The sequence below is a fragment of the Lithobates pipiens genome, unplaced genomic scaffold (assembly GCF_037356315.1).
Source record: "Lithobates pipiens isolate NorthernLeopardFrog02 unplaced genomic scaffold, aLitPip1_a1.2 Scaffold_3, whole genome shotgun sequence".
Lineage (NCBI taxonomy): Eukaryota > Metazoa > Chordata > Amphibia > Anura > Ranidae > Lithobates > Lithobates pipiens.
Window position 1 is genome coordinate 81,185,336 of NW_027507790.1, and position 144,179 is coordinate 81,329,514.

The following is a 144,179-nucleotide window of genomic DNA, read 5'->3' on the forward strand; positions in this document are numbered from 1 at the left end:
GCGGCGGTCCTTAAGTGGTTAAAAGTTAAGAATTTCCAAGGTATTAGATATATCATGGAACTGTCAGGACTGGGATGTCTAGGACGTCCATCCAAAATTGGTCAGGGAGGCTGCCAAGAGGCCTAGAGCAACATTAAAGGAGCTGCAGGAATATCTGGCAAGTATTGGCTGTGTGGTACATGTGACAACAATCTCCCATATTCTTCATATGTCTTGGCTATGGGGTAGAGTGGCAAGATGGAAGCCTTTTCTTATGAAGAAAAACATCCAAGCCTGGCTACATTTTGCAAAAACACATCTGAAGTCTCCCAAAAGCATGTGGGAAAATGTTTTATGGTCCCAAAAGTTCAAACCAAGGTTGAGCTTTTTTTAGCTATAATTCCAAAATATAGGTTTGCAGCAAACACACTGCACATCACCAAAAGAACACCATACCCACAGTAAAGTATGGTGGTGGCAGCATCATGCTTTGGGGCTGTTTTTCTTCAGCTGCAACGGGGGTCTAAGTCAAGGTAGAGGGAATTATGAACAGTTCCAAATACCTGTCAATGTTGGCACAAAACCGTCAGGCTTCTGCTAGAAAGCTGAACATGAAGAGGAACTTCATCTTTCAGCATTGGAACGATCCAGAACATACATCCAAATCAAAGGCATGATTTCACCAGAAGATTAAAGTTTTGGAATGGCCCAGCCAGAGCCCAGGCCTGAATCAATTTGAAAATCTGTGGGGTGATCTGAAGAGGGCTTTGCATGCTGATAGTCTTTTTGGGTATGAGTCTGAGTGCTGTAATAAATACAAAAGGTGCTTCAACAAAGCATTAGTGTAAGGGTGTGCACACTTATGCAACCATATTTTATTTTTACATCCCTCCACCTAAAAGATTTCAGTTTGTTGTTCAACTGAGTTTTATAGTTTTTAGGTCACGTTAAAAGGGAAAAAAAACGAAAATGATTCATCTTTGTCTCATTTTTTTTACATCACAGAAACCTGACATTTTAACAGGGGTGTGTACACTTTTTATATCCACTGTATAGATTTTAGAAAGAATTCCACTGTATTGCACCCACAAGTGTTACTGTAGTCTGATATTGTAAACAGGCCCTAAAAGTTAAAAAAAAAAAAAAAAAACACACACAAAATCAGTCTTTAAAATGTATTCTGCTGTATGGCCCCTAAGCTTTACTTCTTGTTCCTATTCTCCATTTCAACCAACCATTTACTGTACAATGTGAATCATAAAAACTAATAAAACCGGTTCAAATCCTTAGTGAAAATAAGCTTTATTACATCAAGTAATAAATACATACAAAGATGCAAATAGTTAGACTTGTTGCTTTTCTCCAACAAGTAACAGCCTATTCTGAATATAGAGTAATAACCAAGAGGCAGTTATATACAGTATATATATCTGCCAGCAGAAAGGTCATCACCCCCATGCATGTTGAATGGCTAGCAAAGCATTTACAGACATGCAGATGCATAGGTCCGTGGTGCAGCCCCTTTCCACCTATTGGTTTGCTGAATGTAACAAGTGACATCTTTTTTTATAGTTTCTTCTGTTGTAGAAATCCCAACATCCTAAACACCAAACTGATCAGGGCTTGATCCCACAGCTTTTTTTAAACAATAAGAAAACAACTTTATAATGTTAAGGGCAAGCAAGGAATGATTTGACAGTAATTACCATAACAGATAAAAGGACCACTAAACCTACAACACAGGTTACTTTCACAATAATGTATTCTGAAGTGCTACTGTCTGGAGATATTTGAAAAATGTATGTTATTCAATCAATAATTCTTATTCTTAAGTGCAGTTAAGGCTGCTCACACACTGCTCCATTGAACAAAAAAAAAACGCCAAAAACGCAAATGCATTTTTGATTAGTTTCTGCCACGTTTTCTGGTTGCCTGACTTACAGCATGCACCTGTAAAACGTTGACGTGCGATTCAAAAAACGCATCTGAGTTTTTGATGCATTTTCTATTCATTTCAATGAGGAGCTGCATTTTTGGTGTCGTTTTGAAAAGCACACCAAAAATTTAACAAGAAGGACTTAAAGGATGCATTTTTCTTCTGCTTTTTAAACTCAAAAGCTGATCAGTGTGAAAGGGCTCTTAGAATTTACTGTATGGATAGCAGACCATAACAGGATGGACTCTGGTTCCTGTACTTAATATTTGGCAGTTAAGAATATAAACACTATCAAAACAAGACCTCAATGATTTTGGCTGCCCTGTGCAACACAGTCCATCATAGCAATGGCTGCATTAGGCAGCAGGAGCTCATGGCAGTCAATTACACCAACAGAATGCCAGAGATAGGGACCTTTCAAACTGATCATTTTTTTTCATTAAAAAAAAAAGCGGAAAAAAAAATGCATGAAAAATTCCATCCTTTTAAATCCTATGGAACTTCTCACACCAGTCAGTTGCATTTTTAAAAGTCCTGCTTGCTGCATTTTTTAGTGCATGTTTGGTTCATTTTAGGGCCCTTTCACACTGATCTTTGATCAGTTTTTCAATTGAAAAAAAAAAAAAAAAAGCGGGATAATCTTTTTTTTTTTTTTTTTTTTTTTTTTGCAACAGAGCGGTGTGAAAGTAGGCAAAAATGCAACAAACTGGTTCCATACGATTTAAAGGGGTTGCCTTTTTCTTCTGCTCTTTTGAACTGAAAATCTGATCAAAAGAGCAGTGTGAAAGGGCTGTAATTAACCAACCACTGAGTCGAGTCAGCTTTCACTCAGCACTGATTTTTTACTGTTTGGTAGCCTTAAAGTGAACGTATAGCCAAAATGTTTTAAACTTTTGAGTACAGTGGGTTAGAATCTCAAATTTGTATTGGTTTCTATTTCCCACTAGGGAGATTCAACCTCTCTATATGTGCTGTTGGCTATTGTCACTGAAACAGAAACTGTTCAGAAACCCAAACTGTTACAGTTGTCCACAGAACAGAAGGAAAAAAGGCAAATCTCTAAATTGGGACACCCGTTCTAGGGACAAATGTCTAAGAGGGAAATTTCCATCACTTCCTATTCTATCTCCATTACAGGAAGGAAGGGAAATGTCCCCAACACAACACAAAAACAAAACCAAATCCATTCAAAGGGGTTTTAACACCCGCTTTACTCTATATAAAATAGGTTTTAAATGTTTGGCTATACATACACCTTGTGTATTTTATAAATCCATAGGCAGGCATTATATAACTGCCCTCTGGAATGTCTGCTGTTAGGAGTGCTCCATATAGTTAAATGAGCCCAGCTCAGTGCTCAATAGAGAGGGTAGGTGGATAAGGAGAGTGGTGCAGACAGACACTTTAGGAAAACAAAAGTAATTTGAACCACATTCAAACCGGTTTCATCAAAGTCTCCCCAAAAGCCATTGGCCATTTACCTCACCCCATAAACACGAACTTGTCATACGAGATCACTTTTTTTTTCTGGCAACGCAGGTTTATATGCAGATTCGGTTTATTGGTCCTTTAACCAAAAGAAGTATAATTGCAAAAAAAAAAATGTAAGAAATTCTCTTGTTCTTGAAAAAGCAAACAAAATATGAAGCCTCTAATTTCAACACGTAAACACTGATGTAACCTGGATATAAACCTACCAGGAAGGTAAGGAAAATATATTGCAGCTTATGATGCAAAACATCATGAATTTCCTTGGACTCTTAGAAAAAGAATCTGAAAGAGTCAGCAATACTTTTAAATATATATGGAAATTCTGTTTACTAGTAAAAATTGCATCGTAGGATTAGCAGCTTTACAGTACATTAGAGGGCTCCTGAAAATGATACAGCTCCCTCTAGCTAAATAATCAGAAAGACTGCCCTGAAGGTTTAAAAATCCAGAAAGAAAGATCTTTGTATGCTTTAGATGTGTGGTATTGGGCACAGCTAGGATCTTGCATTTCGTTCTGTCTCAGCCAAGCATTCTCGTACCAAGCCTCTTGCATGGATAATTCCTAAGAAAAAAAAAAACAGGTGAGGTATATAAAGCCATAAACAAATGAATGTAGACAGCTGCAGCCAATCAAACACAACAACCAGCAGGAACCTGCAAGGATCTCTGAAAAGTGTGCTTTGTTAGGCTCGGTTCACACAGGGGCGACTTAGCCGCCTGACAAGTCGTGCTCCGTTCTGTACTATGGAACCGTTCTAATAGAAGCGACTCAAGTCGCTCCGACTTAGAAAAAAGGTTCCTGTACTATTTTTGGGGTGACTTCAGATGACTTGCATTGACTTCTATACAGAAGTCGTTTTGCAAGTCGCCGCTGAAGTCGTTTGCAGGTCGCGTCTGTGAGTCGCGCTGCAAGTCGTGCCGCCCCTGTGTGAACCGAGCCTTAAGTCAAAACTTTTTTTTTTGTTTTGTTTTAGACAGAGCATATATAAAAACAGAGTTCCGCTTTAAGCACTTCTTACCCCTTGACATGCCACATTTGGCATGTCAGTTTTTTGGGGTGGGGGGCAGCAAGTACCTGGTTTTGACAGGTACCCAGCTCCCGGCTGCCTAGACGACTCCTCCTCTCCCCCTAGGCAGCCCCTACCTCCCTGCAATCTTCTGGGACATGTCACAGGTCTCAGAAGATTGCACGGCCATTCACGTGCGCACCCAGCTGTGAAGCTGCAAGCTGCGACAGGTGCCCACAGCAGTAATGCCGGCACCACGGACAGGTGATGGGGAGAAGCTAGGCTTCGGGCGACCGTGAGTATATTAAAAGTCAGCAGCTACACTTTTTGTAGCCGCTGACTTTTAATAACCACAGAACCAGGTTGAACTCCGCTTTAAGACCCCTGTCACTTTTGTTTTTGTCAGTTTTACCTCTGGAAGATTTCCCTTCGCTTCCTCTCCAAGAGACACAGCAGCAAGTAAGAACAAACATCTCCATAGTGAGAGGAAATCACTTCATGCTTTTTTTGCTCATTCACCCCATATTGCAGTTAGGGGAGCTCATTCATTTCAAGAGGCTGCCCTACACACACACACACACACACACGAAGAACCTGATCCATTTTAAAAACTGTGCCGCACCAAAACATGGTACTGTTTATGCGAGTTCGGAAGATGCATGGGGGTGCCATTACCAATTAATGGCATCACCATGCATCTGCAAAAGGGCAGCGTGTTTTTTTGTGTTGCGGAAAATAGATTTTGCGCACATTCTCACAATGCACAGGTGTGAATGAAACCTTATATGGTTGTCCCCAGAAAAAGGTTTACCCATTAGAATATTTCTCCTTCTGTTCCTGTTGAATTCAGATCATTTTCTGTCACCAGTTCAAATTGTGAGTTAATCCCCCATCGGTACACAGAAATAAAAACTTCACAGACCTCATAAGCCTTCCACATTAAGGTGAAACTATACTCACCTCTGGTTTAGCAATGCTATATCCCCAAGCTCCCCCACCTGCATAGACCTCTATTCAGCTTCTTCTGCACTCAAAATCTTCAGCAATCTTGATTGGTCAGTCCAGAATGAGAGAACACCTGCACATGCATATGGGAGTTCATTCATCCTGCCACCAGCAGGGTCAGGATTGTACACTTAGCTGCTCAGCACAGTGTACACACAAAAGAAGAATGTGAAGAGGAAGGTAAGAAGCCTTGCAGAAAAGATATGCCTCTTCTGCAGTAAGTAAAAACGTTCACCATGTGTCTAAACAGCTATAATTTCACCTTAAATAAAAATAAAAAAATTCTGGCTTGCTATACATTGAGAGAGATATATCAAAACTGGAGCAGCTGTGCATTGCAACTAATCATCTTGTATCTTAAAGGGGTTGTAAAGGTAAATGTTTTTTCACCTTAATACATTCTATGCATTAAGGTGAAAAAACATCTGACAGTGCCAGCCCCCCCGTTTTACTAACCTCACCCCTCGAAAGTCCGGCGCTCGTCCTCGACTTCTTCTTCACCACTCAGCCTGGCCGCTGATTGGCTGGAGTGGATAGATGGAAAGCAGCGCAGCCATTGGCTCGCGCTGCTGTCAATCACATCCACTGATGCGGAACGCCGGGGGGCGGGGCCGTGTGATACAGCGAGCGGCTATAGCCGCCGGCTGCATCACGGGAGCGCGCCCGCAGATGCTTCTCACCATGCGAGGGAGCTCGCATGAATGTGAGAAGCACCTGCGGGAGGAAGCAGAGACAGCCGCTGAGGGACCCCAGAAGAGCAAGTTCGGGGCCACTCTGTGCAAAACGAGCTGCACAGTGGAGGTAAGTATAACATGTTTGTTATTTTTAACTTTACAATCCCTTTAAGGCTTGTTCAGTTAAGCTTTGAAAATGAAAGATAGAAGCTGACTGGTTGCCATGCACAGCTACTCCAGATTGTGAATGCTCCAGTTTTGATCAATTTCTCTTGCTAGGTTTTAAAGTTTGTAATAAAATATAATTATTACATTAAACACACCCTTACCTCTTTTTAGTCTCTCCATTGCGCTTTTACTGCCTGCATAGGTTGGTCGAATTTCTTTACCAAGCTCTTCTATGATGACAAGAAGCTCTGCATACTTGCTTTGGGGAACCTGATTGCTGGTTGTACTCTAAAAACAGTATAGCAAAAAGTAAGGAGTCATTACAAAAAGAAGTCCCAAAATCGAAATTACTATGTTTGGACAACCAAGCTCTTCACAGCGCCTTGAGGCGATTTAGTTCGCGTTGTGCGCTATACAAATACTTCATTCATTCACTATTGAATTACATTAAAATATACAGTGCCTTAAAGTATATATATATATATATATATATATATATATATATATATATATATATATATATATATACACACATATACATACATATATACACACACCCCTTGAAATTTTCCACATTTTGTCATGTTACAACCAAAAACGTAAATGTATTTTATTAGGATTTCATGTGATAGACCAAGACAAAGTGGCACATAATTGTGAAGTGGAGGGAAAATGATAAATGGTTTTTAAATTTCTTTACAAATAAACATCTGAATGTGTGGCTTGCATCTGTATTCTAGTGGAACCAACTGCCTTCTCAGTATAAAATACAGCTGTTCTGTGAAGCCAAAGGTTTGTTAGAGAACCTTAGTGAACAAACAGTATCACAAAGGCCAATTAACACACCAGACAGGTCAGGGATAAAGTTGTGAAGAAATTTAAAGCAGGGTTAGGTTATATAAAAAAAAAAAAAAAATATCCCAAGCTTTGAACATCTCACAGAGCACTGTTCAATCCATCATCTGAAAATGGAAAGAGTATGGCACAACTGCAAACCTACCAAGACATGGCCATCCACCTAAACAGACAGGCCGGGTAAGGAGAGCATTAATCAGAAAAGTAGCCAGGAGGCCCATGGTAACTCTGGAGGAGCTACAGAGATCCACAGCTCAGGCGGGAGAATCTGTCCACAAATCTGGTCTTTATGGAAGCGTGGAAAGAAGAAAGCCATTGTTGAAAGAAAGCCATAAGAAGTACTGTTTTGCCGCGTACACACTATCAAACAATCCGGTGCAAAAGTCCGGCGGACTCAAGTCCGCCAGACAATCCCCCCGTGTGTAGCCTCCGGCGGACTTTTTTTTACCCAAAAGTACGGCGGACTTAGAAAGTAGTTTTGCACTCCAATCTTTCCGTCGGACTCGCATTTCAGCAGACAAATCGGCCGTGTGTATGCCAGTCCGCCGTACTTTTGAAAAGAACAGACTTTTACCGCTCATTTTGAGCACATCTCCAGGTAGCCGGGGCCAGCGAAGGAGGCGTCGCTAGCCCCGTCACCTGGTATGGACTTAAGGGGGAACCCCAACGCCGAAAAAAACGGTGTGGGGGTCCCCCCAGGTCCACATCAGACCCTTGTCTGAGCACGCTACCCGGCCGGCCAGGAAAGGGGGAACGAGCGAGCCCCCCTCCCTCCTGAGCCGTACCAGGCCGCGTGCCCTCAACATGAGGAGTGCCTTGGGGAAGGGGGGGGCGCGCGGCCCCCCCACCCCAAAGCACCTTGTCCCCATGTTGATGAGGACAAGGGCCTCTTCCCGACAACTCTGGCCATTGGTTGTCGGGGTCTGTGGGCGGGGACATCATCCGGTGATGTCCCTATATAAGTCGCCGCACGCCATGTCCCGGTCATTGTGAGCAGAGAGAGTGACGAGGCAACATCTGAAGAGAAGAACAGAAGACAGCGAAAGCGGCGACAGAAGACCAGGCCACCGCCTGTAAAAGAGCTAGAAGAAGGCGCGGTGGCCCGGCAAGAAGAACCGAAGAGGGGGACAAGACCCTCGAAGTCAGAAGAAGAGGGCGGCGGCGAAGAAGAAAGCCGGGCTCCTCCGCCAACAAAAGAGCTAGCAGAAGATAGCGGAGGAGTCCGGCGAGAAGACCCCCAAAGACGAACAGAAGACCCCCGGAGCTGTGCAATAAACTATTTTAACCCTTGTGTGTTGTGTTTTTTTTTTACTTTTATTTACAGGTGAATGGGTAGAGGTACATTGTACCCCATACTCATTCACATAGGGTGGGGGCCAGGATTTGGGGGCCCCCTTATTAAAGGGGGCTCCCGGATTCCGATAACCCCCCCGCCCGCAGACCCCGACAACCAACGGCCAGGGTTGTCGGGAAGAGGCCCTTGTCCTCATCAACATGGCCATTGTCCTCATCAACAGCGCGGCCCCCCCTTCCCCAAGACACCCCCCCATGTTGAGGGCACGCGGCCTAGTACGGCTCGGGGGGGGGGGGGGGGGCGCTCGTCCCCCCTTTCCTGGCCGGCCGGGTAGCGTGCTTGAACAAGGGTCTGATGTGGACCTGGGGGGACCCCCACGCCGTTTTTTTCGGCGTTGGGGTTCCCCTTTAAGTCCATACCAGGTGACGGGGTCAGCGACACCTCCTTCGCTGGCTCCGGCTACCTGGAGACGCGCTCAAAATGAGCTGACTTTCCTCCGCGTGTGTGGGCGAGTCCGTTAATTTCAAAAAGGTACGGCGGATAGTCCGGCGGACTTAGTACGCCGTATTAGTCTGCTGAAAAAGTGCCGTGTGTGGGCAAGTAGCCCGGCGGACAGTCTGGCGGGAAGTCCGCCGGATAGTTGGCTACGTGTGTACGCGGCATTTGCAGTTTGCAAGAAGCCATGTGGGGGACACAGCAAACATGTGGAAGAAGGTGCTCTGGTCAGATGAGACCAAAATGTAACTTTTTGGCCTAAATGCAAAATGCTATGTGTGGCAGAAAACTAACACTGCACATCTCCCTGAACACACCATCCCCACCATGAAACTTGGTGGTGGCAGCACCATTTAGCAGAGACCATAGAGAATAAAATGGCACTGATAGGCACAGATAAGGCAGTACTGATGGGCACAGATAATTTGCAATATTTTATGTCACACGGTATTTGCGCAGCGGTCTTTCAAATGTAATTTTTATGGGGGGGGGGGGGGGAGACACTTTCATGAAAAACTATTTTTAGGAGAACTTTACCGTCATTTTAGCTGCGCTTTTCAGGCCGCTTTTAACACTTGTTAGCGCCCGAAAGAGGGTCAAAAGTGCCCGCAAACACCTTGTGGGCGCTTCGGCAGTGCTGGCCATGGATTTCAATGGCAGGGGCATTTTAAGATGCTGTTTGCAGGACTTCCACTCGTGGAATGGCGACAAATTACAGTACCTAAAAATCTCCATAGGCGACACTTTAAATAAAATGTAACAGTTATAAGTTAGAGATATGGTTACAGAGGAGGTCTTTTGCTAGGTTTATTGCTCTCACTCTGACAACTGCGGTGATACCTCAGATGTGCGATTTGAACATAGTTGACATTTGGGGGCGCAAATTAAGTATGTGTTTTCTTCTCTGCTGCACGAACACGCGGGGACCGGGGGCGCTTTAAAAAAAATGGTTTTTAATTTTTTTTTTTACATTGTCTCTAAAAAAATAATAATAATAATTCTGATCACTTTTATTGCTGTCACAAGGAATGCAAACATCCCCTTTGACAGTAATAGGCAGTGACAGGTACTCTTTACTGAGGAATCGGGGATCTAAAAGATCATTGGGAGCCAAGTAAACCAGAAGTGACATCGCTTCCGGGATTCTTCATCGGGAGCCGGCACAAAGCAAATCCGGGTCTCAGCTTTTTGCCGCATTGGTTGTTATCACTAAAAAGCCAACTGCTGGCTCTAAAAAATGGTATCGGGGTAATGCCTGCAGCTGCAAGCATCACACCGGTTAACCCATTCAAGCCATGAATGCAAATTTGCGTATGGTCGGCTTGAAGGGATTGAGAATCTGTGGCAAGACTTGAAAATTGCTGTTCGCAGACATTCTGCAGCCAATCTGACAGAGCTTGAGCTATTTTTCAGCATTGTTCCCTACTAGAGGAGGGGTTATATGGGGGCTGGCTTATGATTTTTTTATTTTTTTTGCTAGTGTCCCTACTTCCTATTTCTGAGTTCATGTATTCCTTAAAGGACACAAAGAATTTTTTTTTACTCACAAATCACTGGATTATTTTGTTACCAACCATAAAATCCCCTTTTCTGAGTTTATTGGCAGACAGAGCTCTCCTAGTCTTGACCACTGGGTTATATCGCCACCTACAGGGAGTAGGACAGTAAAAGAACTCAGCACTACATATGGGCAGTCCTAGCTGGTAGAAACCCCCGCTAAAGGGAAGCTACTGTATTTTTTTGCTCCATAAGACGCACCTGACTATACGATGCATCTAGGTTTTAGAGGAGGAAAACAAGAAAATAGAAAAATAAATATTCTGAACCAAATGGTGTACAGCAGCAGGAGGAACTGCTTGCTACAATGCACACCGGCCCTAATCACTGGTGTGAATGTAGCCCTAGCTCTCAGAGATTCAGAGCAGAGAGAGGGTCAATTAACTAGCCACTATGTGCCTGTTGTAGTGTGTGTGTACTTCAATATGGTATTTGTCCTGCACATATAGTTGTGCCCATAAGTTTACATACCCTGGCAGAATTTATGATTTATTGGCCATTTTTCAGACAATATGAATGATAACACAAACTTTTTTCACTCATGGTTAGTGTTTGGCTGAAGCCATTTATTACCAAATCAACTGTGTTTACTCTTTTTAACCACTAGAGATCCGTGCTATAGCCGAATGATGGCTACAGCGCGGACCTACTTTGCCGGGACTACGTTTATTGACGTCGTCCCGTGCACGAGAGGCCTGCGCGCCCCGAGGGGTGCGCGCGGCCCGATCTGTGATCAGCGAGTCTATGAGACTCGCCTGATCACGGATCGGAGCAAGGGGTCGATCCCGACCCCTTACCACGTGATCAGCTGTCAGCCAATGACAGCTGATCATGTGACACAACAGAGCCGGTAATCGGCGGCCGTGATCGGGACATCAGTCACGGCCAGCTTATCAGTGCCCACCTGCCCCCTGCCAGTGCCACCTAGATAATAAAAAAAGTGGCCCCCCATCAGTACCCACAGTGCCACCTATCAGTGCCCATAATCTGCCTCAACAACAGTACTGCACCCCAGTGCCACATATCCGTGCCCATCGGTGTCATCTACCATTGCCCATCAGTGCTGCCCATCAGTGCCACCTATCAGAGCCACCTATCAGTGCCCATCAGTGGTACCTATCAGTGCCCCTTAGTGCCACACATCTGTGCCACCCATCTGTGTCCACTTATCTGTGCCCATCAGTACTGCCTTATCTGTGCCTATCGTTGCCACCTTATCTGTGCCCATCAGTGCAGCCTATCAGTACCCACCAGTGCAGCCTATTAGTGCCCACCAGTGCAGCCTATCAGTGCCCACCAGTGCAGCCTATCAGTGCCCACCAGTGCAGCCTATCAGTGCCGCCTCATCAGCGCATTTCAATGAAGGAGAAAAATGACCCGTTTGCAAAATTTTATAACAAACTATGAAGCATGATTTTTAATTTTTTTTTATTTTGCATCTTTTTTTGTTTGTTTAGCAAAAAATAAAACTCCCAGCTGTAATTAAATACCACCAAAAGAAAGCTCTATTTGTGGGAAAAAAAACGATAAAAATGTATTTGGGTACAGTGTTATATGGCCGCGCAATTGTCATTCAAAGTGCATCAGCGCTGAAAGCTGAAAATTGGTCTGGGCAGGAGGGGGGTTTAAGTGCCCAGTAAGCAAGTGGTTAAATCATAATGACATCAGAAACTACCCAAACGACCCTGATCAAAAGTTTACATACCCTGGTGATTTTGGCCTGATAACATGCACACAAGTTGACACAAAAGGGGTTTGAAGTGGAAAATGAGGGGGTTCTGTTGAAACTAAACCACAGCCAGGTAGACCGAATAAAATTTCAGCCACAGCTGCCAGGAAATTCAGGATTCAAGGAAAAAACCAACAAATAACTTCAGGTGAAATACAGGATTCTTTGTGGTGTGGCTGTTTTAAGATGTACAATAAGGAGGCACTTGAAGAAAGATGGGCTGCATGGTCGAGTAGCCAGAAGAAAGCCATTACTACGCAAATGCATCAAACTATCCTGCTTACAATATGCCAAACAGCACAGAGACAAGCCTCAAGCCTTCTGGCACAAAGTCATTTGGAGTGATGAGACAAAAATTGAGCTTTTCTGGCCGCAACCATAAACGTTTCACTTGGAGAGAAGTCAACAAGGCCTATGATGAAAGGTACACCATTCCTACTGTAAAAACACGGAGGTGAATCGCTGATGTTTTGTGGCTGTATGAGCTACAAAAGGCACAGGAAATTTGGTCAAAATTGATGGCAAGATGAATACAGTATGTTATCAAAAACAAATTCAAGCCGTCATTGATGTTAAAGGGGGCAATACACGGTATTAAGAACTGTGGTATGTAAACATTTGATCAGGGTAATTTTGGTAGTTTCTGTTGCCATTATGATTTAAGAAGAGTAAACACAGTTGATTGATAATAAATGGCTTCAGCCAAACACTAACCATGAGTGAAAGAAAAATGTTTTTGTGTTATTCATATTCTCTGAAAAATTGCCAAGAAATCATAAATTCTGTCAGGGTATGTAAACTTATGAGCACAACTGTACACACAAAGTCCTTCCACAGTGCTCTGTGTGTGTGCACAGCAGGGGGTGGAGTATGGGCAGGGCAGATGGGGCATGCATTGCAGGGATAGGATGGATCATCAGAAGAATGAGCAGAGTCACTGGCCTGTTCAACACACTGTCCATATCTCCCTCACCTGTTTGTAATCTACTCTGTTTGTGATGTAGAATCATGAGTATCCACCTTTTTCCTGACCATCAGGGTCTAAGCAGCACCCAGTTTGATGCCTAGCAGTCCAGGAATATATCCCCTGGCATCCCGAGTTGCCATTAGATGCAATGTACACTTAACTCAGTACCCACCCAAAGCACTACTATTCTATGAATAAGTGATGCCAGTTATGCTACCGACTGCCAGTTACTGCTCCAGTACAAATTTAAAATGCGCTTTGCAACCCATACAAGGTGGCGCGACTCCAACGAACAGTGGCATCTGATGTCACTGAGAAGTTACAGTACATATGATTGCCATCTCTACTGCTCTGCCAATATAGTCTCTAGCATGAACAGGGTGATGAACACCACGCAGCCTAGGCTTTATTCCTAACCCTGGTCATATTTTTTAAGTTGTAGAGTGGATGTGGAAAGTCTGTTTTTTCAGTCACGTTTTTAAATGGTGTTTTCCTGTGTCTGACACTCCTCGCCTAAACAGAAAATGAGGGTACAGACAACAATAAAAGTCTGAGATGGGTGGAACCATTCCCCCTTACTAAAAATATAGTTTGCAGTGCTATCTGTGTCCCCATTGGAGAAAGATGATGTATTTCTTTCTGTCTGATATATATCAAATAATCAGAAAGTTAGGACAAATCACCCCAAAGAGGGCATTTATAAACTTCTGACAGAGGTTCTAATCCTCTCACACTAAAACTAGAAAAACGTTTTGGTTGCAGTTCGTTTTTAAAAGGTTAATAATTTCTATTTTGGGAAATAACTACCATGCATAACCAAGGGGATTGGATAAAGCGCTGTAGGGCTAGTCTGCAATGTAGCTTTATGTTTGACAAATGAGCAACAACAACTTTTTCCTTAAGGCAGGTTTAGGTTTGGTGCCAAATATTTGAAGCAGCATATTCAAGTATTTTAGCTTCTTGGGGTTTAATTAAAAGAAAATGTTATAACTGTATTGACATCAACACTTCTAAATTGCCGCGAAGGATGATTAGCAGGCACTTCCAGGTCCCTGCACATAGCTTTGGCATATAGGTGCAAATCTCCCCAGCAGAACCATAGCCTGCAATAAAACCTTGTGGTGGTTCTAACCTTTCCCCACTCCATTGAGAACTGACATGCAAACGCTGTCTATAGTTGCACTTCAGTATTACCTGAGTATATCCTAATGATGGGGGTCCATAGTCATTCACCATCTGTCTGTATTGCGCAGAGGATGCTATGCTAGTAGAGGGAGAATGTGCACTTACAGCTGTTGGAATAAAAAAAAAAAAGCATAAAAAGAAGAAAACAGTAAAAAATAATTTTACATACAATAGAATGAATGAAAATAGTCTATTACATTTTCACAATGAGGCATTGGGGTGGATTTCCAAAAGGCAAATAGACTGTGTACTCCGCAGGAGGAGTTGCACTCACTTTCTTTAGTAAATGTAAATGTGAGAAAGCTTCACTTTGTAAAGAATACCCAATCAGGTGCAAGGAATATAAAAAATTTTTTTTTTTTTTAATTATTAAAAAAAAATTATTATTCTTATTCTTGCACATAATTGGATGATTTACTAAGCTCTAAGGAAAACAAGTACAACTGCATTTGCAAAGTGTGCCGTCTATTTGCCTTTAGTAAATCAACCCTATAGTTTCCATGTAGTTTTGCAATAAACAGTTTAGCCACTAGGCCTGCAGACCTATCTTAACCAAATGTCAATGGAAAACACAAGTTATTACCCGAAACTTCTGGAAACTTCTTTTCCAGGAATCCTCCGGGATGGTTTACTTGAGATGACTCCGCCTGCCTGCAGGAAAATACAAGACCTAGAGAGTTTAAAAGCCCTCCAGTAGCTTTCAACTTTAGCATAATCAAGATAACTCCTAGGGACAGCAATATTATGACACAAACATTAAAAAAGGGGGAGACTCACCGTCCTGGAGGATTCCTAGTAAATGAGTTTTTAGGTAAAAACTCATGTTTTCCCAAGGCATCTCCCAGGACAGTTTGCTTGAGAGGAGAGGAATGCGTCCTTATGGTGGAACCAATGCATATAGCACCTTCCTTCCCAAAGCCTTGTTTTTAATGGAACTTAACCTTTAACCACCACGTTGTAAATAATGAAGTGACTCCCACCAATGACACCCACGTGACAGCTATGAGCTTGTGCGTTGATGAAACTATGCCACATTACTAAAGTGTAATGCATGGTATACTAGTACTCAATATATTAAACATACATATTTCCAGCGTTGCAAGGCATGTAAACACTAAATCACCATGTTGGGTCATCTTAGACCAGAGCAATAAGAAAAGATAAGATTGCGCTATGGACAAATTTACCTGTTCGCTAGACAAGTTTAAATAAGTTTAAATGCTAAAATGACTACAATAAAGTGAACTGTGAGGGGTTAAAGCTGCCTGTGCTTGAAACCTATCCCTCAAGATGGGAATAGACTAGAAATCTGAAAAGTAAATTGAGCTTTGGCGCTAAAACCTAAATGGTGTACTAAAAATGCTAATACTCTGCAAATTACATGAAATGAAGCCCAATGTGGGAATTTCACAAATACACTATATACGTGATATTAAAAATATATGTGAATGAAAATGTGTATCCGTTATCTTACAAAACAACCATGCACAAATGTGGTAAAAAATACAACTAATCTATCACAACTAAAAATATAGGTGCTTTGGTAAAAAGTGCTTTTGCTCACATATATGAGCCAATACTTATACTCTAAAAAGTGACAATCAAAAAGGCATTGTGAAAATACCAAGTGAAAACATCAAAAAGATCATGTAATGTCCAATCCAAAATATATTATAATGTCCAACTAAAAATATTTGTTCAAAGTCGCATCATCTAGTTGCTGAAAAAACGCATAAGACTTTTATCAGATAGGAAGGTGAAGCAAGGTGACTGGTGTAAAAAAGGTTAAATTCCTCTCCGGTGCGCCACTCTGTGTTAGAGAAAAAATGTATATATGCGCTCACCAGACATTAAACCCTCAATGGGTTAACCAAGCAGTCACAGTATGAGCCACTGTGCAGCTCTCTCAGGGCTCTGCCACCGCTGTGCTGTGGGGATACATACATTGGTTGAAAAAAGTCCATCCAGTTCAACCTGTATCAAAATGGAAAACCTTTTCCATTTTGATACAGGTTGAACTGGATGGACTTTTTTCAACCAATGTATGTATCCCCACAGCACAGCGGTGGCAGAGCCCTGAGAGAGCTGCACAGTGGCTCATACTGTGACTGCTTGGTTAACCCATTGAGGGTTTAATGTCTGGTGAGCGCATATATACATTTTTTCTCTAACACAGAGTGGCGCACCGGAGAGGAATTTAACCTTTTTTACACCAGTCACCTTGCTTCACCTTCCTATCTGATAAAAGTCTTATGCGTTTTTTCAGCAACTAGATGATGCGACTTTGAACAAATATTTTTAGTTGGACATTATAATATATTTTGGATTGGACATTACATGATCTTTTTGATGTTTTCACTTGGTATTTTCACAATGCCTTTTTGATTGTCACTTTTTAGAGTATAAGTATTGGCTCATATATGTGAGCAAAAGCACTTTTTACCAAAGCACCTATATTTTTAGTTGTGATAGATTAGTTGTATTTTTTACCACATTTGTGCATGGTTGTTTTGTAAGATAACGGATACACATTTTCATTCACATATATTTTTAATATCACGTATATAGTGTATTTGTGAAATTCCCACATTGGGCTTCATTTCATGTAATTTGCAGAGTATTAGCATTTTTAGTACACCATTTAGGTTTTAGCGCCAAAGCTCAATTTACTTTTCACATCTTAGACCAGAGTTTGTCAAACCTTCTACCACAGAGAATCCCCTAAAATAATTTTCAGATCTCAGGGAACCCTTGCTAAACTAACTGAATGTGAGTCAATATAGAAAATGCCACTTACATAGGTGGTTAGAAGATTGCAATTATTACAGTGGTGAAAGGATGCCAGCCTTACAGACAGCCAAAAATATAATTGGTGGCCAACTGCTGGTTTTGCCATGTGGCACTGGCCCTGGAATTAAGGCATCACCAGATGGGAGTTCAATCAGCCACAGCTCAAGGAGATCACAGTAAGCTTTGGAGGAACCCAAGGGTTACTCAGAAACCTGGTTGAGACTGGCTGCCTTAGACTAACAAAAACAAGGTGCCCAAGCATGAGGTGTAAGGCTAGGAAAGTAAATGTAGACAAGTTAAATAGTTCATATGGATAAAGCCACTGCTATAGCAACACACAAAAAAAACAGTTACCTGTTATATGAATTTCCGTGAATCTTCCAGGACAGCATATGAGAGTTGCTCTGCCCACCTAAAACAGGAAACACAATTTGCAATTATTGAAAGGCCAAAACTGTCTGGAATTCATAGTAACAAATAAGAACAGAAGTCCAATAACAATAATAAAACAAAATGTCCAATACATAAAACAACTATGAGTAGGAATACCCCGCTGTTCTGAAAGATTCCAGGAAATTGAGTTACCAGCTAACCAACGGTTTTCCCAAATCATCTTCCAGGACAGTATATAAGATGACAGGAGAAAAATCACCTACTGGGGTGAGATCCCCCCCTCTATGGCTATAGTCAGTTTCCTTATCTTTTGCTGATTTTGTTGCAGAAGCGCCATGGTTTCTTCTATACCCTTGATATGAATCTTACGTTTATCTTCTGCAGTGGTGCATTTAGTAATGGCAGCAATCACATCTTTCAAGGTCAACTCCACTTTAGGGTTGGCAGGATCAGCAGTCACCTGCTCTGAGGCCTGTTCAGGGTCTCTGTATTTCAGTATTATCTGTACTCATTGTGGCCCACTGTTGTTGCCAATTGCCATCCCTCAGTTTGCCTGGTATCACGCGGTCCCACTCCGACCAAGGCAGCACCATCTTACCAATCAGTTGAATTCCCCACATCTTCATAGCCTTTGTGAGTCATTTTCTGGGGGATAGTGATGATCCAATTGATCACTGTAGCCCTCGTGCTCACCCCCTTGCCTTTGATTCAACAAACAGAACAGGAAAATTACTGAAGGAAGGACAAATTATGCTCAGGAGCTCCATGAGGCATCTACACTCACATACTTGTCCAGGCACCACCCCACAAATTACTCCAATTCTTTTGTGACTCGTGCTTCTGTCGACACCTTTGTGAATATACATGGGGCAGAAAAAAAGGCCAATATTTCTGATCAGGTCTTCAACCAGAAGGCTCTTCTAGAGGTGTTGATCAGAACTACGTGATCCTTGCTGATAATTTTACAAACTCTGCTGAAGCATCCACTGTATATGCCACTGCCAAAGAATTGTCTCTCTTTGTGTACTCAACTGAAAAAAAGAAGAAATGGCTGCATTCCAAGTTGATGAATACGAGTCCTTTATTAATCCATCCAAGTGACACACAACAGGAAAAACGATAATCAAGGCAGATATGTTTCACACAGTATTGTGTGCCCAATCATTGCAATTATTAAGCACATGATACTGTGTGAAACATGTCTGCCTCGATTGTCTTACAGTGCATCCGTTTCTTCCTTTTTGCAGTTTGTACAGTGGGCGAGCTGTGGCTAGCACCCTTGAGATGAGTCCTTCAATTCATTTCACTCATTCATTTATCTGGATTCACCCATCTGAGCGGTGTTCCTTGTCTGTCCCCCCCCTCCCCCCCATGTACTCAACTGAAGGTTGGATGGCAGCTGATCAAGCCACCAAGCTTGGGTATGGGCCATGCTTGTTCTTGTCTTGGACTGGTCCAAAGTTTGCTGCTTCTGTTTCCCATGGTGTTTTGAGGAGACTCTCAATCTTCTTGGTCATGGGCTCTTTCATGCACCCATGTTTTTTTAAACAGAATTTCAACATCTAGTTTTGAGGAGTACCAGAATTTTGCATCCCCCCTCTGCAAAAGGGAATCTTTATTTTTGGTTAGACGGAGAGAAGAACAGGTGTTTGAAGATGGGTTGGCCCATTCATTAGTAATAGTTTCTTTTAGAGGCATTATAACCCTTCCTACCTGCACCTTCTGTTTTTCACCTGCACTTATGAATCGATCATGTAGTTTCATAGTGTCATTTTATCACTCTGTACACTATTGTGGAGTAAATATTTACATTTATGTGTCAGAAGTTTCTGTTTAAACATGAGGAATGCAGCATGGCACTGCACAGGTTAATGCATGACTTCTGTCTGTAATCTAAGGACTAATATTTCTTATTAAAAAAACAAAAACTACATATCCCAATAGTGCTCTGCAGATGGGAGCTAAACAGTAATTAGATCTGAAGTAAACACAAACGAGCAAAGCGATTAACAGAGAGCTCACACATGCTGAATGAGAAGCGTTTCATCATGTTGGCACTCACGCACTTCTGCTGCAAAATAAAATGGTAACGTTTCTAAGCACGCACTGGACACTGTCTGACCCTGAACAAGACGTTGCATGTCCTTAGATACAAGCTAGGCTAAATACTACATGAATATAGGTGAATCAATCAGGCATGACACTACAAACTGCAACCACAACATGTGAGCCCAGCATTACAAGGTAAGGCAAGCACACAATGTAATGGAAAATAACTACACTATTACCTAGTATAAACAATGAAAACATTTGAAAGTGTACAATGCCTTTAAAGTTTGGGGAATGGAAAATGTGTGTCCTTTTTTGAACTGTAAAGCCCCATACACACTATCAGTTTTTCTGCTGAGTTTTTCCTTCAGATTTACCAAAACCATATAATATGAGGTCAAACCTTAGGAATTTCAATGTGTATGCAATCAGGCAGGCCCTTCTACTACATGGTTTTGGTAAATCTGAAGGAAAAAGTCAGCAGAAAATCTGATAGTGTGTATGGGGCTTAAGTCTTTGTACAATCTATCATGAATAGAAAGCCAAGTCTGTTCCATTTTCAAGCTTAGAGTACTGTAAACCTTTTTAAAGCTCCTGTGTATCTTCAGCTAGCAACATAAATGTTTAAGGTTTACCCACTGTGGACTCTTCTCTGCACTCTTTACAGACTTTTCCAAGGCTGCTCCAAGTCTTCTGAATTTTCCCTAGTTGTGGGTAACAAGGTTTTCATACTAGACAGACCTGGAACAGAACAAGGCCTTTGTGATGAAGAGGCAAGGTCCTAAAGTAAGAAGTGTAATGACAAAATAGTAGTGGTCATTTCTTCACTCATCAAATCAAGGCCTTTGAACGATCCATTCATAACAAGTATGCAATATTGGCAGAAGAGTTTTCTCCAAGAATTTTAAAATGTAATGTTCCAGGAGGCACAGGTTTTGTTTCTTCGCTGCCCAGTAGAACTATCAAGAGAGCTCTTGTCCTTTTGGAAGAAAAATAAATAAATAAAAGTTCTCCCAAAACAGCACTGCTATTACGACTGCCAGGTCCCACTGTTTCTGCATAAAAAGGGTCTGAAAAGATAGGGAGGCCTCTGCAACTAGCATTAAGGCCTATAGAAGAGAACACAGCATGAAACTGTTGCTTTTTCTGCTAGGCCACGACCATAAAACTGAGGGTATGTTGTTCTGGCCATTATTTATTGTCGATCCTGTGGTTTCCTGTTCCAGGTGAGCAAAGCCAGTCTCCTATGCTGTCCTGGAGGATTGATTTGGGTAAACCATGTATGAGAATGCTATATGATTAAACTGCAACACTCCTATTATACATACAATTACAATGTAACAAGCTTTTCTGAAATGTATTATGAAAACTGAGAAAAATAATTATCACAATAGCTAAAAGAACAGATCTTGTTAGTAAAATGAGATTCAGCATACCGGTGTGGGTATTTGGCAACACACATAGACCATGTACCTTTTGAAGATCTGATCTGAACCTACCAAGAAATGTTGGCTACAATGCAACCACATAAATGTGATGTGTGTTTAACATAAATACATACATTATGACATCCAATGTATAATACAAAGCATATACAATTAAGTAGGGCTGAAACAACTAATCGATTAATCGACAACTAATCGATTATGAAATTAATCGATTACTATTTTCATAATCGATTAATCGGCCTGTAACATAATGGGGTTAAAAAAAAACTAAAATGAGCCCTTTATAGTACAAAAATATAATCACTACTGTAAATATTACTTTCACTGTTCTACAGCAAAAATTTAACCCCTTCCAGTAGTGATTATCTGCTTTTTTTTGTACTATAAAGGGCTAATTCTAATCTTTTTAACCCCAGTATGTTACTAAACGTCTTAGACCTGGTTCACATCTATGAGTTTATTGGTGCTTTTTGCAGAAATGCTCTACAGTTCATTTACATGGTTTTCTATGGGACACGTTCACATCTGAAAGGGTCAGGGACTTTTAACGTGAAACGGTGCTTTTTTTGGTTCAATGTACTTCAATGGAGAAGCTGCAGAAAAGCATGTAATGCATTTTTGCAGCAATTTGCGTTTTTTAATCTGGCCAAAAAAATGCAAAAAATGCAAATTGCAGTAAAATCACGTGCGCAAAAATCAAAACGCACAGCAAAAAGCACTGCAGAAACAGATCAAAAGCAAAAACTGCATAGGTGTGTACCGAGCCTTGTGCTGGCCTCACCGATAAATTTTCAGGTGAGAATATTCAGATGAAAAATCTTTGTACATTTGCTGAATGAAAGAATTTTGTTTGAAATTTTCAGTTCATTTCTGAACAAAAACCACATACATTGTCTGAAAATTCCTTTGACCAATAAGTTTTCTATTATTTCCAAATTTTCCCGTCACTGTGGTTGAAAATGAACGTCAATTTGACCCACTTTTTTTTTTTTTTTTTTAAGATTATTAACCGATTAATCGAAACAATAATCGGCCAACTAATCGATTATGAAAATAATAGTTAGTTGCAGCCCTACAATTAAGCATGTTGATACAGCTGCCCTTAGAAGCACTGGAGACATACCACAAAGGATAGACTTTTGTTGTATTTCAGGTATATGGCAAGAATCTCTGCATATAACCTCCTATAGCCACCTCTAATTACACAGCTTTTTATAAGTGGCCTTACATTGTCTACACGCAGATTAAATAAATCCATAAAAGTCCAAATTATGGACCCCACTTAGCCCCAATGCACACCTGAGAGATTTGAATCACTTTTTCAGAAATCAAGAATAAAGCACATATCAATGCTACTTGTCTGGAATCTTGTGGGATACAGTGGTGCATGAGAAGACTTCCGTGTGCCATGCAGCTATGTATGTAATAATAGTCCTGCACCAACTGAGGCATGCTCTCCAGGCACAGGGTCAGACCTCCACTCTTCTACTTTTCAGTCATTCTCTGATAAAGGACATTTTTTTATTCTTTTTTACTCTTGCTTACGGTCATCCATACAAGACTCAGCAACTCTACCGAGCAGGAGAGGCTGGACAGAGGATCTGGGGGGAGATAAATGATGAAACATGAGACCTATGTTTATATTCAGGTCCAATCACTTCCATTTCTCAATCGCAAAGGTGCTCTCATTTGTTTTTATTGCACAGGGCCTACCGCACACCCATTCAATTGCATCGATGGGGAAGGAGGGACTCCTCTATATGCCCCAAATGTTGTGAGGAGGTGGGGTCTCCAATTCACCTAATTTGGCGCTGTCCCAAATTACACAGGTATTGGGGTGATATCATTGAGGTCATTTCCTCAGTATATCAGGTCAGGGTCCCTTCAGATCTCCTAATATGTATCTTAGGAGCGGTAGATGAAGAAATATATTCCCCCATATTAATATAGCGGTGATCAGACTACTATACTTAGCTCGAAAGCTGGTTGATAGGTTTTGACTCTCCCCACGCATTCCAACCAAAAAACAATGGGTAGAACAGGTCAAATACATCCTTATTAGGGAGCAATTAACCTATCAGCATAGAAATGCCACGCGAACATTTTATTCCATATGGCAAGCCTGGTTGGGAATCCCTGGGTTGACACCTCCGCAACCGGTCTTGCATCAGTTGCTACAAGTATAAAAAGGCACCTGTGGTTGAGAGGAGGGCAGGCTCTACTTTGGTTATATATATGCTTATGTAATTCAATCTATGCACACACCCTCTGACTGCAGAGGGAGAGTTTCCATACGTGCAGGTAGATTATGGGCTATATTGTTTATTTTGTGGCCCGTTGGCCCATGTCTAACTGTGTGGGGGTCGGTGGGTTTGTGCTTGCCCGCCCGACACAGCTTTTCTTTCCTTTATCTGTTACGATCTGTCACTGTAATTTCTTTTGTGCCACTGTTTTATCTGCACATTGCTTGATTTTCAGATGTAACAACTGACTTTTGTGTTGTTATATAGAATTTGTTTTATTTTGATGGCACAAAAAAACCTTTTTCTGACTTAAAAAAATAAATAATAGTTCTGCACACAGTCCCAAGTTCCAAAATTGTATTCATATAAAAGCAAACAACTAAAATTTCACTTAAGATAGGACACTTCTTGTAAGTTTTAGGATACATTTACACTTGTGCGACTTTTGAAATCTGAATGGACCCTCTGCACACTGCCATACACCCTTCCAAGCAAACTATGCAATGAAAAACAGGTATATTTAGTTTACATATACTGCAATAAATGTTTAAGCCAGCCAACTGCGTCAAAGTAATCCCTCTTACGGTCAGTCCTACACTGCCTTGCCACGGTGCTGCGGTGAACACAATACCAACATGGGGCGCAAGACACAAAGTTTTTTTTGCCATTCAAATTTGGACACTAAAGTCATACCAAATGTTTTTTCCATGACAACTCTTCAAATATGTACATATACTTTAAAAAGGTTCCTGCACTATGTTTTGTCCGACTTTCATGCGTCTTGAGAGCCATAGACTGCAATGTAAACCCTCAAAAGTCACACAAAAAAGGTCACACCTGAATGTTATACATTCAACAGTTGTGCAACAGTTGTCCATCATCATTTAAAAAACAAAATTGGCATCAAAGTCGCACCCATCCAAAAGATACATCAAAAGTTGTGCAACTTTTGTTTCTGCCTGGCAGTAGTTTTTCCTGTCGCCTCTCCTGCTTTTCTTTTCTCCCTTCCTAATCTGTGTTCCTTCAGCACAGTCTGTCATTCCTGTTGCTTTCTTACTCCTTCAGCAACAGTGGGGCTGGGTTCACACTGATACTACACGACAGTCATACGACTGTCAATCCTACTTTGCTCTGCGATATCAGTCCTACATTGGTCCTACATCCATCTGACTTGAATGAACAGGATACTACATTGATCCGACTTTGTGCTAGTACGACTTGTCCTTTGACCAACCAAAACAATCCCAGAGTGTCATAAATTCCTTTTCTTGATCATACATCACGGGACACAGGAGCTACATTACATAGTGGTTATACAGGCACCTCTGGTGATTGGACACTGGTTAACCCCCAATTAAGGAGAATTCCTCCCTTATATAACCCCTCCCATATGGGAGTCACCTCAGTTTTTTCGCCAGTGTCTATGGTGGTTGGTCACGTAAAACATGTGCTATGAAGAAAGCTCTGTGCAGGTCCCTGCAGGGGCCTAAGGGCTACAACTAACCAGATCCATATCTCGGGCCGATATTTTGACTCCCAAGATGATATGGTACCCGGGCCTTGTCATCTGAAGAAACGAGGTTTGGCCTGCAAGTCCTCTCCTATTGGAAGACTGGGTTCTGGGAAAACCAGACTTGGTGTACTATTTACTTAGTGGCACGAAAGTTTCTGGCAGAGTCTTTTACAAGGTCCAGGTAGGAGGTTCTTCTGAGAAAGAACCCCAAAAAAACCTGAAGGTTGGCACAACTCTGCCCGCCGTGATGGGTGAAGGCTGGAATCTGTCTGTTTTCAGCAATTCCTGCGGCGAGGACAGGTAAGGGAAGTTAATCCTATATAAATTATATTATGGATTTCTTCATTGAGTAGTAGTATGTCTTACCTGGTTTCCACCACTAGAGGGAGTAAGAGCAGCCTGATGCATACTTACATGCCTTTCAGTACACACGCTCCGTGAAGCCTGGTTCTCCAGATGTCTCACGTCTCCACTGCAATCCCTGCCACAATAAAGGTAATACAGGGGTCCCACGTAGTCTGGGGGTCCCACGCAGCTCCAATGGCGATTCCTTTCCCCCCCTGGATACCGGCGGTCCTCGTGCACGCGCACCAAGCGCACTCCTGGGCTAATGGAGGAGGGGGAGTGTGGTTGCGAGCCGTGCACGTCGGTGTGCACGGCGCTGTACTGCGCAGGCGCCAGGCGGCAGTTTTAAAAAGCCCAGAGCGTCAGGGGGCTGTAAGTGGAGACACAGGAGCTGTGGGCAGTAAGCATCCAAAGGGATTGGATCCAGGCAAACCTTAGACACCTACTCAGCATCAGGTTGTGCAGTTTAAGCATATATATTTATTGTGAGACTTTAAGCACAACAGTGATTGCACTTTGTACTAGTACCTCTGCTTTGTAGCTTAGGGCCATGTCTCCTCGTAAGAGGGACTCAGGGGAGGTAACAAGGGCACTGGTAAATCACCGCCTAGGTCCAGGGGTTCTAAAAATGCCTATAAGTTACCATCCCCCCCTGCAAGACTGGAGCCAGCCTCACAGGATGAGTCAGTGCCCCTGTCAGGTTTTGCAGCCTCTAATAATGTCTCAGCCCCGGTATACGTCACTGAGGACTCCCTTAGGGCTACATTGGAGGGTTTTGAAGGGAGAATTTATGAATTTTATTTTAGCTTCCCTGAAAGATAGCAGGAAAAGGGGTAGATCCCCTCCCTCTGCCGAGATTCCTCTTTCAGATGACACTTCTGACAATGAGGAGAGATCCCTATCTTGGGACAGGGATCTTGAGCAGTCGGATGAATCAGAGGAAGAGGAGAGAGTCCCCTCCTCCCAGGCGCTCAGAAAACAGGTGCAGTATTATACTAAATTGGTGCGTACCACATTCAGAATGCCTGCTGCTGAGGTCACTACGTCCTCTGTTTCTTCCCTTGGAGTCAGGAAAGTCCCACAGACTGCTTTTTCCTTTCCAATTCATCCCTTAATGGATAAATTGTTGTATGAGGATTGGGGACATCCCGATAAACTGTTTGCTCTTACTAAAAGGTTTTCTATGCATTATCCTCTGGAGGAAAATTTCACCAAGAAATGGGGGGTCCCATCTGTCGATGCGGCTGTTTCTTGCGTGAATAGAAACCTGACCTGTCCTTTGGATAATGCTCAGGTATTTAAAAGATCCAACTGATAAGAAGCTGGAAACATTATTAAAAGCCTCCTTTTCCATGACTGGCGCTGTAGTGCAACCTACAGTCGCAGCTGTGGGGTTGTGTCAGTTCCTGAAGGAACAGGTTAAGCAGATGCTTGGCCTCCTTCCCAGTGAGAAAGTGGAGAATTATAAATACCTCAAATTCTGTGTTTCATGATTGATGCGATTTTGGATTCTGTAGACAAGCATCTCGTTTGTCTCTCCTGTTGATACACATGCTAAGAGCCCTATGGCTAAAGAATGGGCAGCTGAGCTATCATGCAAGAAGCATTTGATTGGGTTCCCGTTTAAAGGGGAACGTTTGTTTGGAGAAGAATTCGACAAATTCGTCCAAAAAATTTCAGGGGGGAAATCTACTCTCCTTCCAGTCAAAAGGAGCAAACGTTCATAATTCAGGCGTTCTCTCTCTCCCGGAGCATCAAGCCCTAAGCAGTGGCGACAGCCTTCTCAACCCTCCTCTACAGTAAAGGCTCAAGGCCGGGCCCCGGGGCAGAATAAATCCTGGGGGCAAAAGCCTGCCAAGCAGAGCCCAAAAGCTTCCTTGTGAAGGGGCGCCCCCGTTCGGCCGAGTGGGGGGAAGGCTCCTGCAGTTTGCGGAAGCCTGGTGGGAAGAGATCCGGGACAAATGGGTGGTCTCTTCGGTATCTCTGGGCTACAAGCTAGAGTTTCAGGAGATTCCACCTTCTCGCTTTCTAAGGTCAAGGATCCCCAGGGACCCAGTAAAGCAAAATCCGCTATTTCTGGCCTTAGATCACTTACTATCCCAGGGGGTGATAGTAGAACTGGACCCAAAAGAACAGGGTTCAGGGTTTTACTCGAATCTCTTCACCATTCCAAAGCCAAATGGAAGTGTCAGACCTATCCTTGATCTGAACCGGTTTTTACGCATTCGGTCCTTCCGAATGCAGTCAATTCGCACTGTGGTCTCCTCCCTGCAAGGGGGAGAGTTCGTGGCATCAATAGACATCAAGGATGCATATCTCCATGTGCCAATGTTTCCCGCACACCAAAAGTATCTAAGGTTCGCGGTAGAGCGGCGCCATTTTCAATTTGTGGCCTTGCCGTTCGGGCTCGCTACGGCCTCTCAAGTCTTCACAAAGATTCTGGACCCTCTCTTGGCAAACCTAAGAGCTAAGGGTATAGCCGTCATGGCTTATCTAGACGACTTGCTTCTCATGGAGAAAACAGTAGCGCTCCTGAACCACAGTGTTACCAGAACACTAGAACACCTGGAACGCCTAGGTTGGATTATAAACCTAGAAAAGTCGTCCCTACAGCCTGCTACCAGGTTGGAATACCTGGGTATGCTTATCGACACCGCTCAGGGCAAGGCGTTTCTTCCAAGGCCAAAAGCCTTGGCCATTGGGGATCTGGAGCGCCTAATTCTGGGCAGGAGATCTTCCCCCATTCGGTTGTGCATGAGACTGTTAGGGAAAATGGTCGCCTCCTTCAAGGCCATTCCATTCGCCCAGTTCCACTCAAGGCCTCTGCAAAGATGCATCCTTGCGGCTTGGAACAGGAAGCCCCAGTCCTTGGATCTTCCTATGCGTCTATCCCCAGGGACACGCAAGAGTCTCGTCTGGTGGTTACAAACCGAGAATTTGCTGAAAGGCAAAACTTTTCTTCCTCTTCCATGGAAGATTATCACGACAGATGCCAGCCTGACAGGCTGGGGAGCAGTGTTGGAGGAGACGTGCTCGCAGGGAAAATAGTCTGCGATCGAGAAGCTATTGCCCATAAATGTCTTGGAGATCCGGGCAGTTTATATGGCTCTCATAAACTGGTCTTTCAGACTATGGGGTCTCCCTATTCGGGTTCAGTCCGACAATGCCACAGTAGTGGCCTATATCAATCACCAGGGCGCTACCAGGAGTCTGGTTGCGCAAAAAGAGGTGAATCGCATACTTGTCTGGGCAGAAAGGCATGTTCCATGCCTTTCTGCAGTCTTCATTCCAGGAGTGGAAAATTGGCAGGCGGATTTTCTGAGCCACCACCAGTTGTGCCCAGGAGAATGGGCTCTGCACCCCGACGTGTTTTGGAACATATGTCGCAGGTGGGGTACTCCAGACGTAGATCTGTTTGCGTCCAGGTTCAACAGAAAACTGCACAAATTCGTGTCAAGGACAAGAGATGCACTCGCTCAGGGGTCGGATGCTCTGACAGTTCCATGGGATCAGTACAATCTGATTTATGCCTTCCCCCCGTGCCAGCTTCTGTCGCGGTTCCTGGGAAGAGTCAAGAGGGAGACAAAGTCGGTTCTTTTGGTAGCCCCGGCTTGGCCCAGGCGACCGTGGTACGCAAAGATCATGAAGTTGACAGTAGGCAGGCCGTGGATCCTCCCTCTCCGGCCAGATCTGCTCTCACAGGGTCCAATTTACCATCCTGCTTTACATAGTCTAAATTTGACGGTTTGGCAGCTGAGACCCACATTCTGAGAGATCGTGGGCTTTCGGGGCCAGTCCTTTCTACTCTGGTCAATGCCAGAAAGCCGGCCTCCAGGCTTATTTACTACAAAATCTGGAGGGCATATGTTTCCTGGTGTGAACTCAGGGAATGGCATCCTAGAAAGTACGTCATTAGCAGGATCTTGGCCTTCCTCCAGTCAGGCCTAGAAATTAATTTGGCCGTAAGCACTATCAAGGTGCAGATTTCGGCCTTGTCAGTGTTTTTTCAGAAGCCACTTGCATCGCATTCCCTGGTGCGAGCTTTCATCCAGGGGCTATGCGGATAAGGCCGCCAGTCAAACCTCCGGTATGCCCATGGGATCTGAATTTGGTTCTCTCGGCTTTGCAGGGGCAACCTTTTGAACCTTTGCATCAGGCTTCGTTAGTTCTTTTGACTAAAAAATTGGTTTTCTTGGTAGCCATATCCACGGCTAGAAGAGTGTCAGAACTAGCAGCTCTCTTCAGCAAAGAGCCGTATCTAATTATTCATAAGGACCGGGTGGTAATGCGTCCCAACAGGTCCTTTCTGCCTAAGGTGGTTTCAGGATTCCATTTGAATCAAGATCTAATCCTACCATCCTTTTTTCCGGACCCACAGTCCGCAGAAGAAGAATCTTTGCACACTTGGATGTGGAAGGCCCTAGGAAAGGCCAGACTGCATCAAAATCCACTCTCTCAAGGTGGATTAGACAGATTATTTCTCAGGCCTATAGTGTTAAAGGGAAAATCCCTCCTTTTCAAGTGAAAGCGCACTCAACTAGGGCTGTAAGTGCTTCTTGAGCAGTGCATCACCAGGCCTCCCTGGCTCAGATCTGTAAGGCTGCAACTTGGTCATCAGTCCACACATTCACCAGATTCTATCAGGTGGATGTCAGAGGGAAAGAGGATATAGCCTTTGGGCGCAGTGTACTGCAGGCTGCAGTTTAGGTCCTCCGGTCCATGGCGGTCTATAATTATGATCTGTGTCTCCCTCCCCTCAATCTGAGCATTGCTTTGGGACATCCCACTATGTAATGAAGCTCCTGTGTCCCGTGATGTATGATCAAGAAAATAGGATTTTTATATACTGCTTACCTGTAAAATCCTTTTCTTGAGAGTACATCACGGGACACAGGGCTCCCGCCCCTCTTGGGTTTTACGTGGTTTCCTATTGCTTAGCTACAAAACTGAGGTGCCTCCCATATGGGAGGGGTTATATAGGGGAGGAATTCTCCTTAATTGGGGGTTAACCAGTGTCCAATCACCAGAGGTGCCTATATAACCACTATGTAATGAAGCTCCTGTGTCCCGTGATGTACTCTCAAGAAAAGGATTTTACAGGTAAGCTGTATATAAAAATCCTATTTTTCTGCTGCTGTAATCACCATGTCGGATGTCACAAGTCAGATGGTTAGGACAAGGATCCTACTTTGATCCGACTTCAATGATATTCAATGGGCTGAAGTAGGACCAAAGTCAGACCAAACTAGTGCAGGAACTTTTTTCAAAGTCAGACCGCCTTGTGTCAGACCAGTTAAACAGCTCTCATAGAGAACCATTGATTTTCAGACATCATGCGACATGAGCTCCCAACGTCGGAACGTTTGTCGTACCAGTGAGAACCCAGCCCTCTTTTCACATGGACATACTGGATCCTTGCATGATACAGCTATAAGTTTGGTGGAAGTTCTGTCAGAGTGGTAGAGAATTAGTGCTTGATTAACCTCCTGAGATCCGCGCTATAGTCAAATGACGGCTACAGCGCGGATCTACATTGCCGGGACTACGTCTATTGACGTCGTCGCCTTTAATGACTCCCCGCGCGCTCCCGGGAGCGCGCATCGGGGAAAATCTGTGTTGGCCGTGTCCCCTGGACACAGCCAATCACAGATCGCTGTAAACGGCCAATCACAGCGGCCGTTTACAGCGCGATCGCCGCCTCCAATGGGAGATGATCTCAAATGTAAACAAATGAGATCATCTCCCATTGCCGAATCGGTCTCCTCACACAGAGACAGCGTGTGAGGATAGAGATTCTGTGAGTTATCTATAAGAGTGCCCAATACTGATTTTAGTGCCATCTGTGCCCGCCAGTGCCCATCTGTACCCCACCAGTGCCCACCTGTACCCCACCTGTGCACCGTCAGTGCCCATCAGTACCAATCGGTGCCACCTCAGCAGTGCCCATCTGCCGCCCCAGCAGTGCACATCTGCGCAATAAATCTGCACATCTGTGCAATAATTCAGTGCCCATTTGTGCCGCCTCAACAGTGCCCATTTGTGCCGCCTCAACAGCGCCCATCTGTGCCGCCTCAACAGCGCCCGTCTGTACAATCAGTGCACATCTGTGCCGACTCATCAGTGCACATCTGTGCCACCTCTTCAGTGCCCATCTGTGCCACCTCTGCGCTGCTTCATCAGTACACATCTGTGCCGCCTCATCCGTGCACATCTGTGCGATCAGTGCCCATCTGTGCTGCCTCATCAGTGCACATCTGTGCAGGCTTAGCACACACCTGTGCAGTCTCATCAACCATGTCTAAAAGAGTCTTTTCCGCCGAGGAGGCGTACCAAATTCTTTCCACGGCCGACGAGAGCAACGGGGAGCTCTCTTCTTCAGATTCTCATCTTCAAATTCGGATTCTGAAGCCGACAAATTATGAGCCAGTCCTCAGTAGTGAAACACTGACTGAATCCGAGGAGGAAGATATCCGGCCCATCAAACGAAAGCGTTCTAGTGAGGCAGTGCCGTCCACCAGCACCGAAGTGCCGTCCACCAGCACCGCAGTGCCTCGGCAAGAAAGGCCAAGTACCAGTGGGGTGTCATCTCAGCCCCAAAGGGTTAGGAGCCATGCCAGCCTTCCCTATGCCCTTCAGAACCCCTTGTGGCTTCCTCCTAATTCAGGAGAGGCCAATGTTCCCCCTTTCACTGCCCAGCCAGGAGTCCAGGTGGACACAGAGAATTTTACCCCAATGCATTTTTTTTATTTAATTTTTACGGAGGATATGTTGCCGTCAATTGTGGCCCAGTGCAACCTGTATGCACAACAATTTATTTTGCAAAATCCGACATCTTATTATGCCCGTCCCTACAAATGGAGAGACCTAACAGTGGAGGAGTTCAAGGTTTTTTTTAGGCCTCCCATTTAACAAAAAAAATCAATTGCGTACCTATTGGTCAACCCACCCCCTCCACCACACACCGCTCTTCTCCGCGGTAATGCACGGAACCAGGTATCTGATGATCATGAGGTTCCTACATTTCAGCGACAATACCCAGTGCCTTCCACGAAATGACCCAAATTACGACAGGCTTTACAAAATTCGTCCAATACTTAATTATTTTTCAGAAACATTCCCCAAATTGTTTACCATGGACCAACACATATGTGTGGATGAGTCCCTTATTAAATTTAGCGGCAGGCTTAAAATGAAGCAATTTATGCCCAGCAAAAGGGCCCGCTATGGGGTGAAGGTCTACAAATTATGCGACCGAGCCACAGGGTACACATATTCATTCATAGTGTACGAAGGGAAGGACAACCAGCTGCAGCCCCCTAATTGTCCGGACTACTTGGGATTTAGCGGGAAAGTTGTTTGGAACCTCATATTCCCCCTACTGTATAAAGGCTACCACCTGTATGTAGACAACTTCTACACATCTCTGCCCCTGTTCCACAACCTTCACCGGAAGAAGACGCCAGCACGTGGCACTGTAAAAAGGAATCGGAAGGGCTTTCCTCAAAGTCTTGTGAATAAGAAGCTGCGAAAAGGAGAAACCGCAAGTCTGCGAAACAAGGAGATTCTGGCAGTGAAGTGGAGGGACAGAAGGGATGTATATATGTTGTCTTCTATCCACAACGATACGTTCCTGGAAATCCCCAAAAGGAATGGCCCCGTAAAAAACCCAAAATGCATTTATGAATATAATTTGTTCATGGGGGGAGTCGACTTCAACGACCAAATGATGGAACCATACCTTGCCATAAGACGGACATACCATTGGTACAAAAAAAGTAGCAATTTATTTTTTTCAATTGCCCATTTACAATTCCTATGTCATTTACCGCAACTCCACCCAAAACCCCAAACGCTTCTTTGGCTACCAGGAGGAAGTTTTCACTGCCCTTATTTTCCCCGAACGGCCCACCAGAAAATATCCGATCAGATGTTGTTAGTCGACTCTCCGAGCGCCACTTTCCCGATAAAATCCCTCCCAAACCAACAGGCCAAAGACGTCAAAAAAGATGTAAGGTGTGTACCAGAGCAGGAGTCAGAAGAGACACATATTATTGTGCACAATGTCCTTCCCAACCAGGCCTCTGCATAGGTGACTGTTTTCGCCGTTACCATACTTCAATAAATCTTTAGTGAAGTATGGTAAACATAATCCTCAGTTCCTGCCTTCATACACCTTCACACCCCTTATGCCACTGCCTGCTCTGTAACTGACCCTGGCTTGTTATTCGACCCCTCTTATGCCTGCCGATTCTGTACATACCGCTGCCTGATCAGGAACTGACCTTGGACTGTTATTCGACCATGCTTCTGTCTAACGATTCTGTACATATCTCTGCCTGATCTGGAACTGACCTTGGACTGTTTGACCACGATATTTGCCTGCCTCTTGGACTGATCTTGTATTCTGCAACTGGACTAGTGGGATTCAACACAGGGTCTCACATATGTGAGGGGCTCCAGTATAGTTTTTCTGGATGAAGAAAACACTTTTCTTTGTTTTCTTATTCCTAGATTAGGGTCTGGAGTCTCGGAGGCTTCAAAGAAATTTGGGTGGGAGAAGCCTCTACCCCTATCCCCATTCTGTCCTGAACAAGGCTCTACTTCTGTCTGCTGCCTGTAGGACTTACTGCCGTCATGCCGCACTGACCACACCACATGGACCTGCCTACTACCAGGACCAATATTTTTGGCACTGCTGACAATATCTCTGCACTGACCCTGGACTGTATATGGACAGTATCCCTGCCTGCTGCCTGAAAAATTGTGTTCGCTGTTGCTGACCAAGTCCCTGCCTGCTGCCTGGACCAGTGATATCCTCCTGTGGACAACTGCGCTTCTAAAACCACAGGTAATCTTTTCTTTAACCTTTGCTCAGCATAATGTATTTGGGGGTGTAATTCTTGGTATGTGCAGGCTATGTGTCCCTGGAACGCACGACGGTGTTCCTTGCATGTTGCGCCTCTGTATGTGGCCAGGCTGTGTAAACGTCTCACACATGTGGTATTGCCATACTCAGGAGGAGTAGTAGAATGTATTTTGGGGTGTTATTTTTGCTATGTAAATGCTATGTGTTGGAAATATCTTATAAAACTGACAAGTTTGTGTAAAAAAAAAAAAAATGCGTTTTCATTTCTTTCCACATTTTCCAAAAACTTCTGGAAAAAAATGAACCATTCAAAAGACTCAATATGCCTCATAGATTATACGTTGGGTTGTTAACTTTCCAAAATTGGGTCATTTTCCATTGTCCTGGTGTTCCAGGGCCTTCAAAACTGTAATAGGCGCTTGAGAAATGAAATGTGTAATTTATGCTCCTAGAATGCCTGAAGGTGCTACTTCAATGTTAGGCCTCTGTATGTGGTCAGGCTGTGTAAAAGTCTCAAACATGTGGTATCGTTATACTCAGGAGGAGTAGGAGGATGTATTTTGGGGTGTTATTTGTGGTATGCACATTCCGTGTGGGAGAAATAAGCTATTACAATGACAATTTTGTGAAAAAAAAATCTTAATTTTGCAAAGAATTGTGGGAAAAAAAATGACAACTTCAAATAACTCACCATGCCTCTTACTAAATACATTGGAATGTCTACTTTCCAAAAAGGGGTCATTTGGGGGGCATTTGTACTTTCCTGGCTTGTTAGGGTCTCAAGAATGGAGATAGGCCTTAGTACATCATATGTGATCTTTTTTTGCAAATCTTTATGATTTGCACCATAGCTTTTCACGCAGATCATATAATATGCAATAATTTGAGTTATTTTTACCAAAGATGTGTAGTAGTATAAATTGTGGCCAAAATTTATGAAGAAAAATTGCTAATTTGCTAAATTTTATCACAGAAACGAAGAAAAATTCTTTTGTATTCCAAATTTTCAGTCTTTTTTCATTTATAGCGCAGAAAATAAAAAAGAGGAGAGGTGATCAAATACCACCAAAAGAAAGCTATTGGTATGAAGAAAAGGACAAAAAAAATCATTTGGTTACAGTGTTGCATGACTGAGTAATTGTCATTCAAAGTCTGAGAGCACTGAAAGCTGAAAATTGGTCTGGGCAGGAGGGGGGTTTAAAGAGGAAGTAAACCCTGATGAGTTTACTTCCTCTTTTTTTCCCTGCAAAGGTAAAGCATAATGGACTACTATGCATCGCATAGTAGCCCATTATGTGTCACTTACCTGACACAGGAGCCAGCGAAGTCGCCGCTGTCCCCTGTAGTCCGCCGCATCCATCTTGCTGGTGGCGTCTCGCAGCTCCGCCGCTGTCATTCGGCGAAGCCGCGATTACATCACTCCCGCGCATGCGCACGGGAATCGACAAATGCGGCAGCTCCATTCTTGGAACTGCCGCGTTCAGTGCGCCTGCGCGCCGCTGTCTACGGCGCATGCGCCGTAGACAGCGGTGCCCGTTTTCGGGCAAATATCTCCTAAACCATATAGGTTTAGGAGATATTGCTTGGACCTACAGGTAAGCCTTAATCTAGGCTTACCTGTAGGTCAAAGTGGTTTGTAAGGGTTTACAACCACTTTAAGTGCCCAGTAAGCAAGTGGTTAAAGGCTCATTTTATCTACATAAGTGGTGAGTGCATTCCCAATTTGGATTTTATCTCACCTGGTGAAGTGTCTGGTGGAAGGTGTTCTCTTCATCATCAATTTTACCATAAGATATTACTGAACTATACTGCAATATTATTCCATATATGAACATTATATTGATGCTTGCCATTTTTGAATACATGAGAAGAGCGCTGCTCTGTTGCTTAGAGTGTTAGTATTGTTATTATTGTTTTTACATATATGAATGCTTGATTGGAATGGGATGCATAAAGGAGCTGCCACATTGAATTGGTGAGTCCTTCCCATTAGTCATGCTTTGAGGTCAATTTGTGGCCGAGGCGATCTGGTGAGCGCATTTTGTTATCACTTCGGGTGAAATCCTTTTAGCAAGTTTAATGAAGCACGTGCGCACTCTATTTTCAAGGTGTTGGAGTTTTTGCAGTATATTATATATTTATATATAATCTAATAGTGACTGAGTATGTACAGCATTTATTGATAGTTTTTTTGATGTGGGTTTAGTGCCAATTTAAAGCAGTGTTTCTCAACATTTTTTTCCTTCAGGGAACCCGTCGCAAAAAGTTTAAGATCTTGGGGAACCCCTGAAAAAAAAAAAAAAATTAAGCTCTACAGCTCACTGAACATTGGATCTGATCAGCGAATTGTAGCTATAAACAGCAATAAAGAAACCGTATCAAATAATAGAATAAAATAAATATTGTAAAAAATAACTTACATTAATGTGAAACTTGGGCTTGCTTTTTTTCTGCACAGATGTCCCTGTGAAAATCCAAGGGCAGCACCACAGAGGAGCGATGAGAGAGGGGGCACATGGTCGGATCAGGAGGTGACATCCTGTCTATGCTGGATCCTGGCAGTGCAGAATGCAGAAAAGGGGATCAAAGAGCAGGGACACGTGGCTGGAGGAGACCGATTATAGGAGGAGTTGAGATCACAGCATAGCTTTACGACAGGTTATTATTCTATAATAAAACTACTATGAACCCACCACCTGCTAAATTCAGTCTGATCCAGCTGTGTGCCTACCCTGCATTACCACTTCCATACACAGGATGTCACCTGTTGCTTCAATCACATGTTCCATCTCTCTGCTTAACCCCCCCCCCCAGCCTGTATTATTGGATGGTGCCATACACATGATCTAATTGCAGATAAGGCATTCCCCCCCCTAATCCAGCCATATGCTCTCTCTGAGACACACTGCTCTGACTGGCAGCTTTCACCTCCCGATCCAGCCACATGCTGAGTGTCCCTGTCGGTAATCTATCGGATAGTGCTCGCTATCGAGAAGTGCCTGGGACGAATGGTGCATGCGCAGCACAACAGCTAATTTTACGTCTTTGCTTTTATATGAAAAAGAAAATATGGGAACTCGGTACTGTGTGCAGGACTACATACAATGTTTTCAGAAACACTTCAAAAGTTTACCATCCAATTTCCATGTTATTCTACTGTGCCTATTCATCAGAGCGATGTGCAGTCGCTCAACACTAGCTTCTTTTGGTTCACGATTGCTCGTTTATGACCTCAAGAGACTTAAAGTGGAGTTCCGCTTAAAACATTTTTTTTTAAAAAGTCAGCAGCTACAAATACTGCAGCTCCTGACTTTTAATAGATCGGACACTTTCCTGTCCCAGGATGCAGCGATGCGGGGGAACGCAGCACCGCTAGTCTCCCCCTCCTCTCTGCGGTGCCGGCATAGTCACTGTGGGCACCCAGCTGTGGCTTCACAGCCGGGCACGTACTGTACATGCACGACTGGCCGGGCAATCTGGGACATGTGACGTGTCCCAGATGATTGCCTAGAGGGAGGGGGGAGAGGTGATCTCCCTTCCGGTGCCGCAGTGTGCTGGGAGGAAGAAAACTTTAGAGATAGAAAAGAAAATTTGAGGGTGCAATCCAGACAGTAAAAACAAAGACTACCTAAAGGATTAAAAAAGGTGCAGACAGGAAGACTATGCACCTTTGGAGCAAGCACACATAGGTAGGAGTCAACTTAAAAAGCACAGAGCAAAATATGACTTAGTACTTGGTGGAGAAACCCTTGTTGGCAAGCACAGAGATAAGACATTTATTGTAGTTGATGACCAGGTTTGCACACATCTCAGGAAGGATTTTGGTCTACTCTTCTTTACAGATCTTCTCTAAATCCTTAAGGTTTCTTGAGTTGTCAAGTGACAGCCAAGAAGCCTTAAGTATTTAGAGAAGATATGTAAAGCGTGGATCAAAATCCATCCCGAGATGTGTGCAAACCTGGTCACCAACTACAAGAAACGTCTTACCTCTGTGTTTGCCAACAAGGGTTTTCCTCATTGTACATAGCCAGCAGAATGTATAAATATAAGAGCAAAAAATGGGAAAATGGTGTCTTACCACCAAGGAACTGGAAAGAGGATTTTTGTAAAAGTGACCATGTTCATACTGCATGTGCAAAAACCACCCTGACTGCAATTTTCAGTGGGGGCTGCTTTGACTACCGCTAACTACCTGAGGCGTGTGCCCCTCTCCAAACTTTGCAACACCCCATCCAGGGAAATAAGATTACGGTACTCCCAAAGGATCCCTGGAAACACCAGCATACCCAAGACCCTTTAATGTATAGGTATAGAGAGGTGAGTACCATAGCTTGGAATGAGCAAGGGAACCAGTTGTATTATAGCCCTACACCAGCCAATGGACTGGAACACATGCAAACAAGGGTTTTACTATACCTCAGTTGAAGTATCTGTTAGTGCACAAAAACCCCAAACTGCACCCCAAAAGTTTCATAAAAGCGGATACACTGTATGACCCCTACAGTGTAAAGCGATAAAAAGCTCAAAAGGTATAGCCTTACCACTGGAAAGCTGATGTCCTGCTCCCTAAAAACTCTGTCTCAATGTCTGTAAGACTGCCAGAGATTTCAGCTAAATTTCCAAATCAAGGTAGTACCAAACGCACTACAGTTTTGCGCATGCTTCTCTCATTTGAGAGTAATAATTGTGCATTATGCTTTCAAAATGGCATATAGAAGCTTTGCTGGAGAAACTGCTCACTGACACTTTAAGTGATGTACAGGCACCCATGCGTCACTTCCAGGATGCCAACTTGCTATCTCCATATTTAGTCTCATGACACACAAGCGCTAGTATCTTGTTCACCCTCCAGACATCTGTGAAGATAGAAACATGCACATCAGAGCCATCAGCCTGAATGTAGAGAGAGAAGATTATCAACAGTTCATAAGAGTTTTTGATGGCTGCTACTGGAGTCATGGAGAGCCCTTAAAGTCCCTGAGTAAAAAGGAGAGGCATAGTGCTGTCCACCCTGTCGCCAGACACCCTCCCTTGCCCCTCACCTTCAACTCATAAGTCCTCCTGGTCAGCTCACAAGATTGGTGGCTAGTGAGAATGGGGGGGACTGGAATGTCTCTGCCAGCTACTCAAAAACCACGTAGAGACACAAACAGATCCGAGCACAAATGTGCATGCAGGCAACACAAGAAACAAGGTCTGGGAGCTACTGGAGGGCTTTTAAACTTTTTGTTTTGTGTTTCCTGCAGCTGGGTGGAGCCATCTGTCAAACCTTCCAGGAGGATGACTTTGTAAACACTAATTGAATAAGCATGCTTCGTCCAGCTTTAGAGCTTGTGCATACAGTCGTTTTGTGCTTTGGAAGATATGACATGCAACATACCATAAAAATATGAATATGTATATCACTACATCTACTGTATTTAACAAATCGTGTATCCAAACAGTACCATTTCTGTTTACATCCCAATTATTTGGAAAACAGTTACAATATGTGCCAGAATAGGAATAAAAATAGTTTTCCATTTTCCTACTTAAAGAGGAACTACACTCCACCTAGCCAAAATGAAAATGTAAAATCCCTAACACTCCTGCACCGACAACATGGAACCAGATCTGGAGCAAGCGCAGACAAGCTGCAGATCTTACAGCCATGATGTGTCTGTACATGTACTGGATCCCCTTGTAAACACGCAACAATTTCTGTGGCGTGTCTGCACAAGCACAAAATCTTGCAAACCGCCTCCTGTGATGTGTGATGTAGACATCCCAGAACGAAATGTGTTGCCAGATACATCATCCTCGCCTAGTATTTACTTTAAAAAGAAATCCACAACAGTGTAAGTTGGAGAGAAGAGGAGGCAAGAGGGGAGGAGTTATTCATATGGGTGAAGGTCTGCTTTAGGGTGGACCTTGAAAGACTTAGTTAGACTTACCGCTGACAGTATTTCTGAGAGCCCTTCAGGACAACTTTGGAGAAAGCGCAGCTCCACCCATCTTACAGGAAACACATCCAGCTTTTAAATCCCTCCTCTTCCACCGTGGCCTCAGTTATTGTGGTCTCCAACAAACTGGAAAACAAAGCACAGAAAAAAAAAACACCAAATAACCATGATAAACACTTAAAACCACTTCTAAGATAAACAAGAGAGGGAAGCAACAGTTGTCCTGTAAGGCTCTTAGAAATACAGTCACCGGTAAGTCTAACTAAATATTTCTCAAATCGCCTTTCAGGACAACCTTGGAGAGGATAACGGAGAAACTTAACCTAGGATGGGACTACTGCCTGCAGTACCTTCCTGCCGAAGGCTTGATCTGCGGCAGACAGCAAGTCCAACCTATAATGTCAGAGAAATGATGAGTAGTTGTACCAAGTGGCAGCCTTACAAATCTGTTCAGACTTAGCACCGGCCCTGTCGGCCCAGGAAACTGCTGTTGATCTCATAGAATGAGCAGCAATACCTGAGGGAGGCATTTCTCCTTTGGCCTTGTAGGCCTCTGTGATTGCCAATCTAAGCCATCTGCCCAGCGTACTTTTGGAGGCTCTCCCTCCTTTATGTGAGCCTGAGAAAAATCACAAAGAGAGCATTCGACCTTCTGAATTCTTTAGTTACTGTAAGAAAGTGTAACAAACATCTCCTCATGTCCAGTGTGTGAAAAGCTTCCTCTCCTGGATTGGCAGGAGTTGAAGAGAAAGTGGGCAGGACTATTTCATGTGAGTGGTGAAAGGTTGAAGAAACCTTGGGCAGAAACGCTGGGTCTGTTTGATCACTCTGTCTTAAAAGACTTTCAGAAAAGGTTCTGCGACTGCCAGAGCCTGGAGTTCGCTGACTCTTCTTGCTGCTGTGATGTCCACCAGAAAAATAGTTTCAAGGACCATGCTCTGTAAGGATGCTTCCTGTAAGGGTTCAAACGGAGCTCCCGTGAGACCCTGTAAAACAACGGATAAATTCCAACTGGGAAAAACCTTGAGGGCTACTGGCCTATTTCGTGCAAGTGCCCTAAAAAATCTTGAAATTAAAGACTTCCCTGGATAAAATTTCTCTCTAAAAAAAAAAAAAAAAAAAAAAAAAACACACACACACACACACACACACAACACTGATAAAGCCACCGCCTGGGTTTTCAGGGTGCTAGCTGCCAGTCCCTTCTCCATTCCCTCATGGAGAAATTCTAAAACTGACACTAAACTTTTGACCAGGAGGCCCCTAGAAGCATAGCAGGAATTACATTTTTTTCAGACTTTCGGGTATATGGCCCAAGTGACCTCTTTTCTACTGGAAAGTAGGGTCTTTACCAATTTATTGGATGGTCCCTTGGCTTTCAGGAGGTCCTCCTCAAACCAAGCAGTTAGATTTAGACCGTCTGCTTCTGGATGGTTCACTGACCCCTGCATTAGTAGGTCCTTTCTGGATGGCAGCTTCCATGGAGGTTCTGTGGCCAGATTTAGTAGAGCCGCAAACCAAGACCCTTGGGGCCAGAAGGGAGTGACCAGGATCAGATCTCTTTTTCTCTGAAATTCCATAGGACCAGTAGTATCGGGGGGGGGGGTGGAGCATAGCACAGCTGGTAGTGTCACAGATGGGTGGAAGCATCTATGCCCACTGCTTGGTCTGAGTTCTGTTGGCTGGCAAACATATCTATTTGAGGTTGCCCCCAAGCTTCGGGGATCATCAAGAAAACTTCTTGGTTCAGACTCGACTCTGCTTGCTTCCACCAGCCTCCTTCTGCTTAGTAGACCTGCTAGTAGATTCTGAGATCCCTTCAGGTGGACTGCTGACAATGAGGCCACATTCTGTTCTGCCCATGTAAGTAGTTGACTGGACAACTCTATGAGCTCTCTGCTCCTGATTCCTCCTTGCTTCAATATATAGGCTACTGCAGTTGTATTGTCTGAAAGAACCTTACTACATGATGAAAGGCTAGGAGACAGATAAAGACTTCCCTCAGGTCCCACTAGTCTGAGGACTATTGGGCTTCTGCCTTGGACCAGACCTCCTAAGAGGTCTGACCGTCCAGGTGGGCTCCCCAGCCCCAAGAACTTGCGTCCGTCGTTAGACACATGTCCGGGGGGGGGGGGGCACCCAAGAAAGACCTTTTGTCAGGTTATATGGATTCCTCCACCACCAGAGTGCCCTCTTTACATTTGAGGTAAGTTTGATCTGTTTCTCTAGTGGCTCCTGGTGTGATCAGCTGTGCAAGATATTTATCTGAGAGGGGTCTGGAATATAATCTGGCCCACTGAATGGCGGGAATCTATGCTGTAAGGAGGCCTAAGACCGCCATAACTGATCTGACTGACAGAGAGGTTGTTCTGAACTTGTTTCACCGCCGATTGGATTTTCTCTTTTTTCCTGCAGCAGGAAAACTTTTTTTATTTTATGGTATGACCCAGAATCTTAATTTCCTGTGAGCGTTCCAGATTTGACTTCCAAATTTGGGGGCCACCCTAAGCCCCTGAGGTGAAACTGAGACACCTGGAGATCTGTCAAGACCTGTTCCTTGGAGTCTGTGAAAAACAACAGGTTGTCCAGATAAGGGTCAACTGAAATCCCTCTCAACTTCAGAGGTTCTAGAGCTTCCACCATTATTTTTGTGAAGATTCTGGGGGAGGATGAAAGTCTGAACAGCAGAGCTCTGAATTGGAGATGCCAGACTGAGGTCCCCAGATCTAGGGCCAGACGTAGAAAGTGTTGAGAAGCCTGATTTATCGGGATGAGTAGATAAGCATCCCTAGATCTAGGGATACCATGTAACTGTCTGGGGTCAGCAATTTCGTGATTGAAAAAATTTGTGTCCATCCTGAAGTGCTTGTATCGAATTGATCTGTTCAAAATCTTTAAGTTCAAAATCAATACTTCCCAGGTGGTTTCTTCACCAGGAAAAATTGGATTTTTATAACAGCTAACCTGTAAAATCCTTTTCTTGGAGTACAGAGCCTTAAGTATTTACTTAGTGGGTTATAGCTACCTTCAGATGTTGACACTGGCACAACCAATACAGGAAGTTGACTCCCCTATATAACCCCTCCTCCTTCCAGGAGTACCTCATTTTTTGTAGCCAAGCTATATAAGCAATATACTTAAACCCCATAAAAGAAGAGGGGCGGGACCTCTGTGTCCTATGATGTACTCTAAGAAAAAGATTTTACAGGTAAGCGGTTATAAAAATCCTATTTTCTTTATTGTACATCAGAGGACACAGAGCCTTAAAGTATTTACTTATTGGGACGTCCCATAGCAATGCTACTTGAGGGGAGGGTGACAACCTGTAGGGCACCCCCAGACCTTGAGGACTTATACTGCTGCCTGCAGCACACTGTGCCTGAAGGCAATATCCTCATTCCGTCTTACATCCACTTGGTAAAATTTTGTGAATGTATGGACCCAAGACCAAGTTGCGGCCTCACAGATCTGAGCAAAGGAGGCCTGGTGACGCACTGCCCAAGCAGCACTGACCACTCTGGTAGAATGCGCCTTAACTTGAATAGGGAGAATCTTACCCCTTAAATCAAAGTTTGAATTATAACTTGCCGAATCCACTTAGCAACAGTGGATTTCAACGCTGCCTGTCCTCTTTTTTAGGACCTTCCGGCAGAATAAATAAGACATCAGTCTTATGAATCTGAGCAGTTTTCTTTAAATAGATTTTCACTGCTCTCACTACATCAAGACAATGTAGTGATTTTTCTTCCCTGGAACATGGTTTTGGGAAAAACAATGGCAGGACAATATCTTCATTCAGATGAAAGCCCGAATTCACTTTGGGCAAAAAGCTTGGACGAGGATGTAACACCGCTCTGTCCTCATGAATAATCAAATATGGCTCTTTACAAGAAAGAGCAGCCAATTGTGGAGGATATAGCAACCAAAAATATCAGCTTCCTAGTCAGAAGGACTAAGGGAACATGCTGTAATGGTTCAAGTGGTGGTTTTTGTAACACTGACAAAACTAAATTCAAGTCCCAAGGGGTTAAAAAGGTGATTTAACTGATGGATTAATCCCCATCACCCCTTGCATAAAAACACTGGACTAAAGAATGCATAGCAAGCGGTCTTTGAAATAAAACCGATAAGGCTGAGACTTGGCCCTTAATAGTACTTAGGGCCAACTTCATCTCTACGCCCAATTGTAGAAAGGCAAGGATATCTCAGAGGGTGCCAACCCTTGGATTCACACCAGGAAACATAACCTTTCCAAACTCTATGATATACAGCTCTGGAAACTGGTTTCCTTGCATTGATTAAAGTTAAAATAACAGACCTGGAAAGCCCACACTTCTTCAGAATGTGGGTTTCAATAGCCAAGCCGTTAACTTTAGCATTTGTAAAGTAGGATGGAATATCGGCCCCTGCGATAGCGGGTCTGGCCTTAGTGGGAGAGGCCAAGGACCCTCCACTGCCATCTTTATGATCTCTACGTACCATGACCTTCTGGGCCATGCTGGTGCTACCAGAATTACCGGATTTCTTTCTAGCTTGATCCTGCAAAGAAGTCGAGGCAGCAACTGAAATTGGGGAAAAGCGTAGATCAGTGAAAACGGATCCCACAGAGTTACCAGCGCATCTGTTCCGTATGCGAGTGGATCCCTTGCTCTGGACACAAAGTTGACTAACTTCATGTTGAATCTGGACGCTAGAAAATCTATGCCCGGAGTCCCTCATCTTTGGCAAACAGCCCGAAACACTTCGGGGTGAAGAGACCATTCCCCTGGGAATAACAGCTGGCAACTTAGATAGTCAACCTGCCAATTTTACTACTCCCGGAATGAAAACTGCTGATAGGGATGGGACATTCCTTTCTGCCCAAGTTAGGATATGGTTCACCTTTCTCTGAGCTGAAAGACTCTGGGTGCCCCCTTGGTATTGTCGGATTGAATCTGGACTGGACAATTCTTTAACCTGGGAGGTCCAGGTTTTCAGAGCCAAATACACTGCCCGAATCTCTAGGATGTTGATGGGCAGGGCTCTTTCGAGTTTTGACCACTGTCCCTGGACAGTCTCCTCTTCTACCACTCCCTAGCCTGAGAGGCTGGCATCTGTCGTTACTACTTTCCAAATTATTGGTCTGAAGGATTTACCCTTCAGCAAATTCTGGCTTTGTAACCACCAACTGAGGCTTTGAGACAGCCGCATTGGCAAGTCCAAAGCTTGGATCGTCTTGTTCCAAGCAGAGAGGATTCTGTTTTGCAACAGTCTTGAATGGAACTGGGCATAGGGGACTGCTTCGAATGAAGCTACCATCTTTCCTAACAACCTCATCCAATGGCGAATTGAAGGATTTGCTTTTGACCTGACCATCCGTACCAGCTCTTGTATGGAGCTGATCTTTGCTGGAGGCAAGAACAACCTTTTCTGGGCTGTATCTAGTATCAGGCCTAAGTAATTCAGCCTTCTTACTGGTTTTAAGGAAGATCCAACCAAGACTTTCCAGGTAACTGGTTGTAATGCGTACGCTTTGGCTTAAGCGAGTCACCAACTGGTCTATTAACAATAGATCGTCTAGGTACGCCAACACTATTATGCCCTGTGCCCTCAACCTGGCTAGAGGTGGGGCTAGTATTTTTGTGAATACCCCTGGTGCTGTGGCTAGCCCGAAGGGTAAGGGGAACTGAAAGTGCAGTTGTTCCACTTTGAATCGCAGAAACCTTTGGTGAGCGGGACATATAAGGACATGCAGGTATGCGTCCCTGATGTCAATGGACGCCAGAAGTTCTCCGCCTTGTAGAAATGGAGGCCAATGACCTGATCGACTCCATTCGAAATGAGCGAATTTTTAAGAACCGATTTCGATTTTTTAGATCCAGAATGGGCCTGACATCTCCATTTGGTTTTGGTACCGTAAACAGGTTTGAATAGAAACCTAAACCTTGTTCTTCTGTGGGGATCTGTATGATTACCCCTTGAGTCAATAAACGGTCTAATGCTTGAAAACAGGGATTGTCTTTTCCCTGGATCCTTGGGAACATTTGATCTCAGAAAGTGAGATGGTGGAAACTCCCGAAACTTTAGTTTGTATCCTAGAGTCACTGTGGAGAGAGCCCATCTGTCCCGAGTTTCTCTCTGCCAGACTTCTGCGAAATGAAGTCTTCCCCCTCCTTGGTGAGGGGAGATGCCTCTTCATGAAGAGGTCTTAGTTTTCTGCTTTTTATGGGTGCTTCAGCAGACCAACCCTTTAGCCAAAGGGTTCTACGAATGTGTACTAGCGCAAGTGCAAGGCAAGACGCCTGGTGAATAGAATCCTTTATAGCATGGGAGCTCATTAAGGGCCTCTGTGAACTGGTCTTTTAAGGACTGACAAATGCCTATAGCTGCAATTGCAGGCTGAGCAACAGTACCTGCTAAGAAAAAGAGGATTTTAACAGGAATTCCAACTTTTTATCTGTTTGATCCTTTAGCATTTGTTAAACTTTTATTCACACTGGAAATCGCAGCATCTACTGCTGGAACTTTCCATTTTTTGGTTAATTTTTACTCCATAGCATAGAGAACTGAGAATCTCTTTGGAGGGAGAAAATGCTTATCAGGATGATCCCATTCAGTGTAAATAAGCTTCTCTAGTGATGTGTGGACTGGAAACACATGCACTGGTTGTGAAGGTTTCAAGGAAGCCAAAGAAGAAACCAGACTTTTAGCTGATTCTGTTAGGGGTAGCATGAAAGTGGAGCGAACCATGTCCGTGAGGATTTGTACCTCAGATTGTGAAGCTGAAACTTCAACTGTTGTTTTCTCTGCAGAGGAGTAATCGGTTTGTTTTTCCCGATCGCTTGAGGGCAATACCTCATCCTGTCCCCACTTTTCCCCTGGTAAGGGGTTTGGAGTGGGAAAAAGGGATCTAGCACGCTTCATATCCCTTTTAATGGAGGATGCAATTAAAGCCACTAATCTTCCTTCTCAGCCATACAGGGCAGAGGAAAATGCATTTTCAATCACGTATATAGGGGCTGAAGTGTGAGAAACAGTTGCACCACCAATTGTTTCCAATAACTCACCCTGGCTTGCCATGTCCGGTATCTCCGGAGAGGATGACAATGTGGAGGCATGTCTGGAGTTCCCAGCGCCTGGGGGTGTTTTTTTTGTGCCTTAGTAGTAAGCCTTGAAGCCATAGTGCAAAGCACAAAAAGCAAAAAGGTACTCTAAGAACTGTTCTATTTATTTGAACAATAGTAGGAAAAACAGTGGTAGCATAGAATGATCTAATGCTAAACAATAAAATGCCTGCGTAAAACCCCCCACGTGCACCAGCGCTTCTGTGTCCTGTGGATTTACACAGCCTTTTTATCAGTTTCTCATATTTACGTTTGCTTAAACAACACATGTATACCTATCCACTAATTTTCCCCATTTAGGGAGAGAGTAGACCGCCCCCCAGCTGCTGAGACACGTTGTATTAGCACAGATTTAGCACCCCTCAGGACAAATTTAGGTAATGTAGGAAGACCAAAAAGAGTCCTGGTTCATAGGGTCCAGCCCTCAAAGAGGAGTGTTACAGGCAAAACCTCGTTCTTCAATGCGAGGCCCAGGTACCATCCTGGAACCACAGTGGCGGGATGGATCCGGTTGTGGAGGCTTTTTAAATCCAGTATGGATCCCTCCTGGAGCTCTGCAGAGCACATCTTCACTCGTCCCAACACCTTTAGACACTGGCGAGAAATCTGAGGTAGTCCCGGAAGGAAGAGGGGTTATATAGGGGAGTTAACTTCCTGTATTGGGTGTGCCAGTGTCAACACCTGAAGGTAGCTATAACCCACTAAGTAAATACTTAAGGCTCTGTGTCCTATTATGTACGATAAAGAAATATGGGAGTAGAAGCCACAGCTCTCCTGACTTTTGGGGACCTGGATAATCACTTCTTGTTGAATAAGATTCTGCAGCAGGCTCATCATTGCAGAAGCTTTCCCCCGATCTCTTGGCAGGGCTATAACATAGAATCTGCTCGGGGGTGGCTCTGAGAATTCCAGACTGTATCCCTGAGATATGATGCTTTTCATGAACAGACTTGGAGAGGTCTTGTTCCACTGTAGGCGAAAAGCAGACAGACAATCTTCCCCCTACTGGGGTAAGGCTGTTATTTGTTTTTGGGGGGCTGGTCTGGGAGAGATCTGAAAAGAACTCCTCTTGCCTCACCCTTTTGGGAGACCCAGCGGCTCTTATGGTCTTGCTCCCTATTTTTGTGGGGCTGTTGGACAGCACGAAAATTATTTTTAATTGGTTGTTACTTCTTGGAAGGGAAAGCCTTTTTCTTGTCAGCTGCCCTGTCCAAGGCTGTTTCAAGGTCTGGACCAAAAAGCAGATCACCCGAAAAAGGTAAGCCGCACAGCTTGACCTTGGAAGCTGTGTCGCCGGACCAGGAATTCACCAATGCTGATGACTTTTCTGACAATTTAACTGATTCAGCAGATATATATATTTTACTGCTTTTAATATTAAAGGAAAGGACTCCAATAGGTCTTTCCTGTGAGGTGCCTGCTTCAACGTGGCTTTTTAGCTTCTCTACCCAGCATTCCAGGTTCCTTGCCACAAGCGTAGAAGCCATAGCAGGTTTGAGGCCAACTGACATGGAATCCCAAGCTTTTTTCAGGAGGGAGTCTGCCCTTTTAGGCTACATGCACACTGAAGCTCATGAACGGCCGTTTTTTGGAGTTTGGGCATTTTTTTAAAAAGCCCATGAACTCCTTTCTAGGTTATCCTATGTGTCCATGCACACATGGACGTTGTTGGACGTTTATCAGCAGAGGAGTTTATGGGCTGTTTTCTGAACGCCATAATATTGCGTTCAGGAGCAGTACTGGAAACGCCAGACACCGGTAAAGGTGTTAAATGAGTGTTAACGCTGTAAAAAGACCGTTAAGCGTTTTTCTGCCTCTATTCAAAATCAATGGTTACCTATGGGAGCCCATTGATTTGAATAGAAGTCGCACCAGAAGTCGGATCATCATGATGGAACTTGTGTTCTGGGGATGAAGGGGAACCCCCTGCCAAAATAAAAATTGGCGTGGGGTTCCTCCCCCCATCGAAAGATACGAGACCTCTCGGTCTGGTATGGATTTTAAGGGGAACCCTCTTCGCCGAAAAAAAATGGCAAGGTGTCCCTCCAAAAATTCATACCAAACCCTTATCCGAGCACACAGCCTGGCCAGTCAGGAAAGGGGGTGGGGACGCGCGAGCGCCCCCCCAAAGCACCTTATCCCCATGTTGATGAGGACAAGGGCCTCTTCCCAACAAATCTGGCCATTGGTTGTCGGGGTCAACAGGCAGGGGACTTATCGAGATCCCGGGTCCCCACCCTATGTGAATGAGTATGGGGTACATTGTACCCCTACCCATTCACCTTGAAAAGTGTCAAAAATAAAACAAACACAGGTTTTTAAAGTAATTTATTAAGCAGCTCCAGGGGTCTCTTCCTTCTTCTCCGCGCTCTCCGGTTCTTCTGCCAGGCTCCTCTGCTATCTTCTGCTCTTTTGCCAGTGGTGGCCCAGTCTTCTCCGTCGCCTTCCGCTGTTGACATGATGCTCTCTCCCGCTGTAATGCCTGGTGCGCAGTGACTTACATTGGCATGGGGCGTGGTCACCTGGTGACCCCACTCCCTTATGACATCACCATCCCATCATGCCCCGGGTGGCGACATAAGAAGGCGGGGTCCCCAGATGACATCACCCGGTGACCACGCCCCATGCCATGCCAATATAGGTCACTGTGCATTGCGCACCCAGTATTACAGTGGGAGATTGCATTGTGTCAACATCGGAAGAAGAGAAGAGGGAAGAAGGCGACAGAGAAGACCGGGCTACCGCTAGCAAAAGAGCAGAAGATATCGGAGGAGCCCAGAAAGAGATACAGGACAGCAGCAGAAGAAATGGAGAGCGTGGAGAAGAGGCCAGAGAGCACGTAGACGAAGGAAGAGACCCCCGAAGTCGGAAGAGACCCCCAGAGCTGCGCAATAAATTACTTTAAAAACCTGTGTGGTGCGTTTTATTTTTGACACTTTTCAAAGGTGAATGGGTAGGGGTACAATGTATACTCATTCACATAGGGTGGGGGGCCGAGAGCTTGTCGGAAAGAGGCCCTTGTCCTCATCAACATGGGGACAAGGTGCTTTGGAGTGGGGGGGCACCCCCTTGCCCCAAAGCACCTGCCCCCACTGTAGAGGGCATGCGGCCTAGTATCATTCAGGAGGGGGGGTGTTCGCTCATCCCCACCCCCTTTCCTGACCGGCTGGCCTGCGTGCTTGGATAAGGGTCTGGTATGGATTTTTGGGGGGACCCCACGCTGTTTTTTTGACAAAGAGGGTTCCCCTTAAAATTCATACCAGACCTAAGGGTCTGATATCGTCTGAGGAGGGGAACCCCACGTCGATTTATTTTTTATTTTGGCGGGGGGTTCACCTTCATCCTCAACACACAAGTCGGATCATGATGATCCGACTTCTGGTGCGACTTCTATTCAAATCAATGGGCTCCCATAGGGAACCACTGATTTTGAATAGAGGCAGAGAAATGCTGCTAAAAGCACTGCAAAATGCACTGCAAAATGCTGATAAAAATCACGTTTTTCAACCAGAGTTTTCTGCCAGCAATCTGGCGTCCAGAAATGGCTTTTTTGAGCTACAGTGTGCATGGAGCCTTATCCAACGCATCCTTCAGAGCAAGGGCCATGTGACGGGAAACCTGCGAAAAAAGCGCCATCTACCCGCGGTTTCTTAATTCCAAAACTCAGACTCATCTTCGAAGGGAAACCTTCTCTTAAGGGTCTTGGAAAAGAACAGGCCTCTCTCAGGATCCTTCCATTCTTTCTTAACCGTCTCTAATAGAATCCTATGGACTGGAAACACTGTGTTTAGTGTCATCCAGCCCCTGGTACATTTTGTCGTGGACCGACAGTTGCACCTTTTCCTCCTGAATTTCTAGGGTAGTGTAGATTGCTCTCAATAGGTCATCTACTTCCTCTAAAGATAACTTGTACTGATAGGCTCGGCTATCATCTTCCTCCTCGTCTAAATTCCTGATTGAGGGGGTGAGTACTCCCCCCTTCATCACCTGAGTCCTCAGTCTCCAATGGTCTGGACGAGGATTCCCTCGGACTAGGTGGTGGATGCTGGGGCTAAACCTTGGCTGCTGGGTTCTGTACCAACATGGACCTGACCGAGTTCAGCGAACTCGTTAGTTCCCGTACAGAAGAGAATTGTCATGGTTATGCAATAGAGTTTGTCTGCTTACCTGTCTCCATGCGTTCATCTCTAGAGACCAGCTGACCCACACCTGACTGCTTTTGTAATCCATCCTCTGGCATGGCTCCACCCTAGCTCCTATCAGAGAACTCTATATTAACCTGTGCACTGCAGGCCAACCCCGCTGATCAACCTTTGTGTGTTTGGCTTCCTGTTACCTGCCGTGTGCTCTTCTGTTACCGACTTTGGCGTGTCCCTGACTATCCCTGTTTGCCTGTGATCCTGACCTTTTGGCGTGTCCCTGACTATACCTGTCTGCTTGTGGCCCCGACCTTGGCTTTATCCCTCACTATCCCTATCCTCCTGTTGCCTACTGTGGGTGTGAGCTGGGGGACTCTGGGGGTCGTGACCTGGATCCAGTTGCAGCCTAGTCCATCCTCACCACTAGAGGCTCCGGTGAAAACCTGCTGGCTCTCAGACTCTGCACCCTAGGGAATCTTATGCTCTAAACCCGGTGGGATCCGTCTTGGTGTTCCGGCGGCCTTGCCTTCCTTATCACCTTGACTCCTGTCCGCAGCAGTCAGCCATAGGGTCCACAACCTTGCGGTGCATTCCTGATCCATATGGTGTGCATCTGTCACCTGGCCTCAAGGTGACCTGACAAGAATAAGTCCTTATATTGCATTTCTTCCTCGACCAGGTCCATAATGCAGGATCTGCACATTGCCTTCTGCCATGAATCTCTAAGGGGGTTCTTGCAAGAAGGACATTTACTTTGACTTGGTGGATTTGTATGTTTAGACTTTCTTAATGCTTTTTCCTGTCACAAGAATAAGTTAAACTTTACCTAAGGTCCCTAACGCCAGTTACCACTAGTGCGCAGCTAAACCACCACCAAGCCAAAAAAGGAAACAGAAAGCCTGAACAGTGTAAACAATAAGGCACCCAGTCCATGCTGCAGGGTCCGAGTGAAGTAACCTCTGACCCTGCAGCCACAGGCTCCCCGCAGGGAGGAAAATACAACAAAACATAAGCCCAAATGGATCCGAATAAAATACACCACTGTACCCCTATTACCTGGGCCTGACTGATGCTTGGGGCGCCTGCATCTGCCGCGCTGTCAGTCGCTCCTTCATTCTAGCAGAGAACACAGGAAGGAATGACAAAACCATCTGGTTTTTAAATTTTCCCGGTCCCAGCATCATCAGCGAAGGTCAAAACCGGAAGCACCGGTCGATGGACCCGTCCCCTGGTCCCTGCATTCCAGGTGCTTGGAACCACAGGCTCCATGCCCCCACAGGAAGCCACGTCACTGGACATGACGTCACCTGCCGGCTGGAACGACATATGGGACACGCTGCTGACCAGCAGTGGCACCTGCCCGGCCACCAGAGCCATACGAGCAGACTCTGGGCACATGGATGCCATGCTTCTTGCGGGCCCTTAAATCCCCTGAGATGGAGAGATGGCGGACTCTGGAACACCCCCCTCCTGTACTGGCGGTGTGCTGGGATGGTCACAAGAAAAAAAAAAAAAAAAACACAACAAATAGTAACCCTAACTTCCTCCAACCTTGGAGAGAGTGCAGCTCCCTGGTTCCTGCTTATGCTTCCACCATGGTGGAGGAAACACAATAACTGAGGCCATGGTGGAAGAGGAGGGATTTAAAAAAATGCATGCGTTTCCTGTAAGGTGGCCGGAGCGACCCTCTCTCCAAGGTTGTCCTTAAAGGCAATTTGAGAAATACCATATAAAATGGAGGTGTAGCAGTGTGCTAGAGAGGATAGGTCAATTTAAGCAGGCCTGGCTGGTTGCTAGGCCTGTGTTTTAATTCTGGGCCGGGAGTGGTAGGGGTGTCAGGGTAGGGCTGGGTGACTCACAGGTGGTGTCATCAAGACCTCCCATTTCTTTCCAGAGGCTTCTAGTGCTTTAGTGCTTCCTAGATAGAGTGGTAGGAGGGGAGGTGGAGCCACCTGGGGTGTTTGAGGAGCCCTGACCAATCCCCAATCTGGATTGGCAGGGGGGCAGGCCTCCTTAACCACTTAAGCCCTGGACCAATTTGCAGCCAAGGGACCAGGCCCCTTTTTGAGATTGGGCACTGCGTCGATTTAACTGACAATTGTGCGATCGTGCGACGTGGCTCCCAAACAAAATTGGCATCCTTTTTTCCCCCCACAAATAGAGCTTTCTTTTGGTGGTATTTGATCACCTTTTTTGCACTATAAACAAAAATAGAGCAACAATTTTGAAAAAAAAATTCAATATTTTTTACTTTTTGCTATAATAAATATCCCCAAAAAATACATTAAAAAACATATTTTTTCCTCAGTTTAGGCCGATACGTATTCTTCTACATATTTTTGGTAAAAAAAATGAAAATAAATAATATAATTGCAATTAGCGATTATTGATTGGTTTACGCAAAAGTTATAGCGTTTACAAAATAGGGTTTTATAGCATTTTTATTAACATTTTTTTTTCTAGTAATGGCGATCAGCGATTTTTATTGTGACTGCTACATTATGGCGGGCACATCGGACATTTTTGGGACCATTGTCATTTATACAGCAATCAGTGCTATTTAAATGCACTCCTTCCTGTGTAAATGACACTGGCAGTGAATGAGATAACCACTAGGAGGCAGGGAGGGGTTAAGTGATTGGCGTCTGACGTCACTGATCGTCTTTCCATATAACAGGGAGCAGACGATCAGTGACAGGCTCAGTAGGAAGCACGGGGAGAGGTTTGTTTACACAGACCTCCCCTTCTTCAGCTCTGTGACCCCATTGCAGGTCACCAGCGGCGATCGGGTCCGCTGGTCCCACGGTCACGGAGCTCAGGACCGGGTCGGGAGTGCGCCGCCGGCAGCTCGCTCGCAACCCACAGCTGGGCACTTAAAGAGCAACGTACAGGTACTTGCTTTTGCCCAGCCGTGTCATTCTGCCGACGTATATGTGCAGGAGGCTGTCCTTAAGCGATTAAATATCCAGGGTAAGCCCAGCTGAGGAGAAGCTGGAGTGAGAAGGTGCAGATGCTGTTGGAGCCTTTGAGGGAGCTCCCCAGTCTGCGGGGGGGGGGGGGGGGTTACTTTGGGCCTGGGCTCAGGTGCAGTCGGGTCCACTTTAAGTAACACATGAAGAGGACTGGAGGCACAAAAGAAAGCAAGGAGAGAGCACTGCTAAGAGACTCCAGGGAGGACAACTGGTCACAGCTGGGAGGGCTGACGAGTGAGGCACAGTCAGGATGACTGGAGAGGCATGCCTGAGAGGACTGGGAGCTTGCAGTCTGAGATGGGAGCAGAACCAGGAGTGTGGACTGTGGTGGAAGCAGCAGTGGAAAGGGCAGCTGCAGCCAGGAGGGCTGGCAGGGCTTGAAGAGGGCTAACTGGGATCAGTAGCTATAGTAGGGAAGCTAGCACAAGGACTTTTCCGCTACACCATTGGAGTCCACGGTCCCAACCTGCAAAGGGCATTTACTGAGGCCTGGCTGGGTTAGCGTCAGGCCTAATCAACAAATAGTGCTAGCTGTTCCTGGGGAACCAAGTGATCTGCTAAAGGCGACTAAAAGTAACAGTCTGCAGCAAGTGATGTGCTGGTGGAGCGAGGGATGATGAGATTCAAGCAAGTTTGTGCAGGAGGAAGCTGAATAAGAGTATGTACAGGAAGTATACATAGTTGTCCCAAAACCAATTGCGGTTTCTATTGATCCATGCTGTGCATTCCATAGCTCCCATCCAAGTTCAATTCCCTCAATAAAAAAAAAAAAAAAAAAAAAAAAAGTTCACTGACTGCTTTATGTCTCGGAGTGCCCGAGAGTGAATGCAGAGCTTGGGCAGGGTGACAGACAGACCATAATTCTCAGCAGCCTTTACGGGGGTACCACTCCAGAGGCCATCGCCAAAACTCACCATTTAGTAAGCCACAAGGAGGCCACTGATGCCAAATACAAGTAAGCACAAAGTAACACCTCTATATTAGAACACATAGTCTGCTATACTACATTACACCTGCAATACCACTACAGCCTGTGCAACTGTTTGGAAGTAGATCAAGCGAAACATCTTTGAGATTCTACATGGATGATTATAGTAATTTAGTTAGGGAGATATATTTATTGGATGCATGCCACTTGCTTTTGCTGTCTACATTGTGTAAAAGCTGAGAATAGTACCCAAATACCATGTTGTGGCTAAAGAATGGATAACGTCAGAGACAGAAGCAGGCAAAAATTGCCAATCAATGAATCTGTCTTTCATATATCTAGTCCAGCCTTTTTCAACCGGGGTGTCTTGAGGTTTCTTCAAAGGTGCCTTGGTAAAATGCTCAAAAATTGTATACAAGCCAACAGGAGGATCAAGCCTGCCTTTTAGCTACACAAAGCCATGGGTTATTATGCACCATTATGACTTTCTAGACACTGGCATCCTAACAACCAATGATGTCATCAGTTAATAAGGAGGATGTCTGTTGCCTCCACAGCATCCTTGTTTGACCCTCCTCTGCCCCGGGGTCACATTAGCCGAGCAAGGGAGAGAAATTGAGAGAGAAGAGAAGCATAAGAATATTAGTCAGTACCAGTGTGCAAAAATGAATTTGCTTTGGAAGAATAAAATCATCTCTAATGTTGGGTGTCCTACATGTGCTAGTTGTTGCATTATGTACAACAGTTAGAATAGTTTTTTACATTTTAGAATGGGGTGCCTTGAGAGCCTGTGCATAATTTTAAAGGGTGCCTTGACTGAAAAAAAGATTGAGAAGCACTGATCTAGTCCATTAGATGTGGAGTTAGTTAGGAAATAGCAGGAAGTTGAGTAATATATGAAACCTGGAGGACGACATATTTGTCAAAGCTCATGATTTGTGTGCTGAACCACCTGGCATAAAAATGTGCTTACTCTAGTAATATATGGCAAAGGCAGGCACTTCAGGAATCTGCATCTCCAAACGTGTCCTATGAACTCCAGCAGACAATATGAAGGGGGCAGCATTCTGACTGGATGCTACCTTTCCAAGTTGGTGGAATATTTGGCACCTGCCGTTACTTGTAGATAGCAAAAGATAACAATAGTAAAGAATAGACCAGGTTTTTGGAATCAATTTCCTTAAAGTGAAATTCCAGACTAAACCTAACTAGTCTTAGAAATGCTCTCTCCCGCTCATAACACTTATGCTGACCAACCTATATAAGAAAGCTGTACATACTTATAATTTTTAGTTTGCTCCGGTCATGTGATCTGGCTCCCCTGTGTCAGTCAGCGGGGGCTGCAGGGGAGAGGGGGGGAAGCACAGTCAACAGATGGGCCATAGAAAACCTATGAGTAACATCACTGCTTCCATGTACTCCCAGACATTTTCAAGAGCTCTCCCCTCTCCCCTGCTGGCTGCCAGATGGGATCCCGTGACTGGACCAGAGAGGGCTGGAAATTGGTTAGTATACACATCTTTCTTACATGTTTTAATCAGCATAGGTGTTAGAACGGGGGAGGAAACATTTTTAAGACTAGTTAGATCTGGCCTAGATTTCTACTTTAAATGTTAAAAACAAAACAAAACAATACTGCGCTTGTGTATCTGTCTGAGAACAATCTACAGTTGAAATGAACAAAAAGCTGCAACAGTGAAATGTGAGATATACCCCAACAAACAAAACAAGTAACCGTTGCACTAATTATATGTTGAAAATAAGCAAAAGTCCAATAGTGATCTAATGCTCCAATTCGATCAGCAAATGATAAATTCGTAAAAGATGGTATCCAGTGATATCCTCCACCAACGTTTAGTCAAGGTTTACCCTCTAATTATGGAAGGTCAAACGCGCTCTTGATACATCTGTTGTTAAGGCGTCCAAAGGAAATATGGTGCAGGCACACCATGTCTTTCCAGCCGGACGTTGCTGGAAGTGGCAAACAGTGTGGGAGAAACAGCTGGAGAGACGTGGAGTGCCTGCACCATATTTTCTTCAGATGCCTTACCAACAGATGTATCAAGAGCACGTTTGACCTTCCATAATTAGAGGGTCCACCATGCGGTTAAGTGTACACCTTGACTAAATGCTGGTGGAGGAGATCACTGGATACCATCTTTTACAAATGTATCACTCATTTGCTGATCAAATTGGAGCATTTAGATCACTATTGGATTTTGCTTATTTTCAACATATAAATTAGCGCAACTGTTCCTTGTTTACTTTAAATATTGGTGCCTTGATAACGGTTACCACCTCTATGTATATATCATTAAGGTAAGCACGATGATATTGAGAAAGTATGGTGGATGCCTCTGCAAACAGTTGCTTCTGAAATATTTGTTAATCTCCTTTTTTGACATGACAATGCAGAATTAAACTTCCCCCATCAAAACAATTACAACAAAGGCACCTTTATAAATGATTAGTAATGGCAATCTACAAACAGATACTTATAGATAATTGCAGGCTTTTTATTCTAGCATAATTCACTTTTCCCACGCCTACTTAAAGCAGTAGTAGCACATTATGAGAAACTTACCTTAAAACAAAGCCCTCTAGCGCCGCAATGTCACTGCTGGGTGGGCTGACATCTTCCCCTGCTCTTTATTCCGGGTTCGAGGCCGGAGGCGCGATGACGCCACTCCCGCGTTTACGGCACGGGCTCTGAAAGTCCAGCACTGTAAGCTGGACCTTCAGAGCGCATGCACCGGTGATGTCACCAACTACATGTACTCTGAATATCTCCTAAACTGTGCAAGTTTAGGAGATATTCACAGTACCTACAGGTAAGCCTTATTATAGGCACAAGTGGTTTGCTTAACCACTTTAAGACCGGACCATTTTGCTGGTAAATGACCAGAGGTCTTTTTACACTTTGGCACTGCGCTGCTTTAACTGGTAATTGCGCGGTCATGCAATGTTGTACCCAAACAAAATTTGCGTCCTTTTCTTCCCACAAATAGAGCTTTCTTTTGATGGTATTTGATTGCCTCTGCGATTTTTATTTTTTGCGATATAAACGTAAAAAGACCGCAAATTTTGAAAAAAAATGATATTTTCTACTTTTTGTTATTAGAAAAATCCAATAAACTCAATTTTAGTCATACATTTAGGCCAAAATGTATTCAGCCACATGTCTTTGGTAAAAAAAAAGTCAATAATTGTATATTTATTGGTTTGCGCAAAAGTTGTCACATCTACAAACTAAGGTACGTTTTCTGGAATTTACGCAGCTTTTAGTTTACGACTGCCTATCTCATTTCTTGAGGTGCTAAAATGGCAGGGCAGTACAAAACCCCCCCAAATGACCCCATTTTGGAAAGTAGACCCCCTAAGGAAATTGATAAGAGGCATGTTGAGCCCATTGAATATTTTATTTTTTTGCCTCAAGCGATTGAATAATGACAAAAAAAAAATTTTTTTTTTTTTTTTACACAAAGTTGTCACTAAATGATATATTGCTCACACATGCTATGGGCGTATGTGAAATGACACCCCAAAATAAATTCTGCTGCTTCTCCTGAGTACGGGGATACCACATATGTGGGACTTTTTGGGAGCCTAGCCGCGTACGGGGCCCCGAAAACCAAGCACCGCCTTCAGGCTTTCTAAGGGCGTAAATTTTTGAGTTCACTTCTCACTACCTATTACAGTTTTGAAGGCCATAAAATGCCAAGATGGCACAAAACCCCCACAAATGACCCCATTTTAGAAAGTAGACACCCCAAGCTATTTGCTGAGAGGCATGTTGAGTTCATGGAATATTTTATATTTTGCCACAAGTTGCGGGAAAATTACAAACTTTTTTTTTTTTTTTTTTTTTTTTCACAAAGTTGTCACTAAATGATATATTGCTCACGCATGCCATGGGCATATGTGAAATGACACCCCAAAATAAATTCTGCTGCTTCTCCTGAGTACGGGGATACCACATATGTGGGACTTTTTGGGAGCCTAGCCGCGTACGGGGCCCCGAAAACCAAGCACCGCCTTCAGGCTTTCTAAGGGCGTTACAGTTTTGAAGGCCATAAAATGCCAAGATGGCACAAACCCCCCCCAAATGACCCCATTTTGGAAAGTAGACACCCCTAAATTTAGGGGTACACTAGTGAGACTAGGTAATAAATGGCGGGTGCCCTGAAACTATAAAAAAATAACTAACCAACCAGCGTCACCTGTAACAGTTATATGGTGATCACTGGTGAAAGGGTTAACTAGGGGGCAATCAGGGGGCTTTATGCGGTAGTATATGGGGGTCCCTGGCGCTATAAAAAGCTGCGGCGAACCTAAATACCTACTTGCCTAACTAGCGTCACCTGTGACACTAATACAGCGATCAGAAAAACGATCGCTTATTAGGCTGGGTTCACACTGGAGCGATGCGGGAACGCCACGAATGCGCGGCGGGTTCCCGCATCGCATGCCTCCCGGCGGCAGTTCACACTGCCCTATGCGAACTGCTGGGAGTGTCAGTGAAATGTTACTGACACCCCCAGATCAGTTCGCATATCGCAGTGCGATCTGAAAACTCGGATCGCATGGTGTGAACACCCATGCGATCCGATTCTGCTGCGGGCCAAAAAAAGGGTCCCGTGCGAATTTGCGGCGGGTGCGGCGGGTGTGGCGGGTGCGGCGAATGGCTGAACTCGAATCGCACAGAGATCGGATGTGATTTGCACTGCAGTGCGGTGCGAATCACATCCGTTCTCAAACCGCTGCAATCTGAACCCAGCCTTAGTGACACTGGCGACGGGGGGTGATCACGGGGTTAAACCTTTATTGGGGGGGTTAGGGGGGTACCTTAGAACTAAAGGGGGCTAACCCTAACTGCCCTAACAGTTATTAGTCACAAATGACACCCGCCGGGTGATCAGGGGGTTAAACCTTTATTAGGTAATAAATGGCGGGTGCCCTGAAACTATAAAAAAATAACTAACCAACCAGCGTCACCTGTAACAGTTATATGGTGATCACTGGTGAAAGGGTTAACTAGGGGGCAATCAGGGGGCTTTATGCGGTAGTATATGGGGGTCCCTGGCGCTATAAAAAGCTGCGGCGAACCTAAATACCTACCTGCCTAACTAGCGTCACCTGTGACACTAATACGGCGATCAGAAAAATGATCGCTTATTAGGCTGGGTTCACACTGGAGCGATGCGGAAACGCCGCGAATCCGCGGCGGGTTCCCGCATCGCATGCCTCCCGGCGGCAGTTCACACTGCCCTATGCGAACTGCTGGGAGTGTCAGTGAAATGTTACTGACACCCCCAGATCAGTTCGCATATCGCAGTGCGATCTGCAAACTCGGATCGCATGGTGTGAACACCCATGCGATCCGATTCTGCTGCGGGCCAAAAAAAGGGTCCCGTGCGAATTTGCGGCGGGTGCGGCGGGTGTGGCGGGTGCGGCGGGTGCGGCGAATGGCTGAACTCGAATCGCACAGAGATCGGATGTGATTTGCACTGCAGTGCGGTGCGAATCACATTCGTTCTCATAAACCGCTGCAATGTGAACCCAGCCTTAGTGACACTGGCGACGGGGGGTGATCACGGGGTTAAACCTTTATTGGGGGGGTTAGGGGGGTACATTAGAACTAAAGGGGGCTAACTCTAACTGCCCTAACAGTTATTACAGTCACAAATGACACCAATGCAAAAAAAAAAAAAAAAAAAAAAAAAAAAATGACATTGGTGTCACTGTGACTGGGGGGCAGGGGTAATTGGGGGGGTGATCGGGGGGTAAAGGGGGGGTGTGAGTGTGCCTGGCATGTTCTACTGTGTGTGTAGAGTGTTGGTGCAACTCACCGATCCGCTCTCCTCCGTGTCGGAACGGAAAATACCGACACGGAGGAGAGAATACATCACTTCCTCTCCTGTGTTTACATTACAGGAGAGGAAGTGATGTCACGGGGGATTTCCATTCGTCGAGAGAGATCGCGAGGGGGTGGCCATGAATGAATGGCCGTCCCCTCATCCCTGATCTCTCCCGAACGAATGCCGACCGCCGCAGGCACCGGGGGGGGGCCCGATCGGGCCCCCCACCCGCGGGCAGGCATGGACTTATATATACGCCAATATGCCTGCCCGTGCCATTCTGCCGACGTATATCGTCGTGCGGCGGTCGGCAAGTGGTTAAGCCCTATACACACTATCAGATTTTCTGCTGATTTTTGTCTTCAGATTTACCAAAACCATGTAGTGCAAGGGCCTGCCTGATTGCATACACATTGAAAGTCCCAAGGTTTGACCTCATATTATATGGTTTTGGTAAATCTGAAGGAAAAAATAAAAAACCAGCAGAAAATCTGATAGTGTGTATGGGGCTTAAAACTAATGCCGTGTACACACGATTGGAATTCTCGTCGTAAAAAGCTCTGATGGTTTTCCCAACGGAATTCCGCTCAAGCTGTCTTGCCTACACACAGTCACACCAAATTCCGATCGTTTATAACGATTTATAACAAATTCCGATCGTTTATACAACACATACAACAGGACTAGAAAAAGGAAGTTCAATAGCTAGTAGCCAATAGCTTCTGTCTCGTAGTTGAATCTGAGCATGCGTGATTTTTGGCATGTCGGAATTGCATACACACGAACGGAATTTCCGATAGAAAGTTTTTCCGTCGGGAAAATTGAGAACATGCTATCAATTTTTGGCTGGCGGAAATTCGTACAGCTAAATTCCGATACATACACACGGTTGCATTTGCAGATGAAAAGCTCTCATCTGTCTTTTTCTGGCTGGAATTCCGATCGTGTGTACGCGGCTTAACTTTTTCTCCCCATTCTCACAGTGCCCATTTTCACTAAGGGCAAATTAATCAATCTCCCTTTACTTCCTGGAACTCTGAATAGAACTTTAGGTCTGCCTCCTGGAAATGTGACAGCAACTTCCCGGGATGCATCTGTGAGGCCATGGTTACATCACCATTGCCTCATTCAAACAGGAAGTGAAAAAACTGTAAATGTAAGCAACAGCAAAAATGTTTAACTAGTGAATATTATTATACAAGATTTGTATAGCATTAACAGTTTGTGAAGCTTTGCAACATGAATATAAGAGGATTTCATATCGGCATGCAAAGCTGGATGCTGGTGTGATTTTTTAGGTTGAAAAGGGGGAAAGGGTCACCTAGACATTGCGCTTGTTAAAAAAAGAAAAGAAAAAAAAAATTACTAAGTGCCCCAGGCATCCATTGGTGGTAAGCAACAAGGGTGGCAACTACGGTCTCTTCCCCCTAGGCCTAGGGTCATGTTATCTATGACCCCTATAGTTTGTCAAACAGTACACTTCAATGTATCTATATTTACAAGCATTAATACCAGTGTAATACTGCATTCACCTCATCTCAGGGATCTCATTTGTAGCATACCATGTTGTGTTTACATGCTAGCATATAGACAGTAAGAGACTATTCTAAGTCATAAACTCCACATGAACGCCCTACAATATCAGAGCACCAAGTAGGGCAATGTGGACAGCATTGTTTTCTCCAAACTGTTTGACTCGTGAACTTTAATTTAGGTCCCATTTACACTTGTGTGACTTAGGATCTGACTTCTGAGACCCAAAATCGCAGGACATGTGAAATGCCATGTATCTCTACGAGAGATGTTCCAATTAACACTACTGAAGTCACTGCGACTCCAGAAAAAGTTCCTGCACTACTCTGATCCAACTTTGACACGAGTTCTCAGAGAGCGTAAAAATCTCATCAAAGTCAGTTAAAAGTTGTATCAAAGTCAGACTTTAAAGTTACACTGAAAATCGTGCAACGTTGGAGTCAGCTAGTGTGAAAAGAGCCTTACTGTTTGTATGTGAACGCAGCAATAGATCGAAGGGATACAAATTACAATCTGATTGTACAATCATCTTTTAACTTCCCAAAACTATTTAATATAAGTACAAATATAAACAAATCTATTCAAAGAGTATTAAAAGCCCCCACCCCCCTCTCATGCCCCTTTCACACGGATGTTCTGGTCGGGTCCGCCTGTCAGTTTTTCAGGTGGACCCGAGCGGAACCTCCATTCTCTTCTATGGAGCAGTGGGTGTAAACGCGCATGTGTCTGTTTACACCCACCTACATCCAATCTGATTTGATGTCAGTCGTGCTTACATCTGGCCACCAGTAGAGAACAGCGGTGTGTCCTTTCTGCATAAGCGGAGCAGACATGGACTGGTTATCCGCCTGCTCAGTGGCAGCTGCAGTCTGCCCCGTGTGAAAGGGGCCTGAACCTCCTGCTGCCAACTCCCGGATGACCTTTAAAGTTGAAGTAAACCCTTTTTTTGAACTTGTACCTACAGGTAAGCCTACAATAAGGCTTACCTGTAGGTGCAGTGAATATTTCCTAAACCTGCAGGGTTTAGGAGATATTCACTATTCACACTGCATCCAGCTGGTGATATCACCTGTACATGCACTCCGTAGGAACAGCATACCTGTGCCATCCCTTTAGAGCTCTGTGCCGTGGTCTTGCATGCATTGCAGTGCAGCCAAAGTACATAAACCCAGGAGGAAGACCAAGTGAAGATGGAAGTGCCTTCAGCAGTGACAGCGTAGCACTGGATGGCTTTGTTCTTAGATAAGTTTTTCATAATCTGCTGGTATGCGATGCAGACTAGGACATTATGTCATTGTCTTACTGCGTTAAAAAAATTGTGTAATTTGTAAATTGAATGTGAATGTATTTTGCTTTTTATGAGTTGTAAATGAAAAATTATGTCAATAAACAGATGAATTGAAAAAAAAAAAAAAAAGTGGTTTACTAACTCTTTAAATGAGTATGCCAGGAGACATGCTTCCCCATCATGTGATCGCTGTGATTTGCTGTCACATGATTAGGAGCTGTCCCATGGGGCTCCCGATAGCAAACAGGGACCAGAGGCTGTAGGTGACAGCTTGGTCAGTATGCTGGGAGCATGCTCTCTGTGCAGAAGCTTGGAGCCCCATGGATGCTAATGCTGAATTCCAAGATAAGCAAATATTGCCTAAATATGACAGTCATGTGTATTCTTATTTGAATTTTGCTGTGCTTTGTGTATTTCTTCCAAATCTGTGTAGTAATCCACTGTAAACCTTTGGAGTGGATTTACTAAAGGCAAATAGACTGAGCACTTTGCCCTCATTTTCCCCAGAGCTTAGTGAATGTGGTGAAGCTTCACTTTGTAAAGAATATTCAAATCAGGTGAAAGGAAAATAAAAATAAAAATGCATTTTTACTTGCACATGATTGGATGATGGAAATCACCAGATCTTCACCACATTCACTAAGCTCTGGGGAACGGAAGTGCAACTACACTTGCAAAGAGCACCATCTATTTGCCTTTTATAAATCAACCCCATAGTCTCTGTGCAGGAGCTCCCTCTATCAAAGACTGCTCACTGCTGCTCTCTCACCTTGTGCAGGGTGTCTGGTCTACTCTCCGCCCCCTCCTGTAGTATTCTGTCAGAATTGGCAACCTGTCAGATTAGGTAATGGAAGTGAGGTTCCAACAGCTGCGCATGTGTCCACCACTAACAGGTTTGCTCATCTGACTGAAACACCTTCAGTCAGAAGAAGTGCCAGCAGACATCTAAGTTCACCCAGCTACATCTTGAATTTCAGCGTAATTTTAGCAATAAAGTGAGCATATGTAAATTAATATAGTGTGTAAAGAAGCTGGACGCCAGCAGTAGGAAGGTGGCGAAGGCCATGTTGCTACACCCCGCACTGCTCAGTACCAAACCTTTGGAGGTTTAATTTTGAAAGCCTAAAATGTCAATGTACTATATTTAGTTATATATGCTCACTTTATTGCTAAAACGGCTCTTACATTCAAGATGTAGCTGGGTGTAGCAAGATGTCCACTGCCTTCTTCTGACTATAGGTGTTCTGCAGATTAGTAAACCTGGTAGCAGTGGACGCATGCGCAGCTGACGAAACATTGCTTTCCGTTACCTAATCTGACAGATCACCGGCAGCCTGTAGTAACATGGGTGCTCAACCTGTGACCCTCCAGCAGTTACAGAACTACATGCCACATGAGGCATTGCAAAGCTGACTGTTACAAGTAAGGCCTCTTTCACACTACCGATCTGTTCAGATCCGCCTGTCAGTTTTTCAGGTGGACCTGAATGGATGCTCCATAGAGGACTATGGAGCGTCGGATGTCAGCTCTCGACGGAACGATCCCCGCTGAGCAAGCGGATATCCACGGGGCGGATCATTACTGTGAAAGGACCCTAAGACTCCCAAAGGCAGAGGCATGATGGGACTTGTAGTTTCGCAGTAGTTGGAGGATCACAGGTTGAGCACCAATGAGTGTAGTTAGTGGAGCCTGTTGGACTGGCCCCCGCTCACCCCCAGCTCTGCTCTAGCTGTGTACAGGACTCCAATTGCACTTTTAGAAGGTAATATCTTGGTTTGCAAAGGCATTTAGTGCACAGGACTGTTTTTTTTTTTCTTGTTTGTTTTTTTAAATGGAAATTATTGTTTCTGTGCCTGTAGGCCCATCCACCTGCCACATATAAGTGCAGTTGGTATTAGATCTAAAGAAAAACTGTCCAAACAGAGTGCATGGTGTAAGACAGCTGAAAAGAGATCTCTAAGTGGAATGCTCTGACAAGGTGTTAATAATAATAATAATAAAGGGCATTAATGTGCATTTTAGTAATAATTAATTCTATTACTTTAAATCACTATCACTTCATGGTAAGAAATTGCTATTGTATCCAGAAAATCACAAGCATTTCTATTGTTGAAAATGTTATCTTTGGTCGTCCCTGAGCTGCAATAAATGTAACAAACGTTCCAAATGGTAACAACAATGATTTGGTATTGTGAGTAGGAGATAATGGGCAGCAGCAGCAGTCACTAGTCATACATTACCCAGCAGCGTGCTGCACTTCCCCAGGCCGCCACTAGATGTCCCAGTAGCAGCGCTCGCTTGTTTCAGATCAATCAGCAGCCCTGGGGGAGCCGATCATGGAGGCGCTGAAACGGACTTGATCAAAGGGCTCCTGCTGATCCATCTATGGCGCGCTTGTCACCGGGGCCACGATCTCTTCATCCGCCCCCCACCCCCACCCGAAAGCCCCACCGCAGCCGCCCAACGCCCGGCGCTCTCCAGGGCCTCCCCGTAAGCTGGAATGTGGCAGGATGTGACCTTATTCTGCCGGCCAGCCGTAAACTCTCCCCAGGTATCCTCCGCCCGGATCTCCCCTAAAATCCACCGGGCCCCGGCCGTCCCCCCGCTCCAACTTACTACCCAGGCGCTCGCTCACTCACCCGAGGTGCCGTGGTTGCCGGCCAGCGTCTGCTGAGCGTTCAGGTTGGGCTTGTAAGCCATTCCAAGAGACATGACTGCCGAGAGGAGAGCAATTCACCCACAACAACAAATAAAATGTCCTGAAATCCACTGAAGCGTCTCTTGTCTGTCTCCCTCAGACACTTTTTGTTGTTTACAGCGGCGGCACCGGCAAATATGGCGTCACTCTAGACTGACACCCACAATGCCAGGAGCGCTACACACAGCCAGCCGTGGTCACCGACCCCGGATCACCCCGCCGACCCCGCGGGTCACCCCTCCTCAGTGCCTCACAATATAAAAAAAAAAAAAAAAACTCACCCACATGTACAAGAAATTATATCTATATATTCTATACATGATGACGTGACTCCAAGGCTCCTCACGAGTTTAAACATTGCACAGGACACTTCCTACAGGGGCTTCTTTTTCCTTTTTAAGTTTAATAAGTATTTTAAAAACTTTTCATTTTTATTTTTGTACACTTATTTTATACAGAAGTCGAACATATATATTAATAACTTTGGACACCCATAAACAAAAAAAAAATATATATAATATAAATAAATATATAAATAAAGTCAATGATGTATTAAAAAGGTGACTAAAATATTGTGATTTTAGGATTTAGAAGACGATTCTTACTGCATGTACACAATTTTCAGTCAGAATGAAGTCTCCCCAAAATCACATTATATTAATTATTTTAGTCACTCACCTTTTTGACTCATTAGTGACCCCTGTCTCATTATTTATACATATATATAAAAATTTCAGTTAGAATTGTCTCCTAAATCTTATAATTACATTATTTTAGTCACATATGTAAACCTTGCATTGATATATAATTAAAAAATGATATATATATATATATATATATATATATATATATATATATATATATGACAGAATTTGAAATTGACTGTTTTAGTCACCTTTTTGACACAATGATGACCCTTGCTATGTTTTAATTATATATATATATATATATATATATATATATGTGTGTGTGTGTGTCAAGGATCAAATGCATTCCAAAAAGGTGACTAAAATAAGCTAATTTAAGGATCCAGGAGACAATTTTGACTAATATATATATATATATATATATATATGTCAAGGTTCACATACGTGTCAAAAAGGTGACCAAATTAAGATATATATAGGCCAAGGTTCAAAGGTGACTAAAATAAGATAATTTAAGGATCCAGGAGACAATTCTGACTAATATATATATATATATAGGTCAAGGTTCACATATGTGTCAAAAAGGTGACTATAATAAGATAGTTTCAGGATCCAGTAGACAATTCTGACTAAATATATATATATATATATATATATGTATGTATATGTATATATATATATATATATATATATATATATATATATATATATATATATATATATATGGGGCAAGGTTTGCATATGTGCCAAATATGTGACCAAAATAATATAATTTTAGGATTCAAGAGACTATTGTGACTAAAAATTTCATATACATATCTCAGAAATCAGAATTCTCCTAATATCTCCTAAAATCACCCTGTTTTAGTCATTTTTTTTCTTTACACATTTTAACCATTGCCTAGCCACTTACACATTTTTCTTTTCTTTTTTTTTTAGGGTGGGGGTGGGGAGGATCAGGGCTGAAATAAATGAGGCATTGACGCTATAGTTACATAAATAATTCATGCAGAATAATTTTGTTTTATTGTATGAAGTAAAAAAAAAAATGGTTGTCCTGCAGACATTGCTTTTTTTTGTATAAATCTCTGCCACCTGCCATCACATACATGTAACTCCTTCAGGGAAACCCAAGGGATAGTAAACATGAATAATCTGTCAATGAACCCGCTGAACTCTTTATTTAGCAGTAAATGATTATTGTCCAAGCTTTGTAGTACATGAAATCATTCAATTAAAAAAAAAAAATTTTTTTTGAGCCTCCAAGATGCTGGGCTGTGCTCCTTTAGTAAAGGTGCGAGGCATGCAGTGTGATCAGGGTTTATGTCTCGGATGAATGATTTTGTCAGTATTAACAGCCATTTTGTGACGTATGGGCTCAAAGCAGCTAATGTGACTGCAAGAGAATAAAAGAGAGCAGAAGATGGATGTCAGCAAAGAGCAATCACTGCATAATCTTCTCTTTATGTAACCTGTATGGTGGGGCATTTGCATGCATCACATTCAGCTGCTTTGCTGACTTTTACAGCAGCAAATAGGTCAATGCTAATCACTGTTTCTTAGAGAATTTTAACCATTTGTCCTTATGTTACAGCAAGCAGTCTGCACTGCTAGTTATTTTTTATATGCATATGGATTGCAATTGATTTAAATGCACTGCGGAAATATCTTCACTGGTTCGTGCACTTCATTTATTATCTTTGAGATGGAAGGGCATATATAAAGATGTGACTATTTTACGCCTTGCAAAGAAAAGAATGCAACGTTGATGCATTTTGGGGCCAGACTTTTGTGCATCTGTTCACCGGTTCAGGTGCAATTCAGGTCCTAATTTTTGCCTGAATTGACACCTGAGCCGATCCCAAACACGCTCCGGACCCTTTTTAAATCCAGACCACGGCCCCCCAGACATGTGTGAACCAGCTCCATTGAAAATCAGACACACTTGCCTGTCATTGTTTTCTTTGTTTTGTGCCATTACCTAAATCCGTATCTGGCTTGTTTTAGCCCGTCATATGGATTTATATATGGATTTATATATATATGTAAATCAGTATAACAAAAATCTAAAATTTTTGTTTATTTAGCGTAATTAACCATTGTAAAGTCAAGAGATGGCTGTACTTTTTTGTCATTTGGGATAGATGACCTGAAAACGGCCTGCTTTCATAGCCATCACCCAAGCTCAAAATGGAACATCAGAAATAAAAGTTTGTAATCAGAATGCACAGCTCAGTGTCCAATTTTGGCATCTGCCAACATATATGAACCCTGGTGTATTATTTCATCCCTACATCATGGCCAATAAAGATGGCCAAAGATCTTGCACCCAGAAGAAGACCATCTAAAGATGTCATGTCAGCATATGTAGCTTCACTGGAGGGGAGGTGAGTATAGTTCTCTTTTAAAGTGAAAATCTCAGACGGAGCAAGTCTTCCCTCACATGCTCCCTGTGAGGCTGGGTTCACACATCTGAATTGGATTTTGGGTTTTCTCCGCATCCAATTCGCACGACAGGCAAGTGTGACCGCTTTTCAATGGAGCTTGTTCATACATGTCTGGGGCGGCTGTGGTCCGGATTTAAAAGGGGTCCCCTGAGTGCTTGCGTTTGGGTGCGAATTTAGGCAAAAATTAGGACCTGAACCAGTGAACAGACACGCACCGAACCCCAGGCACAAACCCACGACCACACATGTGTGAACACAGCCTCAAGGTTCTCATTGATCCAGTTCCAGGTCATATCCAGGGCCAGTGCTAGACTATTTTGGGCCTAGGCAAGACCAGCTACTAAATAAAATAAAAAATATCATACAATCCCATATACCCAATCCTATACCCACAGTTGATCCAGAGGAAGGCGAAAAACCCCCCAGAAAAGCAGGATCCAATTTGTTACAGCAGGGGAAAAAATTCCTTCCTGATCCCGGCGAGGCAATGGGATTTTCCCTGGATCAACTTTACCTATAAATGGAGGTAAAGGTAAATGTTGATTGTGAACAACAGAATAGAAGGTGAGGAAGTTTTGAAACCACCCTACCAGACCAATTTTCAGCTTTTGGTGCTCTCACACTTTGAATGACAATTACTCAGTCAAGCAACACTGTACCCATATGAAATGTTTGTCCTTTTGTTCACACAATGGGAGCTTTCTTTTGGTGGTATTTAATCACCACTGGGTTTTACATTTTTTGCTCTATAAATCAAAAAAGACAGAAAATTCGGTAAAAAAAAAAAGAAATTCTTTGTTTCTGTTAAAATTTGGCAGAGTATTGACGATTATTGGCAGAGTATTGGCAGAGTATTGGTGAGTATTAGAAGAGTATTGCACAGTATTGGCAGAGTATTGCACAGTATTGGCAGAGTATAGTACAGTGATGCAGAGTATGGGCAGAGTATTGTCACTGAGCAGCACTGTGGGCACTACACATCCAGCCCACAGTGCTGCTGCCATCTCTCCTCCTCTCCCCTCGCACTGTACCGATTGGTACAGAGAGGGGAGGAAGGAACCGGCGTCATGACGTGCCGCCAGTTTGTTTACAAGTGATCGCTCCGTCATTTTACCATGATCCAAGAGGACCCAACGTTCACAGATTTTCCCGGGGTGCGTGGGAGCAAGATTCTGTGAGGACGTCCCACGGACGTCCACCCAGAATAAGCCGACCGCGCTGTAGCCGTCTTTCGGCTATGGCCCGGTCGGCATGTGGTTAAGGGCCAGTTCACACTGCTGCAAATTCTATTGCGAATTTGAGCCGCTGCGATCGCTCAAATTCGCAAGTCATTTTTAATAACATCGTTTTCCATGAGTGCCGTTCACATCAATGCGTTGCAAATTTAAGCTGCGTAAAAAAAGAATCCTGTCCGAGTTTGATCCATGTGCGATGCTAATTCAGCTACATAGACTGCAAAGTTTGCAGTAGAATCGCAAGAACACATAAATGCAAATTTGCAACGCAATCGGATCAAAATCACGCTAAATTCGCACCGCAGCAATGTGAACCGGCCCTAATACTGGAAGATTTCTAAAAACAATCTCGTTTTCATCCCTTTTGATTTTTTTCTTGCCCGTACATACATATATAGTTACAGTATATAATAAGGTTGAAAAAAAGGTTATCATGGATGATGAAGTTCGACCTTTCACAATTCCTGCAGTTTTAGTCAGAAGGATAGCAAAACAAAAACTCCCTGAGCAACAATTCCCAAATTGGCTGTACAGGAGGGAAAAAAATCCTGCCACACTCCCCCCAAGGGCAGTGACTCAGTGATCAATTACAATCTTCAAAATTTTCCTGTTACCCAGTTTTGCTAATGTATTCGGTTTCAACAGGAAATGCAAGCGTTTGTTTAGTTAAAAAAAGTTTTGCAACAAATCTAAAAAATGCAACAAGCTATTAAACAAGATATTACAAGTAAAACACAGTGCTTAAATGCATCCAGTAGTTCAGTATTTAAAGGTACAGAAATTGCGACACCTTAGGACCTGGTACTCCCAGGATTGGTTGAAGAAGATAGAAAGAGGGAGGAATAAAGGTGAGAAAAGGGTATGGTACGGGGGTTATGGATTTGGTTTTATTATTAAAGAGGTTGTTTTTTCACCTTATGCATTCTATTCATTAAGGTGAAAAAACACCTGCCAGTCACCGGCCCCCCAGCCCCCCGTTTTACTTACATGAGCCCCTTCATCTCCTCGGCGGGGATGCGCTGTCCCTTTCCCCATGGGCTTTTGATTGGATAGATTGATAGCAGTGCAGCCATTGGCTCCTACAGCTGTCAATCAAATCCAATGAAGCGGGTGACAGGGGGGGGCAGGGAAGTATTCAATATAGTCATGAGAAAAAAGTGGGAAGTAGGAAGATTTAAAGGGCCTATTGTTCATATGTAGATGAAAAAAAAAGGGGAAGGAGAGAAATGAGAGAAAGGAAAAGAAGACAATCCGGAAGGAAAAATTGGCAGGTGGGTGGTGAATAAAAGAGCGTTTAAAGCGGAGTTCCACCCAAAAGTGGAACATCTGCTCGTTGCACTCCTTCCCCCCCCCACCGGTGCCACATTTGGCACCTTTCGGGGGGGAGGGGGGACAGGATACCTGTCTTTCACAGGTATCTTGTTCCCACTTCCGGGAGCCTCAGATGCGGTTATCGACGTCACCGCCCGGGCTCCCTCCACCTCCTTCCTTGACAACTGGGCCAGCAGGAGAGAAGAGCAGAGCCTTGCGCATGCGCAGTAGGCTTCCTGGCGTGGAGCCATAAGGTTTCACTGACAAGTTCCCTTACTCGCAATTAGGGGTGAGTGAAACACCCCCCGGTTCGGTTCGCACCAGAACCTGCGAACGGACCGAAAGTTTGCACGAACTTTAGAACCCCGTTAAAGTCTATGGGACTCGAACGTTCAAAATCAAAAGTGCTAATTTTAAAGGCTAATATGTAAGTTATTGTCCTAAAAAGGGTTTGGGGACCCGTGTCCTGCCCCAGGGGACATGTATCAATGCAAAAAAAGTTTTCTGGAGCAGTGATTTTTACCACATAAGCCCTGGACCACTTTGCTGGCCAAAGACCAAACCACGATTTGGCACTGCGTCGCTTTAACTGACAATTGCGCGGTCGTGCCTCCCAAACAAAATTGATGTCCTTTTTTCCCACAAATAGAGCTTTCTTTTGGTGGTATTTGATCACCCCTGCGGTTTTTATTTTAAAAATAGCGACAATTTTGAAAAAACACATTATTGTAGACTTTTTGCTATAATAAATATCCCCCAAAAATGGCAATTCTGCCAACGTACATCAACGTGTGTCGGTCAGGAAGTGGTTAATGATACTTAAAGTTGTGTTGTTGCTCCACAGCGCAGTATACACGCAAAAAAATAAATTATGCTTAAAGTGAAAAATATCGTACCTGGGGTGTGTCTATAGTATGCCTGTAAAGTGGCGCGTGTTTCCCGTGCTTAGAACAGTCCCTGCACAAAATTAAATTTTTAAAGGAATACAAGTCATTTAAAACTGCTTGGATGAAAATCAGCGAGACAAACGGCAAAAGCATGGGGCCCCCAGGCCCTAGATACTCTGAACAGCAGTATACAGGTGGTGCAAACAAGACAGGGACTGTAGGTTTGTTGTTAAGTAGAACCTGTTTGTAATTTTGAAGTACCGTAGTACATTTTTAAAGTGTAGCTCAAACCAAAAAATCTATTCTTAAGCTTTTTGGAAAACATAGGGAAGGGTTATCACCCCTGCAACATTTGTTTTGCTGTCTGTGAACCTCTTCAGAATATTTCACCTCACTTTCTGTCCCAATGACAAATGTTTTTTGAAAATTTGGGGTTTTTAGTGAAACAAGGATTGGTGATAAAGCATCAGTGGAGAGGACACACGCTTTTCCCATATCAACTCTTACAGGAGAGAATTTCCCTTCCTAGGGGTAAATATCATCTCACTTCCTGTTGTCTCCTTCCGTTTGCAAGTAGGAATCGTTTTGTAAGTTGGATGTTTGAAATTAGGGGCCTGCCCTATATGCTCTGCAGAAATTTGGGCCTTAGGTGTTGCCACAACACTGTAAGCCCTCACAGTTACTCTTGGTGGGCGCTGGAACGCCCTGCTGTGAATATCAAGAATTGTAATTACATACCATTGTTGAACAGTGGTAGAAAAATTGGGCCTTTGGTGGTGGTGGTGGTGCTGGTGCCACAACACTGTAAGTCCTCTCAGTTACTCTTGGTGGGCACTGGAACGGGCCCTGATGTGAAATATTATATCAAGAATTGTAATTACATGAACCAGTTGAATAGGGGCAGAAAAATTGTGCCTTTGGCGGTGGTGGTCGTGTGGCCAGAACACTGTAAGCCCTCACAGTTATTCTTGGTGGGCGCAGGAATGGGCCCTGCTGTTAAATATTAGATCAAGAATTGTAATTACATGTCCCTGTTGAACAGGGTCAGAAAAATTGGGTCTTAGGCACTGGTGCCACAACACTGCAACACCTTAGGCATTGGTGCTGGTGCCACAACACTGCAACCTATCACAGATACTCTAGTTGGAGCACAGGAATGAGCCCTGCTGCAAAGTATTGCATCAAAAATTGTAATTACACTCCCCTGTTAAACAGGGGCTAAAAATTTGGGCCATAGCCACTGGTGGGGGCGCCCAGAACCAAAAATGTTCTTACAAGCTATCAGCATGATCATTGAAGAGGAAGAGGATAGTCACTCAGCATAACAGGATAGTCACTCAGCATCAGCATAGCCAGTCTTGAAAGGCTCTGACATTTCAAAAAAAATATTTGGTTACATCAGCATCAGGTGCTTGGTAGCTGGTGGTGATCCAAGATTCATTTTTATGAAGGTCAGTCGATCAACCGAGTCGGTGGACAGGCGCACCCTGTGATCAGTTACAAAGCCTCCAGCAGCACTGAAAGTGCACTGAATGTGCATTCCGAAAGAACTCTGGATGCAGGCAGTAGCTCAATTGCATACTGTGCAAGCTCTGGCCAGTGATCCATCCTCAAGACCCAGTAACCCAGAGGATTTTCGGTGGCAAAGGTGTCCAAGTCTGATCGTGCCCCAGCACCATGTAAATCAGACGCTGGCGATGGTTGCTGGCATACCTTGGGGCTGTGTACTAAAAAATTGTCTGAGCGAATCGGTCAGACGGCCACCTTCTCCAATGCTCCTTCTATGACTGACTGAAGCCTCAGCAACACATTGTCCAGGACCAGGAATTTGTAACTTCCCAGTCTCTGGGAACGCGTTGCACAGACCTTTTTGCAAGGCCTCCCAAAAATGTTTCTTCCTCTACTCCCTCTGTGATGACAAGATAAGGTCCGCAACCTTTCCCCTGTAACGTGGATCAAGGAGGGTTGCCAGCCAGTAATGATCCCTCTCCTTGATCCGACGAATACGAGGATCCTTCCGCAGGCTTTGCAGGATCAGGGAGGCCATGCAGTATAAGTTTGCTTAGGCATTTGGTCCAGAGTCTTCTGGGTCACTAAGGACGACATGATCAGCAGCCACCTCCTCCCAGCCATGTTCAAGTCCATGGGTTTCTTGGGACTGTAAATGATCCCTTAAAGACTGCTGATGCTGAGTGCTAGGCTCCACCTCCATGCTGACACAATCCTCCTCCTCTTCATCCTCTTCCTGGGTGGGTCCGCAGGAACACTGTCTGGATAAATGGGGCCTTGAGAGGTAAGGAAATCTTCCTCTTCCTGCCTCTGTTCTGCCTCGCGTGGTGTCAATCACCTCTCAGCCTGCCCCTGCAGAGCTGACAGAATCTCTGCCCCAGTGTGGCTCCTGTCCCCCAAGCACACCAGCGCAAGCACCACTTGGCAACTTTTTGCCTGTGTACTTGCGTAGCCCCTTGAATGCCTACAGGGCACCACTGGTTCCGAGGACAAAGCACAGGAAGAGGGCATGGAGGAAGAAGAAGAGGAGGGGTGGAGGAGAGAGGTGTGTCAGAATCACCAGTAGCATTTTAGAGGTGTGGTGGTGGAACAACCTCCAACACTACTGCACCTTGTCCTGCATCCTTCCCAGCTGCCAGCAGAGTCACCCAATCCGCTGTGAAAGATAGGTAATGTTCCTGTCCATGCCTGCTGGACCATGAGTCAGCGGTAATATGCACCTTACCACTGACCGCCCTGTCCAGTGAGGCCAAGACATTTCCTTCCACATGCCGGTAGAGAGTCGGAATCTCCTTCCGTGAGAAAAAGTGGCGTTTGGAAACCTGCCACTGAGGAACCGCACGGACCGGGGCAGAGTCTATCAACTGAAAAGGCAGCAATTGAAGTTCTAGCAATTTAGTCAAGCTGCCAGCCATTCAACTGCTGGCCATGTGGATGGCTGGGACTGAACTTCTTTCGGCGGTGCAGCAGCTGGGGCAGGGAAATTTGCCTGGTACAATCTGACGTCAGTGTACCGATAGCAGATTGCCCACAAATACTTGGCTGTGACACACCTAAATATAGACCTTCATTCCTCTCAGTGCAGGTTTCAGAGAGGAGCTCAAACTCACACTTCTCTGGTTTGGCAGAGTCCATGTAAGCAGAGACGGTGAAGAACACTCTTGACATGTTCACAATGACTCTGAAGTGGAGAACACAAGTATGTCGTCTAACAAAAATGTCCAAATAGTCCTTAAAAACTTCATTAATGAAGTGCTGAAAAGTGGCTATTGCATTGCACAGACCAAAGGGCATGATGAGGTACTCGTAATGGCCAAAACAGGTACAAAAGGCGGTCTTCTAGTCATCTCCCTTTCGTATACGGATGAGATTGTAGGCTCCTCTTAGGTCTAATTTTGTGAAGATAGAAGCTGAGCGGAGTCTTTGGAAGAGTTCTGGAACTAAGGGAAGAGGGTAGCGATTCTTCACTGTGATCTTATTTAATTTGCGGTAATCTACGCACGGCCGTAAGAATGGTCTTTCTTCTCCACAAAGAATATTCCCACCCCGGCAGGTGAAGTAGAAGGGCGGATGAACCCTTTTTGAAGACTCTCGTCAATGTAATCCTTCAGAACACTCAGTTCCTTTTCGGCTAGCGGGAAGATTCGGCCTAATGGAATTGCAGCCCCGGACAGGAGCTCCATGGGGCAGTCATAAGCTCTGTGTGGCGGTAAGGTGTCTGCTCCCCGCTTACTAAAAACGTCCAAAAATTCATGATAAGCCCTAGGCAACCTTTAGACCTTTATGTTTCTTAGCTGGGCAATTCTGTATGTAGTGACCAGTCCCACCACAATAGAGAAAGAGGTTGGCCTGGTAGCGCCGTGAGCGTTCTTCATGGGAGAGAGGAGGGTGGATCAGTCCAAGTCGTGTAGAAGTTCCTGTTACTGGTTCAGAAGAGGGCAATTTGGCAGATGTTGGCTGTGTGCGAACAGAGAACTTAGGCATCGTCCCCACAGGCCGAGAAGACCCTGCTGTCCTCTCTCATCTGCGTTCCCGAAGGTGTCGGTTGATCTGGATCAACAATGACCTGGACCAGTCTCCGGTGAACTTTTCAGGATAGGGTACACGTGGTTCAGGAGCAGACATCACTGTGGCAGGTGCAGCAGCAGGAGTGGTAGGGGAAGGCAGGACCAGTATATGTTCCTCAAGTTGACCGAATTTCTCCTGCAGGGTCTTAATTGCTTGTGTAAGACCGGCGATGCTCTGTCAGACCTCAGATGTGAGAGAGGTTCCTCCCGCGGGCTCAGTCATGGCTGCTTGGTACTGTCACGTACCTGGTGGGTGAGCCTGACGTGTGGGCCTCGTACAGCCCCAGTTTGTGAGCCACTGATAGTGAGACAGCAGGCTCAAGAGCACGGCGGGGTAAGGGTGCCTTTGATCAGTACAGAAGTCTGTACCAGTAGAGGCCGGGAACTCATGAACAGGAAGCTGGAATACAGCAGGTAGAAGACTGAAGAGACGGCAGATGGCTGGCAGACTGGCAGAAGACAGGCCGAGGTGCACCACCGTGAACTGGAGCTTGAAGCAGGCTGACGACAGGGAGCAGGGTCGGACAGGCCAGTCTCTCTGCCACAGACAGGCAGATCAGACAGAGACAGCAGACAGGCACGTAATCGAGTCACAGGCAGGCTTCGGCAACAGACGGGCAGATCGGGCATAAACAGCAGGCAGAGGCGTAATCGGGTTACAAGCAAGTTCGGCAACAGATGTATGGAACGGGAACTGGAGGCAGGGATCAGTCCGTGGGAAGCCAGAGATCAGGGCAGGAGACATGCAGAGGCAGACAGGAGCAAGCCGGTTCGGTATCAGGAGTCACACACACAGGAATCAGGGTCCAGGTAACGCTGTAGACCAAGCAGCAGCTTATTACTCTTGAAGCCCAGTTTAAATAGACTAACTGGTGCCAGTTCTCTTCAGTTCAGACAGGTGCACGCAGGATCATGATTGCACATGCATGTTCACAGAAGCGCCAGTGGCCGCTCTGGGCACTCTTGGTTGGTGCCTGAGCACAGGTATGCACCCGGGGGCGGCAGCTGTAGTATGCAGATGTCTTCCCTGACAGTGGGTCTTTTAGGTACGCTTGCCACCGAACTTAATGGCAGGTCGACATATGTCTGGTCAAGCATGTGGTGCCCAAGCGGCTGATGTTTTGGCCACGCAAGATATGCTTGAGACATATGTTGCAAATAGCAGTGGTGCGATCTGTTGCACTCATCTCAAAAAAGGCCCACATCAAAGAACTTTTGGAATAACACGCCGAGACAGCAGCGCCCTGCACATGTGGAGCCCTGCGGTGTGATGCAGTTGGTGTGCTGCCCCTTAAGCTGGCCCCTGGAGGGCATCCTGCCTCGTTGGAGATGTGCCTCCTCCCCCTCTTAGGAAATTTTGGGATTGGTGGCAGGAGAGTAGGGAGGAACGGAAGGTAACTCAGTGTGGCAAGGAGGAGCGAGCTTCCCACCCTTCCTCCCTGAATTTGTAAGTAAAGGTTGGGATTTACTGTTAATCATGTGATTCTACAGGGTGTCGGATGTCGTGGCAGAGGCAGGGTGTTGGTCTTTGAGGGTGAAGGAAGAAATCCCCCAGATGTGGAAGAGTTCGGGACCCATTGGTGGTATGGGTCCCGTTGATGGTATTCCAGCTAACATTTTTTAGCTGGAATTGGTTAACGGGGGGAACTGAGATAAAGTTTTAAAGGTTTTTGGTTGTCTCTGAGCTGAGTCAGCTGGAGGCCTGTTTTCAATTTATGGTACCGCAGTGTCAGAGTGGAGTGTGGCAAGATTGGTGGGGTGAGTATCAAATTGAGTGGGTGGTTTATAATGGGTATTTTTATACAGTTAATGGGAATTTTATTGAGTGTTAATAAAAAAATGGCTGCTTTGGCCGATATTTACTCTAGCTTGGTGTGGTCTCAGTTATTGGGCAAGAAGGTTGGGTAGTAGGAGGCTGGAGGGGCAGGTCAGAGTAAGGTAATAGGCAGGGTACATCTTTTGTACAGTAGTCACGTGCAAAGGACACTAAAACAAAATACTGCAGCTCTCTGCCTGTATTTGTATGAGAACACCGGCAATTTTATTCAGGTAAAGCTTTAGGTGCACACTGTGCAAAGGACACTAAAACAAAATACTGCAGCTCCCTGCCTGTATTTGTATGAGAACACTGGCTTTTGTATTCAGGTAAAGCTTTAGGTGCGCACTGTGCAAAAGACACTAAAACAAAATACTACAGCTCCCTGCCTGTATTTGTATGAGAACACTGGCAATTGTATTCAGGTAAGCTTCAGGTGTAGAAAGAAGAAAACTAGCTGCGCCAAAAAATAAAATTACTAAAAATTAAACCCTTATAGACAATGATTCATATAATCAAAAATGGGATTTTTATATACAGCTTACCTGTAAAATCCTTTTCTTGAGAGTACATCACAGGACACAGTAGCTTCATTACATAGTGGTTATATAGGCACCTCTGGTGATTGGACACTGGTTAACCCCAATTAAGGAGAATTCCTCCCCTATATAACCCCTCCTATATGGGAGGCACCTCAGTTTTGTAGCAAAGCAATAAGAAACCACGTAAAACCTAAGAGGGGCGGGAGCTCTGTGTCCCGTGATGTACTCTCAAGAAAAGGATTTTACAGGTAAGCTGTATATAAAAATCCCATTTTCTTGATCATACATCACGGGACACAGGAGCTTCATTACATAGTGGGATGTCCCAAAGCAATGCTCAGATTGAGGGGAGGGAGACACAGATCATAATTATAGACCGCCAGGGACCGGAGGACCTAAACTGCAGCCTGCAGATATCCTCTTGCCCTCTGACATCCACCTGATAGAATCTGGTGAATGTGTGGACTGATGACCAAGTTGCAGCCTTACAGATCTGAGCCAGGGAGGCCTGGTGATGCACTGCCCAAGAAGCACTAACAGCCATAGTAGAGTGTGCTTTCACTTGAAAAGGAGGAATCCTCCCCTTTACACTATAGGCCTGAGAAATAACCTGTCTAATCCACCTTGAGAGAGTGGATTTTGACGCCGCCTGGCCCTTCCTAGGGCCTTCCGGCAAAATAAACAAGCAATCAGTTTTCCTTATCTGAGCAGTTGCTTGAAGATATATACTGATTGCTCTAACCACATCCAAAGTGTGCAAAGATTCTTCTTCTGCGGACTGTGGGTACGGAAAAAAGGATGGTAGGATTACGTCTTGATTCAAATGGAATCCTGAAACCACCTTAGGTAGAAAGGACCTGTTGGGACACATGACCACCCGGTCCTTATGAATAATTAGATACGGCTCCTTGCTGGAAAGAGCTGCTAGCTCTGATACTCTTCTAGCCGTAGATATGGCTACCAAGAAGACCAATTTTTTAGTCAGGAGAACTAATGAAGCCAGATGCAAAGGTTCACATGGTTGCCCCTGTAAAGCCGAGAGAACCAAATTCAGATCCCATGGGCATACCGGAGGTTTGACTGGCGGTCTTATCCGCATGGCCCCCTGGATGAAAGCCCGCACCAGGGAATGCGATGGAAGTGGCTTCTGAAAAAACACTGACAGGGCCGAAATCTGCACCTTGATAGTGCTTATGGCCAAATTCATTTCTAGGCCTGACTGGAGAAAGGCCAAGATCCTGCTAATGACATACTTTCTAGGATGCCATTTCCTGAGTTCACACCAGGAAACATATGCCCTCCAGATTTTGTAATAAATAAGCCTGGAGGCCAGCTTTCTGGCATTGACCAGAGTAGAAAGGACTGGCCCAGAAAGGCCACTGTCTCTCAGAATGTGGGTCTCAGCAGCCAAACCGTCAAATTCAGACTGCGTAAAGCAGGATGGTAAATTGGACCCTGTGAGAGCAGATCTGGCCGGAGAGGGAGGATCCATGGCCTGCCTACTGCCAACTTCATGATCTCTGCGTACCACGGTCGCCTGGGCCAAGCCGGGGCCACCAAAAGGACCGATTTTGTCTCCCTCTTGACTCTTCCCAGGAACCGCGACAGAAGTGGGCTCAGGGGGAAGGCATAGATCAGATTGTACTGATCCCAGGGAACTGTCAGAGCATCTGACCCCTGAGCAAGTGTATCTCTTGTCCTTGACACAAAATTGTCCAGTTTCCTGTTGAACCTGGATGCAAACAGATCTACGTCTGGAGTACCCCACCTGTGACATATGTTCCGAAACACATCGGGGTGCAGAGCCCATTCTCCTGGGCACAACTGCTGGCGGCTCAGAAAATCCGCCTGCCAATTTTCCACTCCTGGATTGAAGACTGCAGAAAGACACGGAACATGCTTTTCTGCCCAGACAAGTATGCGATTCACCTCTTTTTGGGCCACCAGACTCCTGGTACCGCCCTGGTGATTGATATAAGCCACTGCTGTGGCATTGTCGGACTGATCCCGAACAGGGAGACCTCGTAGTTTGTAAGACCACTTTATGAGAGCCATATAAATTTCCCGGATCTCCAGGACATTTATTGGCAATAGCTTCTCTATCGCAGACCATTTCCCCTGCGAGCACGTCTCCTCCAACACTGCTCCCCAGCCTGTCAGGCTGGCATCTGTCGTGATAATCTTCCATGGAAGAGGAAGAAAAGTTTTGCCCTTCAGCAAATTCTTGGTTTGTAACCACCAAATGAGACTCCTGCATGTCCCTGGGGATAGACGCATAGGAAGATCCAAGGATTGGGGCTTCCTGTTCCAAGCCGCAAGGATGCATCTTTGCAGAGGCCTTGAGTGGAACTGGGCGAATGGGACGGCCTCGAAGGAGGCGACCATTTTCCCTAACAGTCTCATGCACAATCGAATGGGGGAAGATCTCCTGCCCAGAATTAGATGCACCAGATCCCCAATGGCCAAGGCCTTTGGCCTTGGAAGAAACACCTTGCCCTGAGCGGTGTCGATGATCATACCCAGGTATTCCAACCTGGTGGCAGGCTGTAGGGACGACTTTTCTAGGTCTATGATCCAACCTAGGCGTTCCAGGTGTTCTAGCGTTCTGGTGACGCTGTGGTTCAGGAACGCTACTGTTTTCTCCATGAGAAGCAAATCGTCTAGATAAGCCATGACGGCTATACCCTGAGCTCTTTGGTTTGCCAAGAGAGGGTCCAGAATCTTTGTGAAGACTCGAGGGGCCGTAGCAAGCCCGAACGGCAAGGCCACAAATTGAAAATGGCGCCGCTCTATCGCGAACCTTAGAAATTTTTGGTGTGCGGGAAAAATTGGCACATGGAGATATGCATCCTTGATATCTATTGATGCCATAAACTCTCCCCTTTGCAGGGAGGAGACCACAGTGCGGATTGACTGCATTCGGAAGGACCGGATGCGTAAAAACCGGTTCAGATCCTTCAGATCTAGGATAGGTCTGACACTTCCATTTGGCTTCGGAACGGTGAAGAGATTTGAGTAAAACCCTGAACCCTGTTCTTTTGGGTCCACTTCTACTATCACCCCCTGGGATAGTAAGTGATCTAAGGCCAGAAACAGCGGTTTTTGCTTTACTGGATCCCTGGGGATCCTTGACCTTAGAAAGCACGAAGGTGGAATCTCCTGAAACTCTAGCCTGTAGCCCAGAGATACCAAAGAGATCACCCACTTGTCCCGCATCTCTTCCCGCCAGGCTCCTGCAAACTCCAGGAGCCTTCCCCCCACTCGGCCGAGCGGGGGCGCCCCTTCACAAGGAAGCTTTTGGGCTCTGCTTGGCAGGCTTTCGCCCCCAAGTCATTTTCTGCCCCTGGGCCCGGCCCTGAGCCTTTCCTGTAGAGGAGGGTTGAGAAGGCCGTCGCCACTGCTTAGAGCTTGATGCTCCGGGAGAGAGAGCACACCTGAATGAAGGACGCTTGCTCCTTTTGACTGGAAGGAGAGTAGATTTATCCCCTGAAATTTTTTGGACGAATTTATCTAATTTTTCTCCAAACAAACGTTCCCCTTTAAACGGGAACCCAATCAAATGCTTCTTGCATGACAGCTCAGCTGCCCAAATCTTTAGCCATAGGGCCCTTCGCATGTGTACCAACATGAGGGACAAACGTGATGCTTGTTGGACAGAATCCAAAATCACATCAATCATGAAACACAGAATATGAGGCATTTCTGCATACTTCTCTACTTCCTCGCTGGGAAGTAGCCCAAGCATCTGCTTAACCTGTTCCTTGAGGAACTGGCACAACCCCACGGCTGCGACTGTAGGTTGCACTACAGCGCTAGTCATGGAAAAGGAGGCTTTTAATAAGGTTTCCAGCTTCTTATCAGTTGGATCTTTAAATACCTGCGCATTATCCAAGGGACAAGTCAGGTTTTTATTCACGCAAGAAACAGCCGCATCAACAGATGGGACCCCCCACTTCTTGGTGAAACTCTCCTCCAGAGGATAATGCATAGAAAACCTTTTAGGAGGAGTAAACAGTTTATCGGGATGTCCCCAATCCTCATACAACAATTCATCCATTAAGGGATGAATTGGAAAGGAATAGGCAGTCTGTGGGGCTTTCCTGACTCCCAGGGAAGAAACAGAGGACGTAGCGACTTCAGCAGCAGGCATTCTGAATGTGCTACGCACCAATTGAGTATAATACTGCACTTGTTTTCTGAGCGCCTGGGAGGAGGGGACTCTCTCCTCTTCCTCTGATTCATCCGACTGCTCAAGATCCCTGTCCCAAGACAGGGATCTCTCCTCATTTTCAGAAGAATCATCTGAGAGAGGAATTTCAGCAGAGGGAGGGGATCTACCCCTTTTCCTGCTGTCTTTCAGGGAAGCAGAAATAAAATTCATTATTCTCCCTTCAAAACCCTCCAATGTAGCCCTAAGGGAGTCCTCAGTGACATAAACCGGGGCTGGGACATTAGGAGAGGCTGAAAAACCTGACAGGGGCACTGACTCGTCTTGAGAGGCTGGCTCCAGTCTTGCAGGGGGGGATGGTAACTTACAGGCACTTTTAGAACCCCTGGACCTAGGCGGTGATTTACCAGTGGCTTTGCTACCTCCCCCTGAGACCCTCTTACGAGGAGACATAGTCCTAAGCTACAAATCAGAGGTACTAGTACAAGTGCAATCACTGTTGTGCTTAAAGTCTCACAATAAATATATATGCTTAAACTGCACAACCTGATGCTGAGTAGGTGTCTAAGGTTTGCCTGGATCCAATCCCCTCGGATGCTTACTGCCCACAGCTCCTGTGTCTCCACTTAAAGCCCCCCATGCACACTGATGTGCACGGCTCACAACCACACTCCCCCCTCCTCCATTAGGCCGGGAATGCGCCCGGCGCGCGTGCACGTGGACCGCGGGATCCAGGGGGAAAGGAGAACTCCACCGGAGCTGCGTGGAGCCCCAGACTACGTGGGACCCCTGTGTTACCTTGCTGTGGCAGGGACTGCAGTGGAGACGTGAGACAGCTGGAGAACCAGGCTTCAGCGTGTGTACTGAAAGGCATGTAAGTATGCATCAGACTGCTCTTACTCCCTCTAGTGGTGGAAACCAGGTAGGACATACAACTACTCAAAATGAAGAAATCCATCATATAATTACATATATAGGATTAACTTCCCTTACCTGTCCTCGCCACAGGAATTGCTGAAACAGACAAATTCAAGCCTTCACCCATCACGGCGGGCAGTGTTAGCCAACCTTCAGGTTTATCTGGGGCTCTTTCTCGGAAGAGCCTCCTACCTGGACCATGTAAAAGACTCTGCCAGAAACTTTTGTGCGCTCTGTATAAACAGTACACCAAGTCTGGTTTTCCCAGAGCCCAGTCTTCCAATAGGAGAGGACTTACAGGCCAAACCTCGTTTCTTCGGCTGATGAGGCCCGGATACCATACCATCTTGGGAGTCAAATATCGGCCCGAGGTATGGATCCGGTTTGTTGTAGCCCTTAGGCCCCCGCAGGGACCTGCACAGAGCTAAAGTTTTACGTGACCAACCACCATAGACACTGGCGAAAAAACTGAGGTGCCTCCCATATGGGAGGGGTTATATAGGGGAGGAATTCTCCTTAATTGGGGTTAACCAGTGTCCAATCACCAGAGGTGCCTATATAACCCACTATGTAATGAAGCTCTTGTGTCCCGTGATGTATGATCAAGAAAAAGTTTTTATAACCGATTATCTCCAATATCAATGTCCTCATCAGTTAATAAAATTTGCAGGAGATGACTTCCACATTGCAACAGTTAATTCGCAAGAAGGGGTTATTGCAATAAAACAATCCTCTCAGGTACTCTTATTATAACACCAAGGTGATTCACACATATACAGGTGAAAAAAGGGATGCCCCACCACTGAGATGCAGATATGCTTACCAGACGGCAAACAATAGGGAGCATTTAAATATAATTCTTACACATTCTTAGGATTGAACCAGGAACCATAGATCACCTTGAAACTAACCCTCTAAACCATCACTAAGGACTCCCAGACTCCATGCTTCTATCATCAATTGGGTATATCACTATGGTGACTCAAAAAGAAGGAAAGCCTCCCATAGTGTAAATTCATTACAACATTTTATTAAATACATTCAAATTGCACTTACGAGCACAAGTTGTATCAATCACTTCGGATAGGAACAGACAAAAAAGCTGGCCGGCGTTTTTTTTGAAAGCCTGTGCCTTCCCAGACGCATTTCGTCATAGATAACATTGTCAATAGGGTTCCGCGGTGAATTATGGGCTGTGACGCGCCACTTGAATTTGGCGCGAACGGCCCATAATGTTTGGAATTTGGCGAACGGCCGAACAGACGATGCTCGAGTCGAACATGAGTTCGACTCGAAGTTGAAGCTCATCCCTATGTACAAGTAAGCCTAGAGCCGGCATTAGAGGAAAGATGAGGCTCAGTCATGTCCTCACTCTCTGGGATCCAGTACCTGTTGCATATCTTGGCAAACCAATTTCGAAAGACCTGGGCAGATTGTTCTTTCCCCTGGGGACACATTGTGCCACTCTCCATTCAGAGAGATAAAACATCCTCAATATGGCCAGTAACACTGAAGAAGTATTTGGTATGGCTAATAGGTCTAGGAGGATCTCAGACATCCAACTGTCAAGCCATAAACTACATTGTTGCTGAAATTATCAGGAAAAATGGCTCCTGTCTCTTTCTCAGCACTATACAGAGGTGTGCATCTTTGCATCATCCTTCCGGCATATCCAAACTAAATGTTTGCAGTACCACAAGCATTGGAAATAGAATCAAGGTTGAAGAGAGACATAGAATTGGCAAGGTTGAAGAGAGACATAGAATTGGCCCTTCTTCAAGGAGAAAACAAATTAAGGCCTAACGCCATCAGAATAAGACAATCACTGTCCATTAAAGACAATCACAATGGTGCAGATCAAGTTAGTCAAGGGGCTTAGATGGCTAGGATCATCAAAATCAAAATCCATCAATTGAGGGCAGAGACCTTTCCCAGACGGATTGCGCATCCATGGACTGAACTCCAGAACTAATATGTAAACTACGACCTTGTCTACATTCAACACTTGGGGGCCCATTTTAAATTGGACTCAGCAGCCTAAGCTACAATATATTTCAGTCATTAGTGGGGATAGATCTATTCCTTGACTTAAACACTTCAGCATTACCCACCCTTGTTGTCTGGTGATTTTGTACATCCCATACATATATGCTGTCATGCTGTGTCAGGAAAGAGGAAACCGTCATACTTACCTGAAGGTCCCTCCCGAAATGGCTTTGCAGTGATACTAAGTTACAAGAATGCTGCCTGCAGGGAGGAGACTTACTTATATAGTATAACCGGTCCTGGAATAGGGCAGGGGGTGGAGCCTACCCATAAGTATATGCTGTCATGCTTTGCATCAGGAAAGGAAAATTGTTGTCAGGTAAGTATTACATTTTCCTCTATAATTCCCTGTTTAGCAGAATTGCAATTGAGAGGGTTAGGACTGTAAACCAACCAGGGTTGTAGTACTTTGCAGAATGCCATTGGTCATAGCCCTTACAAACGGTCGGAGATTCCAATGGAATGTTTCCTATCGGACCGCTTTGTCGGATATTCCGACTGTGTGTGGTCTGCATCGGATTGTTTCCGTCGGAATATCCGATGGACCAACTTTTCCAACTTGCCGGTAAAATTTTCCGACAAAATGCTCCGATCAGACATACTCCGATCATGTGTAGCCTACTCCGACGGACAAAGTGCCACGCATGTTCAGATCAAATTCCTAGACCAAAGCTATTGGCTACTAGCCTGAACGTAGTCCCGTCCTAACGAAATAACGTCATCACGTTATGTACAATCGGATTTTATGACAACTGAGTCCGACTGTGTGTATGCAACATCACTTCCGGACCTCTTCCGGAAATTAATACGTCGGAATAACTCGGATTTGGTTGTCGGATTTGGTTGTCGGAATCTCCGACCATGTGTACGGGGGCTAACAGTGCATTTGCTAGGCACAGTATTGCTGAGAATTCACTGCTCCAACAATTGTGTGGGTGAAGCTTTTGCGAGATTTCAAGTAGCCAGCTTTCCCAGGCAGGAGTAGAAAGGAACAGTGACATCTTCTAAGCCTATTGGGAGCATTAGAAGGTGTGATCCAGGTATCATCTTTTTTTGTGAAATCTTTATTTTCCGCTAATTTTCTATAGGTGGTGGGGGCTGGTAGGAAAGAAGACCTTTGATTTTTCATGAAAGTTCCACATTAAGCCTTACATTTTGGTTCTTCGCTCCCAATATTACTTGGGATTTGCTAATGGCCTTTAACACAGATAAGGATAATGTTACAAATAAATTACAAAGAATATTACTTTTTTTAAAAGGTAAGAATGGTATTCAGGGGCGTAGCTTGGCAGCTCATGTAGCCAGACGCATGACTTACGAGCTCCGTTGAATCTCCGTTTTTTTTATCCTGCTAACTGCCTAACATTGCCTGTTCTCTGAGATATTTAGCCCTGCGGTGATTGCTACACTTCCAGTCCACCGGCTGCTGCATCCCCTGCTTGCCGGAGAGATGTCTAGATGCAGCTCAGCTACTCGCCTTGTACCAGACCATGTGGCCCAAGATGGTGGCTCATCACAAAAATCTGCGTAGGAGAAGTACATGGAGGCAGCTCAAAAGCTGTTCTCCATGCCTGCTATGCGGGACTCCTCAGCGCTGTCTGGGGACATTCTAAACAATCACAGCAGCTCTCAATCTGATGCTGATGACACAGTGCCACTCAAGGATCCAACGGCTCCATTGCTTCCATGGGACACTGTGATTACATCCCCTGTTGCTCAAGCCCCGCATATGGTCATGACCCCAGACCCTGCTGGGTCAGAACCCATTCTGCAAGATATTTTTTCTGCAGTCACATAATGCAACCTTTCTATCACAGCCCTGGCCTCAGAGGTTAAGGGGTTGAAAGCTGAAATGCCATTTTTCCGCCAAGACATGCAAAAACTGAGAGACCGCACCTCAGCCATTGAAGGGCGCATCAGTACACTGGAAAATGACTGGGCCTCCATGCAAAGGGAATCGCATGCTCAGCAGCTGCTGGTGGCTAAATATTCTGCACAACTCTATGATTTCAACAATGTCAGGGCCATAGGCATCCCTGAAATCATGGAGGGGAAAAACCCTGTACATTTTATAGAACAGTGGCTGGTGAATACATTTGGGAAGGACTCATTTTCGCAGATGTTTGCAGTGGAGTGCGCACACCGTATGACCACTAGACCCTGCCTCCAGGAAATCCTCCTAGAGCTTTCCTGTTTAAGCTGCTCAATTACAAGGATTGTGATGCTATTCTTTCTAAAGCCAGATCCATGGGGGACGCTCTTGTGGGGGACGCTCTTGTAGTGGACAACCTCAAGATTTCACAGATTTCTCAGCGGAGGTGCAAAAACAAAGGGCTCAGTTCAATGTAGTGAAAAAAAGGCTTTGCTCCCTGGAATTGCAGTATGCCATGCTCTACTCTGTCCGCTTGCGAGTGGTAGCTGGGGATGAAGTGCATTTCTTTGAGAATCCTACAATGGCAATATAGTGGCTAGATAGGGAGGAGCGCTTCTTACAAGATGAGCTGGTCAGACACCAGAGGGCAACCTGATTATTGTTACCTACACCTTCTACATTATGGTAGTAATCTACTATCAAGAGCTTGGTCAGTTTTCTTACGGTGATCCTGCAAAGGCGGTTGACTGTTTTCACAAGTCACTTAAATATCAACTGTGCCTCTAGATAAGGCACAAAGCCTGTTAGCTCTTCAATGCCAGCTACTGAACTTAGCCCCCTAGTTGCTAGTCCCTCATGGACATTACAATTTTTCTTTGGTGATAAGTTGGACTCCATTGGTCCCTGGGTTCTCTACCTGCCTAATCTTTTTCTCCACAGGAACTACCTCCGTAGTCGTGGACTGTCCTATGCCTCATGGAATCATGTGTGCCTATATTTGTTTGCCCTAACATTTTGCTAACCAAACATTACCTGTACCCCTATTCAACTTGACCCGCTGATGTATGTCATATATGCTTGTGTTTTAAAACCCCATGGCTAAACATAACGTGATTACAAGCTGGAATGTGCAGGGTTTGGGAGACAGAGTGAAAAGGTTGGCTGTATCCCACATGGTCAAACCCATGGGCTCTTCTTTGGTGTATTTACAGGAGACTCACATGTCTCCAACTCAGGCATCCTCATTTTTTACCTGTGTATTTGGCACTCAGTTCCACTCTGTCTTCTCCTCCTACTCCAGAGGGATTAGTGTGTTAGTTTCTCCGAATGTACCCTTTGCATTCTCAACCTCGCTCATTGACCCGTATGGTCATTATATATTTTTATTGTGTACCCTAGATGGTTTGAACTGCATTATAGTGAATATGTTGCTCGTCCTTTCACAGTAGTCATAAAACTTATGGCTAACTTTCTGGCACATCACCCCGATATACCGGAACTAATTGTTGGAGATTTTAATAATTACTTAGATGCAAACCTTGACAAATACTCTACCCGGGCTCCACCACAAAGTTTTGGGAAGGGTCCAAACGCCTTTGCTCGGCTTCTGTCAGAGCTGGGCTTATGGGATGTTTGGGAGACTCAAACATCCAGGTGTTAAATGCTAGTCTTGCCACTCGGTCACCCATGGCAGACTTTCTAGAATCAACCTTGGTCTGGGCAATGATGCAATGCTCCCCTTAGTGTCCTCCTCACGCTATGAGGCAAGAACTGTCTCTGACCATTCTCCCTTGTGTGACCAGATTCTTACATCTGGCATAGTCAAGCGGGTTTATTGAAAAGTAATCCATTCTGGTTGTCATTATTTCCTAGCCCTGATCCCATACATAACACTCTCTCCACATATATTAACCTAAACAAATCATCGGCTAGTCCTGAAATTTTCTGGGACACGCTGAAGGCCTTTCTACGAGGCCAATTTATTAAAACAATCCCTGCCATTAAGACCAAGACCAGATCCTGGGAACAATTTGTGCTGTGAGAGGTTGAGAGGGCTGAGTCAGCGTTTGTTGACAACCCCACTGAACAAACTGAAAGGGCATGGCATGAGGCTCAACATATAGCTAAGAATATGGTTTAAACGAAAGCTGAAAACAAAAGGTTCTTTCTTCAACAAAATTTTTTGGAGGAAGGGGAAAATACAGGTCATATTCTAGCAATGATGGCAAAATCACAGAAAGGATACTCATAGATAGAGTCGATTACTAGACTCTCAGGAGACCTGGTTTCCTTCCACTCTGGAATTCTTTCCACGTTTAGAGATTTCTATGCTGATGTGTACTACTCCAAAGTCTCGCCAGCCTTAGCTGAAATTAGGTCCTTTCTTGATAATAGCCAGCCTCCCAAGTAGGGCTCCTCTCACTGTGGATGAGCTACTGGAGTCAATGTCACATTCCTCTCCCGGCAAGTCTGCAGGGGCGGATGGCTTGCGGAGGTGTACTGAAGTTTACAGAAGGAGACATTGGTGCCACAATTGAGAGAGGCCTTCCCTGATGCCCTGGAGCTTGGAAGCCTACCTCTGTCTATGAATGAAGCGGTAATCCTTTTATTGCTGAAACCAGGTAAAGATGCCCACTTGCCGGATTCCTGTAGGCCCATCTTGTTATTGACAACGGATGTGAAGCTGCTGGCCAGAGTCCTAGCTACCAGATTTGCTAAAGTTATTTACCAAATTGTTCTCAAAGATCAATCTGAGTTCATTCCCTCTAGGTCCACAGCTCTAAACATTAGACGACTATTTCTCAACCTCCAGTTACCTGTCGACAATCCGGGCCACAGAGTGATTCTGACATTAGATGCGGCTACGGCCTTCAACAGTGTTGAATGGCCTTACCTGTGGCTATGCTACGCATCAATGGAGATCTAACAGACCCTTTTCCCCTTTTCAGGGGCATGCGCAGGGGCGGACTGACCATTCAGGCCTTCGGGCACTGACCGAGGGGCCCCATGCCACTAGGGGGCCCCATCAGGGTTGTCAGCCTCAGTAAAACCAGGGACAGATTGTAAAAATCTGTGAATTGTTACATCTGTCTCTGAAATGTCTGACACCGACATTATTTTAATGTAAAATTTCGCAGGCTATAACTGCTCTGCAGCCCTACTATCTCCTCAGCCAATGGAAACACAGTGTACACGCCCCCTTCCCCCATGTGGCTTCTTTGAATACAGAGCAGGATAACTGACATCTGGAGGAGAGAAAAGGGAGGCGGGGACACAGCCTGCAGTGTGCGATGGACTTCAGGCTTATACAAGGTAAGCTTACTAACTTGGCTGAGTTAAATGTAGTTTTATCAGTGCTTTCTCTGGTGAGTAGAAGGAGAAGGCTGTGTTTCCTCTAGCAGAGCTCCTGTCTCTGAGGCTGTTAGGTAATTTTTCTGTGTGTGAGAAGTGTCCTTCTCCTGGGGGAAGAATGTTCTGAACTTCTCCCCCAATCTCTGCTACATCTTCCCAATGATTACCTGTCCACCACTACACAGGCACATCATCCTCCTCTCCTGTATTACCACCAAATGTGTCTGTGAGCTGCTGGGGTACTACAAGTCCCAGCATGTCAGGAGAGGGGCCAGCAGCAGTGGGTTAGACTGATTTCTAGATGAAAAGTGCTGGTGTGTGTATACTGTGTGTGTGTGTATGTATGTACTTAATGTGTGTGTGTGTGTGTGTGTATGTAGTCTGTGTGTATACTGTCTGTCTGTATAGCGTGTGTGTCTGTATACTGTGCGTGTGTCTGTGTGTATACTGTGTGTGTGTATACTGTGCATGTGTCTGTGTGTATACTGTGTCTGTACACTGCGCCTGTCTGTGTGTATACTGTGTCTGTATACTGTGTGTGTCTGTGTGTATACTGTGTCTGTATACTGTGTGTGTCTGTGTGTATACTGTGTCTATATAATGTGTGTGTGTGTGTGTCTGTGTGTATACCGTGTCTGTATACTGTGTGTGTGTCTGTGTGTATATTGTGTCTGTATACTGTGTGTGTGTCTGTGTGTATACTGTGCTTGTATACTGTGTGTGTGTCTGTGTCTGTTTAATGTGTCTGTATACTGTGTGTGTGTGTGAGACCATGTCTGTATATTGTGTCTGTGTGTATACTGTGTGTGTCTGTATACTGTGTCTGTATACTGTGTGTGTGTGTGTCTGTGTGTATACTGTGTCTGTATACTGTGTGTATATACTGTATGATCAATGTGTGCCCACTGCCGTGCAACAGAAATTCCTCTAACAATCCCGGCAGTAGGTCTGGGTACACACCTGTGCAGTGACATCATGGCATACATCAAGCATGGCTTTTATTCATATGCCTCAATACCCAATCTGTGGCCAACCACAGCAGTTCACTATTCAGCTGGCTCCACGACTCACTTGAACAGTTCAGAGCCTGCAACAAGTGGATTATTTTTTAAAACCTTTTCCTGCCAGCTGCTTACCACACCAAGCACTAAGGTGCAAAGGCGTGTGTAAAGGGACACCGATAAAAGGCGACACTCTGGGGGCTCTGCCGAAAGGTACTACTCTGGGGGCTGTGCCAAAGGGTGCCACTGTGGAGGCTCTGTTGTAAGGGGAGATTCTGATGTGAGGGGGGACAGACTCTGTGGACTGCGATGTATAGGGAGAATGTTGGGACTTTGGTGTAAGGGAGGACTCTGATGTGAGCGTGGCGCTTATCCTGACTGCTGTACTCTATATGTTGTTTTGTTTGTTACTTACTCCTGACCCACATACTCTGTACATTATACTGTACATAGAACTGACCAAGGTGTTGTCTCAACAGTTGCTGGTTTAAATTAAAGGGATGGTAAAGTCTTGTTTTTTTATTTATTTGTGCAGTTGGTTTTGCACAGAGCAGCTCAGATCCTCCTCCTTTTGGGTTCCTCTTCACTGCTCTTGGCCCCTCACTCCTATGGAGTGCCCCCACAGCATGAAGCTTGCTGGGGGGCCCCAAAATCTATTGCCTGGGGGCCCGTTGAGTTGTCAATCCGCCCCTGGGCACGCGACATGTGTGCCCATTGTCACCGCTGCTATTTGCGTTAGCCCTGGAACCACTGGCGGCTACCATACGGTCCTCCCCATCTATTGAAGGCTTCAAAAGGGAATTGGGTGTGGGAAAAATCTCCCTTTACGCTGACGACACTTCTCTGTATCTGGGGGACGCAAATGCATCCCTCACCAATGCAATGTCAGTGATTCAGTACTTTGAATCTTTGTCGGGATTTTCCATCAACTGGAACAAATCGGTTCTTTTACCTTTGCATAATCCAACGGTTTTGTTATCGGTTGCTGCAAAATCCCTTAAAATAGTCTCCTCATTCAAATATCTGGGAGTGCAGGTGTCTGCCAATCCGTTGAAATACTTAGAGGAGAATCGACTCCCCCTTTTCAAGAGACTCTAAATGACCTGTAATACTTGGTGTAAGTTACCACTGCCAGTAATTGGTAGGGTAAACCTAATTAAAATGGTTTGGTGCCCCCCGAACTGCTAGACATTATGCACAATTCCCCTCAGTGGATACCCCACAGTTGGTTCACTCGCATTGACACCTTATTCAGATCTTTAATATTACCGCTATTGCCCCAGCCAGGTTCAAGCCTCTCCTGGGTGGAAGTCCTACCTGTACAGCCTCTAAATGAGCTTAACGGAGGAATTCCCACTGTGATGGTCTCAGGGGTATCATTCTTGTTTTTACAAATCTTAAATAGATTTATCATGCAGCGGCCTCTAACCTGTGTTTTTTCCCTAGGTTCTGTACTTCTTCTTTTGCTGAGCTCCTCTCTATCCGGGCGCCGAATGTTTAGACTCATCAGCGCATGCGTGGGCGGCCAGTACCTCGCCGCTCCATCTGTTCGCCAGTTTCCAAGATGGCGCCGGACGTCGCGGGACACTTCTGCGCATGCGCGGGATGACGTCGGCGCTGCGAACGGCGGTGGCGCTGAATTTAAAAAACAGCACTTTTCATTGTGTACTGTGGCTGCTGCTGCATTTCTAATAAGAACGTTTTGAGATTTTTTCTGATCGTTTTCCGACTTGTTTCCGACTTAAGGTCAGTCTCTTCGTTTCTTGGGTGTTCTTTTTCTTGCAACTCTGCATATCTCCCTACCTGCCTTTTTGCACACTGACTTCCGTTCGTTTTAGGAATCACTCCTCATGGAGGCCGCTGCCCCAGCAGACCATTGCCAGCCTAATAGGTAAGTGGGGTCGACTTTGTAAGTACGAAGAGGAAAAAGAGAGCCTGTCACTAACGCTGTCTAAATTGCACAGCCCTATCAGGTCATCCAGATCATCGCATTTAAGACACTCAAGAAGAAGTCGCTCAAGTCACAGACAAAACCGAGACCATGGCAGAAGCCGTTCAAGGTGCAGAGAGAGTGGAGGTCACAGGAGGAGTCGATCAAGATCCTACTCTCGACATGGCCACTCGTACCACAGGAGATCCCCTACGCGCAGGCATTCTTCTCGCGCTCGGAGTCTCCGTCCATCTGGAAATTCATGCTGGATTTGTGGCGCAATAGCACTTCCAGATAAGCTGGCCTGTCGTTCATGCTTCAATGAAGCAACCAAAGACAGAGAACTAGAACCTAGCAATCCAGCTAATGAATCGCCCCTCCAAATTGCAGGGCCAGAAACTAGCAGACCTTTGCAAGGAACCACATCCTTCCTCATCAAAGATGTCGGATCCTCTGTCAGATAACGATGACATTGACACATCTACCGGCTTCGACTTCGCACTGATCGAACCCTTCATTAAATCAGTGAAGGAAGCGATCAATTGGGTGGAAGAAAAACAAACTCCTCAAAAAGTGAGGAAATATTTTCCAAATCTTAAAAAAGATCCTGAGACTTTCCCATTTATTAATGAGCTTGAGGATCTGACTAAAGAGGAATGGCAAAAGCCGGAAAAGAAGATCAGCCTAACTAACAGGTTAGCAAAGCTTTACCCCCTGAAAGAGCCTAGCGTCACTCCATTGGTGACCCCACCAGTGGTGGATTCTTCTCTGATGCATCTTACCAGACATGTGACACTTCCAATTGAAGATGCAGTTACATTTAAAGATGTGCTGGATAGGAAAATTGACTTAGATCTTAAAAGATCCTACCTATCGGCAGGGGGCGCATGTAGACCAGCTGTGGCTCTAGCAGCTGTTGGTAGGGCTATTTCCAACTGGTCCGCCAATGCTGACACTGGTATCAGAAGGAGTGGAGCAAGAGAAAGTAATCTCAGCCCTCCAGGAACTGTCTCTCACAGGCGATTTTATCGCAGAAGTCTCTGTAGACATAATTAAATCTACATCAAGGGCAATGCTGAGATCAGTAATGGCCAGAAGGGCACTTTGGCTGAAACCCTGGTCAGCAGACCCATCCTCGAAGTCAAATTGGTGTAAGATTCCCTTTGACGGAGTAAATCTCTTTGGAGAGAAACTAGACTCTGCCATTTCAAAAGTTACCGGTGGAAAATCGGGTCTTATCCCTTCAGATATAAGGTCTAAACAGCGAAGACCGCCAGCCTCCAGACGAAACCTCCCAGACAAATATAGGGAGGCAAGATCCTACAGACCTGGCAGAGAGTATAGGAGGAACTGGAAGAACCCTAAATCATCCTTCCTCAAGCTCCAGAAAGCTAAGACCCCTACCACAGGGGATCAAAAGTCTTTTTAAAGGTGCGCCCACCCAACCAGCTGTAATAGGAGTCAGGCTCAGGTTGCTCAAGCAGGTATGGGCAGAGGCAATAAAGGATCCATGGGCAGTGGTGACTGTCCACTTCGGCCACAAATGGAGATTCCGAAAGCATCCAAGGGACCATTTCCGGGTAACAAAATTACCGACATCTCAACAAAAGAGGTTAAATGATAGTGTTTTATTCCTGCGCTACCACTGGTGATCTATCAAATGTCAGGGGCTGCTGCTACTACCGGAATGGATCACACCGTATCCACTTAATATGAAACTAAAGATATGTTGGTATTGCGCTGTCCCTATATTAAATAACCCTCCGAGGGTGATAAGTATAATGCCTAATTACATAAATCAATAGTGTAATATAAAAATATATATCTATAAATGTCTACTGAATAGTATCAAAAAGTGCAAAGTGCTACATTAAATAAAATAAAATAAACACACCACAAAGGTGATAGAATCCAAATAAATGAAAATCAAGTGAACAAAGGTAAGTAACGAAAAACAGTCTCTTAGAAAATTACTATTTTGATAAAGTGCAGAAAAAAAAAAAAAAAAAAGTAAACGCACTACAGAGTCAATTGAAAACCTCCACAGAAACACAACTGCTTCAATTGAGTGCAAAGCCACAAAACAGTGAATTGATCATAAAGTGCCAAGTGCGTCTTATAAATGTGCAAATAAGTAAACACTCTCCAGAGGTGATATAAGTGAACCACCCTAATAATAAACAAATGATATACAAGAAAATAAGAGAGTATACCTAGACCAAAAAGAGGGTACCCTCTCCTGATCACATAGGAATAAACTTTAGAATAAACAAAAAAAAAAAAAAATATATATATATATATATATATATATATATATATATATATATATATATATATAATAGTAAACGCACTACAGAGCCGGCTGCAACATATGTTATATCAGAATGAATCCGGCCTCTATAGATTAAATATACATATTGAAATCCATCAAAAATAAAAAGATATAAATATTCAAGTCCATAAATAAACAACAGTCTCCTTTAAGTGCAAGTGCTTTGTGCAAACTTGTGCAAATTCAACTGAGGTGTGGATCTCCCAGTGCTTAATCCTGCTGTGATCACACTTTAGTGGGCAGTGGCCCCTTACCTATAGCAAGGAGGGATTCGCATAGAGGTATATAGATTTCTTTATATGTCTTCTCTCCTGGTAAATTCGGTCACCTTCTCCTTTGAATTTTATTCTTATTGCTCCAGAGGACCCAATAGATTAATAGAGAGGGAATACCATAGTGTAGTATCTCACAGATAGCATTTATTAAAAATGTACATACACAGGGTACTCACACATTAATAGACAGAAAAAAGCCTTTTTCTAGCAATCAGCAGCAAGTGCATCCACAGTCAGCTTCCTTCCCGTCCCTACGCGTGACATCCCCTGATGAAGTCACGTGATGTGATGTCATGCGTAGGGACGGGAAGGAAGCTGACTGTGGATGCACTTGCTGCTGATTGCTAGAAAAAGGCTTTTTTCTATCTATTAATGTGTGAGTACCCTGTGTATGTACATTTTTAATAAATGCTATCTGTGAGATACTACACTATGGTATTCCCTCTCTATTAATCTATTGGGTCCTCTGGAGCAATAAGAATAAAATTCAAAGGAGAAGGTGACCGAATTTACCAGGAGAGAAGACATATAAAGAAATCTATATACCTCTATACGAATCCCTCCTTGCTATAGGTAAGGGGCCACTGCCCACTAAAGTGTGATCACAGCGGGATTAAGCACTGGGAGATCCGCACCTCAGTTGAATTTGCACAAGTTTGCACAAAGCACTTGCACTTAAAGGAGACTGTTGTTTATTTATGGACTTGAATATTTATATCTTTTTATTTTTGATGGATTTCAATATGTATATTTAATCTATAGAGGCCGGATTCATTCTGATATAACATATGTTGCAGCCGGCTCTGTAGTGCGTTTACTATTTTATATATATATATATATATATATATATATATATATATATATATATATATATATATATATATATATATTTTTTTTTATTCTAAAGTTTATTCCTATGTGATCAGGAGAGGGTACCCTCTTTTTGGTCTAGGTATACTCTCTTATTTTCTTGTATATCATTTGTTTATTATTAGGGTGGTTCACTTATATCACCTCTGGAGAGTGTTTACTTATTTGCACATTTATAAGACGCACTTGGCACTTTATGATCAATTCACTGTTTTGTGGCTTTGCACTCAATTGAAGCAGTTGTGTTTCTGTGGAGGTTTTCAATTGACTCTGTAGTGCGTTTACTTTTTTTTTTTTTTTTTTTTCTGCACTTTATCAAAATAGTAATTTTCTAAGAGACTGTTTTTCGTTACTTACCTTTGTTCACTTGATTTTCATTTATTTGGATTCTATCACCTTTGTGGTGTGTTTATTTTATTTTATTTAATGTAGCACTTTGCACTTTTTGATACTATTCAGTAGACATTTATAGATATATATTTTTATATTACACTATTGATTTATGTAATTAGGCATTATACTTATCACCCTCGGAGGGGTAATTTAATATAGGGACAGCGCAATACCAACATATCTTTAGTAACAAAAGAGGTTGCTACTGAACGAATATGTTCAGGGCCTCATCCAGAAACGAGCCATAAGGGAAGTTCCACTACCACAGAGAGGAAAAGGATTATATTCTCCTCTATTCCTGGTAAAGAAAAACACAGGGGACCTACGTCCTGTCATGGACCGAATCCAGGTAGAAGCATTCAAAATGGAGAGCCTGCAGACAATTCTCCAGGCCATCAACATAGTTGATTGTATGCTCTCCATCGATTTACAAGACGCCTACTTGCATGTTCCCATTCACACCTCATTTCAGAAATTTCTCTGTTTTGTAGTAGGTCATCAACATTTCCAATTTCAAAGTCTACCGTTCGGAATCTCCACCATTCCGAGAACATTTACAAAATTCTTACTCCCAGTAATAGCCCTATTAAGGGAACAAGGCCTAAGAGTTCACCACTATCTAGACGACATCCTTCTGCTTGCCGACAGCCGAGATTCCCTCCTACTACATCGCGCAATCTTAATCTCCACCCTGCAAAAATTCAGGTGGCTGATAAACTGGGGGAAGAGCATCCTAAGTCCCACGCAGAGAATGATCTTTTTGGGCGCAGAACTGGATACCCGACTCAATACGGTAGAGCTTCCGGGAAGAGAAAATTCCCATCCTGATCCGGAAAGCAAAGAGACTACTCATGGCCACTACCATTCCCGCCAAGGAATGTCTCAGTATTCTAGGGTCGTTCTCAGCAACTATTCTGATGGTCCAATGGGCCCAGTGGAACACCAGGCCTCTTCAAATATCATTTCTGAAGCAATGGAATGGCGTGTCAATGACCCAGCCAATAGTGATTCGGAAGGAGGTGAAGCAATCACTCTGGTGGTGGACCAGATCACACAAACGAAAGAGGTGCAAACGCATAGTCCTTCATTCTCAAGAGGTAATCACCTCGGATGCCAGCATGGAGGGATGGGGAGCACACTACTGTCACCACGCAGTCCAAGGTCATTGGCCGTTCAGAATACACAATGTGGTTTCCAACATATTAGAGATGAAAGCAGCGTTCCAGGCACTACTAGCTTTCAGCCCATTCCTGGAGGGGAAAGAAGTTTTACTGAGAATGGACAATCGAGTGGCAGTGGCCTATATCAACAGGCAAGGAGGCACCAGGAGTCGCTCCATGTTGCAGGAAGTCCAACCAGTCTTCGAATGGGCACAGCTGAATTTAGCCAGTCTGAGGGCAACATATGTGCCAGGTGTCCAGAATCAAATAGCAGACACCTTGAGCCGAGAGTTCGTATCCAACCACGAATGGACCCTAAGCCACCAAGCTTTTTCTCTGATAACAAAAACTTGGGGGGTTCCCGATATCGATCTGGCAGTGACACCAAACAACACGAAGTGTCAGAGGTACCTGACAAGAATTCCCTTTCCTTCGGCAGAAGGCACGGATTGTTTACAACACAACTGGAACTTCCGCCTAGGTTATGTTTTTCCACCAACACCAATCATACAGAGGCTTCTACTCAGACTCAAGAATTTAAGTTCCACAGTAATAGCAGTCCTGCCTTTTTGGCCGAGGAGGCCATGGTTCACAACCCTGCTTCAGTTGAATACAGCAGAACCATTGCCGCTTCCCATGACAGCGAACCTACTCTCTCAGGGTCAACTCCTCTATCCATACCCAGAGAAATTACACCTGACAGCCTGGAGACTGAAATAGCTAGGTTCATAGCTCATGGCTGTTCTCATAAAGTGATAAACACTCTTTTTCAAGCCAGAAGAGTCACCACTGATAACACTTACAAGAGAATCTGGGGTAAGTTCCTCTCGATCGCACAACAACAAGCCTGGGACCCTTCACCCCCAACAGTTGCTCAGATCCTAGAGTTCCTGAAGCTAGGTCTCGACAAAGCTCTTGGATCAAATACCCTGAAGGTGCACGTATCAGCTCTATCAGCCATAACGGGGGTGAAATGGGCACAGGAGCCTCTTATTTCTCAACTTGGGATATTTCGGTAGTGCTGGATTTCCTATCCCGTGAACCATTCTTTCCAGTTGAGGGGGCTTCTCTTTGGGATCTAACCCTCAAAATCACCTTCCTGATAGCGATTACTTCAGCCAAAAGGGGGTTGGAAATGCATGCACTAATGGCAAAAGAACCATACCTAACCATCTACCCAGACAAGGTAGTTCTGAAACCTTCAGATTGCTTCATCCCGAAAGTGGCTTCCTCCTTTCATTTTAATCAGGAAATATGCCTTCCCACTCTTTCCACGGAACAGGGGAACCCACATCCACTTGATGTAAAATCCAACATACTGGCCTACCTCTCAAGAACCAGTGACCTCAGGAAAGCGGAAAATCTCCTAGTCATCCCTCACGGCTCTAGAAGAGGACAGACGGCAACTTCCCGCACTATCGCAGCATGGCTGGTAAAAGTCATAAAAAAAGCTTACTCATCAAATCAAGCTCAAGTACCTGAGGGCTTAAAGCGGGAGTTCCGCCATTTTTTTTTTTTAAGTCAGCAGCTACAAATACTGCAGCTGCTGACTTTTAAAATAAGGACACTTACCCGCCCAGCGCGCCCGCGATGTCGGCACACGAAGCCGATCTCTCGATCGGCTCTCGGGTGCTGCCGCCGCCATCTTGGGTATGGGAATCAGGAAGTGAAGCCTTGCAGCTTCACTTGGCAGTTCCCTACTGCGCATGCGCGAGTCACGCTGCGCAATAAGGATGGTCCCCGCTGTCTCTGGGATCCGTGTGTTTCCCAGCAGACAGTGGGGGACCCGCAGGAAGTGGCGTTAATACCCGCAGATTGTGTGGATATCTATGCCGGAAGTGGGTGCAAATACCCTCCCCCCTGAAAGGTGCCAATTGTGGTGCCGGAGAAAGGGAGGGTTCCAATGAGCGGAAGTTCCACTTTAGGGTGGAGCTCCGCTTTAAGGGCGCATGCTACAATGGCGATGCGACTTCCTGGGCAGCCTCCTGCAGAGTCTCCTCAGAAACCATCTGCAAGGCAGCCGCATGGTCTTCAAAAAGCACTTTTATATCTCACTACAAAGTGGACTCCGCTAGGCTGTCCACAGTGGAATTCGGGAGAGCAATTATTCAGTCCAATTCCTCCATTCCTTGTAAATAAACTTCTTCTGCTCATACCCACCCAGTTTTGCGAGTTATTCCCCATAGATGTATGCTGCCATGATGCAACAGGAAAACTGAAAATTGTATACTCACCTTCCGTAATTTTCCTTTCCTGTTGCATCTCATGGCAGCATACAGTTGCCCACCTGTCTGAGGTGCGGTATCTATATATTGAGAATACTGAGGCAGGGGCCCTCTCAAGATTTAATAGTCACATGGTCCTATCAGGTTGCGGAGCCACAACCCATAGGTGTATGCTGCCATGAGATGCAACAGGAAAGGAAAATTATGGAAGGTGAGTATACAATTTTCCTTTTTTTCCATTATGTCCTTTAGTTGTGCATTTTCTTTTTTATCCATTCCCCAAACAGTTTCCCTTTCTCCGGTGGAAAATAGTTAGTTATTAGTTAGGTATTAAGGGTGAATAAAAATTCCCACTTTTCCTGTGTGCATAGAATCTCATATTGCAAGTACATTCTGTGTTATTTTATGTGTATCCTCACTCAATTCTCTAAATTGTGGTGGTATCCATAATAGGGCAGCACAGTGGTGTAGTGGTTAGCACTCTCACCTAGCAGTAAGAAGTTGGTTCGATTCCCAACCATGACACTACCTGCCTGGAGTTTGCATGTTCTCTCTGTGCCTGCGTGGGTTTCCTCCCACAATCCAAAGACATGCAGGTAGGTTAATTGGCTTCTGTCCAAAATTGACCCTAGTATATGTATGGGGACCTTGGATTGTGGGCTCCTTGAGGGTAGGGACCATTGTGAGTGTGCAATGTACAGGGATAGGGACAATTGTATACACTCACTCAGGATGAACTGGTGTCTTTATTCAACCTTACTAACTATGAAACTATCCATATAATCTTCCTCAATGGTCCATTACTAACAGTGTTTTCCAATTTAGCCCATCTTTTTTTCCTTATTGTTTTTTACCCATTCTAATAGACCCATGATAATAATACCTTTAAGTTTTAAATTGCTGTTTTTTTGTGTTTATGTTTATAACATCTTTATTTTACAAAAAGAACACTTCATACTTTCCAAGGGGAGGTCAACAATGGTAGCCTCCAAATCTTTCTTGGTAAAGGTTTGCTTTAATGTTATCCTGGTAAGGAAGGATGTGAAAAGGAGTCCACAGCGCCACCTGCTTGTTGGATATCATACATATTAACTATTCCTGCAAACATTTTATTTTTACCCAGCCAAAAAAATATATATATATATATTTTATTAATCCAAAGCATAATGAATAAAGCAAATACAAAAAAACACAATATAGTTTCTTTAAGTGATGTTATGTAAGCTTTTATGTAATTGTTGTAATTAAAAAGCACAATGTGTCTATGCCTTACAGCTCAGGACAGAAATAAATACTGATTGTTTTTTTTTCTTAGTGGGTCCCTCACATTCACGTGACAACACAAGGGAGATCATGGTAATAATGAGCAATTCATCAAGTATTAGCCATCATTTACTTTTCTATAAAGTACAGGGTGTCACAGAGTTTATGCAGAAAATGTTGGTAAATCTATTTTTTTCTATAGTATTTTCTAGTCTTTAGATGGCATGTGACAGAGTGCTTGTACAAAATAAATAAAAGAATGTTAAATCAGATTAGCACACATGGCTGATATTTTGTGGCATGAAGTCTTTACAAAGTTGGTCTTTCATCTGTTGTTTCATGTTGACATAGTGAATCTTTTGTTTTAGGAAAGTTCTGTCAGGCAAAGCTGCAGCTTTCCAGTGGCTTGATACCCAATTAAAAAAATAAAAATAAAAAAATCCTCACTATGCCAACTGTTTTGTGCTTCCCATTCTAGTTGACTGGCTAGCTTTAAAGTGATTGTAAACGATCACCTTGTAAAACAACCCATTCAGTTTAAAATAGAAATGAAAAGCAAAACAAATCCCATTCCCTCTGTTCTCAGCTGCATAAGAGCTGGGGGAGGAGAAGGAGCGGGACACTGAGCTTGCCAGTGAATGGCTGTTCAGAGGGGGCGTGTCAAAACAAGTTTAATCATTGGAGGAGAGTCGGCTGAGTTCCTAGCATAGCTAGAGAATGACCAGGATGTGCTCTCCTGCTTAATGTTGTCAGTGTTTAATAGGAAAGCAAGGGGACTAGCAGGAACACCAGGGATTTCACATAAAGGAAGCAATACAAAGAGAAAAGGAGACTTTCTCATGCAAGTACAGCTGCGCAGTACACAGCACACAGAGATTCTGAAAATAGCCGAAGATGAACGGCGCCTGCGCCGTCAGTCCAGGTTCTAGCCCCACCATCCAAGTGGACATAGAGTTGGAACAAAAAGAGTAGAGCGCAGTGAGGCCGAGCCCGAAGCGTGGCGAGCGAAGCGAGGCTGAGCCCGAAGCGTGGCGAGTGAAGCGAGCCCACGAGGGGCCCTCTAATATCGCCAGCCCTATGTCCGCTTGGATGGTGGGGCTACCACCTCGACTCACGGCGCAGGCGCCGTTCATCTTCGGAGATTTTCCGAAGCTTCTTCTGCTCCGTACTGCGCAAGTGCTGCGCATGCGCAGTACGGGGCGGACAGTATCCGATGCCAGGACACTATATGCCAGAACACCGACTGTACCACCTGTCAGAAAAAAATTGCTTGGCAGTGGTATGGATGGAGAAATCTATTAGATGTTTAAAGGATAAGTTCACCTTTTAAGAAAAAATAATAAATGCATATATTTTTGCAAGAAAAAAAGTACATTTTTTTTGCAGTAGCCTGGAAAGCATTGCACCCGTGATCTCCCTGTACCTTCTGTTGAAAACTGCAGGGCTTGTAAATGAACTACCAGACCGCTCAACAGCTCCTCAGAGTTAATTCTATATAATATAAATATATATTTATATAAACTATAAGCCATCATCCGCAGTGGCTAACAGTAGCTGTAGTTCAGAAAACTGTGAATGAATGATGCGGTTATGTGGGCAGAGCCCTGCATGGCTGTGATGTTTTTAAATTGTGACAGCGGGTGCGGGGAGAAGATCCCCCGCTGCTGTCACACCAAGGGGGGGTAGGGGGGACTGGTAGCAGGAGGTGGAACATGTTACATGTTCCACCCTGAATATGGTTGAAACATGTAACATGCTCCAAAAGGTGAACTTAGCCTTTAAGGAATCTATATATCCAGCTTTAGGATCACACGAACAAGATCTGGCATTATAAACAAATAAGACACACATAGGCTGGGGACATGAAAGGGGAAGAAGACAGTTTGCCCAATCTGCCTCAGAACACCTAAAACCAATGACTAAAAGTTGAGCTATTAGGCTTCATGCACATTGGCTGTTTAGCCCCGGGGCATGGGGCTTCGGCATTTAGCTGAGGGCGAAGGGCACATCCAGCCCCTCTGTTGGCAGCCAGTCAAACTCTATAAGAGGCCTGATAGCTTTTGCGGCTGGACAGAGCATCTGGAGGTACAAATGTTTATGGCAGTATGCATCCAGGGATTTATGCCCAGAACATAGATTTCTTTCATTCCGGGCATTTTTCCCTAAGCGTATACTGCCCTAAACGTTTGCACTGCTAGTTGATCCATCCAGCTGCAGCATCTGTCCAGCCAGGCTGGAAAGGGATACCTGTGCCCTCTGCCTGCAGCTAAATCCCCAGCATGCATGGAGACTTAGCAGTTTGGTAATGCATGTATGAACCCAGAGCGGGTAAATTGTGAGTACACAGTACACTATTCCATCTTTGAAGATGTGCAATCCATGCAGGAAGCAACACTAAGACACCAGCTGGATTGCTCTGGAGCAGCAGTTTAGCTCTTTTTACTAAACAGTCGGTAGTATTTTTAGACAGACAGGCCTCCTTCATACTTCTTTGTTACAGGTATCCTTTAGCTGGGCTTATTTCTGCTACATGTAACAATGTGTACTGTAGCTTGCAACGTGATATCTATTGGTACATTAAGTACCATACAGTGATTAATGTCTACATTTTGCACACAGCAGAAGGTAATCTAAAGCTGGCTAGCTACGCATTATTTAACTTTCTGCTATAATTTTCCTTTAGGTTTACCAAAAACATATCATTTGAGGTCAAACCTAAACACTTTCAAATTGTATGCAATCAGGCAGGCCCTTGGACTACATAGTTAAAGGTAAATCTAAAAACAAAATTAGCAATATAAAATTGTATAATGTGTAGCCAGCTTTAGTAGCACTGTTCTCACAAATAAATGTTCTGTGTACAGTAGGCTCACTCTATATTATTATATTATTAGCAAAATGAAGGCTGGCAAAAAAGATATTATGCACTTATTTTTTTTTTATTTTTTTTTACAGAATTAGGTTTAGATTATGGTTTACAAGGATTTTATTTTCTATACTAAATACGACATCATGAAAATAACCAGTAATATAGTAAGTCATCAAAAGGAGATGATAGATCTAATTCTGGAAACAGGAGTGTTACAAGATATTTCAACACTGTAACAAGCTATGACCATACCTCTAAGGCCTTGCAACTTGGAAGCCTCTCCCTGACTGCCGGATGGCTTATGCTTTTTTTTTTTTTTTTTTTTTTAATGCAGCATTTGGTTCATTCTTTGTCTCTCTCACCAGTCAATGCAGCTGTCAGTTGTCTGCATAACCAGATGCAAATACATAAGCAGTTAAAATCCGCTGCTTGTCAGATGGCATCTTCATCATTTACATTTCTGTAGCCCTTGTTTGATTATTACAAAAACTGTTACATATTTCAGATAGCAGAATCCTTTATACAGCTGCATGTTGATTTGTCACCTGCTTTTGACATCCAAGTTGCTGTCTTTGGGAGCAGAACACTAAGTCATTCGGTATACACCGGTTTGTAGAAGTTTTGTCAAAAATGACATAACAGGAGCAGAGTTTTCACAAGTCAGCTTAAATCTGGGGACATTAATAGCACCAGGGGACCTAGAGACCTTCGTGGACTTAATTTCGAAATCCTAGAATAATCCATAACATTGCAGGTGAGACAGAGCAAAAAACACACAAACAATTTTTTTTATATATTGCAGCCTGCCAATCCCTAAATGTGGTAACTGCATTCTTTTTATTTTTATAAAGATGAGGAAGGTTGGGATTTCCCCACAACAGGGTAACAGGGGACCACCTATTAGGTTGGTGAAATCTTCTCTTGGCCATCGTCCATACCTTAACGCATCTAAGAACTGGTAAGACGCAATATAATAATTTTTCTGTTTTTGGGTTTAATACTGCCTTAGGCCTGGTTCACACCTATACATTATAGTGCATTTTCAGTTTTTCAGAAATTCACTACAGTTCATTAACATGGTTTCCCATGGGTCATGAAAACATCTGTGCATTTTATGGAAAGGGTCGGGTACTTTTTTCTGTTTTTTTTTTTTTTTTTTTGGTTCCATAGACTTCAATAGATAAAAAAAATGTGTACTGAAAAAAGCAAAATGCACCTGGAATATGCAAACTGCAATCTGCATAGGTGTGAACCAGGCCTTATACTTACCACATTTGCTGTACTTTTGTAGTATGCTGAATTTGCTGCTTGTAAATAGTTTCAATACTAGCAGAATCCTACAAGTTTAAAGTTGCAGTAAATTCCAAGCAAACATATAAATACACAGCCAAAAGACTTTACTATGCTAAGTGCAAAATGTTTAGATATTCAATACAATTAAAGCTAAAATATAGTATATTTTTCTGGGGATACAGCACCTAATACATTTGTTATGTGTAATGGTGGGTATTCCATTACCTGCAGATGGCTGCTTCTAGTAAAAATGTTCCCTGCTGTGCCTCCTTTGAGTCTCCAGATACTGTTCTGAGTGGTTGTACTCCTACTATTATTGCCGCACAATGCATTGCGTTCTGGGAATGGGCTGGGGAGATCCTGCCATTCAACTGCTCTCCTTCATTCACAGAATGTGATACACTGTGGGACAAAAATAGTATGTGTTCTGTGAATGGCATAGTGGGCAGAAGAGGGCGAGCTGTGCAATTTTTCTTATGCCGCGTACACATGACCGGACTTTCCGGCAGACTAGGTCCGACAGGATCAGTCCGTCAGACATTCCGGTCGTGTGTGGGCTAGTCCGACCACATTTTATTAAAAAAATCTGATGGAACTAGAAATAGAATGTTTCAAATCTATCCAAAGGACTCAAGTTCGACAGACTAAAAATTGGGAAAACTGTTCATCTGTGTGCTAGTCTGACAGACCAAATACGACGCAAGGGCAGCTATTGGCTACTGGTTATTGAACTTCCTTGTTTAGTCCCGTTTACATCATCATGTTCAAAACGAACTGACTTTCGAATGGACTTAGGCAAAGTCTGTTCGTTCAGAAAGTCAGTCGGACCTCTGCCGAAAGTCCGTCAGTAAGACCGTCGGACCTAGTCCGTCGAAAAGTCCAGTCCTGTGTACGCAGCATTAGAAGCAGAGGCTACTCACACACCAAAAAAAAAAAAAGCCTGATAGCCAAAGCTAGGTGCTGGGGTGCAGAGAATATTCCAACACTTAGCACCCTACTGCTAATCTGTCTTGTGTGTACAGCCTGGAAATGGTGGTTGAGCTTCATGGGCCTAATTAGGAAGCTCCACAGGTCTCATGCAGCCTGGGATCCTCCAGTTAGTCAGCCCTGGTATAGATTCTACCTAAAGAGATAGAAATGTGTTCTTTTAAGCAAACCTCTCCAATGACTGTCAAGTATGTTTGCATCATTCTAGAGCTGTTGCCTCTATCAGACTCTTCACTATTTGGCATGCTTTATTTCACAATACTGCACCCCCTGAGGCTTGCTCGCTCGATCGCTTCTCCCCTAGCTCGATCGGTTGCCCATCACCTGCCAGGCCCTCTGCCAGCCTCTGCACTTACCCCATCCAGGTGGCCGCCCCCCCCCCCCTTCATCTCTTACCAAGTCCCGGTGGTCGCTACTCCTCCCAGCCAGTCAGGAGTTAGGAGTTAGGACTCCTGGCCAATCGGGACTCAGGACCAGATTCCTGATTGGCCGGGAGGAGAAACAAGAAGCCATTAGCAAATATTAATTTGCCTCTTACTCTAATCATGTGCTTCTAAAAAAAAACAAAAAACATTGGAATCTATGCGTCTGGCGCCACGCATGTAGATTATCGGCCAGACATATGGATTGGGGGGGGCGGCGCCCTTAATGGAAGGGCTGCCACTGGCCAACAGCGAGCGCTTGCAACAGGTTGGATGCCCTGCTAGCAGCAGGTGACCTGTAAAGTGTGCCCAGCATGATGGTGTGTTTTGCTGTTCTAACCTCTGGGATCTGGGTTGCCCTACATATGCATCGATTGCCCTGTGGAAGAGGTCCAGGATATGAGAGTATGTTTGGCTTGAGGTCAGCAGAAGGGACCAGACGCCATGGGGGCTGCTAGGGAGTAATGGTAAAAACTAAAATAAAAACTAAAATGAAAACATATGAATTTGTATGGGGGGGGTAGGAGGCCTCGACTCGCCATGGGGATTTTACAGAGATCCAAGCTAAAAGGGGGCTTGGGCATACCTAATATCCCCCAATATTATCAAGCGATTGCTTTGCAACGCATTCTGAACTGGAAGTTCCACACATCTCTCAAGAGATGGGTCCCCCTTGAAAAAACAATGGCGGGTCGGGACTTGGCCTACGCATCCTGGGTCCCTGGGGGAAAGCGGGGGCTCTCGGAATGGGTTTCCCCACTGACGATTCACTCCCTAAAGGTATAGGATAAATTGAATGAGCGCATGCCCTTGGCGCCGCGGATGTCCCCGTTGTCGCCTGTGGGTGGGTACACTTGGTTCCTCCCTGGTGAACCGAAAGCCTCCTTAGGAACCTGGGCGGAAGACAGCAATGTTAGTCTGGCAAAATTTATAGAAGGGGGAACACTGAAGCCACTAGACTCCTTACGAGATAGGTATGGTAGCTTCCCCTTTGACTTTTTGGAGACACCGCCAATTGGAGACTTTCGTAGCCAAATGCCACAGGTTGACCCAGATTAGGACCACCCTGACAATGTTTGAAAGCATGTGGGCCTCTGAAGACCCACTACCTCATATGATCTCGGCATTGTATGCAGGGGTGAACCTAGAGTATTTGGCACCCGGGGCGACTCCTATATCTGGCACCCCCCTCACTTTAAAATGTAAAAACACCGCACTGTGTCCCCTGCATACCTCTGCATCCCCCAATATCTCTTTGTCACTACTTTGTACCCCCTCTCCACAACTGGACTCCTTTACATTGCACAGCCCCCCCGCAGCCCTGGATCCCTTTACATTACACACCTCTGGACCTCTTTACATTACAAAACCGGTGAACCTCTGGACCTCTTTACATTACACAACCCCCTGCACCTCTAGACCCCTTTACATTACACAACCCCCTGTACCTCTAGACTCCTTTACATTGCACAGCCCCCTGAACCTCAGGGTCCCTTTACATTACACAATCCCTGCACCTCTAGACCCCTTTACATTACACAACCCCCCTTACCTCTGGACTCCTTTACACAGCACACCCCCCTGAACCTCAGGGCCCCTTCACATTACACAACACCCTGCACCTCAGGACACCTTTACATTACAAAACCCTCTGCACCTCCTGGACCCCTTTACATTACACAGCACCCTGCACCTGTGGACCCCTTTACATTACACAGCCCCCCGCACCTCTGGACCCCTTTAGATTACACAGCACTGTGCACCTCAGGACACCTTTACATTACAAAACCCTCTGCACCTTTGGACCCCTTTAAATTACACAGCACCCTGCACCTCTGGACTCCTTTACATTACACAACCCCCTGAACCTCAGGGCCCCTTTACATTACACAGTACCCTGCACCTCTAGATCCCTTTACATTACACAACACCCTGCACATCAGGACACCTTTACATTACAAAACCCTCTGCACCTCCTGGACCCCTTTACATTACACAGCACCCTGCACCTGTGGACCCCTTTACATTACACAACCCCCTGCACCTCAGGAACCCTTTACATTACACAACCCCCTGCACTTCAAGACCCTTTTACATTACACAACCCCCTGCACTTCAGGACCCCTTTACATTACACAACACCCTGAAGCCTTTGGGTTCACACTGGTGTCCTGGAGTTTGTCACAGTGCTGGGGTATATGCAGTTTTTCTGCATATAATCCTCATTTAAAATTAATGACATCCCCAGATCGGTTTGCAAATCGCAGTGAGAACTGTGAAATGGTGCAAGAATCGGATTGCATAGGTGTAAACACCCATCCAATCCAATTCCAGTGCAGACCAAAAAAAGGTCCCTCACCATTTTGGTGCAAATGCGATTTCAGCCGTACAGTTTGTAAGGCTGAATTTGCATCGCACAGACATTGCATGTGATTTGCACAGCAATTCGGTGCGAATCACATGCAATGTCTATGAACACACTAGTGTAAACCCTAGTAAAGGAACATGATGGAAAGACTCTGGAGGACAACAGAGGAAAGAGGGGGAGTGAATGAGATTTGGGAGAGAGAGGGCAGAGTCTGGACACAGGAACAGTGCTGATAACTTACTTGGACGTTCTTGCTCACACTGTTTAAATGTTCCCGCCCCCACATTCCTTTCAGACGCAGCACAGCTCAGCAGACGGGCTGCACGGAGCATGGATGGGACACGCAGGGGAGAGAGGGGGCTGAGCCAATGCAGACCCTTCCATCTCTTGGAGGGGCGGGAGTTCTACTCACTCACTGGGCTGTTATAATTTAACAGAGAGTGAGAGCATTGTGACAATGGGTCTATCTGCCTCTCCCTGCTCAGCATGTCACATCGGCTGCACTACCAAGCCTGTCCCACTCTCACTGTTTCATACAGGAGAGCCGCCTGACACCCCCCTAATGTGTGGCACCTGGGGCGGACCACACCCCCGCCCCCTAGTTAGTATGCCATTGATTGTATGGGATGCTCGAGGACTCGACGCCTAACCCCACGCCCCATTTTATCAGGGAATGGGAAAGGGACCTCCAGTCTGCCTTCACGGATGATCAACTCTCCCACCTCTAAAGCCTAACACACACGAGCTCGGTGGACTCTAAAACCCAAGAAAACAACTACAAAATATTGACACGATGGTACAGGGTTCCAACCACACTGGCCAGGATCTTCCCCTCAGCCTCTGATAGGTGCTGGAGGGGATGTGGAGAGAGGGATACGTTCCTCCATATTTGGTGGGAGTGCCCATTACTCCGTCCATTTTGGGACATGGTCGGCAAACACATCAAGGAAGGCTTGGGTGTTGATATCCCGGCATTGCCTAAACATTTTTTGCTCCACGACCCCCCCATGCCCCTGTCTCGCTACAAAAGAAGTGCTCTCCCCCACCTCCTCAATGCAGCGAAACGCCTTATACCCATCCATTGGAAAAGCGCGCAGATTCCGAGTGAACAGGACTGGTTGGGGAAGGTGGGGGAGATCATGGAGGCAGAAGGCTGGCTCGCGACCTGCAGAGGCACCAGCAACAGATTTGATCTCACTTGGGCAGCTTGGAAAGCACACGTATGTAATACAGCCACGATTCCCTCAAGCTTAGATATCGCATTCCTTATATTAGCTGACCCCGCATTCGGAGGACTCGTCCAGGCGCGCCATCAGTCAACTACCACAGGATCCACCTGATAGGTGACCCATCTCGTAGATGAGCCGGGCAGGAGCTGGACCATATGCCTTTCTAACCTTCACCAATAACCCTCATCTTCTTTGTTTTCTCTATTTACCTGCTGTACTCCTACTCTTTATCTCTCTTCTCCCCTCTCCTTTCTGATGATGGAGAATCTATTTTAGTTTGTTTATAAAACTGTTGTACCCATGTGACACATAAGGGCTCTATTGTTTGGGCTGCCTGGTTGGTCTCTAGGTTACTGGCCGTCCTAGGTACCCCGAATTTTGTTTCATGTGAATTTTTTGGGGAGGAAAAAAGGGTACAAAAACAGTCCAATATGCCGCCTGCAAGGAGTCGGAGCAAAGGGACACCCCCCTTGCCACTGCGTGGTGAGGGACGCCTGTGTGGTAAAATTTCCTGCGACCTGTGAATTTCGCTCACCCCGTCACTTCCGGTGCGGCTCCGTCACTGTAACAGCTGACGGCGGGCCTTTACTGCGCATGTGCCAAGTCCGTGATCTTAACGGCGCATGCGCAAGAGCTTTATTTACGCGGTGGTTAAAAATTATACACGGAGACTTGCGGGTGGGCGGGCGGAGCTGAACAGATGCTTAGAACGTCAGCAGCAGCCCCGCCCACCCCACTAACATGCCCCTGAATTTTAAGCGGTGGTTAAAAATTATACTCAAGTGGGTGGAGACTTGCGGGTGGGCGGGCGGAGCTTATGGTGAAGAAAAATTATGGCTTCAGCTGCTATTAACAGCAATCGCGCATGCGCGGGATCTTTTCTTATGGTGAAGAAAAATTATGGCTTCAGCTGCTATTAACAGCAATCGCGCATGCGCGGGATCATTGTTTACTGATCAGAAAAATTATGCACTCAAGCACATTCTTATTGGTGATGAAAATTGATAGACTCGGGCGGGCGATGGCTTTATTATATCATCAGCAGCACCAATATGTATAGTATTTTTTTAACCACTTGCTTACTGGGCACTTAAACCCCCCTCAGTCCCAGACCAATTTTCAGCTTTCAGCGCTGATGCACTTTGAATGACAATTGCGCGGGCATACAACACTGTACCCAAATGAAATTTTTATCATTTTTTCCCCACAAATAGAGCTTTCTTTTGGTGGTATTTAATTACAGCTGGGAGTTTTATTTTTTGCTAAACAAACAAAAAAAGATGCAAAAAAAAAAAAATCATGTTTAATAGTTTGTTATAAAATTTTGCAAACGGGTCATTTTTCTCCTTCATTGAAGTGCGCTGATGAGGCGGCACTGATAGGCTGCACTGGTGGGCACTGATGGGCTGCATTGTTGGGCACTGATAGGCTGCATTGGTGGGCACTGATAGGCATAGTTAAGGCGGCACTAATAGGCACAGATAAGGCGGCACCGATGGGCACAGATAAGGCGGCACTGATGGGCACAGATAAGATGGCACGGATGGGTGGCACAGATGGGTGGCACGGATGGGCACTGATAGGCACTGATAGGTACCACTGATAGATGGGACTGATGGGCACTGATAGGTGGCTCTGATAGGTGGCACTGCTGGGCACTGATGGGCGGCACTGCTGGGCACTGGTAGATGACACTGATGGGCACGGATATGTGGCACTGGGGTGCAGCACCTTTGTTGAGGCAGATTGTGGGCACTGCTGGGTGGCACTGTGGGCACTGCTGGGTGGCACTGTGGGCACTTACTGTTTATTAATGTGGCACTGGCAGGGGGCAGGTGGGCACTAGCAGGGCTGGCCGTGATCGGGACTGATGTCCCGATCACGGCCGCCGGTGATCGGCTTTTTTTTTTCTCCTCGCGCTGTCAGCGCGAGGAGGAATAATAGCCGATTACCGGCTCCGTTATATCACATGATCAGCTGTCATTGGCTGACAGCTGATCACGTGATAAGGGGTCGGGATCGACCCCTTGCATGGATCGGTGATCAGGCGAGTCTCATAGACTCGCCGATCACAGAGCGCGCCGCACGGGCCCCTCAGGGGGCGCGCAGGCCGCTCGTGCACGGGACGACGTCTATTGACGTCGTCCCGGAAAAGGAGATCTGCGCTGTAGCCGTCATTCGGCTATAGCGCGGGTCTCAAGTGGTTAATCAGAATATGCAGTGTATTTATTAAATCAGCAGAATATGGGCACAATGTCTGCGTTTGGGGACAGTGTGTGCGTTTGGGGACAGTGTGTGCGTTTGGGGCACAATGCCTGCGTTTGGGGACAGTGTGTGCGTTTGGGGCACAATGCGGCAAACACCACCTCACTGTGACTAGAAATCGCCACCTCACTGTGCCCAGCAAACACCCCGCTGTGCCCAGCGAACACCGCCTCACCGTGCCCAGCAAACCCTGGCTCACTGTGCCCTTCAAACGCAACCACTGTGCCCATAAATTGGCGCCACTGTGCTATCAAACACAGCCACTGTACCCATCAATTGCTGCCAGATTGTCAAGCCATAGCTGTGCTCCCTGGGGATATGCTGATCACCCATCTGTGCTGCTGGAGGGAGCCCAGATGGGCATAAATGAGGGACCTGCATGTCATGGTAAGTGAGACCATCCCATATCCCACTCCATCTTTCCCCAGAACAGGGACCCCCTTCCAACCCCCCCCAGGAGAGGGAACCCCTCACCCCCTCTGAGGACCCCCTCCCCCCAAGACAGAGACCCCCTTCTCCCCCCTGAGGACAGGGAAACCTTCTCCCCCCTTAGGACAGGGACCCCCTTCTCTCCTGAGGACAGGGACCCTCTCTCCTGGGGACAGGAACTCCATCTCCCCTGGGAACGGGGACTTCATCTCACCTAGGGACCCCATCTGCCCTGGGGATCAGGACCCCACCTCCCCTAAGAACAGGAACCTGATCACCCTGTGTGCGCCAACATCACTGCCCTGCCAGCCATGTGTCCTGTGTGAGGGCCCTCCTGTGACAGCTCTTATAAGGACTTCACCCCACTGTGTGATCCCCCTACATGACTGATCCCTCTGTGTCCAAAACTTACACGGGGAACCCCTCTGTTTGCTCCCCCTACATGTCTGCATACTCTGACCACCCCCTGTACCATTTCCACATCCACTGACTGCCTCCTGTATCCTGTGCACATGTTCCGACCCCCTCTTGTACCATGTCTGTAGCCTCTAGCCACCTCCTGTGTCCTGTCTGCAATCTCTGACTATCTCTTGTCTTTTAACGTGTCTGCAGTCTCTTAGGGGGAGTCTGGAGAGGAATCAAGAGTGAGAGCACCGCCAGGATTGGGATTACGCGAGGAGTCAGATGTGTATGGACTGTGGAGAAGAGACTATAGAATAAAAACCAGAACCACCAACCTGGAGCCGTCTAACTGAGCCCTGCACGCTGCACTGGAGAGCAGGTCAGTGACAAGAGGGCACTCATATAAAGGTTTCCCATCATCTCAGTAACACCCCCCCCCCCCTAGTGTATTTACTCTGCGGAAGGTGGTCTCTGGTCACCAGAGTTCCCCCACCCCCCCATAACATTTCCCGGCATTCCCCTTTACATCAGAGTCCGCAGGATTCTTCCCCAAGGCAAAGGAAAATGCTACAGAGCATGATCTAAGGAGGAACTCTGATGTAAGGGGTGCTCTGGTCACCAGAGACCACCTTATATCAGAGTCCACTGCATTCCCATTTACATCAGAGTTCCCACTTACATCAGGGTCTGCAGCATTGCCCTTTGCATCAGGGTTCGCAGAGTTCCCCCTGTTAGATTAGAAGGGATGGAGGCCCAGAGACATGTCCAGAGTACACAGAGGATACATGGGATAGATTAGAAGGGATGGAGGCCCAGAGACATGTCCAGAGAACACAGAGGATACATGGGATAGATTAGAAGGGATGAAGGCCCAGAGACATGTCCAGAGTAGGGATGAGCTTCGTGTTCGAGTCGAACATACGTTCGACTCGAACATCGGCTGTTCGCCCGTTCGGCGAATTCTGAACGTTATGGGCCGTTCACACCACATTCGTGTGGCGCTCACGGCCCACAATGCACTGTGATGGCGCAGTGCATTGCTGGCTCATGATTGGCCAAGCATGCACTGTGACCCCACATGCTTGGCCAATCACAGCGCCGGCAGCGAGGAGAGCCATCCTGCCTGTGGCCAATCATAGCTCAGGCTGTGTAGTACATGCCCCACACTATATAAGGCCGCCAGCGCCTTTCAGTCAGTGTTAGGAGATTGTGCATGCTGTCTGCGTGCTCTGAACGCAGTATACACCGCTATATCCACCTATATAGCTAACTATCTTGCTCGGTTAGGTTCGCACCAGAACTTTCGAACGGACCCCAAATTCATACGAACGTTAGAACCCCATTGAAGTCTATGGGACTCGAACATTCGAAATGAAAAGTGTTAATTTTAACGGCTAATATGCAAGATACTGTCCTAAAAGGGGTTTGGGGACCTGGCTCCTGCCCCAGGGAACATGGGTCAATGCAAAAAAATCTTTTAAAAAACGGCCGTTTTGGCGGGAGCACTGATTTTTAATGACGATTAAAGTGAAAAAAAAAGTGAAATATTCCTTTATATATTAAAAAAAGGAAATACGTGTGGACCCCAGGCCCTATATACTCAGAACAGCAGTATACAGGCGGTGCAAACAAGACAGGGACTGTGTAGGTTTGTTGTGTTAAGTTGAATCTGTTTGTAATTTTCAACTGATACATTTTTAAAGTGTAGCTCCAGTCAAAAAAACTATTTTTAAGCTTTTTGGAAAACATAGGGAAGGGTTATCACCCCTGTATAATTTGTTTTGCCGTCCGTCTTTTTCAGAGCACGCAGACAGCACGCACAATCTCCTACCGCTGACTGCAAGCTCTATTTAAAACGAGCAAGATATTTAGCTATATAGGTGGATATAGCGGTGTATACTGCGTTCAGAGCACGCAGACAGCATGCACAATCTCCTAACACTGACTGACAGCTCTATTTAAAACGAGCAAGATAGTTAGCTATATAGGTGGATATAGCGGTGTATACTGCGTTCAGAGAAGGCAGACAGCACGCAAAATCTCCTAACACTGACTGCAAGCTCTATTATAAAAGATAGATATATCGCTAGATATATAGGTGAATATAGCGGTGTATACTGCGGTCAGGGCACGCAGACAACAACCACTACAGAAGAGCAAGAACGTAAAATCGGCCGATAACGATCGGTGTATACTGTGTTGAAGGTACACAGAACACCCACTAACTGCTACAGATGCCAACACACTACACAAGGCCGCCGCGCTGGCGGCCTTATATAGTGTGGGGCGTGTACTACACAGCCTGAGCTATGATTGGCCACAGGCATCCTGCCTGTGGCCAATCATGGCTCTCCTCGCTGCCGGCGCTGTGATTGGCCAAGCATGTGGGGTCACAGTGCATGCTTGGCCAATCATGAGCCAGCAATGCACTGCGCCATCACAGTGCATTGTGGGCCGTGAGCGCCACACGAATGTGGTGTGAACGGCCCATAACGTTCGGAATTCGCCGAACGGGCGAACAGCCGATGTTCGAGTCGAACGTATGTTCGACTCGAACACGAAGCTCATCCCTACTCTGGACATGTCTCTGGGCCTTCATCCCTTCTAATCTATCCCATGTATCCTCTGTGTTCTCTGGACATGTCTCTGGGCCTCCATCCCTTCTAATCTATCCCATGTATCCTCTGTGTACTCTGGACATGTCTCTGGGCCTCCATCCCTTCTAATCTAACAGGGGGAACTCTGCGAACCCTGATGCAAAGGGCAATGCTGCAGACCCTGATGTAAGTGGGAACTCTGATGTAAATGGGAATGCAGTGGACTCTGATATAAGGTGGTCTCTGGTGACCAGAGCACCCCTTACATCAGAGTTCCTCCTTAGATCATGCTCTGTAGCATTTTCCTTTGCCTTGGGGAAGAATCCTGTGGACTCTGATGTAAAGGGGAATGCCGGGAAATGTTATGGGGGGGTGGGGGAACTCTGGTGACCAGAGACCACCTTCCGCAGAGTAAATACACTAGGGGGGGGGGGGTGTTACTGAGATGATGGGAAACCTTTATATGAGTACCCTCTTGTCACTGACCTGCTCTCCAGTGCAGCGTGCAGGGCTCAGTTAGACGGCTCCAGGTTGGTGGTTCTGGTTTTTATTCTATAGTCTCTTCTCCACAGTCCATACACATCTGACTCCTCGCGTAATCCCAATCCTGGCGGTGCTCTCACTCTTGATTCCTCTCCAGACTCCCCCTAAGAGACTGCAGACACGTTAAAAGACAAGAGATAGTCAGAGATTGCAGACAGGACACAGGAGGTGGCTAGAGGCTACAGACATGGTACAAGAGGGGGTCGGAACATGTGCACAGGATACAGGAGGCAGTCAGTGGATGTGGAAATGGTACAGGGGGTGGTCAGAGTATGCAGACATGTAGGGGGAGCAAACCGAGGGGTTCCCCGTGTAAGTTTTGGACACAGAGGAATCAGTCATGTAGGGGGATCACACAGTGGGGTGAAGTCCTTATAAGAGCTGTCACAGGAGGGCCCTCACACAGGACACATGGCTGGCAGGGCAGTGAGGTTGGCACACACAGGGTGATCAGGTTCCTGTTCTTAGGGGAGGTGGGGTCCTGATCCCCAGGGCAGATGGGGTCCCTAGGTGAGATGAAGTCCCCGTTCCCAGGGGAGATGGAGTTCCTGTCCCCAGGAGAGAGGGGGCCCCTGTCCCCAGGAGAGAAGGGGGCCCCTGTCCCCAGGAGAGAAGGGGGTCCCTGTCCTCAGGAGAGAAGGGGGTCCCTGTCCTAAGGGGGGAGAAGGTTTCCCTGTCCTCAGGGGGGAGAAGGGGGTCTCTGTCTTGGGGGGAGGAGGTCCTCAGAGGGGGGGAGGGGTTCCCTCTCCTGGGGGGGGGGTTGGAAGGGGGTCCCTGTTCTGGGGAAAGATGGTGTGGGATATGGGATGGTCTCACTTACCATGACATGCAGGTCCCTCATTTATGCCCATCTGGGCTCCCTCCAGCAGCCCAGATGGGTGATCAGCATATCCCCAGGGAGCACAGCTACGGCTTGACAATCTGGCAGCAATTGATGGGTACAGTGGCTGTGTTTGATAGCACAGTGGCGGCAATTTATGGGCACAGTGGTTGCGTTTGAAGGGCACAGTGAGCCAGGGTTTGCTGGGCACGGTGAGGCGGTGTTCACTGGGCACAGCGGGGTGTTTGATGGGCACAGTGAAGCGGCGATTTCTAGTCACAGTGAGGTGGTGTTTGCCGCATTGTGCCCCAAACGCACACACTGTCCCCAAACGCAGGCATTGTGCCCCAAACGCACACACTGTCCCCAAACGCAGGCATTGTGCCCCAAACGCACACACTGTCCCCAAACGCAGACATTGTGCCCATATTCTGCTGATTTAATAAATACACTGCATATTCTGATTAACCACTTGAGACCCGCGCTATAGCCGAATGACGGCTACAGCGCAGATCTCCTTTTCCGGGACGACGTCAATAGACGTAGTCCCGTGCACGAGCGGCCTGCGCGCCCCATGAGGGGCGCATGCGGCGCGCTCTGTGATCGGCGAGTCTATGAGACTCGCCTGATCACCGATCCGTGCAAGGGGTCGATCCCGACCCCTTATCACGTGATCAGCTGTCAGCCAATGACAGCTGATCATGTGATATAACGGAGCCGGTAATCGGCTATTATTCCTCCTCGCGCTGACAGCGCGAGGAGAAAAGAAAAAGCCGATCACCGGCGGCCGTGATCGGGACATCAGTCCCGATCACGGCCAGCCCTGCTAGTGCCCACCTGCCCCCTGCCAGTGCCACATTAATAAACAGTAAGTGCCCACAGTGCCACCCAGCAGTGCCCACAGTGCCACCCAGCAGTGCCCACAATCTGCCTCAACAAAGGTGCTGCACCCCAGTGCCACATATCCGTGCCCATCAGTGTCATCTACCAGTGCCCAGCAGTGCCGCCCATCAGTGCCCAGCAGTGCCACCTATCAGAGCCACCTATCAGTGCCCATCAGTCCCATCTATCAGTGGTACCTATCAGTGCCTATCAGTGCCCATCTGTGCAACCCATCCGTGCCATCTTATCTGTGCCCATCAGTGCCGCCTTATCTGTGCCCATCGGTGCCGCCTTATCTGTGCCTATGAGTGCCGCCTTAACTATGCCTATCAGTGCCCACCAATGCAGCCTATCAGTGCCCACCAATGCAGCCCATCAGTGCCCACCAGTGCAGCCTATCAGTGCCGCCTCATCAGCGCACTTCAATGAAGGAGAAAAATGACCCGTTTGCAAAATTTTATAACAAACTATTAAACATGATTTTTTTTTTTTGCATCTTTTTTTGTTTGTTTAGCAAAAAATAAAACTCCCAGCTGTAATTAAATACCACCAACAGAAAGCTCTATTTGTGGGAAAAAAATGATAAAAATTTCATTTGGGTACAGTGTTGTATGCCCGCGCAATTGTCATTCAAAGTGCATCAGCGCTGAAAGCTGAAAATTGGTCTGGGACTGAGGGGGGTTTAAGTGCCCAGTAAGCAAGTGGTTAAAAAAATACTATACATATTGGTGCTGCCGATGATATAATAAAGCCATCGCCCGCCCGAGTCTATCAATTTTCATCATCAATAAGAATGTGCTTGAGTGCATAATTTTTCTGATCAGTAAACAATGATCCCGCGCATGCGCGATTGCTGTTAATAGCAGCTGAAGCCATAATTTTTCTTCACCATAAGAAAAGATCCCGCGCATGCGCGATTGCTGTTAATAGTAGCTGAAGCCATAATTTTTCTTCACCATAAGCTCCGCCCGCCCACCCGCAAGTCTCCGCCCACTTGAGTATAATTTTTAACCACCGCTTAAGATTCAGGGGCATGTTAGTGGGGTGGGTGGGGCTGCTGCTGACGTTCTAAGCATCTGTTCAGCTCCACCCGCCCACCCGCAAGTCTCCGTGTATAATTTTTAACCACCGCGTAAATAAAGCTCTTGCGCATGCGCCGTTAAGATCACGGACTTGGCGCATGCGCAGTAAAGGCCCGCCGTCAGCTGTTACAGTGACGGAGCCGCACCGGAAGTGATGGGGTGAGCGAAATTCACAGGTCGCAGGAAATTTTACCACACCTGCCCAAAGGGGATCGAATATCTGGGGCAGGCAGGGAGCCCTTCTACTCATGCAACATTTATTTCGCTACTCCCCACTGCTATGATTGTTGTGATTACTTACACCCTGACTGTGTCACTTTCACCCTTTAATGACCCCCCCTCCTTCCCCCCTTCTCCCCCTCTCTGTGTCCCCATCCCCCCCCCCCCCCCCCCGACCCCCCCCCCCTTTTTTTTTTCTTTTTTTTGTTTCCTTGCTTTGTTTGGCTGTATTTGGCTATGTTGTAATGTTAAGCTGGAAACATGGCATGGAGATGAAACTGAAAATGCAAATTGAAAATAAAGATTATACAAAAAAAAAAATGAAAACATATGAAGATGACTATGCTCTGATGTGCATTGCAGCATTTTCTCAAAGTTTGGTGCACCTTCTGTCCTAAACAGATAACTGTTTAAGCAAGGTTTTTCTTTCTGTGTTGGAGGCTCCTGTTGTAGTGATGCTCAGATGTGAGAACCTGCAGTGTCAGTATGCCTTTTGCAGTAGTAAACCCATAAGGGTTTTGTTTCTCACCTAGCAAACAGCTGTTACATTGTCTCTCTGGGCAGCTTAGCGAACTTCAGCAGCAACAGTTTGAATTGGGAAGGTTATTTAATACATCACTACATGGCTGAGTAGCAATTGTAGATGTTATTATATTTATTTTTTCTTAACAATGTGGAGTTCTCCCTTAGACTTGCAGGGATTATTTATTTATGCAACAGGTCCTTGTGCTGCCGCAGCCTAATCCCTCTATGCTGCGACTGCTCTATGCAGGTTATAGCTGGAGGGTGGCAGTGTCTTCTTACTGGTACTGTTTCCTGAATTGTCAGCCCTTCTGCGGGCCTCTTAAAGCTGATGTATGGGAAGCTGACTAATGGACGCTGGCTATTAAGCCTTTCCAGATCTGCATGTATTATGTAAACCATAAACTGGGCCTTTGCTGCTCATGTCTTGGCTGGTAAAACCCTGTACGATTTCAGGGAGCAAGATAACAGCGACCAACAGGTTGCCACGGGTAGTCAAGACACTCTAAAGGAGTCTGTTTTAACTCTCCCTGTTCCTAAATAGAAGATGTGAATGAGGAAGTTTTTTTTTTCAATTTTTGTTTTGTAAAGGAAACAGGCAACTTTAAAGTCATGAAAATATCCACACACAAAGTAATAAAAATACAAAGCAGAACTGACAAAATCCAGATTCCAGTGTAGTAATCTATGTTAGAGGACTGTAATGCAATGGCCAGGCTGTCCTGTCCCAGAACATGAGAGATTTAAAAGAAACATATAGAGTCCTACTATTTTACCTCCCAGGCCCCTGAACGGGCAATGGATCAGTATGACCCATTGGGGGGAGATCTCGGGTAGTGAACCCCCCGAGGGGCCACCAGCAAGGGAGTATTTTAGCACATCCAAAGAAGCATTGCCTTTTTTTCCTTATGATGTTTAAGCTAGAAGCATATTCTTGAAGAGGGGTACAAATTGAACAGACGGAAAAAGGAGCAGAAGGTCTTAGTGGTCAGCACCTTGCAGTACTGGGTTGCTCAGTTAAAACTCCAAATTGGGACACTTCTACCTGCACTGCAGGATAAGCATAATGAGTCACCTGCCTGGTTGACGTGACCTTAATTAGCTTAGCCGTATTCATGGAGTTGTCATTGAAGGAGGCTGTGTCCTTCAGGGGTTTCCCGGCATCCAATTCACATAGCTGGAGAATGTGACCTGCTCCCTATGGAGCCGGTTCACATATCTCAGGGGTGGCTGCGTCTTTGACTCTGTTTCAGGGTCGAAATCAGCCAAAGATTCGGCCCTGATTCCTCCCTGATACAGAGAACGGGGACACACAGCGTTGCTGTGCGATCTGCATCCATTTCCAGTGTGAACTGAGCCTAAAGGTTAGGTCATGAAGGCAGCCTCTGTAAGGGTTCTTTTTTCTTCAGGAGGTTTGCCGGGATCTGGGCTTTTTTGCCATAAGGGATCCTCGTTGGCATTCTGCCTAGTATGAGTAGTGTTTATATCCATACTGAGTTGCAATCTGAGATGGCTTCGGCATCCTATGAGAACAAAAGTTTTGTTCCTCCCATATGCAAGACCTCCAAGGATAACTGGTTCTATGCCATGGATATTGCGATCAGGGGCGGACTGACAACTCATGGGGCCCCCGGGCAATAGGATATTATGGGGCCCCCAGGCAATCAGATATTATGGGGCCACACAGTAGACACAAACACACACACACAGTATACAATCACACAGTATACACAGACATGTTTCTATTGGCTGAGAAGGTACTGGAGAGGTGGGGCAGCTATAATCTCAGGATTTTTAGACCAAAAGGATGTCGGTAAGGGACATTTCAGAGACAGATGTAAAAAAAAAAACACAAATTTTTACATACTGTCCCTAGTGTACTGAGGCTGGAAACCCTGATGGGGCCCCCTAGTGGCATAGGGCCCTCGGGCAGTGCCCGAGTGGCCCAATGGTCAGTCCGCCCCTGATTGGGATGTTTGGCGCATTCTCCCAAGCTATAGCTTTATTTAGAGTTTCAGGATATATCTTTCTTTAACAGAACCAGCAGGTCAGAGATATCATCCAGAATCAGCTGGATGGGCCATTCAAGCTAGCCAAGCGGCTTACAGAGCTTAAGGCTTGTTTCCAATGGAAGCAGTGACAACACACTTAACCAGGTGTGTGTTGGCTTTGTAGGCTCCCTGTGAAAAAGGGTGCCAGGAATATTTGTAGGAGGTCTGCATTTCTTCTATTAAGACTGTTCTGGCTCACTGTGAGGTGTAGCTAGCTTCCTTGTACTGTTAGTTATCTATCCATTAGGTTTCTGTTGGTTGTGTTGCTACATTGGAAGCCTTCCCTTTTTGGGTATCCCACCGTTGTTTTTTCCCTCCTAGTGACATGAGTAAGCTAGGTACGGAATGTGGCCTCTGGCTAAGCCTGAAAATTTATGGGAGTGGGGTCCTATCGGGCAGGAGCAAAGGTGGAGCTACCCAAACCTATGCTGCCATGGAGCCCATAAGGAAAGGGAAATTGTGGTAAGTATTTGATAGAACATTTTATGTTATCTTAAAGTGGTGTTGCCACCCAAAAAAAAAATTGTTTAAAATTCTTAAAAAAAAAAAAAAATAATTGGAAAAAAAAAAAATTTCTACTCACATCTAAATGCCTGTTGCTAGGGGGTCCCTCGTAGTCTGCCTTCTTTATTGCCCGGGCTGGTGACATCACTTCCCCTCATGCCGCACAGTCATCTGGGACCTGTCACGTGTGCGCAGTGGGTGCCCGGCTGTGAAGCCACAGCCGGGTGCCCACAGTAAGAATGGCAGCGCAGCGAGCGGAGTGGGGAACAAGGGGGGGCTTTGTTCCCCCGCATCGCTGGACTCTGGGACAGGTAGGTGTGCGATTATTAAAAGTCAGCAGCTGCAGTATTTGTAGCTGCTGACTTTAAATTTTTTTTTTTTTTTAGGGGGCACCCCACTTTAAGGGGGTTAAGCCCCCTTAACACACTATCAGAAAATCATACAACAAAATACTGCATTCAAAGCGATTGCATGATAATCTGATTATACAGTACACAGCTTTCGTCCAAAATTATCCAAAGGGATGAATACAAAAAATACAATACAAATAAAATACATTACATCACTTCCAAACTTTTATTCTGTCATACTTTAGTAACCTCTTTTGTTTTCAATAAGGAGACTAGCATGCAAAAAAGAAAAACGAACAATCATTCGTCCAATAATCTCATTGTTTATACTAGGCTTTAGGTAGAACTGTATTACCTCAGATCCAACAGAAATCTGTATACAGACTCTTTAAATCTTTGTAGTGAACTGCCTAATGTTCGTTTTTTTTTAATTTTTTATTTCTAACCAAAATCTGTTTATTCAACAGGTTCACACTATGTGTAGACTGCTGGACATTGAGAGCTATGTGGCCTTTTAGGCTGCATTCACACCTGAGCATTTCAAAGTCGCGTGTTTTTACCGCGATTTTGTTCAGGTCACCAATGTAAAAGGCAGAAAAATGCCTGTAATCTGTCCCAAAGAAGCTCATGTTCTTTTTTGAGCTTAGGGCATTTTGCTTCAGGTGACAGAATGCTCAGATGTGAAATGGTGCCTTTGAAATTAATGGGATTTTGCTTGTTGGGCATTTTCAGGCGTTTTTTCAGGTATTTTACGATCGTTTTATGAGCTGAAAACGCTCAGGTGTGAATGCAGCCTTACAGTTGAACGGCAACTTTATTAATTATGACCACAGCGAACAGCACTTATGTTCAATCAAAGGTTTTAGCGTAACTGTGATAAAGTGGCATGCCAACAAAAAGGTATCTTTGCAAAAGTTATACAGGCATCAATGAAAACATTGTGGAGTAGGGTTAGAACTTCGGTCAGTTTTTGTTTACGATCATCTGTGTATTTGTTGGAGAGATTGTCTCTTAGGGCTCATTTACACTTGCTTCGCCTTCAACACACATTAACGGCTAGTTTACACTTGCTTCAAAACAAGGCTTCGGACAGGCTTTATTAAAGCTTGCTGAACTAGTCAAAGCCCCTGTCTCTAAAAAAAAAATCGTTAGCTTACAGTCCTGTTTACACCTGCTTTTACTTTGGCTTTGCTTCAAAAATGATAACCCATGTTGCTTTAGTGATGCTTCAAAGCGTCTTCAAAGCCTCCATAGAAGTCTATGGCAAAGCACGATTGATGCCCCACTGATGCCCCATCGAAGCCTCACCAAAGCCCCACTGAAGCTCTACCGAAGCCTCATCGAAGCACCAAGCAAAAGTAAGGTGTAAACATGACTGTAAGCTAAGCATTTTATTTAGTGATGGGCTTTGACTGACATTGAGAGAGCTTTAACAGAGTGCGTCTGAAGCCATGTTTTGAAGCAAGTGTAAACTATCCCTTAGGGCTCATTTACACTTGCTTCTGCTTCAACACACAATAACGGCTAGTTTAAACTTGCTTCAACACAAGGTTTGGGACACGCTTTGTTAAAGCCCTCTGAACACTAGTCAAAAATCCTGTCACTAAATAAAATGGTTAGCTTACAGTCCTGTTTACACCTTGCTTTTGCTTTGCTTAAAAATTATACTCCAATTCGCTTTAGTTGTGCTTCAAAGCATCTTCGAAGCCTCCATAGAAGTCTATGGCAAAGCTCGCTTGAAACCCCACTGAAGTCCCATGGAAGCACCACCAAAGACCTATGGAAGCCCACAGAAGCACCAAGCAAAAGCAAGGTGCAAACAAGACTGTAAGCTAACCATTTTATTTAGCGACAAGAGCTTTGACTGGTGTTCAGAGAGCTTTAACAAAGTGTGTCCGAAGCCATGTTTTGAAGCAAGTGTAAACTAGCCCTTACTCAATTGAGTACGTTTTTTGCAATACGGCACTGCGTTACTTTAACTGATAATTGCGTTGACATGCAACACTGTACCCAAATAAAGTTGTTGTCCTTTTTTTCCTACAAATAGAGCTTTCTTTTTTTGGGCTATAAACAAAAAAGCACAACCAGCCTTGAAAAAATAACAATATTTTTTACTGCTATAAAACAAATCTACAAAAAAATCAAATTTCTTCATCAATTTAGGCCAATATGTATTTTGCTACATATTTTTGGTAAAAAAAATCCCAGTAAGTGTATATTACATAGTTACATAGTTAGTCAGGTTGAAAAAAAGGCACAAGTCCATGCAAAAAAAAAAAACAATTCCATATACACAATCCTTCATCCACAGTTGATCCAGAGGAAGGCGAAAAACCACAACAAAGCATGCTCCATTTTGCTACAGCAGGGCAAAAAAATGTCTTCCTGATCCCCCCTGAGAGGCAATTGGATTTTCCCTGGATCAATTTTACCTATAAATGATAGTACCCAGTTATATTATGTACATTTAGATAAGAATCCAGGCCTTTTTTTTAAAGCAATCTACTAGGGAGTCTATTCCACATTTTCACAGCTCTTAGTGTGAAGAAACTTTTCCGTATTTGGAGATTAAATCTTTTTTCCTGTAGATGTAAACATGCCCCCTTGTCCCCTATGATGACCTTAAAGTGAATAAGAAGTGAATTTTTGGAAAATCTGGTCCCCAACCAGAAATGTCAACAAAGAGAGAAAGCCAAGGGACTATTACGGTGCACATACAGTGGTGTGAAAAAGTGTTTGCCCCCTTCCTCATTTCCTGTTCCTTTGCATGTTTGTCACACTTAAGTGTTTCGGAACATCAAACCAATTTAAACAATAGTCAAGGACAACACAAGTAAACACAAAATGCAATTTGTAAATGAAGGTGTTTATTATTAAAGGTGAAAAAAAATCCAAACCATCATGGCCCTGTGTGAAAAAGTGATTGCCCCCCTTGTTAAAACATACTATAACTGTGGTTGTCCACACCTGAGTTAAATTTCTCTAGCCACACCCAGGCCTGATTATTGCCACACCTGTTCACAATCAAGGCATCACTTAAATAGGAGCTGCTTGACACAGTAAGGTCCACCAGAAGATCCTTAAAAGCTACACATCATGCCGAGACCCAAAGAAATTCAGGAACAATTGAGAAAGAAAGTAATTGAGATCTATCAGTCTGGAAAGGGTTATAAAGCCATTTCCAAAGCTTTGGGAATCCAGCGAACCACAGTGAGAGCCATTATCCACAAATGGCGAAGACATGGAACAGTGGTGAACCTTCCCAGGAGTGGCCGGCCGCCCAAAATTACCCCAAGAGCGCAGCGACGACTCATCCAAGAGGTCTCAAAAGACCCCACAACAACGTCCAAGGAACTGCAGGCCTTACTTGCCTCAGTTAAGGTCAGCGTTCATGCCTCCACCATCAGGAAAAGACTGGGCAAAAATGGCCTGCATGGCAGAGTTCCAAGGAGAAAACCACTGCTGAGCAAAAAGAACATCAAAGCTCGTCTCAATTTCTCCACAACACATCGTGATGATCCCCAAGACTTTTGGGACAACATTCTGTGGACCGATGAGACAAAAGTGGAACTCTTTGGAAGGTGTGTGTCCAAGTATATCTGGCGTAGAAGGAACACTGCATTTCATAAAAAGAACATTATACCAACAGTAAAATATGGTGGTGGTAGTGTGATGGTCTGGGGCTGTTTTGCTGCTTCAGGACCTGGAAGACTTGCCGTGATAAAAGGAACTATGAATTCTGCTGTCTACCAAGAGATCCTGAAGGAGAATGTCCGACCATCTGTTCGTGTACTCAAGCTGAAACGAACTTGGGTTCTGCAGCAGGACAATGATCCTAAACACACCAGCAAGTCCACCACCGAATGGCTGAAGAAAAACAAAATGAAGACTTTGGAGTGGCCTAGCCAAAGTCCTGACCTGAATCCTATTGAGATGTTGTGGTATGACCTTAAAAAGGCCGTTCATGCTCGAAAACCCTCTAATGTAACTGAATTAGGACAATTCTGCAAAGATGAGTGGGCCAAAATTCCTCCAGGACGCTGTAAAAGCCTCATTGCACGTTATCGCAAACGCTTGGTTGCAGTTGTTGCTGCTAAGGGTGGCCCAACCAGTTATTAGGTTTAGGGGGCAATCACTTTTCACACAGGGCCATGATGGTTTGGATTTTTTTTCACCTTTAATAATAAACACCTTCATTTACAAATTGCATTTTGTGTTTACTTGTGTTGTCCTTGACTATTGTTTAAATTGGTTTGATGTTCCGAAACACTTAAGTGTGACAAACATGCAAAGGAACAGGAAATGAGGAAGGGGGCAAACACTTTTTCACACCACTGTATACGGATAATAAAGACATTGAGAAAACAGTTCTATAAAAATAACACCTGATGCTGTGTGTCGGTATCTGTCCACGAGGAATGGAGGAGCTTAGACTCATCCTCTTCGTGTCCTGATCCGCATACATTTTTAAGCCCCGAGCACACTCTGGTTTCCCCATCATGGCACAAATGGGGAACAGGCCTCCTTTATTTTTGCTACCTAATATAACTGTGTGATTGCTTGTCTATACCTGTTATATATCGAATTGAATCACAATCCAGTTCAACTGTGTTGTAGCGGTTAAATAGCGGTTCAGTATGGATATTCATGACAAATTTGGATGGGTTTTACGACCCAGATCAGTAATTTGATTGACTCTATTAGGATTTATTTTTGTATACATATCTTTTTGATATATATTTTTTTCCTCCTATCTTAAATGAATGGAGGGCACCTTTTGAATCATTGTATCAACTATTACCGTAAGTACTTCCTATAAACGATCCAAATTTGCCATTCAAAATGGATATTCCCGCTGGTTATATACCATCGTGTTCAAACGGTGGTTATAACTAACAACTGCTGCTCATGTGAATATGGACTGTGTTGATAACCATATATGAGTTCATTATGATTATCTTTTTGACACTAAATGTGTCTTGTTACTTTACTAACTTATTGTTTGTACTATTTATATGTGCCGTATTACTATATTCAATTAATTCATTATGATAGGTCTTGCCCTCCCGCCTGTTTTTTCCCCCCCTTGTAGGTTTGGGTCCCGGGCTTCTCTCCCGGCGGCTGGTGGGGCTCTTGGGGGGTTGGTTTGGGGGAGGGTGAGGCATTGCATTTGAATGCTTCGCCGGCCCCCTCTCCCCTTGCCCGCGTCCCGGCCGAGAATTATTGGCCTAGGGACGGGAGCGCAGATGCTCGTGCGGTTCTTTCGCGCATGTGCAGACCGCGCCGGGCGCTGCACGGTTGATGCGTAACAATTTTGTTCGCGGCCGTTGCAGGATGCCTCGGACTAGGGGCGCGTGCGCGTTGGGTGCCGATGCGTGCGTACTGTAGAGCCCCTGACCCCGTGACGCTATGCGCCGGCGACTTGGCGCTAGAGTCATTTAGCGGGGTTGGGGGGTATTTATAGCGTGTCTTCCGCTACCCTGTATACCGAATTCACCCGGTGAACATTGGGGGTGTCCCGTGATCGGTAAGTTGGTATATCTTGGACTGAGCGCTACGATGGTGCTCCCTTACATCAAGTATTGTTTTATAGATTGATAGATTACCCTTTGAATATTTACACAGATGACTCTCCAAATATAGAATACTTTGATGCTGCGGATGTTCTCCTATTTTGTACACTGTCCACATCCAGCCGGCCTGACCTGCTTATCTATCGATGGGTGGACACCCATGCTACCCCCTCCGGGCCCTTGAGATACCAATATATATTCCTTTACGGGTAACCATCTTGATTTCTTGCCCTTACCTTTACTGGATATCACTAATTATCTCTATCACTATATTTTATCCTTTTCACATCCATGGGGCATTTTCCTCTATACCCCCCTCCCTTTCATCTTATTAATTCACATTTTCGGTTTAACCTTGGTTCAGTTATACACTGATCATTATGGGGTAGTTTCCTTCTCTTTTGATATGCACTCATGTACACTCCACTGTTACATCACTTTTCACTCTTGGATAGCCTCACTAATGTGGTTTGACCCATTGTGCACACTAATTTGCACCTTTGGATAGCCATAAACACGCGCTTTTCCCATTTCATGAGCACATCCACCTCCTCTCAACCACATTGGTTTATCTTTGATGGTTGAGATGATTTCCACACTAATTATCACCCCTAAATGTTTTGAGGCCAGATTATAAACCAATAAGTATCAATAGAAATATCTCCACACAGATTTCGGTTACTACTGGGATTAATACCTCCCCCAGCCGCCGGGGGAGACTTCCCTCGGTCACCTGAACTAGCTTGGGGACCTGGGCGCGATGGTAAGACCTTGAATATAATTTCAAACAAATGTTCCCCCTCCTTTTCGACTGTACCTTACTATGTTGTCGTATATTTAATTGTGATCTTTATCTATATATGTATTTTAGATGTTGGTATTTCCTGAGGAAGCTGAAAAAGCGAAACTAGTTGAAATACTTCACCTTCTATATCAGCCCCTGATTATTTGTAATGATTTTATGTTCAAATAAATTGACCTGTTATTTTTATAGAACTGTTTTCTCAATGTCTTTATTATCCGTATATGTGCACTGTAATAGTCCCTTGGCTTTCTCTCTTTGTTGACATTTCTGGTTGGGGACCAGATTTTCCAAAAATTCACTTCATATTAATTTGGGATGATGGTGCAGTATGTAATATTGTATGCTTATATACTTCTTTGCGAGGCCATATATAATTTTCATAGATGAATAGGTGGATAACACACCTGATGCTGTGTGTCGGTATCTGTCCACGAGGAATGGAGGAGCTTAGACTCATCCTCTTCGTGTCCTGATCCGCATACATTTTTAAGCCCCGAGCACACTCTGGTTTCCCCATCATGGCACAAATGGGGAACAGGCCTCCTTTATTTTTGCTACCTAATATAACTGTGTGATTGCTTGTCTATACCTGTTATATATCGAATTGAATCACAATCCAGTTCAACTGTGTTGTAGCGGTTAAATAGCGGTTCAGTATGGATATTCATGACAAATTTGGATGGGTTTTACGACCCAGATCAGTAATTTGATTGATTGACTCTATTAGGATTTATTTTTGTATACATATCTTTTTGATATATATTTTTTTCCTCCTATCTTAAATGAATGGAGGGCACCTTTTGAATCATTGTATCAACTATTACCGTAAGTACTTCCTATAAACGATCCAAATTTGCCATTCAAAATGGATATTCCCGCTGGTTATATACCATCGTGTTCAAACGGTGGTTATAACTAACAACTGCTGCTCATGTGAATATGGACTGTGTTGATAACCATATATGAGTTCATTATGATTATCTTTTTGACACTAAATGTGTCTTGTTACTTTACTAACTTATTGTTTGTACTATTTATATGTGCCGTATTACTATATTCAATTAATTCATTATGATAGGTCTTGCCCTCCCGCCTGTTTTTTCCCCCCCTTGTAGGTTTGGGTCCCGGGCTTCTCTCCCGGCGGCTGGTGGGGCTCTTGGGGGGTTGGTTTGGGGGAGGGTGAGGCATTGCATTTGAATGCTTCGCCGGCCCCCTCTCCCCTTGCCCGCGTCCCGGCCGAGAATTATTGGCCTAGGGACGGGAGCGCAGACGCTCGTGCGGTTCTTTCGCGCATGTGCAGACCGCGCCGGGCGCTGCACGGTTGATGCGTAACAATTTTGTTCGCGGCCGTTGCAGGATGCCTCGGACTAGGGGCGCGTGCGCGTTGGGTGCCGATGTGTGCGTACTGTAGAGCCCCTGACCCCGTGACGCTATGCGCCGGCGACTTGGCGCTAGAGTCATTTAGCGGGGTTGGGGGGTATTTATAGCGTGTCTTCCGCTACCCTGTATACCGAATTCACCCGGTGAACATTGGGGGTGTCCCGTGATCGGTAAGTTGGTATATCTTGGACTGAGCGCTACGATGGTGCTCCCTTACATCAAGTATTGTTTTATAGATTGATAGATTACCCTTTGAATATTTACACAGATGACTCTCCAAATATAGAATACTTTGATGCTGCGGATGTTCTCCTATTTTGTACACTGTCCACATCCAGCCGGCCTGACCTGCTTATCTATCGATGGGTGGACACCCATGCTACCCCCTCCGGGCCCTTGAGATACCAATATATATTCCTTTACGGGTAACCATCTTGATTTCTTGCCCTTACCTTTACTGGATATCACTAATTATCTCTATCACTATATTTTATCCTTTTCACATCCATGGGGCATTTTCCTCTATACCCCCCTCCCTTTCATCTTATTAATTCACATTTTCGGTTTAACCTTGGTTCACTTATACACTGATCATTATGGGGTTGTTTCCTTCTCTTTTGATATGCACTCATGTACACTCCACTGTTACATCACTTTTCACTCTTGGATAGCCTCACTAATGTGGTTTGACCCATTGTGCACACTAATTTGCACCTTTGGATAGCCATAAACACGCGCTTTTCCCATTTCATGAGCACATCCACCTCCTCTCAACCACATTGGTTTATCTTTAATGGTTGAGATGATTTCCACACTAATTATCACCCCTAAATGTTTTGAGGCCAGATTATAAACCAATAAGTATCAATAGAAATATCTCCACACAGATTTCGGTTACTACTGGGATTAATACCTCCCCCAGCCGCCGAGGGAGACTTCCCTCGGTCATCTGAACTAGCTTGGGGACCTGGGCGCGATGGTAAGACCTTGAATATAATTTCAAACAAATGTTCCCCCTCCTTTTCGACTGTACCTTACTATGTTGTCGTATATTTAATTGTGATCTTTATCTATATATGTATTTTAGATGTTGGTATTTCCTGAGGAAGCTGAAAAAGCGAAACTAGTTGAAATACTTCACCTTCTATATCAGCCCCTGATTATTTGTAATGATTTTATGTTCAAATAAATTGACCTGTTATTTTTATAGAACTGTTTTCTCAATGTCTTTATTATCCGTATATGTGCACCGTAATAGTCCCTTGGCTTTCTCTCTTTGTTGACATTTCTGGTTGGGGACCAGATTTTCCAAAAATTCACTTCATATTAATTTGGGATGATGGTGCAGTATGTAATATTGTATGCTTATATACTTCTTTGCGAGGCCATATATAATTTTCTTAAAGTGAATAACTCAACACCAAGTTCACTATATGGACCACTATTCATACATGTTGATCATATCCCCCCTTAATCTCTTATCAGGAGGGAATAGATTTAGTGATGCCATGTACAACACTCCTCAGTGCTGCTTCCTCCATCATTGTCCCCTTCCTGGGCCTTTTTGTTTTAAGGCAGAGGGAGGCACCTGGGATTGGGTGAGGCTCCTACTGGGCCCAGCCTCCTCCTGGCTGACACTGGGCCCCCCCACCTCCTGGCTGACACTGAGCCCCCCCACCTCCTGGCTGACACTGGGCCCACCCACCTGGCTGACACTGGGCCCACCCACCTCCTGGCTGACACTGGGCACAGTTGAGTTGTTGAGTTGTTCCTCGTCAGCCTCTGGATTTATGGATCTTATTATGGTCCTTCTTATACATGTTCCTCAAGATCCCAATTTTCTTTTCAAATAATGCGATGGTTGCATCGGGGACCCGAGTCCTCACAAATTCCAGAAGTTTCTCCATCGTTGACCTCCTAGCTTGTTTATTATAATATAAACTGTTTCACCTCCCACAAATTCCTCATCTCCCTGTATTTGTCTATGAAACAAGCCACAAATTCTGGGTCCTTAAAGTGATTCATATTTTCTGTAAGACAATACATAAGACAAAAACACTAATGTCAGCCTAAACTCTCATAATCTCCCAATATAGGCCTCAATCTTGAATCAGTATAGGCCACTGATGGCCCAAGTTCAAATTTTACCTTGTTTTAGGACGCTCGCCATTTCCTCCTTCCTCCGCACACAGATCATACATACGACACATGCGTGTTAGCTTGATATACACTGCGCATGCATGAAACTCCGTCAACATCGCCCGCCCCTGACTTTCTTTCTAGAATATTCCCCACCCCTTCTCGTTCGGCGCGCAGTAGGAGCGACATGGGAGAGACAGAGCAGGTTAATTCCAGCAACGAGGAGGAGGAAAGCACAGAGGCTGAAACGTCCCTATCCCGGAGGATGGCCTTTATAGAGATGGTGGACATCTTGAGGAGGAAAGACTATGATGGGAAGAAAGGCCAAAATCATGACGAAAGTTGTGAAGAGTCTGCACACAAATTTTGGGGTACGATGACCAAAGGAGCAAATAAGGAAACACTGGTCAGAACTGAAATTGAGGGAGCAGGATCAGTATAGAAGCATCAAGAAAGTGCTTCTAAAAAGTAAGTAGTTGTCGTGTGTTCCGATTATTATTATTACTTGCATGCTGGAGGAAGGAGAGGTGGAGGAAGTCGGTGAGATTGTCACCAAAACAGGTGAGTATCTGACACCACAGCTTCAGGTAATATATGTATGCTTGCATATTTATAATTCATGTTTGTACTCAAATTTTTAAGTGTGTGCTGGTTGTCAAACAGCAAGCTGAACATTTTACAAGTGACAGTGCACAAAGGATAATCAATGACATCATGGTGTGGAATGGTGAAACTGACATCATAAGGAAAAAACTCAATGTTATGGAACAACAAATGAAGAACATGACTGATGTGTTGGGTAGAATATGAATTTCTTCCAAATGCCACCATTTTTACATTTATTGGACTTTTAACATCACATTCTATGAACTTTTTTTTGACATTTTAAAAGCCACATTTTGAAGATGCACACAGTGTGTCAACATGTGCTATCTGCCATCAGGGGATATCAATTTGCAAATTTTTTGGGTGCAACCCCTTCCTCGTAACTCTAGTAGGTGAGAGGAAGGGGTTTCACCCCCAAAACATGTCCATTGATCCCCCCATGATGGGAGATAGCACATGTTGACATAAGGCATGGGATCAGGAGGGAAATACCCATTTTGACTCCCAAATTGTGTGCATCTTCAAAATTTAGCTTTTACAGGGGTGACATCACCCCATCTGATGAAGGCAATATCAAGACATTTTTGCCACTATAATGTCTGATTTTGCCTTCAGTTTTTCTACATTGAAATTTTTAAGTTCCAGAGTTTTGTATGTGATGTTTATAAACATGCATGTTTATACCAAAAAACTTGAGAAAAAAAAAATTGACATCAAAATTTTATAATGCACATGTGAATGTGCACAGAATAAAAACTTTTCTAATCAACAATGTGTGGCTTCTTCTTTCAATACCAGTTTTTGAAGTAATTTTGTGTTTACAGTGACAATGGGGTTTATTTACTAAAGGAAAATCCACTTGGCACTACAAGTGCACTAGGAGAACCTAGGAGACAGCCAAAAACAAACACAAGTAATAAATAAAATTCAGGATTTTATCAGATCTTTTTTTTTTTTTTATTAAAATAATATTTACACATTGTCTGGCATAGCAATGATCCCTCTACCCGTAAAATAATTTACATATTTCTGCCGAACTTCACTGACGCTTTGGGGTGCCAAGCCAGGACGGTCAGTATCCAGGCCCATCAGGGGATTCTCAGGAAGTCCGGCCTCAGGCCCAACTGAGGCAATATAATTTTGGGCATTTTTCCTTAAAAAATTGTGCAATATGCAGCAGGATAAGATGATGTGGTTGATTATGTAGTCCGCCATATAGATTGCTGTCAGAAACAGGCGGAACTGCTTGGCCATGATCCCGAAGGTATTCTCAATGACTCTTCTCGCTCTGGCCAGCCAGTAGTTACAAACCCTCCTCTCCGGGGTGAGGGTCCTCTGGGGGAATGGCCTCATGAGGTGCTCGCCCAGACCAAATGCTTCATCAGCAATAAAGATGAATGGGAGTCCTTCAATGTTGTCCACATCAGGTGGCAATGCCAGGCCACCAGTCTGGAGACGTTGGTAAAACTCCGTCGGGCGAAGACTCCTCCATCCGGCCATTCTTCCCCGCATTCCACATAGAAGAACTCATATTGTGACGACACCACCGCCATTAACACTATACTATTAAACCCCTTATAGTTATAATAGTAAGATCCCGAATGGGGTGGTGGCATGATGTGGACGTGCTTTCCATATATAGCCCCTCCACAGTTGTAAGTCCCAACGGTCGGCAAAATGGGATGCTACAGTCTGTCATTCCTGTGGCGTTAAAGGAAACTGTGGAGTCAAAACAGAAAAAAAGTATTAGTACTTTTGCACATAACATTGCAAGCAGATTCTTGGCCGACATCAGTATAACATTTATTTTAAAGAGTATTTAAAGACAAAAATATAAGGTCCACTTATCCGATTCCTCACCCCCTCTGATGGCCCATTGTAAAAATTTTAGGGGGGGAGGGTTCGAGCTGAGTTTGGGACTCAAAAAAGCCTATGGCCTGAATTTAAGGACACACATAACATTTGTAAAAATTTTAGGGGGTGTTTAGGGTAAAGCACTACAATGGAGCTGACAAAATACATTGTTAAGTGACTAGGCTAGATGTATATGGGCTCAGGATAGCATGCTGGGGAGGTTAGTGAAAGCAAATATGCATATAGGCCAAAAAAGGAGTATTAAAAGATTCCAGCATGAGGACAAAGGGGACATTCACAGCATATTACAATCATGGTAATTAGGGAATGAGAAAATAAATACAACACATTAGCAAACATTAAATATATAGAATGTGATGTTAAAGGAGAAAACTTACCCTAATATAGTCCTTCTGCAGGACCTGAATGATGGCAGAACAGGTCTCTGGAATAATGATCCCCAGAGTCTGGGGGGAGATGTCTGTAGAGAACTTGAGGTCCTGCAGACTTCTGCCAGTCACCAAGTACTGCAATGTGGCAGCTATCCTCTGCTTGGGAGGGATGGCTTGCCGCATGCAGGTTTCCTGCTTCAAAAAATAAAGGTGACAACAAAGCCAACAGATGGTGAAAAATGGGGTCTGTCATCTGGAGAAAGTTCCTGAAATCATCAGGGTCATTCTACTGGATCTCACATAGCAGAGGCATATGAGAAAATTGGCCATGCTGGAGCAACCAAATCTTGGTCCATGAACTCATCCCGACCCTGTTCATAGACTGGGCTTGGGTCAAAGCTAGAACCCCAACACCAAGCATGAACTCTATGAGGAGTATGTACCCGCAACACGGCTTCAAAACAGTCGGCTGGTCAGAACGAACTAACAGAAAGCACTGAAGAACAGCAAGGCCTGTAAGGAGTGATCTAAAAACCAGAAACGAGCCGACAAGAACACAGTGAAAAGCAGATACAAACCCACAAGCACAAACCGAAGAGCAGTAACGGACTGAAAAGCACTAAAGCTGAAAAGCGCGAATGGTCTCTCACCAAACTTCTACTAACAGAAGGAGCCCAAAGGGTGGCGCACTGGGTATTGAACTTCCTTTTTCTAGTCCTGTCGACTTTGGTGTGACCATGTGTATGCAAGACAGCTTGAGCGGAATTCAAGACAGCTTGTCGGAGAAACCTTCAGAGTTTATTTCAACGGCAAACCCGCTTGTGTGTACGCGCCATAACTCTAATCTTTCATCGTAGCTGAGCTCCTCCATGCTTCTTATCAGTTTGGATGCCATTCTCTGCACTTTCTCCAGTTCTCAGATATCCTTTTTGAGAACTGGTGCCCAAAACTGAACTGCATATTCCAGATGAGGTCTTACTAATGATTTGCACAGAGGCAAAATTATATCCCTCTCTCTCTCTCTCTCTGGAGTCCATACCTCTCTTAATATTGTTTGGTTAGCATCTAAAAACGATGGGATAGATTTATGAACTTTTTTTTTACTAGTAATGGCGGTGATCAGCAACTTATAGCGGGACTGTGACATTGCAGTGGACAAATTGGACACCTAACACACTTTTGACACTTTTTGGGGACCAGTGACACCAATACAGTGGTCAGCTAAAAAATATGCACTGTCACTGTACTAATGACACTGGCAGGGAAAGGAGTTAACATAAAGGGCGATCAAAAGGTTAAATGCATTCCCTGGGAATGCTTTCTAATGGTGTGGGGGATGGTTTACCTGTAGAAAGACAGAGATCCATGTTCCTGCTTAGCAGAAACACAAGATCTGTCTTCCTTACTTGTTTACACAGGCAGACCGTCATTCTTCCTCTCTCAAAACAATCGTTGGGTTTATAACGACCATCGGGTCCGTCAGTGGTGCTCCGGAGGCACGAGTGCCTTAGAGTCGAAGAAAAAAAAAGTATTTGTATGTGGGGTGTTCCTTGACCGGTTAATCAAAACTAAATGAAAATGTCGTATTCTGTTGGGTAACAAACGTAAAATAACAAAATTAATACATGTGGCTAAATTCTAAGGTAAAAAAAAACAAAAAAACAGGCATTTAAACAGTACAATCTAGAAGGGTCACCCTCTGCATTTCAGATTCACAAGGAGTGCAACAGGAAGGGAGCAATCAGGGAGGCGAAATAGGAATATCAGAAACACATTACTACAACAAGTAAAATAAACCCCCAAAATCTTTTCAATTATATCTGTAGCGCCCCTGCCTTGGGGTGGTTAGAATTTTGTGTTATGGCTGAGCTGTAGCCAGCTGAGCTGCAATCTATTTTTAGGATTCTACAGGTTGTCTCTAAATGGCTAAGAAAGAGGATAAATATTTTGGAGGACATGATCAGACTTTTTCTCTCCCTTGGTGCACCTATTGAGAGGAGGCATGTGTGTTTCAGAGAAACTATCATGTTTCCTCGAAAATAAGACCTACCTCGAAAATAAGCCCTACTGTGATTTTCAGGGAGGGCTGCAATATAAGCCCTACCCTGAAAATAAGCACTAGATTAAAGTGGTTGTAAAAATCCTAATATGCACTGTATTACAGTATTATATAATGTATTTTTCTGTAATCTATTTGTGATAAATGCATTTGTTACAGCGCCGCTCGGCACTCAGCTGACCTCCCGCTGCTCTTCACCTCTTTTCCCAGTTGTCAGAGGGGGATCTCGCCAGTCCTCCTCCCCCTTCTGCAGTGCTCAGAGTGGAGGAGAGAGGTCTGGTGGGTCACAGAGGCGCTGAGCGGCTCTATAAAAAGGTATTTATCACAAATAGATTACAGAAACATACAGTTTACATTATATAATACTGTAATACAGTGCATTCTAGGATTTTACAAGCAATTTTACTCTGTTCCACTGCCCATTGGGGATTCCTGACAGGCAGTGAGGGAGATGGGGAGAGAAGACCGCACATAACCCCTACCCGGAAAATAAGCCCTACTGGGACTTTTGTTGACAAAATTAATATAAGATCCGGGCTTATTTTTGGGCAAATACATACTACTAGGCCTCAGCAGATGGGGGCTGGAGAGACCTGGGCTGGAGAAGTAGGACCTTTTGCCTGAGGCTCCAGATACTGAAGTACTCATTGACAGTTAACCTCCCTGGCGGTATGATTATTTCTGATTTTAGGAGCTGAAAGCGGTACCATTATTTTGCATACACACAGTCGGACAAAGTTGTCAGAAAATCAGATCGTACTTAACGTGATGACGTTATTTCCTTAGGGCGGGACTACGTTCAGGCTAGTAGCCAATAGCTTTGGTCTAGGAATTTGATCTGAGCATGCGTGGCACTTTGTCTGATCGGAATTCTCTACACATGATCGGACAAAGTCCGATCGGATCATGTTGTCGGAAAATTTTATAGCCCAGCTGGAAAACTTGGTCCGTCGGATACTCCGACGGAAACAGTCCGATGGAGCCCACACACTGTCAGATTATCCGACAACACGGTCCTATGGGACATTGTCCATCGGAATGTCCGACCGTGTGTACAAGGGCTTAGGAATAACTCATTGCGGGTATGATAGTAGTTTGAAACACAAAATCATAAATTATAATATAATAAATAACTATAAATAATTATAACAAATAATAATATAATAATAATTAAAGAATATTCAATAATGTAATCAAATCAAAAACACTGAAATTTGCTGAGTTGCAGAATTGTCACTGTTATTAGATTTAGTGTTTGATGACGAATTTCCCCAGAAATTGCTATCGCTCAATTCTGCGAGTGATTATAATTTATTATCGCTCTTTTCTAGCTGGTCTATAACCACTTTTGACAAAAAGGGACACTTTTTGGTTGCTATGGACAATCTCCAAATTCCAGGCAGAACAAACAGTATTTATAATATAAAACTACATGCAGTGCACTGGACAGACCACTAGGGACAACGTGGCATGTATTTTTTTTATACAGTACTGTAATCTGTAAGATTACAGTACTGTATGTGTATTGTGTGTTTTTACTTTTTTAAATTTGGCGCCGATCTCCGCTTCCGTGCGTCGCAACGTCGCAGGGAACGGAGCTTAGCGGTACTCGGACACTGTGTGAATCGAGCGGAGGACAGCTCGCACACACAGCAGGGAGGACATCGCAGGATCCAGGGGACAAGGTAAGTAACTCTCTCTGTATCCTGCAATGCGATTCCGAGTCTGGCTCGGGGTTACCGCTTATGGTACTGAAATTCCACCCCGAGGCAGACACGGGAATATCGCCAGGGGGAATAAAGTGTTACTAAATCCAGTAATATGAAAATAGTTAATACGCCCCCACAGTGCCCACAGTTAATAAATCTTTTTACATAAAAATATTACCACTGTATACCTTTTTGGCTGATCTGTATCCCATGGTCACATGATAAACTGCAGGGTCTATCCAGTGCTTAGAGCAGCAATACACAGGGCTTAACCCCTTCCCGCCGAGCGTACGCAGATGTGCGTACTCGGCTTCCGGGGGGTATACCGCGATGATGCCCGCACCTGCAGGCATCATCCCGGGACCGGTTTTTTTAGCAGGCGATTGGCTATCCAGGCATAACAACCGATGCGGCTAAAAGCCGCTTGGCTGTTATGCCGGAGGAGCGGGAGGGGACGTCCCCCCTCCCGCCGCCTCCCGCCGCTGTTACCGGTGCTCCCGCTCGATTGGGAGCACCGATTCAAATTCCGCTGCCTCCGGCTGCTGGGGAGGAACTGGAACGAAGCCGTAATCGGCTTCGTTCCAGTCTCCTCATCGTAAACACGGAAGCGACGTCATGACGTCACTTCCCGTTTACTCGGCTGCCAATGGCGCCAGTTTTTAAAAAATATCCGGTATTCAGAATCGCCGTTTTCGGCGATCTGAATACATTGAAGTGTAAAGGAGGGGTGGGGGGTCTTTTAGACCCCCGATCCCTCCATAAAGAGTACCTGCCACCACCTATTACTGTCACAAGGAATGTTTACATTCCTTGTGACAGCAATAAAAGTGATCAATTTATTTTTATTTTTTAACCACTTGCTTACTGGGCACTTAAACCCCCCTCAGTCCCAGACCAATTTTCAGCTTTCAGCGCTGATGCACTTTGAATGACAATTGCGCGGGCATACAACACTGTACCCAAATGAAATTTTTATCATTTTTTTCCCACAAATAGAGCTTTCTTTTGGTGGTATTTAGTTACAGCTCGGAGTTTTATTTTTTGCTAAACAAACAAAAAAAGATGCAAAAAAAAAAAAAAAAAATCATGTTTTAATAGTTTGTTATAAAATTTTGCAAACGGGTCATTTTTCTCCTTCATTGAAGTGCGCTGATAAGGCGGCACTGATAGGCTGCATTGGTGGGCACTGATGGGCTGCATTGGTGGGCACTGATAGGCTGCATTGGTGGGCACTGATAGGCTGCACTGGTGGGCACTGATAGGCATAGTTAAGGCGGCACTAATAGGCACAGATAAGGCGGCACCGATGGGCACAGATAAGGCGGCACTGATGGGCAAAGATGGGCACAGATAAGATGGCACGGATGGGTGGCACGGATAAGTGGCACGGATGGGTGGCATGGATGGGCACTGATAGGTACCACAGATAGATGGGACTGATGGGCACTGATAGGTGGCACTGATAGGTGGCTCTGATAGGTGGCACTGCTGGGCACTGATGGGCGGCACTGCTGGGCACTGATGGGCGGCACTGCTGGGCACTGATGGGCGGCACTGGGGTGCAGCACCTTTGAGGCAGATTGGGTGGCACTGTGGGTGGCACTGTGGGTGGCACTGTGGGGTGGCACTGTGGGTGGCACTGTGGGTGGCACTGTGGGTGGCACTGTGGGCACTATGGGCACAGACGGGGGGCACTTACTTTTACTTTTAGTTATACTTCAGGATGGCACTGCGGGAGGCAGGTGGGCACTGGCAGGTGGCATGTGGTGCCTTGCATTGCTGGCCGTGATCGGGACTGATGTCCCGATCACGGCCGCTGGTGATCGGCTTTTTTTTTTCTCCTCGCGCTGTCAGCGCGAGGAGGAATAATAGCCGATTACCGGCTCCGCTCTATCACATGATCAGCTGTCATTGGCTGACAGCTGATCACGTGATAAGGGGTCGGGATCGACCCCTTACACGGATCGGTGATCAGGCGAGTCTCACGGACTCGCCGATCACAGAGCGCGCCGCGCGCGCCCCTCAGGGGGCGCGCAGGCCGCTCGTAACCGGGACGACGTCAATAGACGTAGTCCCGGAAATCTAGGTCCGCGCTAATGCCGTCATTCGGCAATAGCGCGGTACCCAAGTGGTTAAACAATTTAGTAATTTTAAAATAAATAAAATAAATAAAAAAAATTTTTTAAAGCGCCCGCCGTCCCCGCGAGCTCGCGAAGCAAAGAAAACGCATACAGAAGTCGTGCCCGCATATGTAAACGGTGTTCAAATCACACATGTGAGGTATCACCGCGATCGTCAGAGTGAGAGCAATAATTCTAGCACTAGACCTCCTCTGTAACGCTAACCTGGTAACCGCAAATTTTTTTTAAAGCATCGCCTATTGAGATTTTTAGGTACCGTACTTTGTCGTCAATCCACAAGTGTGCGCAATTATAAAGTGTGATATGTTTGGTATCTATTTACTCGGCGTAACATTATCTTTCACATTATGCAAAAAAATTGGGCTAATTTTACTGTTTTTTTTTTTTTTTATTCATGAAAGTGTCCCTTTTCCCAAAAAGTTGCGTTTAAAACACCGCTGCGCAAATACCGTGTGACATAAAATATTGCAA

At 44.9% G+C, this 144,179-nt stretch overlaps 1 protein-coding gene across 2 annotated transcripts; it reads right to left on the bottom strand.

Annotated features, from left to right (window-relative positions):
* Positions 1-1,262: 1,262 nt before the first annotated feature.
* Positions 1,263-66,672, bottom strand: CDK2AP1 (cyclin dependent kinase 2 associated protein 1). Of its 2 annotated transcripts, XM_077461910.1 has the most exons (6): positions 66,392-66,669; positions 17,487-17,544; positions 14,926-14,993; positions 14,352-14,449; positions 6,422-6,548; positions 1,263-3,968 (listed from the first exon to the last, which is right to left on the bottom strand). In XM_077461910.1, exons 1-6 carry the CDS (start codon positions 66,462-66,464, stop codon positions 3,901-3,903), a joined length of 492 nt encoding a protein of 163 aa, XP_077318036.1. In that variant the 5' UTR covers positions 66,465-66,669; the 3' UTR covers positions 1,263-3,900. The 2 variants fall into 2 exon arrangements, with proteins under 2 accessions (XP_077318036.1, XP_077318037.1); XM_077461911.1 differs by lacking the exons at positions 14,926-14,993; positions 17,487-17,544 and having other exon boundaries at positions 66,392-66,672.
* Between the last annotated feature and the right edge of the window lie 77,507 nt (positions 66,673-144,179).

Excerpts from the sequence above, each read along its gene's own strand:
- CDK2AP1 (XM_077461910.1), bottom strand. The coding sequence starts at position 66,464 with ATGTCTCTTGGAATGGCTTACAAGCCCAACCTGAACGCTCAGCAGACG. Across the intron at positions 14,450-14,925 it reads GAAGTTTCCAGAAGTTTCGG|CTGTAAGTGCACATTCTCCC; the intron begins GTAATAACTTGT and ends TTATTCCAACAG. Across the intron at positions 3,969-6,421 it reads AATGGAGAGACTAAAAAGAG|GAATTATCCATGCAAGAGGC; the intron begins GTAAGGGTGTGT and ends TTTTTTTCTTAG.